A 144,179-nucleotide genomic window follows, 5' to 3' on the forward strand; every position below is an offset into this window, starting at 1 on the left:
ATTGTACAAATTGCAAATTGTAAACATGCTATAAATTAAGCAACTTGCAAATTAAATTCTATTTCATTTCATACTCGGCATATGGGCCACCGACTGTTGCTGCTGCTGCTGCTAGCCATTTCAACAATTTTCTGGCCTGCCAGCTGTGCTAATGAAATTTTCGTAAATAATTGCTCTGACTATATAGGCCGCCTAAAAAGGGGGCGTGCCATGGCTTGGCATGTCATTTTGGTGGTGTTGCAACTTGGCAGCGGTTTGTTGCCCTCCATTGGGCGACGCATTAAAACTAATGCTGATGCGGCGTTGGAACAGCGACTGGAAGAGAGAGAGAGAGAGAGAAAGCAGCAGCCAGACAGTCTTAGACACGAGCTTATGGACAAGTCCATAAGGCCGACCGTTAACACCTTGTAGCAGCAGCCACGTCCAAGTTGCCTAATGCCAAAGCTCAGAGCCATTGCCACAAACTGTGTCAGCAAAGCAATTTTTAATACCCTAGAAATTGCTTAGGAGATTGGGGGATATTTGTTGTAAAAAGAATAAGAAATTATATATCTGAGAATATGTATATTTTATAGATATAAAATAGAAATTTAAAACGAAAGTTTTTGAGAAACATGAAAGTATAAAAATGAGAATCTAAAAATTTTAAATTTTTCGAGTAAAAGAACTTAGTAAAATGTTTTTAATTAATGGGTATTTCAAAGTTCTTCCTTTTCTTTAATATCACTTATTTCTGGTGTGTGAGTGTGACCCCGAGCAAGATGTTTCCACCTACCCCAAAACCCCAGGCACACGCACATGCACATATATTAGGGAGGGGAAGGCTAAGACATTTCGAGGGGGTGAACATCCCAAGGGGTAACAGTGGGTTAAGGGAGGAGCAAAACCTTCATATGACTGTGTGTGTGTGTGTGTGTACGAGTGTGGCTTTTGGTATATTTGTGCTATGTAAACGTGTTTTTTGACAGTAATAGTTTGTAATATAAATTCACACCAGCATGCCAACGCCAAAACGCACAAAAGGCAGCATCCTCTCTTCTCTGCAGACTTTTCTCCCAAGACCAAGATTTCCCTCCAATCCCTTGCCCCCTTTTGTTGCCAACGACAGACAACAAAGTATTTTGCTACGTGTAACAAAAAAGCCATTTAAGCATTTTGAGGTCGTGGGCGAATATGGAAGGAGCTCGGAGCGGGGTAACCTAACCATTTAATGGCTCCACACTCCAGGGGAGAGCTTCTCAGATATGGGTGTATGTGTGTGTGGGAGCTGATCCCTTTTTAATGCAGGTTACACACTGAAAATTCCACGGAAAAAAACGAAAACTTTCTCATTACTTCAAAACAATATTCCATAAAGCGCGAAGATAGCAGCGTTTCCTTTTCCAGATGTCTGGCCACTCGAGATTATCGGACTTTTGTGCACAAATCTGGAGAATGGAGAATGGAAAACTCGGAAAACTGTGAAAAGTCTGTCTGAAAACTGTCACATGACCAGCGTCCAATGGCCATTGGCCATGTCCTTGTGCATCCTCCGCTCCCATTCAGTCAGTCAACCATTCGCATTGTTGATGATGCACATTTCATGTTAATGCAATTAAGTTTTAATTGTTGAATTGTTGATCTTAACGCATGATTTCATATTTATGCGCATTAATGTGAATCGGTTTGGTTTTCCCAGCTCCATTCGCCTCATCCTGTATTTTCTTTTTTTTTCGATTCACTTCCGTGTTGGTCGGCATCGTTGTCATTGTAATTGCGCGTCCGATAAGCAAGGCATTTAAATGTCGCATTTATTGTAATTACACAATCCTCCCCTTACCATTTTCTCTCTCTCCTGTCACTGGTTTAATTTTTTTTCAACGAAACCTTTTTGTAATCATTTTTGATATGCGTGAAAACTCATTTGACTTTGTATATGGATTTATTAATGCCCCGACAAATGGGAATGTTGATTCAAAAATATAAGCTACAGTTTTTTTCATCTCATAAATATATTTAAACTTATATTCCTAAGAACAATCTAAAGAATTAAGGTGTAAATATGAGGAAATATTTTATTAAGTTATTCTATTAAAATTTCAAAAGTAGAATTTCTAAATATATTCCTGAAGTCTGTGAAAAATATTTCAAAAATATTCCCTTAAATAAAAACAAATTGAATAACATTACTGGCCTGCCTTGACTTTTCATTAATTTGTTACTCTTAAATCTTTCGGACTAAAGTCGCTGACATGCATTGTGATCGGCTTTTGTTTATGTGTTTTATATTGTAATGAATTGATTCATCTTTTCCGAAGGCGGGATTTACGACCCAGTGACAACAAAATTCTGACAAATTGCGGGGCAAAAAAGCAGATTAAATACCAGATTGATCTAGGACAAATTGCTACGGAAGAATTTTATTAAAGAAAAAACAAAACTACAAAAAAGTAGCTTTGGGGAAATAATAAAAGATTTTCAGAGCGAACAAATAAAGTCAGTGGAAAACTTCACCGTTGCATCCACTAATTGCTTTAGTTTTTTATTGCACTTTTCTAACAGCAAGCCAAGAGAAAGGGAGAGAGGGTTGGAATATTTAAAAAATATTTCTCTTATTACACTTTGCAGCAGGTGGCACTAGTGCTCCTCATGTTGCCTCTCAATACTCGTAACTTTGAGCTTTGTGTGTGGCAGAAACTAACCTGGAATTTGTCATAAGACAAGGGAGCGTACGAGCGGGTTTTTATTAAAATCTTGCCAACTTGCTAACCTCTCAGCGTTTTTTTCCCCCTTTCTCACAGTTTTAAAACGCGGTAGTTTTATGGGTAGTAAAGAAGTATTGGTTTTAGGGAAACGAAATTTGTTGGTTTTTAATAAAATTGTTGAAATATTTTATGCAACTGAAGGTAAGTTTATAAAATTGTAAAATAAATATGTGTCTTAAGGAGAAAGTGAAAGTAAAAAATAAAATCTTCTTAAACAGATTTATCTATATTATAAAATCGAATATCTCTATTTTTTGTATATACCTTCCTTTTTATAAGTTACAGGTTATCAATTTCTTCGACCCTTAAAAACCGAAGTAGCAACTTGTTGTTTTTGGTGCTGCCTGTCACCAGGCATCCTCATATTATGTTTTACCTCCACCGCTCGCTTTACTTTTTGTGCTCCCGTCGCCTTTGTTCTGCTCAACCACATGCAACAAAGTCAAAGTTTTCAATCACATGTCAAACGCCGACTTGACTTGGGTGCTATATGGTATATATATATATATGGCTATATGGGTGATGTGTGATGTGATGTCGGGAGATGAGATGAGTTTGGGGCACGTCTTGTGAGCCTTGGCATTTTCAACAGTTGCCACATATTGCTCATAAATGTTGAATACTATGGGAGCAGCGTCCTTTTTTCCCACCGTTTCTCCTTCAAGATCCCTTCTCCCTTCTCCCTTTCACTTTTGGTTAACCGCAGCCGCATGCTGCAAAACTTTCTTCGCCTGTCACAATTTATGTGCCAGCCACATAAACCCGAAAGTCTTCGGCAAAGTGTCGCAATCAACTGGTTGAGGTATTTTTGAGGACCCAATATAATATACGATGCCATCGCTAAGAACTGATGCCAAAAGATTTGCTTAGCAAGTTATTAATTGCCTGGGTGGAAAACGAGGCAAGGACAAAACAGCTGCATAAATAATTAAAATTTTCCACTTAAAAATCACACAGAAAATCGGTTTGTTTTGTGCCCTTTTTCCACTCATTCTGGTTCGACGAGGATAATCAACACAACCCACCGCAAAAAGGGTTAAAGAGTTCTATTTTACAGTAAGTGTGTGCGGGTGTGTGTGTGTGTGTGTGGGTGGGGTAAATGGCTTTTCAGGCGTTGAGGGCGGCCAATCATCATTAAAATTTTGGCCCAAATTAGAGTTGAAATAAAACAATTTTTGGCCTATTTGCTTTTACGTCCTGTCGATATTTAGTTTTGGTTTTCATTTCTTTTCACTTTCCTAAAAATTTTTGTTATCCTGTTTTTGTTTTCATTTTGGCCGGGCTTTCTCTCTCTCTCTCTCTGTTTTGTTTTTGCCAAAGAGTTTTGTTTTGTTTTTTGGGTCATTTTACGGTTGAGCGCAATCAAAATAAATGTCGAGGGTTAAAAATGGGGGAGGTTTTTCTAATGTTCCTCCTGTTGTTGTTTTTGGTTGTTCCTGTTACTCATATTATTGAAATGAATGTTGGCTGTTATTGTTACCATTACCACTGTTTTCGTACTTTAATAAAATTACCTTTTCTCTATGCAGAAAAGGGGTGGCGCTTTGCGGGTCCTGAGTTGTCAAAATGTTCGACGTAACAAATTGCGTTGAAAACCGCAAATGCAAAATTTTGTTTACTTCCAGTTTGCACACACACACACACATATATACAATATATATACCGAGAAATATTTACGCACACCGACACAGGCAATTGATTAGCATATTCAATTTTAATTATTGTTAAAATCTATTTCAGCAGAGAATTCATTCCCCTGCTTGCATATCCTTTCCATGGGCGAGAAACCGTAAATAATGTTTACATTTTGATTGATCAATTTTATATTGTGGGCCCGAAAATTGTGTTTCCCTTTGGCTGTTGTTGTGCAGATTTGGTTATTGGCATTGTTAAGGTACAATTTTGGGGTTTTGCAAATGTTGTGATTGAATAAAGACCAAGAGCCATGCCTCTGATTAAATAACCAGATAACCAGAGTCGAAAATGTCCTTTAAATTGCATTATTTTTAAAATGCAAAACGATTTTCGATTTTAATAATGCATTAAAAATGTTGGAAATATATATAACCGTTTGAGAAGTACCTTTCAGATATATGCGGAGAACATTGAAAAGCACTTAAGGAGCGCTCGAAACCGTTAACGGTATATAGGCCACATAATTTTGGTTTTTATTTAGCCTTGTTCTTGAATACTTTTACTTCGCCTTCTTATGAATTTTATTACCTAGTATGGAGGGTAGTTTGGCACCTTTATTTGTAATTTAAAAGTTTACCTAAAGAATATTTTTACCTAATTTTTAAATTTTTCGATTTAAAATGTAAAATATATTAGTATTATATCGCAAGCATATATATTTTTTATTAAATATATATTAAATATTTTTTTGTAATATTATTTTTCACTATCAAGAATCTCTGATCTCCTTTACATAAGATTATATAATTTTTGACCATTTTCTCATTTTGCAATAAATAATACCCAAAACTCCTGTTAAAGGGTATTTAGCATTCGAAACTCCGAATTCTTCTCTTAAATCTGTGCATAAAATATTGCTACAAGTAATATTTCAACCATTTAGTGGCACAGGCAGAATTCCAATACCAAGAACAGGCATTTGCATACTTTGCCCGTCTCTTTCTTCTGCACCAACTCGCTCTCTTTTGCACACACACACACACACACACACATGGCCAAAGCCATAAATCTCAGTGACTGGCGGGCAACTGGAAACTCAAACAGCTTCACTTCTGCATTTGATTCATGAATAACTCCTCTAGTCCCTCCACACCCCTTCTAGTATTCTTTCACTATCCCATTTTGATAGATTTCCCTATATAGTATAGAATAGAGTGTTCATATTGAAATGGTGGTTGTTGTCTTTCGCTGGCAGCCTGCATTTGTCATGATCCTCATCATAACTACAAGACTCATTTCGTTTGGTTGAGCCAATGCAATTTAACAGGATCCTTCAGTGTCCTGCAGTTTAACGCATGTAATTTAAGGCAAATCAAATAGTAATCCAATGCAGATAGCCAACAGTTTGAGGTTGGGCAAACAATGTGCAGGCACATCAACATTGTTTCAAGCAGTTTGACAGTGCCCAGGAGCCACAGCCAGAGTAACAACAACAACAACAACAACAACAACAATAATTGCAATAACAATAATAATAGTAATAATAATAACTGGTCAAACACACTGAATAGAAGCAGCAGGATTCCTTCGCCTCGGTTCATGCTTGCCTAAGTAAGTTAATATGCCATTTGAATGTTGTGATTTTGAGCTGCCCCAGACAGACTGCAATGAATTTTAATTAATTAAAGATTGTTTGTGTACAACTCTCACGTAATGTGCATTAACCACAATGCTTGAGTATTTGCCCTCTTGCCCTCCTGCCCTTTCACCCATTCTCATTAGCCCCTGAGGTCTGCAGAGTAGTCAAGAAGCAGAAAACCCTGGACAGGACAAATGTTTGTCCAACAGCGGTGTGGCATATATTTTGATATTGCAACATTTTGGAATATTGGTTTCAGCAAAAGCACATGAAATATCCTTCAGTTTGTGGCCGAAAAGGCAGTTAATCAGTTTGTCTCTACTTCTCATGCTGGAAAATATGTCGGTTTAATATGCCTTTAGATATGCGAAGAATCCCGTTTTGTATAATGAAAATTGTGATTTTTGTTGTAATTAAGTTGAAAATTCATCACAGCTATATTTATATTTGGCAAAGATATATATTTACTAGAGTTTTGGCTAAGAATGTAGGGGAAAATGTGATTTTCCTTTAAGGTATGCGTCATTTTAGTTTACATATATAAAATCTGGTTCACCTATTTCATAAGTCCAAGGACTTAAACAATGAAGAAAAGTTTCCACCCAATCACCTTCTATCATTTTTCAAAAGGATTAACAAACTAAAGCAACTATAGAAAAGAATGACGAAGGTTAATAAAAGTCAGGATTGGACTAACATATGTTGCCTGAAAGGAAGTGGTTTAAAGTTTTGTGCTTGACAACAATGTTGTAGCCATAATCTAACATTTAGAGAGGTCGAAGAATGGTTCCTGCCCAGGGTATCATCATAAAGGTTTATTACGCCCATAAATAGGTGAGAAATTTCGCTGTTTGTTTCTGCAGCTTCCAGTCAAGGTAGAAACTTTTCTCTTTGAGCTGCTGCAATTTTGTTGCCTCATTCAATTTTCTTTAATATTTCTTGCTCCTTCTCTTTGAGATACTTAAAACTGGCCGCAAATGATTAAATAGTTTACCACGCTCTTACCTTTAAAATCCTGGTTCTACATTGTAGATTTTTCCCTTGTCTTTTTGGTGGTCAACAAAGTTTTTAAGACGAGAAAAAGTATTTGGAACTGAAAAGAAGAATGTTGAAGATACTTAAAGAAGGTTGATGAAGAATTTATATATTTCTTAAGTTAGAACTTATAATAAAGTTCATTTATAGTCTGTCAACAGATTTGGCTAAAATGATTCATAAAAATTTATCAGAATCTTAGCCTCGCTGTATAGCTTAGCAATAGGGCAACGTTTTTCTGGTCACATTATGCGGAACATTTGCTGGCAAACATAGATTTTTCTTTCAGAAGTATAGAACCTTAAAGAAAAGCCAGTTTCCGGGGCAGGAGACGACGACGTGGTAAGTTGACAAATGAGCGGTAATTTGTTGCGACGTAAATTTGAATGGAAGTGCCTTGATTGCCACTTGAGACATTTGTGTGGCAACATCTGCCAGCGAAAGGGATTCCTCTCGTTCTCAGCCTCAGACCCATTCCCATTCCTACACACCCAGTTCCACTTTCTTTCCGAATTTGGTTCCAGTCTGCTCTCATCCTACTTCGCCAGGATACTCAATTTTCCAACAGCGCCGGATATGCAAATTATAATGATATATTGGCTGTGAAAAATTTGCGCGACAGCAGCTACCCGCCCAAGGAAAGAAAAGAATGAGAATGGTTTTCGTGGAAACTTTTCAGCCAGAACTTACCGCTTAGCTTTGGGGGACACAAAAGATGGATATCTCAGGCATATTGGTTCGAGCTGCTGGGGGCCAGTTTCACAGATTGTTGGTTCTTAATGATAAATGTGATTCATTTCGAATGCGTACTCTGTACTTTGTGATTTAGCTGGCTAATAATTTGGTATGAAATCTAGGGTAAAATCTAAGAAAAAGCAATATCAATTTGAAACTTAAAAAATAAATTAAGTAATATAGCTGTTATTTAAAAATATTTTCTATTTTATACACAAAATCTTAAACCTAACTATATTTCTAACAATTTAAAAGGGTATCACAGGGACCTTCTTAATTTTTCCCTTTAGAACCTTTCGTTGCTTCATGCCTTTTGTCTTTTGATGCCGCCGACGTGGCTTAGGATTACCGCTAACGGTAATAAATAGACCTGCCACGCGTGTGTAATTTAGACGGGCAAAGAGACACAGAACGAAGCCAAAGCCGGAGGAGCGGCCAAAAAGGAGTGGAACGCGGCTACAGCAGCCATGCGGCGGTCGTTGACAGTAATGAAATTATGACATTGCTAATAACAGAGCCTCCCGACGTGGCCAAGTATTACTCACTTTTGTTGTTGCTTTTGCTGTTGCTTCTGTGTCTTGGCCAAAAGCCTTGAAATATGATTAGCCGCCATTCGCCACCTGCCATGGCAGAAACCCTTTTTCTGGGGCCTCCAAAAACATTTTTTTGCCTTCTACTCCGTCCGTCCGTCAGTTGATGTAATTTATATTAATTAAAATTTACGCTGATGAAATGCTGTTGATTAGACTTGAAAGAAACTTCCAGACAGATAAAAATGGAAGGCAAAAACAAATTGCGAGACGTTTTTCTTGGCAACACTATACATTTTTGTTTTAGTTAAGATTTCTCTATGTTTTGCTATGTTTTAAATTTGTTATATAATTAATATTAATATAACATATACCCTCTCTTATTTCTTTAAAACCATAACATGTTTTGGTATTTTCCTGAAAAGTTAACCAATTTGGGACTTAAAAGTATAACTGCGGCTTTGCATTAAAACTAAAAGAGAACTTTTATCCTTTCCCGAAAACCATAAAATACCATCTGAAATAGCCATAAAGTTTTAGTTTTCATGTTTTACTCTTATTACCCAAATCTGCTGACTGCGCAAATGGCGAAGGAAACTTTTCCATATGTCATACGCAAAGCAAGCGGAGTCTTAAAAAATGTCCCTCGGCTGCAAAATATGGTTGGATATGTGAATGTGCTTGAAAAAGAGGAAAATCTGAGAGTTTTGCATTGCAACTAAGCAAAAATCTCAAGGCGTGGGGGAGTTTCTTGGCTTGGACGTTTAAGAATTCTGGTAATTGTAGTTGAGATAGAATAGGTTTATAGTAAAAATATATTTGTATTATTTAATTTGAAATCAAAAAATAATAAAATGACTGAATAAATTTAATGCCTATTTAGCTTTCACTTTGAAAAAGCATTCCAACATATTTCTATAGAAGTTTGAATTTAGCCCCCTGAAGTATGCAATACTCTTTGAACTTTCTCCATAAGATCGCACATCCCAGGGAACGTGCGGGCTGACAATTACCTATGATGAGGTGGGCAGTTGCTGCATTCCAGCTGGTGATGATCGGGTTACAAGCTCGCGCATTTGTTCATGGTGTCAGATGCTCCCGATGCCTTCGCCAGCTGGCTGAGTGCTACAATAAATCACTGTGGGGCATTTCTTTAGCTTTAGAGCTGCTGCTCTGCCTCATGTCTTTGGCTATTATTTCGCTTGACATTGCGCTTGTCTTCCGTGTCCCAGTACCAGTTTTAGCCAGAGTCCCAGAGTTACAATCGCAGTCCCAGTGCATTTGTGTCAGCGAGCACATAAGGCAGCTGGCTGCTCGTGCTCGTGCTTTTGCTTTTGCTTTTGCTGTTACTGGTCCTAAACCGACATTGAGTTACATGCAACAAACGTATTTTGACAAGTGAACATGCACAGGGCCAAGAGACAGAGTTAGAGCCACATATCCAGAGCCAGCCATTCATGCAATATGCGGGCGGGCAAGCGAACGAGCGAGCTGTTTCCACCAACATGTCCGACATGACACACATGGAGCAGAAGACGAAAGTCGAAGAATCGGGAGAGTTATGGAGCCATTTGCTTGTCTGTGGGCTGGGATAACTTGAGACATTTGCTGCTGCTTAAATTACTCAAAATTTATGCATGTGCCCGCCCGAGACTCTAAATACGAACTTCTTCAACCCACTGGATATGAGCCCACTTCTGAAAGTCAATTTCATGTTATGCGGCCGGAAAGGGTAAGGCAGACTCATTTTCTTCCTGCTCACACAAATCAATATTGCTTTGCATAATCAAAAGCAACAGTTAACCGGAAATCCTATCAAAGGGATTCGGCTTGCTCGTCAGATCCATACGAAAAATATACGAAATTGAGTTCTGCTTCCCAGAAAGTTGTCTCATATTGATAAAGCTGGTGTGACAAGAAGGTTCTCTGAATGTTAGTTTTCCTGGAAACTAATGAATAGTTGTGCTAGCTTATACAGTGTTATCTAAAGAGAGTGGCTTAAATACGATTATTAAAGCTTCAGAAAAGGGTCAAAGAATTATAAATTAAGTAATGTTTAAATTCAAATCTGATTAAATCAGATCCCCTTTAGCATATATTTCAGCATTTCAGCACTGAATTTTTCTTACTTAACTTGATCATTAATAGACTTCAAATTGTTACACAAGACAAACTACAAATTGACCCTGGCATTCTCTTTGCATATTGTGTAAATATTAATGCTCTTAGCTACTGCCACAGTCATCGGGATCATTAATCTTTCTTAGCTGCAAATGGAGTTGGGGCTCTAAGAACGTGCCCGCTGTTGTGTTAGGCATGGCGCGACCTACCCAAAAAATTCCATTCGGCATTCCAGAGGAACTTCTTGTCACCTGAGAAAAAAAGGAAGATTGTGGATGGGAGATGATGGTTCATAAAAAACAAAGCGTTCTTGCCAGGTTGTTAGCCATGATTGGCGGGGCGGCTAAACTGGTGGCCAAAAGTGAGGCTTAGCTTTCAACGCCTCTTTGTCACACGGTCCATTTTGTTTGCCATTTGCGATGATAAATCGCCGTCGGCTGCTACTGCTGCTGCTGATGCTGCTTCAGGTCATAGGTCAGTTATTGGATATATTGCAAATATGCGCGCTGTTCACTTTGATTGATGGTCTATTGACTTTGGCGGAATTTGTTTGATTTGCAAACTCTACTATACTGTCTGTAAATTTAAAGCTAACTTATGTTCAAATAACCTGCCACCACACATGGCGATTCACGAGACAAACATACAGGTTTTTAGCCAACGGCAACCGTTCCTTTTGCTGCCAGTCCGTGCTTTTGGCCCTCTCCGTCTCAGCCGCATAGGCAAATATGAAAAGATCATAAATTTTCATTCAATTTAATGCCTCAGCAAACAATTTTTATAGTCGGGGTACAAACTGTCAGAGGACTTGGCTGCAGTCAGAGTTCTGAGCTGCTGGCAGCTGTTTTAACAGCTTGTTTTGTGGCCTCTTTCATAATACAAATACACTGGTTCATATATGAGGATGTATGTATATACATATAAAGATGTACCCTATATGTATGTTTGAAATACATTTTATGTGGGCGCCCATTTCATACATGATAGCATAAATGGCTCAATGCAAAGTTGTCTGCCAAAGGAGTCTAAACGGGGGAACCAGGCAGGCACAGGACCAAAACCAGAATCCGGACCCTTTCAAGCTGCCGCAATTCTCTCAGCTTGGTTATGCCATGAGTGCTGTGCTGCAAGTTATTGACTTCAAAATGGTTGGGGCAGAGAACAAAACATCACGATGTTCATGGCAAATAAATAGACAGAGGAGCGGTCTTCATAGTACGCAATTGAAAGGTTTAAGCATGCTGATATGTTGGTAATTTTTAGTATATTTAAAAGTAATCATCTCTTAATATTCCTTTTTATTATTAGGCTTATAAAACGGATAAACTAATAAGAATTTAAATATATATTTATTTATTATTTTTCTAGAATTTAAGAACATTTCCTCCTGCAATGGCAGATAATTAATTTATAAATGTCCGTTTAGCTAGAGACAGCTGAAAAGTATGCTAGGGATTCTATGCGAGACAGCTTCTAAGCTTTCTCTTGATCTGCTTTATTGTACAGTCTCCAAAGCATATCATAAATCACAAAATTAATCCTTCTTGAGTTTATTAGCGGACATTGACGTGGCTCGTTATCTGCTGTGTCCCAAAAACAAGGCAGGCGGACTCAGACACAATCGCAACCATAAATTATGCTCACATCGAGATTTTCTCCGCCGTCTCCTTGAAGTTGAGTTACTCCACTAAAGTTGGCAGTCAATTTATTAATGGCCAAGTACAGTATCACGTTTAGAACTTCATTTGCTTGGCCTAGCTTAGCGATTTGTTGAGGGTGCAATAGCCTTCCCCCTCGAAATGATAAACGATTTGTCTTTCGTTTTGCCAACCTCAAAGATCCTTAGTTCAATGCTCAGACCTGACTTTCAAAATGCAAATAGCTTGGCTTAATAAATATACACCAAAAAATAAAAACATCCAGCCCAAGGCCAATAAGTCTAAGGCCCGTCTAGACACAGCCAATGCCGTTCTCGATGATGAAGTTGAAAATGGTACTGATGAAGCTGGAGCGTGTATTTCATCGCCTTCAAAGGGCAAATCGCAGCAGGTGGCGATAATGAAAAATTGCATATAAATACATGAGTTCAAGGTATCGATACGACCTCTAGAGGAGTTTAATATATGCACACAAACAAATAATAAAGAAAATTCTTAGAAATTTATGATTTTAATATATTTCACATTTATCTCTTTTAATTTTTAATAATAAAATGCTGGCGTTGAAGTGCAAAATGATATTGATAAAATGTTTAAGCTAAGGAAAGGAGAAGGGTAGATTTTCGAACACAGTATCAGTAAATGCCTGTCATTATTTCCACACTTTAAGTCCTTTGACTGCCTCTGAAGAAAAAAGTTAATCCAACGGAAGGAGCAAATTGGTGACATCGGACACTCGACAGTTTTCTGCCGAAGCATCCTTGAGCAAAGTTTAAAATCCTTTCATCTCATTGCTGAATGGCTCAACTGGCTCACTTTTCTTTCTCTTTGGCCCACTTCACTCTTAGTTGCTACTATTTCCCCGAGTGGCCACTCAAGACAATTGCGTATTCGACATGTGTGCCAAGACACTCGAATTCGAAATCTTAGCAATGGCAAATGTTCTCTTCTACTGGGCTTGCATTAATGGACAAATTGAGCCCTAATGACATAATTTCCTTCTTTTTTTCTTGTTGCAGCCAAATGAAAATGTTGTTGCCAATAAAGCCATCGAAGCATTAATGCGACATCGAAAAAGGAGGAGTAAATCGGGGAAGAGATTGGCAAGTGGAAATAACAAATTGAATTTCAACAGCAAATTATTTTGAAACTGATTTCGATTCGATCGGTGGGGTGGGTCAAGAGCGTGCGACAACCAGTTTAAAGTATCTCCTGCACAGGAGCAAACATTCTTTCGCATTCCCCGAGGAACTTTTCCCTGGGCTTTCCTTCCCTTTGCTTTTTCTCGCTTGGCTTGCAAGTCACGTGTTGCCACAACAACCGCCAAAATTGTCAACAGCGAAAAATTGTGCGGGCGTGAGTTCGTTGGTGGAGTTGGAGGTGGTGGCTCAGAAATTGGGCGGCAGCATGTCCTGTTCAAAGAGGGCGTGGTTGCCTGCAAATGAGCGCCAACAGCACAAAGGAATTTCCGGTAGTTAAAGTCCTGCCAACGATTTCTCAGCTTTCTCAGCATATTTTCTTCAACATTTTTTTCCTTCCTTTCTTATTTTTTTCTTCTTATTTTGCTTTGAAAAATATATATTGTATATTTCGCTTTCTTATTCAAAAGAATTGCTAATGAAATAAGCAGTACAATGTCAATTGGACCGCGAGCCAAAATACAGACACCCACTGGATGGAAATATATATATATACATATATTTTGAGTGCTGGGAAGTCATAAAAGAACTTATGTATGTGTGTCTCTGTGTATAAATAATAAATAATATGCAAATGTAATAAACAAAGAGATGATGATGAAGAGCCAACGAGCGAACCAAACGAGCCAAACTGTTGAATGAATTCTTAAGCACACTTGACCACATTAAGATGGTCTGGTGCAGAGTGCTCGGATATGGCTTGGGTTTCGGTTTGGTATTTCCTTTAAAAAAAAAAAAAAACTCGCAAAAATAAATAAGAGGAAAAATATTGAAAAGTTGACATGTGGCATAGGCATAGGCTTTCTATTTATTTTCCTCTTACCTACCTATTAAAATGTATGCATATTTTTACGGTGAAGACTCGCTTTTCGTTTCGTTTCGTTAGGCCGGCTGTCAAAATCACGGAAATCCAACGAACCAAAAAGTTGATATATATTCGCCAGCATATATTCTTTATGTATATATATGACCATTCGAAATTCTTCAAATGCGGATCAGTATGTGTCTGTGTGAGTGTGTTTTTGGGCCAAGTTATGCAAAATGGCACCCAAAAAACTATGGCGGAGGGGCAACCGAAACGGCAACGCATTCCATGCAAATGTTGGCAAAACAGATTTTTAACCACCTATTTTTCTTTTTTTTCGTGTTGAACGGACCGCTCTTCCCGGAAGGATTTCTTGGCCAGCTGGCTAGCTGACAGAGTGACTCCCTGGCTCCGGATAGTTAGTCCCTTACCAAATTGGCTGCCAGCCAGCTTATGTAGATTTCAGCAAGCCAAACACGTGCCCGCATCCAACTTGAGTTTCGTTTTCAGTTTTCGGTTTCTATTTTCGTCTGAGCAAGTTGATGATGGCTTAGTTTGCATTGGACTGGGGGGGAAATCGTCTTTTTTCCCTCTCGTTTTTTGGTTGGGTTGGAGCCTACAACTTGGTCTGGCCATATTTTTGTAATTTGCATAATTATATGTGTGATTTATGGATTTAAAACTGTATACTTAATATTCCTCCGTCCCCGTAGTGGCCATGTTCATCTCTATCTCCTTGTTTGATTTGTTAGTTTTCTTTTTTTTTGGCTACTGTAAGTTCGGTTAGCTGGCTTAATTGGATGGATTTGGGTTATTTATGTTTTTGTTCTGAAATTAGATTTTAGGGAAGAAATGGGTTTTGCTCATTTTGGAGGATTTTTCATTTTAAATGAAGTAGTTTTTCGGTAGGTAACAGAGATTATGGCTATTAAAGGCTAAAAATATACCCCTCATATTTCCTTTATTTCTCTATTTTAAGAGCATTCAGAAATCAGTCAGCGAAGAAGAGCAAATTAAATGTGTATAAAAAGAAATATTAATCACAATGTTTCGGAGGATGCGGCTGCTGCTGCTGCTGCTGCTGTGGCAATAATTTCAATTTTCGCTGCAATGTGACAGGCGGCAACAACAGGGCAAACAAATAGCGCGGCAGATGAAAGGCAAAAGCAGAGAAACATACACAGAGACAACCATGTCCCTGAAAACACATACACACACGCACATACACACAGTGACCCACAGTTATTCGATACCCACCAACACATACACATACAGAGACAGAAATCAAGAGAGAGGGCGAAAGTAGCGTCCGCATTGCATATGCAACATGTTCGAATTCCTTGCAACGGACACGCCTTCGAGGCATTCGAGGCTCCACTGTACAACAGTACCCTCCAGCTCCTTGCCACTTGTCGCTGCTATTGAGATAAGAAAATTTATTGGCTGCGCATGTTCTTTGTGACAGATTTCGATTTATGTGCCTTTATGTGCAACGATTTTTTTTTTTCACTCTGGCTTTATTTAAATTTCTCTGCCTGTTCTGTGACCGCAGGCATTCCACAACCGTATACCCACCCACTGGCTTAACATTAAATGCTTGCTTACCTTAAAGATATCGGGTAGGAGTTCGAGTGGAGACGACAACTGTCGGCAGACATGGCAATAAGCAATGAGCTGCAATTGAAAACTGGCAAATTAAAACGCGTTGGCAAAAGAATTCCCATCATAACGACTTAGAAATACCCTTGAAAATAGGGAAATATTATTAAAAATATAAAAACATGAAAAGTATGAAATATTTATTCAGATTTTAAATTTTAAAGTTGTTTCGTTTGGTAGGGTATCCCCTGAAATCACTATAGGAAAACCTCTAATATGGGAATATAGGAAAGAAGTTGAACAAGCAAGATGGTGGAAAAGAACCAGATAGCTAGCTGTGTGGGGAATAAGAAAAAGAGCAGAAAAAACCGTCAAGACGATAAGGACACCGCCCGTACAGAGGAGAAATTCAATGAATTGTGCATGTGGTTAATGTCCATTTGGCAGCCTTTTGCCAGCCCGGCCATCTGCACTTCGATTTGCACTTCTTTTACCATCGAAGTCTGCCCGTTAGCCGGGAAATCTGGCCTTCTGCTGGCCTACGGCTTGCTACATACTCGTATATATAGTAAGAACCATAATATGTATATAGGGATGTCCGGGCTATACTGTTGCGCCTGCTGCCTCAATCCCATTTAATGCTGCAATCAGCTTTGCCTTTTGAGCCTGCTGCTGCTTTACCCTGTCTGTTCTTGGCTTTATGTTAATCATACGCCCTGTGGCAACAGCCACTGCAGGCCATTGCGCAGTTTCATGCTTCTGCTCGCTTTCGAGCCCTTCTTCTGGGTGGTTCGACATTTTTATGACCACATCAAAGGCTTGGACGTCATAAAAATAACTTTTTACTCTATCGAACGCGCGGGGCTCAATCTATAACGTATATCATGTTGATGGGGGGTTGTTCTCATGTGCCAGACTTTAGCAATTAACGCTCTTTTTGTTGCAATAATGCGAAATTGCCCGAAAGTTTTTGGGGGGGCAATTAAAATACAGAAAACGAAAGAAAGAAAGAATAAGCAAGTGGAAAGAAAGAGAGAGAACGTACAGAATTGCCTCAATTAAATTGAAAGCTTTTTAATCGTTTTACTTTTACTTTCCCTTCAAGAGGTGAGCGGTTTTCCGTCTTTGAGTCCCCTATTCCCTATCAAAATTTCCATCTCAAAACTTTTCCCAGCCATCATATTTATGCTCTGTTTAATTGCTGTGAAAAAATATTTTAATTATATGCACAAGGGCTAAGAAAAAAAAAAAATGGAAATATTTTTCTCCAAAAAATAGCTAAACGAAATGAAAATTTATGCAAATGACTGCTGGCTGTCGCTTTTCATTTTAGGTGACTTGCACACGATTGCAGGTTATTAATTAGCATTGCAAGTTTAATTGGCTCCGGCCAAGCGACACTTTCCATTTGAGAAAATCCCTCCTCCTATTGCCTTTGCTTTTTGCCACTCGGCCACTGTTTACTTATGCCGTTTGACTTTCCCTTTTTCCGGGGGCAGGAGAAATTTTCACTTCGTCTTGGCACTTTTCTTGAAGGCTGCACACGTCAGGCTCGGCTGGCAAAAGTTTTGTTTGTCATAAACGAAAGCAACGTTGGCCAAAGTTAAAACAGGAGAAAAAAAAGGATGCCAGCAAGAAAAACAAGACCAAGAGAAGCAGCGACAACCAACTGACGAACGCAAAAGTAATGAAAAGCCAGCCAAAGTAAACGAAAGCCAAAAACAAAACAAAATTTAAACCAAAAAAGGTTGCAACATCAAAGTTTTAAATACCCTAGAAAAGTTTGATTTTGCCAGAAATTATTTGGTACAAAAATAGGAAAAGATTTTATATAATAAAATAAATATTAAATTTATTCTTTTTAATGATTTTTACCTTTAATATGCCAAAATTATATAAAATTCTCTCTAACGATCAAAGTCGTAATACTTTCCAATTTAGGGTGTTGAAAAAAGGTCAAAACTGGAAAATCAGCTTGGCTTGGCAACTGAAAAGAAACGCAATTACAAACACAAGTCAAGTTTTTCACTGGACCGAGAGAGAGAGAGAGAGAACCGGAAGGCGTACTGACAGATAGACTGAGCCAAGGAAGCTGCAATAGAGAGCAATGTAAAAAGGGATCAAAGTTGCTTTTGACTGCTCGTAATTTAATTAAAGACCATTCCCTTTGTCATGCCCTTGCCTTGCGTTGCCTTTCCACGTCCTAAGTTCTGAGACCCAGCTCCTTGCCACCGCCGGACTACTGACCGAGTGACTAAGCTGGCCATTTGCCTGATTCCTTCCACTTGTCTCATCAGACTCGTCTTACGGTTTCAATTTCAATTTTCAGTCATCAAGAGTGGACTGTTTACGAATGTCGCTTGTCCAGCAGTAAGACCCTGTCGACTGGTTTTGTGATATTATCCAATTGGCTATAAGTGCCTGGACTTGATGTGATGGTTTCGTTGACATTTTAATTTACATTGCATTAGGCTAAGAATAGGGAAGAAGATGTTTCACTTGGGTATTTTTTATCAAATTTGTGGTTAAGAAGTTTTCTAATATATAGTAATGATTAAAATACTACGTATTTGGCCAAAATATATGTTAAGTTACTACACTTATTATCCCTACCAAACCCAAACGTTTTCATTTATTATCTTATATCTAAAAATATCTCTACAGATTTTATTGCTTTTCTCTCCAAATGCCATATTGTTTCGCCTTTTCTTTGCCAACTTATTTCAATCAGGGCTTAGCATTTTGACCTTTGACATAGCCAATTGTCTCTTGGGCAGGCCAAAGTTCGACTCTATTCTTAGAGAGAAAGATCAGTCCCAACCAATTGACCTTGGCCAGCTGATGACGAAAGCGTTTTGTAATTAGCCAAATGGCCATTTATTGTTACAGCTGCTGTTTGGAACGAGCTTCAGTGACAGCTTTTGGCTTTGGACAGCATTTGTGTTACGTTTTATTCGTAACAATTCCACCCACTCGGATGGAAGTCCGCCCACTTCGTAAGCCAAGTGCATTTTTGTTTATTTGTTAGACTAAGCTGCTGTCACATCTTAACTCAAACCCTCAAAGCCACCCATTTCCCTTCAGCTTTTGGCCAACAGCAGTTTGTCTTTACTTTTCTCGCATTTTTCGTTTTTCATTTTGCCAACGTCTTTCTTTCGCTTTGTTTCGCTTTTAGGATGGTTCATTCCGTTTTTGCTTGCCGCCCTCGCTTTTGGCCCTGCATTCGTTTCAATTAAACAAATCCCCTTAAGTGCCAACGAGTGTACGTGCATTGGGCGGGGAAGGTTGGCTTTGGGGGCGTGGCCTTTTTTTGGGGAAGGGAATGGGAAGCTGTGTGCAGCATTGGGGGCCACTTTGTCAACATAGACTGAAGTCTGGGATCTTTGCGTTAAACAATTAAAGGAATGCACTTGAAAAAAGGCCATTACGTATACGTCGCGTAAACAAAGCACTCCAATCGGTGGGAAGAGCACTGAAAGAGAGATTAAGTCTCTTAAATCAGAAATGTTAAGAAAAAGTAATTCAAATTGGATAAAGTAGAAACCAATTAAGAAGAATCATTAAAAGAATATCTTTAATTAAAAATAATTTTTATTTATTTTATTATTTCCCATCAGAAGGAAGATCTTTTTCCCAGTGCATTTAAATCAAAGGTGCATACGTAGCAGTAGCAGCGGACAGCCAATGCGAATGCATTGTCTGATGATAAGTGTTTGATGTGTCGTGCTTCCAGTTCGCAATGCCTCTGGCCCGCATATATTTGCATACATGGCGGTGGAAATTCGCAGGTGGGTGCTAAGGATCCAGAGTTGCGACAGGATATGTTGGGAATCCACAGGATTCAGTATTCTGGATTTCAGGATGCAGAAGTGCAGTCGCCGCTGCCAACGCCAACGCCACCGTTCACAAAGTATAACTAAGCGCTGCGGATTTGATGATGTGACGTTGAGTAAAGATGATGGATTCATCAGCGTATGCAAAATGCTGTGACACGCTTTGTCGTCCGTTCCTTCGCATCATCATCCAACCAATCCCGCTCCTGCTCTTCCTTACTGCTCCCTGTAGCCTTCTCTGTGCTCCCCGCTACCATTCCCGTTCTTTATCATGTCCTTGGCTGTCTGTGCGCTCATCAACATCAGCATCAACATCATAGTCGGGACGATGTCGCCGGCGATGATAAACGAACGTGATTTTGTTGCTGGCTTTCTGTCTTTCCGTCACACCATCCCGTCCCGCCATCTATTTCGCCCTATTCCCCGCCAGCTTTCTGGCCAAATCCGTCTGCTGGTTGGCATTGCATAAGTTTCACCATTTCCAGCGTGCGGCGCATAATGAAAATTTCATGTAAATGAGCATGAAATATCTTTTCCATTTCAGTCCATGCCAGTCAGTCAGGCAGTCAACGTTGGCCAGCGAGACAAATGTCAGCTTATGAATTAAAATGCCTTATGATGCTGATTTTATTTCTCAGTCTTCCCCTCGCTAACTTCCTCTCTTTTTGTTTTTGTCTGCCAAATCTTTTCTATTTGTCTGCTGATATATATATCATTATATATATAATCTAACAAGGGATAATTTGTATGGCCGATCTTATTGGCAAACGTTCGACTAATGATCAGAATTTGCCTACTAATTAGCGCAATGGTGGCGTTGGTGATGGAGGTTTGGCTTTGAAATTAATCCACTAAAGAAGGCTGTCCTCGTGTGTCGAAGCACTTTGAGTTTTCCTTTCCCTTACCCCTAACCTCCCCTTAGCAAATGTAAACCACTTGATAATGAGCATGACACCTTGACGCCAAGGGCTGCATTACCCAACCGCCGTCTTGGCTTCGCTGACCTCTGGGCGGCAATTTAACCACTAATTACATGCAGTGTCAGGCGGGACAGGCCAACTCGCCTGGGGTCATAATTAGTGTAAGCAAATGTAGAAAAGAAATCTTAGCCGAGGCCGAGAAAGAAATGGAAATCTACGGCAACTAGGCAAAGGAACAAGAAAACCGCGAAGAAGAAAATACTTCTAACAACCGAGAACCAAGGAGAGTGGCATAAAGTGGAAAAGCTTGAAGAATTTTATTGAGAATCTATGATACCTAAGGCTAGAAATTTGCATAACTCGAAGAGTGAAAAAATAAACACAAAGAATGTGCTAATGTATCATCTATAAATTTTTAAAATATTTTTATTAATAATTCCAAACGGAATACCAAATAATCCAGCATACCCCTTCATCTACCCTGTATTAAAAGTATAAGAAAAATTGAAGAAGAACTCAAACTGTGCACAAAGTTGCGGCCAGGTCAGGTTGATGTCTCTCTCTCGGCTCCGCTGCTTCACAGCGCATTTGCTGGCCAAAAGGTGTGAAAACACAAACAGTTTGTTGCTGTTTTCTGCATCTTTGCCGCTTATCCCCCCGAGTTTTCTATCACTTTTCCTCTGTTCAGCTGCTGCCCTGCTGCCAAACTGTAATTAAAATTAATTGGAGGCTTTGGCTGTGGTCAGGCTGAACCCAGCACCTTAATTAACACGCCTTTTTGCCGGAAATTCGCTAATGAATTTTCACGCTTTAAAATTTTCAGTGTTAAAGAAAATTGCCGCTGCCATTCTCGGCCTTTTCTTTTTTATTTATTTTTTTTTTCGTTTACTTTCTGTTTACTTAGCCAGTAAGCTTGGCGCAGCAGAAGCAAAACTTGAGCGAAAGTATCCCAAAAGCGCACTAAACAAAACAGTCAATAAATTGTTTACATGGCAAATTGATCCCCAGCGTGCATTAGATGAGAAAAAATGAGTTGACTTTGAGTGAGAACAACGGGGATGAAAACGAAGGAGGAAGGAGATGGAGTGTAGTCACAAGGATTCGAGCTGGGAACTCAGCCCTGGACATTTGGGCCATTCATAAATATTAGGATCTAGGAAATGGGGTAAGGGCATCGACTGGGCCAAGATAGTTAACCAGCCGGGTTGTGTCGAAAGTGTTTTATGTTGGGATAGGTCGCCGAATGCCTAAGAGGCGTATACGTATTTTGTGACTTACAAAGCATGTTTAAGTGTTGTTGCTTTGCCCAACTACTTTACTATGTGTTACGCTAAAAATAGTACTGAAATGTTATAAATAGAGACATCGACCTTTGGAAAATTACAATCTCAAATGCTGTTACTTCTAAAGAGAACAATAGGAATGCCTAATTTCATTATGGGCTGCTAATATAATGTGTACATTTACCTTTAGCTTAGCCAAAACATAAGCTTCTGACCAGATAGCCGTGGAATTAACCCCATTGTTTGCCTCGATAATGTGCCTTCGATGGCCGGTCGTGTTTGCTTTTGGCTCGACGTGGCTATTGCTTGACCCAAATATTTATGTGCTAGCCCACCAATTTGCCTATTTGCTGATGGCCTAAGTGCAGTCCGTTCACTCACACTCACATACACAGACATACGCACTAATAATATGTGTATATGTATGGGCTGACCAACTGGAACTGGCTCACTCACACATATACATATAAAGCAGCCAACGTTAAGCTTAATAAGAAATCGATAATAATCAAAGCTATGACAGCTTTACACTGGCGGTGTGTGCATGATAATGATGATGATGCTGATGCTGATGCTGATGCTGATGCTACACAAGCCCAGTCCAAACCAATGGAATCCAATCCAATCGAATCCAAACCAATCCAATCCAATCGTCTGACTGCGTTATTGCGGATGTGCAACGCGGCGTATGAAATTAATGCTGTTGCGGTTTGTAACACATTAATTGATAATTAATTAAACATTGCGCAAAGCGGCGGGTTCTGCGGCTAAAAGTGCATTTTATGCCCAATCCCCAATCTCCGATTCCCATGCCAAACAATGTCACGCATACGCACTGTGGCCATCTCATTTACCCATCACATCTTCATGTGTGCGTGTGTGGGTGTGTTCAATGGAGAGCGGGCTAATGAGTCACATGATAAATAGAAGCTCTTTGCAAAAGGAGGCGTGACAGCTCATAAATGTTAAACATGAATTTCAAGCAAGATATTCAAAGTGCGGGTAATAATCCACTGATTGGTCAACGAGGACATCGTGTCTGAGTTGAACACAAAATAATTTTCCGGCCAAAGTGCAGAATTGTGTTATCGATTTACTGTCTGAATTACAAGGATTTTTGCAATGTTCTTTCTGAATAAATAAGTATATAAATTTGATATAAATAACATAAACTTCTTTATAAAAACACATACAAATTAGTAATATTTTCTAATATTTTTTAGATCAGGTTTAATTTATAGTTCAGCAAATTAGGAAAATGTTCAATAATTTATGAAAATTTAAGAAAACTATGTCTACCCTTAATATTTAATACTTTCTGCCATTCCTATATTTTATCAAGTCAAAAATTTATATTTGCAACGAAACGGCAAGGTAGGCAGAAATCGAATTAACTTACTATTTGTTCACCTTGCCTGCCAAAGAAATAACATTTAAATTACATATCTTAAAAGATTCAACTAATCTGGCAAATCCTCGGACTTTAGAGAGTGGAAATGTACAAAATAAAATACAGAAAGTGTGTGTGCTGAGTTAAGTAAATAAATAAATAATAGCAATCCGTTGGACCTTGGAACAGGTTTTCTGACATCGGCACGGAATGCACTCAGACTAAGCCAAAGCTGAGCTGAGGGAAAATAATGACAGGGAGCAAATAATTTTCCATTTGGCCGGAATGGCCTTGAAATGCAATCGCCGTCATCGCACCCCATCCCATCTTGCCCCCACCAAGTCGCACATAGTTTTTCACCTGAGCTCGGACTTGGATTTTGGATTCCATTCCTGCCCCGTTTGCCTGCCAAGGCAAACTTTTCCACCTCGTTGGGTCATGCAGCGCGTATTTGTGTCATGGCATATTTTCCCTAACAGCAAGGTTGAGTTTTCCCCAATTTTTTTTATTTTTTTATTTTATTTTGCCTTTGCTCGGCATTCTTTTCTCTCGTTTGTAGCGTGCCCCAGATGCTTAAGGCTTGTTCCAGGCAGCGACTTGGCCGCATATTTGCAGCTACACCACCATCTACCATCTACCATAATGCCGCACATATTTCGGTGTGTGCAAAAGTTGAAATATATTTCATATTTTACTTGGGCTCGGGGAGTTACGCTTCGTCCTCTTAGCCGTACTGCATGGCGTATACGTAATGTGTGCGTGTGTAGTGCAGCTTCTTAAGAGTGCAATAAAATGTTTTGTGCTTGCAAAACTTTTGTTTCAGCAGCGTTCGACTGCCAGGCTAAAAACTTTTTTTTTTTGGGCGGGAGGAGAGGAAATACTTTTGCCTTGCCGCTGAGTTTTTAGTTGGATTTGCAGTTTTGTATGACCCTGCTTAGCCCTTCTCCTGCTCTCTCCCTCTCTCTCTCTCTCTCTCTTAACCGACTTACTATTGTCCGTCTGTCCATATGAAAAGTGTCGCCAAAACGCGCATTAGACACTTTTCCACCAGGCATTGCCAATGCTACGGCGATAAATGGCATCCAGATGGCAGATGTTAAAGTTTTCGGTTTTCTCGAAGTTTGACTGAGGTGGCAAAACTCTTTCTGCAGGCAAAGCAATTGCTGTTTGAAAGATTTTCATGATGAGAGAAACACAATTGATTCACTTGAAAGTTGGTAGCACCGCAGTCCATAAAGATTTTCGCCGGATTCAAACTGCAAATTGGGTCATAAGCAATGAAAAGTGGAAGTTTCTAAATGTTAAATTTTGAAAGGAGCACTTAAGAGTTTTTTAGAAGGAAATTTTAAAATTTTAGTTCCTTTAAGTTTGATTTTATAGCTTTGTTTTTATGGGTATTAATAATACTTTAAGTATATCGCGTATTAAAGATATTATATACTTTTCTATATCATGTAATTCATCTCTGAATAAGATTTGGAAACCCTCTTTAAGGCATAAATAGCTAAGCTCTTGCTGAACCCTAAACCACCCTCCAAAAATTGGTTGCCATCCGCTCGGATGAGATTCTTTTCCCATTTTTGGGGCAAACAAATGGGTTCAATCATATTTGCATCAGTTTAGACAAATTGAATACCCAGCTCATTTGTAAGTTAGCCAAGAACATCCGGGGGAATGGAAAACCCGAAAACCGGGCAAAGCAAGATAAATGTTTTTGTGTCAGAGAACTACTTTTGCAGCGAAACTGGCACACAGAGTGTAATAAAAGTCAAACGTGGTCGCTTTTGTGAACTAATAAGACGACCACCGGATATGAGAAACTCAGATACAGATATACTAACAGATACAGATACATTTTCACACACACACACACGACCAGCAGGAAGGTCCTTGGCTAATAGATCATTAGTTAGCAGTTGTGTTGCTGTGACCATTTTTGGAATTGTCTGGCATTCCTTTTTAGCTTTTGCCCAAGCTATTTGAATATTTATTGCAGGCGTAACAGTAATTTATTGGCCAACATTTGTCATGCGAGTTGCAAGATTTTCAGTACTGTACTTTGGATTTTGTTCAGCTGCATGTGAAGCATTTGTTAATTATGCAATATAGCAACAACATCAACAACAACAACAACAAAAAATAAAGGGCACAACTCACTGAGCTTCAAAGACATTTTAATATCGATGGGGGTGGATGCCGAAAACTTTACCGCTGATGATTATGTTGATGACAACGTCGACGACGGCAACAAAAACATAACACTCCACTCGCGATAAGGCAGTCTACGAGTATCGAACGAGCAAACAAAGCCCCGCCAAGTCAAAGTGCAATGCAGCATAAAAAATGCAGAGAAAAGAACGGCATGGATGGGAGGCAATGGTAGGTCCCCGGAATTATGGGGAGCAGAGAGCAGAGACGCGTCGTCGAGTGCATTGACAGCTGACAGCAAAGAGGCTGTGCAGGCCCCCAAGTTATGCATACGAGGAGTACGTCGTCGTCTGGGGTGGCCAGGCAAGGGTGCTCCTTTGCTTTCTTTTGCGAAATTGCTTGTTTACTTCAAAGCAAGCAATTCCTGGAGCATCAGCTGCGTCATGGCACAAAACAATGCTGTCAACTTGGGCATCGCAGCCATCGCACAGCGCCATCAGGGAGCATGGAAAGTGGCATAACTTTGGGTATGATATCACCGCAAAACTACCCATGGAAATAGTGGAAAATATTCATGAATTTATTTATTATTCAGTTTTCTAATTAATGTCTGTCATGATGTGTAACTACCATAGCAGTTTAATCGATTGTAAAATCAGAAATGAAAGGAAAATGGTAATAAATTTCGTTAGCCACATGGAAAATCACAGTATTTAACTTAACCATAAATATTTATCATGTTATAGTAAAAATTCTTTACAATTACAATCTCATTCTATTTAATCAATTTAATTGTGATTTTAATGCCAGAATTAAGAATTAATATTCGAATTTGTTAACCTGCCAAATGAGCAACCCCTTCCCAAACCTGGCAATAGGTATTAAAGAGGCAGCAACAATGGCCAAGAAGCGAGTGCTTGAGACTTCCTCGAGGTCCCCGAGCATTGCCGAGTGCCCCGGCGGATATTGCTAGGGAAATTGATTGAAAGTTTGAGCATCTTAAAAGTAATGGTAATGAGATTGTTTTGCTTGCACTCGCATTCAGCCCGGGATGTGGCTCACATGTGCAAGGAGATCTCCATAATCCCCGAGTGCAATAATTATAAATAGTGCTCGAGAGTGCGGGCGGGGCCGGGGCTGTTGTTGTGAGTACGATTAAGCATTGCCTCGATGCATTTTCGTTTCATTTTGCTTTGTGGATGCTCTGTCAAATGTTATAAATACGCCTGCATTATGCGCCACCTCCCCCCAGATTCTGATGAATGGCTGTCCAACAAATCTCCTTTGCTCCACTCCACGGCAAGCTCCACTTTTGGCCAGGATAAACTGACCTGGTTGCCATCGAACGGAACGGTGTTTGGTGCTTGGTCTGCGCATAACAAATGGCCAGCAGATAACAATGGATGATGGGTACAAAAGCGAAGAGGAACAAACCGAGCTGAAGGGTTTGTTCAAGTGCCAGCCAGCCAGCCAGCCAGCCAGCCCATCGAGGGAGTCCTGATTGAGGTTCCTCGCATATCCCGTTGAGAATGGATCGATGGCGCTTATAAATATGCATGGGCATGTGGCAGAAAATAAATGCGCATTCTCAATTAAAGTATTTTCTTACTCGAATAAGTTTTTCTTAAAGCTCTGCTTTGGCTTTGCCAACAATCAGAGGTCGAAAAAATGTTTAATTGAGCGTAGATTTTGCAGTTTTTAATTTTGGCAAATCTGTCATCAAAGCCAAAAAGCCAATGACATTTTCTGCCCGATAAAAGGCGGCAAATAAATTACTCCGGAAGGAGTCTCCCAGGGCTGTCGGACTACAAAGTGACATATGAGGCAGTCCGGGACCTGAACTTTGTCTCATGGTTACACTTTACAAATATGAAGTTGACTAATGAAAAAAGTTTGAATATAATCGGAAATTTATTACAAAAAAGCTTGTTAATATTAAAAAGAATGTTAAAATTAATTTGGCCCTTTAAAATTAGGTAAAAAGAGTGCTCATTTTTATATTTCTGTTTAGGAAAATTATAATTACTTTAGTTAGTCAAATACCTAACTATTTTTTAAATATGTTTACCTTTTAAAAATTCCAAAAATATATAAAAATGTAAGTGTACCTCCGCCGAAAGTCGTTATTTTTTGACTGCACCTTCATTTTCTCTCCGTATACCAATCTCAATTTCAGTCTCCTGTCCTGTCCATTGTGTGCGAGTGTGTGTGTGCTTTTTAATTTTGGACCAAGCGAAACAAAGTAACGCAAATACTTTGAAGGACCCCTGAAAATGGCCAGAGAGCAGAGAGTCATGAGCAGCCCGGTTGGCTTGTCAAACATGACCATTGCCATTGCCAGGCCACAAATCCATGTGATGTCTCCTGCTGTCGTCTTATTTCTCTTAGATCTACGCTTCGCTGCACATGCAAACGTTTGCCAAAAAAAAAAAAAAGAAAAAGAAAGAAAGAAAAACAAACCTACGATGAGGGAAAATGAGGAAAGCCAAATGGAAGAGATGCTTGTGAGAGGGACTCACATACACATGCCGAAATAACTCATACGCCACGTTGTCGCTTGTCCTCGCCTGTGTCCATTTGAGTGCACAATTTGAAAAGGCTACTTGGCTCGTTTTTGGCCTTGGGGCCTTTGCTGCAAGAAGACGCCAACAACGTTGCATTGTCAATTTATGTCCGCTATGGTATGTTTGTGTGTGTGTTCTGCTCTTACAGAGAGAGAAATAGGGAGAGCTAAGTTTTAATGTCAATGTGAAATCTCCTTTCCAATCATAAACAATGCCCTTTTTTCTCTCACTGCATTTTTGTGTGCATTAAAATGGTTGCAACATTGCAGCAGTGAAAGCCTTGTCGCTAATGGGCCGAGACTTCTTTTGAGCTCTCATCGCTGACTGAGACGGGATAATGCCACCAAGGCAGACATCTGAAATCTGAAATCTGTAAGAAAAAAAAAACCCGTTCGCTCTCGCAAAGAAAGAAAATACTGTACGCCTTTCATTGAAATTTTGTATGGATTTATTTGGTTGAGTTCATTCAGTTTGTTTGCTGTTCAGTTTGTTTCTTGTGTCTCAAGTTATTATTGTATTCCTTGTATTCATTTGGGATAAGGGAGGGGTATTTTCCATATCGTTTCGAGTGCTTAATCATAACATACATTCATAATTCATTTTGTATAGAGTATATGTTGCTGCCTTGCTGTCTTTTAAACTAAATCATTAATATATTTTACAATTATTTTTTATGGCTTCGTTTAGATGTTAAATTAGCTACACTTAGTTTTAGATTCATATTTGGTTGGAACACTTACATGCAGAAATATACGCATAGATGATGACCGACCTATATATGTACTTGTTGTTTTTCCTTTTGTATTTCATTCTAATTGATGTAAGAGAAATCACTTCTTTTCTTTTCTTTCTTTTTTTTAGGTTTTTTTTAGTTGATTTTTTAAGAGTTTTTGTCTTTTTGTCTTAACTAGCTTGAAATGGAAATTGCATTCGCCATGCTGGGCCATTATTCTGTCTATTACAATTACAGCTCAACATTTTTGTTTTCACTTTACATACTTTAAAGGAGTATAGCATTTCGTTTTGGTTTGTTTTCTGAGTGTGTGTGTGTGTGTGTTTGTTTTCTATTCTCCCATTCATTAAACACAAATATTAAAATGTAACAATAATTTACAAGGTGCATTTATTTTGTTAGTTTTATACCTTTTCACAGTTCAAACATTGATTTATACATTGAAGAGAAAAAAATACAATTTGATATATAAATGCAATTTACAAACAACAATTTCCCCCTTTGTTTTTCTTTCTATTTTCGTTTTCAAAGTTTACATACCAACGATAGGTCCTGGTTGTGTTTTCTTTTTGTTATTTATAGTCTTTTCAAGTATTTTCTCTTTCTGTGTTTTGCTTTTTCTTTTTTTTTGCATGGAAAGTGCAACTAATTACCATTCATTAGGTTGCTGATTTTCTGTTTGATTTGCTTTTTGGGTTTTGTAAAATAAATTTGATTTACGATTTTGCTATTTACACATTAATACTTAGTATTCATTTATGCTAAGCTAATTGCAGCTAATTTGCTTGTGTGTGTTTGTTTATTTATATTGTTTTACCATAGATTCGAATAATGTAATTTATTTTCAATATAATTGCCAAGAAGTTGCGCCTTCGCATTGCTCGCCTATCTTTGGTTGAGTGAGTGTGAGCTTTAAGTCTATTATATCAAGGATATACTTACTAAATATATATACTAAATTTATGCATTCTTTGAGCCTAATTGCTAGAAATTGCCGCGCTTCACTAGCCAGCTGACATTTACAAACATTTACAAAGTCTCCTTGGAAAATTAATGCAAATTTAACTATATTAATTCTCGTTTGTGTGAAGTAATCTGTTGACAAAAATATTCCATAGACTGTCTGTGTGTGTCCATCTGAGTACTTACTGTAAGGAAGGAACATTCTTCATCTGCTGCATCGTTATCTTTTGGTTATTTTTTTAAAGTGATCATAAAAAATGAATGAATTTCTGCGGGATTTACTAAATACTTGAGGAGGGTTATAAATTATGATTTCGGCATCTTTTCTGCTTATATTTTTTTGATCAATTTTGGTTTATTAATGGTTGAATCATGACTTAAATGTGTAACTGATGTGTTTATCCATGCAAATTAAAATATTATTTAATGAATAAACAACATATTTTAAATATTTTGTGAGTTTAATTATTAAATTGAGTCCTGAATTGGTTTTAATATTTTCTATAAAGTATTGAAAAAACTATTTTTAAGGTAGAAATAGGTAAATATTTTTCTAAACAATTTGCTTTACTTAGTAATAAACTTAACTAGCTTTCTGAAAAATAAAATTAACCTAAAATAGATTCGTATAATTGGCAGTAAATGCTTTTAAAGATATTAGAAGTAGAAAATTGAATATTTACAGTGATAAATGATAAAAATAAATACATTTTTAGATCAAAGGGGTTTAGGGGACATTGTGGCCGCTTATTCCAAGATTGGTATTTAAAAATATTCAGTTCCTCGACGAGCACACAAACGATTTCCTTCAATTCTCATGAATGCTGTAATTTTTTTAATTCAATTCGTTTTGGCAACACTTAGCCTAGACACCAACCACGAAGAGCTCAAGACTTACATGACTATTTTCTATTCCATTTTATTTTGTTGGATTTTTGGGAGTGCAAGGATTTGGGATAAATCCACCTTAGACACAGCTCTCCTGCTGCGAATACATGAGCGGTGTGCGAACGGTTACAATTTCGCGTGAATAGGACTTGCCTACACCTGAAAGTCCCGATAATGAACTACTGGGACTGGCCACGGCCGCCGTGGTGGAGGCCAATCCGCTGCTGTTGCTCGAAACCAGCATTTGGCCATGGGCCATTTGCTGTTGCTGTTGCTGGTGTTGCTGGTAGGATGGCGGCATATTGGACGCAGGATGGTGGTGCAACTGCTGCTGCTGCTGCTGCTGCATCATTTGCATCATCGAAGCGGAGTTTTGTGGACCGCCCGCCAGCTGCTGCTGTGCGTGATGATTGTGCGGCAGAGTGTGATAGCCACCGGGATGCTGGGGCAGGGTATACATCTGCACGGTACCAGGCGAAACGGTGGATGGTGTGCCATGCGATCCCGGCGAGGAGACGCATTGCCCGGCACCCGGAACAATGCCACCCTGCTGCACACCTGCCCCAGTCGTGTCCACCTGCATCGTCTTGTACGCATCGATTTGCGCATATATCGTCGGCTCCTCAAAGTAATCGTAGTCGTACGTGGGCGGCGGAGCGTGCTGGTGCGGATGCTGCAGTCCGCCCGCATTTGGCTTGTGACGCTGCAGCGTCGCCGTCGCCGGAATGGTGGGGAGCAGCTTTCGCATGCTAGACCCGTGCGGCAAGGTGCCACCCATCATGGGATGAGGATGCTGTCCCTGTCCCTGCTGCTGCTGTTGCTGCTGCTGCACCTGCTGTACTACACCAACTCCACCAACCGGCTGACCCTTCTTGGAGGCTACACTGCTGCCGGATGGCATATTGGTCAGCGACAGCTCCGCGTAGTGCAGCTCATCGTCCTGCGGGAGAGAAAATTGGCCAGGCATTTAATAAACTGTCATCTGAGAGTTTCCGGGGAAAAGCGCAAAATGGACTACAGTCGAAACTCTCAAGGGAAAACTGTTATCTAGATATCGTATTTTTTCCAAGATTTTCCTTGTGTTAGTTGAGGGAAAGAAAAATCTGTATTAACTTCTCAGAAGCAGTCTATTTGATCAAATTAAGATTACAAAATCTGTCTCATTTTCAAATTTACTTTAAAATATCTTTCAATTAAATAGTTAAAAATGTTCGCTTCTGTTTTTATTGATCTAATCGAATTAGTTTTAAAAGGCATTAAGGTTTTCCAGGAAATAAGTTACACAAAATCAAGGCATTTGACGGGATAATTACAAGCAACACAAAATTTCAATTACATTTAAAAAAATAAGCAATTTGGTCTTCCAGGAATACAAGACGGCTAACTCCTTAAGGGAACAGCCTTGCCCAAAAAAGGTGAAGCCAAAAAAGATTCTTTGCTAACTGTTTTCTCCTGGACAGGGCTATAATCACGGATTTATTTTCTAATCTGGCACCAAATTGTTTTCAAGAGCATTAGGATTTTCGCAAGAAATTTGCGACATCAAATCAAAGCATTTGTCATGGCAATGTTGGGCCGTGGTGCTGCCACTTAATGGAGTTCGTCATAGAGTAGTTTCGACTGTAATTAAAACTTTTCGGTGGCCAAAAAACTTTTTGGCCAAATGCCGAATGGCGGCGGCGTCTCGTCGACTCACCTTGCTGCTCTGATAGGTGCCACTGTCCGCCGAGTTGGCCTGGACGATTCCGGTGCCGGATGTTGAGCCCGGCTTGCAGCTGATTTCCACCTCGCTGGTCGTCGAAAGATGTCCCGATGGCGTTTGTGTTGCTGATTTTTGTTTATATTCGCCATCAACTGGATGGAAATTTTCGTATGATGGCGAGAGAGAGAGGAGAACATGGGGAAGAGATGGGAATGGAGAACGCTTAGTTAGTTCGAAAAGTTTGAGATGGCCGCCGAAGAAGACGACGTCGTTTCTGTTTTGTTGTTAAGTAGCAAGAGCAAGGCAAAAGTTTCTGGCCCGGCCGACGCCCTCAAATCTTTTGGTGATTTTCGGCAGCAAGTTTTCTTCCTGCTCAATTTTCCCACCGCTTTCCAGCTTCCTTGGCTTGGCTTTTCCCTTGCTTTACTTTATTTTTCGATTTTGTGTTTTTTTTTGGCCATGAAATTGCTTTACGTTTGGAAAATTGATTAAATTGTTGTGCTATGCTGCTCCTTCTGCTTTTGGCTGCCGCTTGATTTCTTGATTGCCATTAATCAAGCGAGCACGTGCAGTGAGTGAAATTGCTGCCACTGCTACTACCAGAGGTGCTGCTTTGGCAAAACTCTACCCCCGTTTTGGCGTTTAAAATGGGTCTTTAAGGCCCTCGACAGCAGACACAGGAGCAAACAAGCTAACCGGCGAGGACCTGACAGCAATTAGCTGTCATTTAAATATTTCAGCACTGGCACAAAAATGCAGCCAGCTCTTGAGGACTTTAGGACCTGTTTGTTTTGCCTGCATGAGCCGGACGGCCTGTCAAATGCATTTGCATAAAGGGAAGCCTCAAGCCAGCTTCCATAAATTGTGAACAGAACAGAACAGGCTGGGTAGAAGCCATTTATCTTAAGGGTACACCCCCAGCAGAAGAAGACGGTGAAGTAGCAGGATGGTAAGGTAAAGGGTACGGGAATCCCGGGAACACTTACCCTCATTGTAGGGCACAACATCGGGATTCTTCTCGTCGTACATCTCCTCGGAGTGACTCAATGGCAATGAGATTTTGTCCTTAATTTGCAAATTGCCCGGACGTGAGAATTTCGCATTTGGATGTACGAATTTCTGTTGCTGTTGATGTTTGTGGGAGCGCAGCTTCAGTGCGGCAATGGTGCCAATCCCAATGCAAACGATGGCCACAAGGATGCCCACGAATATGCCAATCGACAGGATCGGTGTCAGCTCAAAGTTGTCCGGACTCTGGGCGCTGCCCTTGTACGAGGTCAAGGCGACTGTAGAGATACATTTTACAGAAATTATTAGTAAAAGTCAAAATGCTTCTTGAGATTTTGTATACTAATTATCTTTATATATCAAAGGGTTATTGACAAAAACTTCTTTCCTTCGTAACTTTTTTCCTTTCCTCTAAATCTCCTAATCTATTCTGATCACCTTTCTGTGCCTCAGTCAATATTCCCTTTTGAGTGAATGAATCCCCTATAAATGCTGATCATAATCAAGCTTAACCTTTCCTCAGAGCATCCACTCTTTGACCTAGCCAAGACAATTTTCTTTTCTGATTTCCATCTCTGGCTGGCTTTTCCTTCTGCCGTTTGCTGTGTTTGCTTTGCACTTTTCCCCGTTTGCCATTGCCATCCGACTGACTTTATGAAAAATTGAAATGTCGGCTCAAGTTGTTTACACAAAATGTGACTGTCCCTTGTAGATAGATCCCCCCCCAGCCAGCTTTTCGACTTCCTTTCCTTTCCTTCCTCTTAAAACAAAAAATAAAGGGAAATGTACAAAAATGAAAATAAAATTCTTGTCAGCTCTTCCTTTGGCTAATTAGCATTACAATTTCCTTTTTCGTTTAGACCCCTTACCCTCAATAATAAAAAAACTCTCTTTCCGCATTCATTCCACCAACCCCAATTCATTAATGCTAATCATTTCAGATTTTTTACGCTACTTTGCGGAGGAAGAAGGCTGTATAAAATTTTTCGCTTACTGTCCCAAAAACTGCAGGCGAAAGTTTTGTGTCGCTGAATTTACAATTCATTGAGCAGTTTAGCGTAATTAAATTGTGAGGTGGCATAATAATCATAAAAGCCCAGAACAATCTTTTTCGCGTAACTGATATACAGGCTAGCGAGGGCTCTGAACGTAAAGTTTTCCTTTTTTAAGTCTTAAAAATTAGCATAAAAAATTCATAAAAAATAAAATTCACTGTAAGAAAATGAGGTTTACGTCTGGCTAGTTTATTTAACAAATGTTAAACTAAAACTAAAGATTTCATAACTAATTTATCACTTACCAGTCTGTTTCTCGGCCGCCTTTAAAGTGTATCCATCGAGGGCAATGGCATCACTGCGTCCTCTACCATTGACGGCATACACATAGATCCGAAACAGGCGGCCAGCATCCAAGCCCGTAACGCTCAGGGCCGCAAACTTGGCACTGATGTTGGCCTGAAGCTGACCGCTGTGCTGGTCGAAGATTTCCATGAGGAACCATTGCCGCATCCCGCCATCGAATCCTGCGGAAATGGAGGGAGAAACACAGATTGCATAACTTGTCACGAACTGGGGCTTACTTAGCATATTGGCAGGGATTGGTATTGGTATTGGAATCGGCCAAGAGGGCGAATCTTTGGGCTTATTAATATTAAGTAGTTGACAATCGATGGTAGAACTTATTTATACTTTGCTTAGGGATTTTGCCAGGGATTTATTTATGACTGCAAATGCTTAGCCGGGATTTTGTTGATGGCAGGTACAATTGATAAACAGAATAATCGTTAGGAATGTTTTGCCAAGTTTTAAGCTTTAATATTCAAACAAAATAAGTTTACTGATAATACCGGAAATAAAGCAATGCCACGAGTACGGCTTAATAAATACTTTTGTTTTGAGAAAAATCTAGAAAGAAAACTTTTAGAGCTTCTCAAAAAATGCTGTTAGGCTTAAAACTTATTTTTAGAAAATAGATAAAAGCACTGTCCCTCAGATGTCTATTTCTGTTCACAACAACCATCCACTTAATACCCCCGAATATATACAGCATTTTCCACAACCCCCTAAATAAAGGTCACCCATTTGAGTGGAGCTCACTTGTAATTGAAGGGCCCTTCAACTCTTTGCCAACTGCCGCCGAAATATGTATTTAGAGTAATCTAAAGTTACATTTTAAATGCCATTTAATCACACCACAAAAGAACTGGCCAAAAAACCCACTTGAGTTCGCCCCTTTTGAGTGGCGAAGCGGTTTTTGGCCAAAAAGTAAGAGGCTAATGTTTTGGTGGGGGTGGGGGAGGGAAGGGCCACTTCTTCAGCGGCTGCTTTTGCTTAGCTTTGCCAGTCAGCTCAAATGGCACTTCATTGTAGACACAAAAGCCGACTTAAAACACTTGCGAAAAATGTTAAAATATTTTGTAATAAAGGCACCAACGGCCAGTGAAAAGGTTTAGGGCCGGGTTTTTCCACCAACTACTACTCCTTCCTTCAGTACAGGCACACGCCCTCGGGTCTCAACGAGAGAAATTGTTGTGGAAAATGTTTTATATGTTGCTATGAATTTTCCTTGTTGTTGGCCGCTTTTCCAGCCACCCGAATTCTCCGGGCACAAAGAAAAAGGCCACGGAAATAGAGTAAAGAGAATGTGCTTGGCCTTTGCCTCAAAGCGTCATTGTTTGGTGGGTGGTTTAGTGGACGGCTCAGTGGGTTTATTCCATTCTTATTTTCTTCTCCCTTTCAAGGGATCTCTCCTCTCCCCTCACTCATCGTTGGCGGCCATTTTGTGCGCACTTTAAAACGTTTAGCTAATGAAATTTGCCGCAGCTTCGTTGTCAGAGCAAAAAAAAAACGGAACGAAACTTCATTGTAATGGGTTAATTTTATTTACTTGGCTACAGCAACAATGGGAGCTGCGCAAGTGGAGTAAAAATAATAAAACAAGAGCAGCCAGCAGCAGAAATAGGTGTACACTTCAAGAAATGGGTGTTAAAAGATAGTTTATTTATCTTATTAAGTATTAAATTATACTATAAAGGTTTCACTAAAGTTTATCAACCAGCCAGTTAAGCTTAAAAAACGGAATAGTTCTTCTTTAACTTTAACTTTTTGTTCTTAATTTCTACCTTTTGACTATATTTCTTACATTTACTTGAATAAAAATGTCCCCTCAAATACGATATCTCTCTTCAAATACCATTTCTACTTCCATTTGTTCTTCCCGATAAAAAATAAACGAAATTGTTGCCCAGTGCAATAGCATCGTCAGCAGCGAAGCAAAATGTTATAAACTGAAATTTTATTATATTAAACCGACGCTTGATGAGTTTGGTTAGTTGCCGGTCCCGTTGCCCTGCCAGTTTGTTATATTTTTGTTTTCCAAGCAAGGGAGGAGAAAAAAAATGGGAAACAGCAGTAGCCGCCAACCGAACTTGGCCCCCAAAGATGTGGAGTTGTCTTCAACAGAAGCATGAGCAGTGGCAGCATCAGGGCACATTGGATTCAATTCGAGTCGGGCTGAGTTGGTTTAAGTTCGGTTCGGTTCAGTTTGAGCCAAGTTGAGCTGCGGCGACGGCCACGTCGAGTTGAGTTGGCCAAGTTGCGTGCTGGCTTATTAAAGTCGACCGCAGCTAAAGTTGAGTTATTATAAAAAACAAACGACCAAGGGCTCCTGGCGGTGGGCGGTTTGGACAGTGGATTGAGTTGCGCCCAGTAAGGGGCGTGGCAGTTTCAGCAGTCGTTCGCCTTAATGTAGAGAGTGCAATATAAAAAGTATCGCATTGTGTGAGCGAGGAGCTGCCCTGATCCTGATGCTGCTACTGGTGCTCTCGTGTTGTGCTTAAACAACTTGCGTTAAAGTTTTAATGATGCTGATGACTATGATAATAATGTGCAGCCACTAAATTAGCAGCCCGAGGGGCGGATGGTGGGGGCGGAAGTGGGTGTGGCTGAGGGGAGTGATGCGGTAATAGGGACGAACAATGGCTTAACGAGGAAGGGAGATGTAGTAGCAGCTTAAAGCCATCGCTGCAGTGCATAGGTAATGATATCCAAAGTTTGGTTATCAAGTATACGCAGTGTGGCCGCTTACCAAGGGATAGATAAGTAGATAGTTTGGTTGTAAATTGGGAAAGGGTTTTACCTTTAAATATTTTCGATATTTCTTATTAGAAAATGATTTTAAATTGTATTTCTTTTTCATAACATAACCATAAAGAGAATAATAATAATAAATTAAGGGCTGTAGTTTTTAATTGACAAACTTAAACCCACGAATTCTTAAATCATATTCATTTAAAATATTAAATTCATAAAGTAAATTGCTGCCACAGCCACATGTGTTAACCCAGGCAGAATTTCAAAAAGAAAAGCTCAAGCATTTCCGAGAAGTCTCGTAGATCGCACAATGCAGGCATTGCCAAGGAATTTCCCCAACATTTTCCCAGTTACCCATTCTGCAGCGTGTGTGTTGTAATGCAATTACACATTACGCATACGCAGAGTGGGCAAACACTTGAGACAACATTAAGTAAGCACAACAATTGCAATTGCCAGCAATTGGTGGAAAACATTGAGGGCTTTAAGCAGGGGGTCTTTCCCCCATCCAAATACCAAAAAAAAAACTGAGAAAGAAAAGTGGAAAAGCGCCACGCGGGGGCGTAACAAACAGTAAAGGGAAAGAGCGCCATTAAGTATGCAGTTATTATGCGCTTTTTGTTGCACATCTTGCAGCAGCCGCCTCGTTATGCAACGCTTTGATTTGCGTTGCCTTTTTCGCAGGATCCGCTTGCCTTTCCCTCCGGTTTTCCTCACTGCCTGCTTTTGCCATCTCTTTCGCCAGTTCGGCGGCACTCAAGGACTGCATAAATGCATCATAAGCTCAGAGCTGCTGCAATTTGCGAGGACATTTCTCTGTCTGCGCTAATGTGCAACTCTATCGCCTGTGAACTTTGAACTCGGGGACTGCAATTTGTGCTGCTTATTTTGCGCTTTGCTGGCATTTTTCTGTCTTTGCGTTTCCCCAACTCTTGCGCTGCGCATAAAATATGCGAATTGAATTTGTATTTAAAGTTTCCGCTCTCGAATCTACTTCTACTTGCACTTCTTCACCAACTGGCAAGAGGCAGCAAGACTTGCCTAACAAGCCAAAACATTTTGTATGTACAAATTTGCGCTTAACTTTCGGCCGTTCGCGCTCCTTTAGCTCACTGTTCATCATGGCCGACCGTCGTTGCTTCTATTTTATTTATTACTGAAACTGAAAATTTTAAACTGGAATTGAAATTTTAGCAACATTATTTTGCCCATTCCTTAGTTCGTTCCTCGAAGCGTTTCCTTTTCTAGTTTTATGCTTTCATTGCGTTTTTATTATTTGTGTCTGCATCACGAAAGGAAGTTGGCTCTGCTTTACGAGTATTCGTGTGTGTGAAAATATACGAATCGGTATCTGTATGAGTGGATAGACATACTCGTAGATGGCTGCCAAAGTGCACTTAAGTTGCTCATGTATTTTAAATGAGTCTGAAAAGCGTTGCAGGAAACTCAACATATACATGTTGTTACAGCACTGGCACTGGCACTGGCACACTCGTGCCCATGCTGCAAAAGGAAGTCTCAGGACATGACCACTCCCCCCCCCATTCATCCTTTTTTGGCCATTTTGGCCCTTTGCAAGTTTCCAGTTGCTGCCACCTCGCTCCCAATCCCATTGACCAATGCCTTTTTCGGCCATTGATTGGCTCATCAGCAATTATAGAAACAAAAAAAGAATAAGGAAAAAAAAGAGACCGAACCGAATGAAAAAGGCCAACAAATTGGCTGGCAATTTGACGTATATGTATAACTGTATGTATGAGGAGTGTGTATATGTGTGTGTGTATGTGTGTGTGGCCAATATAACTCACCTTCAATGCAATAAACCTCCAGCGAGTCGGACGTTTGATTGACCACCGTACAATTGGTGGGCGCTTCCGGTTTGCCAGCGGCTATCAAATGGAACACACAGGGCTCCTTCTGCTGACCCACATTGTTGTCGGCCCAGCACATGATGGTGCCAAAGTCCATTTCCTGCAAAAAGCAAAAGGAGACAGCGTTTCGTCAATACTCAATGGGTGATAGGTTACATGGGTTAAAAATAGATGGAAGGAAAGTGTTGTAGTTTCCACAATATTCCAATATAAACTGAAATAATATATTTTAAGTATATATACCCTTAAAATTTATTACTTATATTTAAAAATTTTTCAAAAATCACATTTATAGGAGAAAAGAAATATATTATTTTCGATTTCCTCGCATCCACATGATTTCATCTCCTGGACACACATTTAAATGGAATTCAAGCAGCCGCGCTCAACATCAATACGAACTTAATTCATTAAATCAATATGGATACGGCCCAGTATGTTGTCAGAGTTGCCCCTGATTGATTGCAGCTGTCAATAAGTTTTTCATTAATATAATTTCATGTCATGTCAATGCAGAAAGGCCAAGGAGAACGAGCCAGAAGGAAAAATGCCTGGCAGTAAAAACAAATGAAGCATTTTGTGGTTCTCCCCCATGGCCATTACATATACCCATAGATATCTATAGATATATATATATATCCGTGCGAATTGTGGGCGAGGAAGGAAGTCATGTTAACATGGCCCTAATGCCTGTCTATCCCATTGTAGCCCATTGCTAAGTGGCCGCCTGCGGTCTTGGCCATTGTTTGTCTCACTTGTTTATTTGTTTGCATTTTGTCAAATGTTGTGCTAATGAAATCCTTCGTCTCCGGTCAAGTGCACACACCCAACGAACTAGTGGACCATTCACACACGTTACCCCCCATTCCGCCCCACTCTCCTCAAAACAACAATCGATTCGCCAGAATTTCGTGGCCAGTATCTATCTGCGTATCATTTTCTGTCTTTGTTTTGTTTTTGGGGGCGTGTTTACCTTTGTCCTTTCCCCCAATTCACTGGGAATCACCAGAATCAACTCAACGCACTTAATCAACTTCAGGCGGTCCCGGACTCATTAAAAATTGAAATCACTTTCGGGTGCACGGCGAAATGTCAACTCAAATTGCAGCCTATTTATCAGTCCGCACGCGTTTCAACCTCCACTTTTTTCTTCTTTTTTTTTCAGCTTTTGCTATCTTTTCGACTCGCAAGCTGGGCGTGGCTGTCATTTTAATTAGGGCAAGAAAAGAGAAACAGGAGCAGCAAAATAAAAAGCGAACTCACACACACCGAAAGGAAAGTTTACCAACTGCCTAAGGGAAAGTCGAGATTTATGGAAATCGGGGAATGGGTAAGGTTTTCCTTTCCAACATTGATGGAAACTCCAATCATCTAGAAAAAAGAGTTCGGGAGTTTGGCGGCACTGATTGATTATTTGGCCTATTCTATCCCTTCTAATAAAAATCGATTGGGTGGCTTTTAGGTTCTCTTGAGTTCATAAACCACAAATTTCCAATTAAGTTTTATTGATGTTGCTTGGGTAAGTTGAGGGGAATACCTAATTTTCGGTTATAACTTAAGATTCAAATTAAATTTAAACTACTTTCCTATTAAAAAAGAATTTAAATCTTTAACTTAATAATAAACTAGGCTATAAATATTATTATAACAAGCTTTTCATAAGCACTCTTCCACTAAACTCCTTAAAAGATTTCCTAAACTGCAAATAAATCAAAATGAATAATAACCATTGAATTAAATAAATACTAATTTACCTAAAACATTCTAGCTTTAAGCCAAATTAAAAGCAAAATTCATGAGCAGAAAATGTTCTTTGTGAGTAATCTGTGTAGTTTTGCCTTGAGAGGCCATGAAGACGAAAATAAATTGCAAATATTCTGTTGCTTTGACTTTCATAATTTAAGCAACACACAGTGCTTATGCAAATTTATGACAAATTTATGAAAATTAAAATACGTTTGCCTAGTGTGTAAAGAGCGTTGGCACTTTTTGTTGCTATGTTTGTGTGTGTGTGTGTGTGTGTGGATTTGTGGCAAAAGTGTTGGCACAAAGGCGCCAAGTTGGCAGCTGCCAACACTGTGCATCAACACCACCAACGGGGCCAAAAGGGAAAGTGTCTGAGAGAGAAAGACAGCAGAAGCTACTTCGCAGGAGTACTACTACTACTATGGCAATATAATAATGGAGCTGCCAGGAGCAAAAGCATAAAACCAGAAGCCAGAAACACACCAACAATTGCCTGGCATTTTAAGTAATAATCAATGTGGGAGATGCACAGCACGCTCTGCTTTTTCTATTTGCAACTGTCATCGCCCCGGCCGACAATCCTTGATAATTTTGCAGTCCCTGGAGGCCCCTGAATTTATGCCCCTTCTATTTATTATGATTATTTCATTTTGTTTATATTGTTCTAATGTTGCGCTAGCAAAAGTGTAAATATTGCTGCAGCAGCAGCAGTTGCAGCAGTGGCACTTGCAGTTCCACTACCAGTAGCCGTAGCCGTAGAAATGAAAACAAAATCCATAAAATATATATATATGTATAGTATACGCCACCGTATACTTGATATTTGCCTGTGTATGTGTATCTGGGTGTGTTTAAGGGCTCTAAAGAGGACAAAATGCCACTTCTAGGCATTCTGCATTCTGTGCATTTCGTTTCAAGTCAAGTCTGCTGTTATTATTTATGCATTTTAATTAAAAATTTAAACATTTAAGTGACATTTTAATGAGTTTCTTGCACTGGGGTTCACACACACACACATAGAGACCGGCGTCAAGCTGCAGAGCTTCAAAAAAGCCAAGAGAGAGAGGGAGAGCGAGAGACCGAAATTTATTTTTGTGAAATATTTGAGAAATTTATATGTCAGCAGCGGAAATTGCTTGACATGAAAGCCTGGCAAAAATTGCTCAGCTCACACATAGAAAATAGCAATGGAATTGAGGAAAAAATGTTGGCAAATGTTGGGAAAGAGAAATGCCCAGGCACAAAACAAAATTAATGAGCTGTTGGCTGCCTTTGGGCAAATCGCACAGGCAGGACCAAAAATAGAAGGAAGAAAAAAATAAAAGAAAATTGGAGGGAACAGCAAAAAAAAAAGAAGAAAAATCCCAACCAAAATGTGACGACGACAGCGCCAACGACGACAACGTCGACGACGTTTGAGCTGCGGTTGGCGGAAACCGGAAACAGCATATATGACAACAGAACGGAAGGGATTTTTCATATTCAATTGAGCTAAATGATTTATGTCTGTATGTGTATTTGAGTGTGTGTGTGTGTGTGTGTGATTGTGCTTATGTGTGTGTATTTGTGTCCAATCAGTGCAATGGACGAGTGTTTGTGAGCGGAACTCATTTGAATGCCTTTTGACTGCCTCGCAAATTCGTTCGTTTGATCGCTGAAATGTAAGACGAGGCTGTCGCCGCCAGTTTGATTAGTTCAATGCCCAAAAATGAAAAGAGATGCGAACCAAATATAAAGTAAAATACGTAAAAGAGACGGTCGAAAAGCATGGAAAAGCCCGGAAAACTGCAGAAGGAGCCGCAACATTTTAAACTGGGTCAGCTAGAAAAACCAGACGGAGCGAAGGACCCGAAACCCTAAACCAAACCGAAACCAACTGGGTGCCATGCAACTTGAACAACTGTGTTGAGTGCCTCTTCTCAGCACACCAACATCCCAACCCATCCGCCTAAGGGGAACCCCCCTCGTTTTCCCTGGCCAATGCCATTTACAGCATCCAGTTGCAGAAGCTCCTCCACTGTCATCGCATAATGGCAGCCATGTTGGCTTACAAGCGACCACAAGCCCAGTCCGAAAAACTTAACACGTTTGTGGTCAGACAGCCAAGCGGAAATGTAGGTGGCGATGACTGGCTGATGGGCAAAATCTAGCCATGAAAAATCTCTGGCAGAATGTTGGTTTGGTCTTCAGGATCTAAGAGAAAAAGTGTTTCAAAGTTGCAGGGATTTTTTTATGAAAACACTATAAGAATTTAAGGCAGCTTTAACTTGTATTTTATCTCAGGAAGTTCTAAAGAACTCTAAAAATATCTCCTTTTTCTCTTATTTTATTGCCTCTCCAATCAGACCATTTGATTCTAAGCTTTATCAACTGGCAGTGACAACTAGTGGCAACTTTTGAGCTTCCCAATTCCTACAACGACAGCTTTCACATGCAACTATGTTTTGGCTGACCGTAAAAATTTACACATCACCCATGGATAGCACCAACTGCTGTCCAGAGAGGCTGACATCATGGGGAAATATCAAATGCAAAAACCGAAATTCCAACGATTTGGACATTGATGGGAGTGCAGCTCATTGATGGCCAATTTGCTTGGCCAATTGCTGGGGAGGAGCTACGTAAAACTGCAATCGCAATTGCTGTTGGCCATTTGGGCCATTAATGCGGAAATGTTGCCAAAAAGAGGGAGACATTAGATGGTCCGACACACACAGAGAGAAAGACAGAGAGAGGTGGAAGGTACTTAGCTTTATCCTCTTCATTTTGGCCAATGATGATAACTATTAAAGACAATGGCATTTACTTGCAATAATTTTTCGGACTCTTTTGTTCTAGCTTTTTTGTTTTTATTCCTCAATAACCTTTGACATTCAATGGTGATGATGATCATGATGATGATGATGTTGATGGAGGTGGCGGCGTTGCTGCTATTGGATTTTTAATTAGAAAGCAGTGCTAATAGAATTTTTAATTAAAATCGCTCGACTGCCCCGAATGGCTGCCTGGCTGACTGTTGTCTCTATCAGGAAGGACTTTGCTCCACTTTACTTTCCCTGTTGCTGGCTGACAACATGACACGCACACAGGCCAAAATAAATGGCAACAACCATGTGACCCGCCTATTAATTAAAATTTTTGCTATTCAATAACAGACAACCCCCCGTGGAGTTCAATGGTAACTACCAATGCACTGATAAAAAATATTCGGAATATGAAACAATCTTTATTTAATGTTAACTTTTAAGTTTCTAAAAAGTTAAACAAATTTTAAATAAAAGAAATTTCAGCTACATGCATTTTATTTTACCTTACATTACTTTCATTTTTCCTTTTTGCAAAATCTATTTAATTTCTTTGTAAATTTTTGATTATATTTTTTCCTCAGTATGGCCACCAACCAAAATGTCAAATGTGTCAATAACAATTTCACATTAAAGACGAGCTCAGCGAAATATGAAATGAAAAATTTATCAGCGAGCCGCATGCTTCCATCAGAATTGAATCGAATGTCTGACGTGTTTAGCATTTAACGTGACGAATAGGTCACGCATTCCAAGGACCACTCGATTCCGACGACGACATTTGTCGTTGTTCCCAGGGCAAAGACTTTTTCGTTTTTCCGGACTTTTTTTTTTCGTTACTTACCTTGACGGGCGTATAGGTGAGAGTGGAACCCTGAGCGGAATGTGGCCGGAAGCCGCTCTGCGGCATGTCGAAAGTCTCCGCCGTGTTGTTAAAGGACCACTTGAAGTTTTCCGGCGGCGGAAAGGCATCAACTTCGCACACTATTTCGGCCGCTTCGTTTCGCGCCACTCCATAGATTTTCTTTTGATCGGGCCGGCAAATTGGCTTATCTGTAGGGCATAAAGAGAGCAAAGGAAAATGGTATTGTGAGTACGGAGATCGAAACGAAGTTTGGTTGTAGTGCATTCTGTTGTTTGCATCTGCAGTTGGAATCAATAATCGCATCAAACTCTGGCCGATGAATTCTTTGTTTTTGGTCTGCCTCTTCAAAGGCTCAGGGAATAGCAAGTAGTAAAGTTTATCCTTCTGTGTGCATCTGCCCCAGCTCCATTGTTTGCCCATTCAAGCAGCTGAAAAGGCCCAACAAAGTGGGCTTAACAGAAAACAGATGAGGGAAAACAAACGAATTGGCGGATTTTCAAGAGCGCAAGCGAAGGGTTCATTTTGAAGGTCTTAAATACCTTTTGTGGGTTTTCTAGAAAATTCTAATTAAATTTCAGGCCTCTAAATGGTATTGATGTATCTGTTATGATAAAATAGTATAAGGTTCCTAACATCTATTCATCCTCTTATTTTTAGGTTAAAAACTTAAGTACGATAAAACCTTTTTGCAATACCTAAGACCCTCTTGAATTCCGCCATTCAAAATTCATACAATTTTATAAAACTACGAAGAGAAGACTTGAATGAAAGAAAAACTTTGAGCAGCGAAAACTTTTAGCAACAGCAAACGGGAAATGCAAGGAAAAGCTGAGTTGAGCAGGCCAGGGAATATTCAATTTTCTAATCCTTGGCCAGCGAAAATCTTTCAACTGTCTCTTGCCACAGCCACGAAAGTTGCAAAACTTTCAAGTTGCAAGTGGCGAATTTATTGTGCCATTTGACAACTGTCGATATTGCATGCCAAGCTGGGCAAGCCGTAAACAAATTTTTAGCCCCAGCTCGGCCGATGAGGGGAATACACTGTCAGAAACAGGGGGGAGAAGTTCTGCGAGTTGGACATTGAGTTTTTGTGGCCAGCGGAAGCTTAAAACAAAAGTCCGCCAGGCTCAGAAAAAAAAGAAGAAAAAAAATATATATATAGAGAGAGAAGTGGAAGTGATAAAAGGGAAATGGCACCGGAAAAAACCAAAAGCATAAGGCCACAACAACAGAAGGACGAATGGTTCCTGCCGGCGAAAATGAATAGAAGCATCTTTGGCCTGCTAAATTGCTCGAAAAAGGCAAACTAATTAACCAAAGTTTGACTCGAGACGAGGCCAAGTTAAGGAATCCTGCACAAATTGAGCAGAAGATTTGCGGTCTTGTCCTTTCAGCAGGAAAGCAGCCCCACAACAAACTTAAGCCGAAGACCCAAACAGTTTAAAGAATATACTTAGGCAAATGTTTTCGTATACCCCTTAGCAGAGTTATCTTGGTAGTTTGCGACTATAATTTTGACTTTCATTGATCAATATTGAAAACTATATATAGAAAATATTAAGTATTTGGATAAAGAACGTTAGGATAAGAAATAAATCATCTCTAATATTATAAATATCTAAATTTTTTTGGATATTTCCAAGTAAGTTTTTAAAATGGCAAACCATCCATTATGTCCTTCATCCCGTATGGTGCCATCAAACTGCGAAGCAAGAGATTGGTGCTATACACTTTTCCTGGAACCACTTTTTCGCCCCTTTCAACAGCTTGGCGGCACACAAAGGAGCATTCAAGCAGCGCACAATAATGGGGCGTATACGCAATAAAACTGCAAGAGGCCCGCACGAGCGCACAATGCCGGGAGAGTTCAGTTTCCCCTTATATCGGGCTACCCCGCTGTTTGCCATCCATCCTCTCATCTCTGGCCATACTCGAACACTCAATAATGCTCGTTTTTGTGTGTCAAAGGTCCACTCGAGAAACCAAACAGAGGCAGGAGTAGAAGAAGCGGCAGCAGCATAGCCGAAGAAGGATTTAAGTGGGTGGTTTTTGGGGTACAATTCGATTTTCTATTTATGCCACCATCCAACCCCTCATCCCCCCATCAAACTGAAGCATTCGTTAATGGCCCGAACAGCAGCAGTTGGAGAGCGTTTTTATGGGTCAGCCAACACAATGCGCGGCGCACACAATGGCATGTGTGCTAAGGTGCCACAAATCAACATATTCCGCAAATATCCTTGCCCACTCAACGCGATACTCACACATCACTTTCAGCTCGACCACATTGGAATCTCCATCGCCCTCCACATTTGAGGCGGTGCAGGTATAGTTCCCCGCCTGGTGACGAGTGACACCCTGGAGCGCCAGATCTCCGCTGCTGACAATCACGCCCGCTCGCTGGTTGTGCTGGATGATTTGATGCTGCAATTGGCAGGATTAAGTCATAATTAGTATAAAATGTACGTCAATTACAGATAAAATGCTTACAAAAAAGGCGAAAGAGTGGTAGAGAAAGGAAGAGCTCTGTTGGACAACGCTAATTAGATTTTAGTCTCTTTCTTAACCTGCTGATACCATACCAGAGCTACCTGAGTAAGAGCTTTTCATGGCAATTATATTTACAGGGATTTGAGTACTGAAAGGTTAAGGTTGAAGTTTATTTTATACATGCTCTCTCCGCGTTTTAAACTTTTAATTAGGTATTTAATTACTGATTAGAGTACAGGCAGACCAAAGATCAATTCATCTTAAGAATGCCTAAAGTTGGTCTTTAACATTCTGTTTGCTTGGCCAACTTTTATTCACTTATATCCCTTCGTTACAAGGTCACCTATCTGAGCAGTTTTTGGCCTCCGGAAAAGCACTCATAAATGCGCGCATCAGTGAGCTCACACAGCTTCATTAAGAAGCTGTGCCTTGGCTGACTACGTGCCTGGCATCGATATACTGAAAAATCAGCCCATATTTACTTTAAGTTTTCCCTTAAACACACCAACGCCCACCCTCCCATCAGCTTATATACAGAACCTTCACACCAAAATGCTTACAGAGGCTTGACCTTCTGGCCGCCTTCTACCGCACTTTCGCTCTCATTTTTGAAATAATGCTCGAAGCTCGATGTTCGCCTTTTGGTTTTGTAGCCATTTTCCCCAACAGGCCCGGCGCACTCGACAACATTTTGACGCATTTCCCCAGAGCCTTGTGCCATTTAGCAGCAAAACAAATTCGCACTTTGCCCGCCGTCGAGCTCAGCAAACAAACAAGCGGCATGCGGCGGGATATGGGGCAGCAACAATGAAAGCATTCAAATAAATAGAAATAGAAATAAAAATGTGTAGAAATTTAATATATATATATATATATATGGTCGACAAAAGTCAAAAAGCCAGCAGAACAATGCCTTAGCGACCTTAGCACACATCCATACCGAGATGCCTATATCTGGATGTGTGAGCAAATAAATAGAAACAATGCAGCCAGGCAACCCAACACTTAAATAATAGTGTTGTCAAATACACTTGAAAAAATAATGTATGTATTTAATTTAGAAGAATATTTTCATAAATATTGAAAATTAAACAAAACTTTCATACTCGTATCACTCTTTCCCTCTCCAATAGTAAGGAACATGCCTTGAGAAGAGTAATTATTACTTCCTAAAAATAGTTCGTAATAATTTAAAGTATATTTATATTAGGTCAGAGGAGAACCATGGCGGGTTGATCAGAAAGAAGAGCCACAGTTCATATTCGAATGCATTGGAGAGAGAGAAGGGGTCCTGGGACAATCCTGGGAATACCATTCCGCGTCTTTTGTTAGGTTGGCCTCTGCTGTTTGCCCTCTCCATTGTGCAGATGTAAACAATTATTTAGATGGTTAGACATACGGTGAATGGGCCGGGTCATGACAATATTTGCCCACTATTCACATTTTGGCTATTGAATTCCATTTGCTTTGTGTCGGAATGATTGATACTATTGGCCAAGTGTCAGTGTTATCCGAAACCGAGAGAGATTGCAGATATACAGATGTATCCATTACATATGCAATGCTCTACTCTATCTCTTTCTCTATGTTTCTCTGGCTATTAGCATTTCCATTGACTTGTTTAAAGATCCTTAAAGTGCTGAAGTTCCCCCAAAGGCATATTTTGCCCCAGAACAGCAGAATGGACCCTTCTCGTTTTCCGCACAGCCTCAATTCCCGTAGGGTCTACTTAAATAGCCCAAATGGGAGTGGGAACGAACTGTGGCTTGGCTCAGCGACCTTGTTGTCATAAAACAAATAAAAATGTCGCCATGCATATACGAAAATTAAATAAAGTTCAAGGTTGTCGCAGCCTAACAAAAAAACCAAAAAATAAGAGACGAAAAAGTGTAAACAAAGGCAAATAGAAGGCTAAAAAGAAAGAAGGTAGGCCTGCAGACCCGTTACGCCCGAGTGGGCGTTGAGGATTATTTCAAATAGTTCGAGGCACATCCGCTGCAGAATTTCCGCCCGCAAACCATCACCAACCGTTCGAGGTCACCACCCACCCAACCACTTCCCCTCCTCTCTGACTTGATGATGTCTGCACAACCCTTTAGTGCCCCTCAATGCTAATGGCGCATTTTATGCGTTGCCATTTCTGTTTGTCTGTCTCTCGGCCGTGTTTTCGACTTGTTTGCCTGCCACTCCTCAAGCGCCAAGAGCCATGAGCCATCACCCATCAGGCCGTGAGCCATGAGCCACAATCCACAATCCCAACCAGGCCGCCCTCTTGTGTTCGTCTGTCATTGATGTTTGTTCCGACTATAAATACCCAATTAGTGTCCGTAATTTATCTGATGGCTCGGTCTGATTGAGTTGATTTGGTTTAGTCTTTCTTTGGGATTATTTTACACTGCTGCTCTTCTTTAAAGGATTTTGAAAGTATCAATAATATTTTTTTAACTTTTTTACACCTAATTATTTAGCAAGAAGTGCCAAAGAAAGTCTCTTGATGTGGCGGAATGTGTTTCTCTTTGGGAAATAAGAAATTCTATATCTCAGTTAACCATAAACTTGCAGTTCAGAGTTGAAAAAAAAATAATAAAAACATTTATTTAAATCAATGCAAAATTTTCAACTTCCTCGTATACAGCAAACCTACCACTGCCATTTGCCTTGTAAAACTATGTAAATATTTATGCTCAAGTTGCTGCAAAACTCTAAAGTCGTTTCCACTGACTTTGTTCTCTAATCAAATTTTCCGGCTATGTTTGCTATTTCTGCGGTTCCTGACGCAACACAGATAAATGTTATAGTGTGTGTGTGTGAGTGTGTATATATATGTGTGTGTGGGCTAAATAAGTTTTGCCGCCAACAGGACTTGGGATTCAGATTCGGATTCATTCGAAGCCAAGTGGTTGCTCTGGCAACGATTCCATCAAAGTTCTGCTCCTTCTTTAGCTTTTTGTTGTTAATGAACATGTGAAAACTTTTACTCGCACGCACATTCAAGAACTTTCGCCCTATGAGAGTGCATGTGTGTGTAAGTTTAATAAAACTAATTGTTAATTTAATTTGCCAGCTCGTCGTTAATTGTCAGCTTGTCTAATTGAATAATAACAGACGAAGACAAGTTGCCAGCCCGAGTTCCACTTTCGCCCTGCAGCGGTTACTCAACGAGGCAGAATAAGAATAGATCGGAGGTTGGTTCCAAACCGAATCGATGTGGTGGCAAAACAAAAATTAATTTACTTGTTAACTGAGTGCAACCGAGTTGATTTAACTTGATTTGACTTTTAATTGCATTTGCAGGTTGCACTGTCGCTCTGTCGTTCTGTCGCTTTGTATTGCTGTTGCCAATTAACAATTGACTTTTAATGAACGCCCGACTTGGCTTCTTCGCCTTCACTTTGGCCCAAGTCATTTGCAATTTTCCGCCTGGCCTTGAACTCATTACGCATACGCCATGTGCACAGCTCGACCAAGTGTGACTGTCTGTCTAACCTTCCCTGCCCTTCTTCCTTCCCCCATTTTTCATTCACTATTTTCCTTGTATATATATGTGTGTGTGTGTGTGTTTGGCTTAGTTTTGTATCCATTTCATTTCCATTTTTGTACTGCCGCAGTGAACTTTTATTGTTATGACACTCGGGCTAAAAGAAAAGCGAGAGGGGGAAGGGCAAGATGTGTAAGGGATTTCACGCTGAGCTGGCTAAATGTAAGTGACGATTGCCAACTAACTAACTAACTATCTGTGCTGCTGTCACTTTCTGGCTTGTTAGCCAGTCATACATATTCTGTGCCACGTAAAAAGGGTATTACGTAAAGGTTTTGACGTTGACTAAGGTTGGAACTCATTCTAGATAAATGATATGCTGGATTAAGAAGCAGTCTTTAAGGGATTTAGGATATATGATATAAAAAGAACTGAATCAAAATATTTTTAAAAATCTGTAAAATTATCAAAAAGACACTCAAGAAGGGTGTTGGATTACGATATTGTAGATTTCTTTTCTCACTTGATTTGCATTCAGCATTGACTTCTAAAGCCCATTGATTGTCCCTTTGCCTATCTTCCTGACTTTCACTTTCACTCTCTCTCTCAATCTCGTTTCTATACGCCTGTATAATTAGCATTTTGTTCGATGTAAGATAGAATGTAATGGAATCAGCACTCGAGAACCCAACCATTCCATTGTCTCTCGGGCAAATTATTATTTCATATAAAGTTTTTATCTACCTACCCTGTAGCCTAACCAAACGTCTTATGGAAGTTCTTTTGTACTAAATATCCCTCGTTTGCCCCGTGCCCTCATCCAGCCCCTGCCATCTACTGGCAGGAAAAACTTTTTGGTCGTCTTCGTTGAGTATTTGTATTTGCTTATTGTTGTTTTTCGGTAAAAGTTATGACTAAGTTGTTGGCTTTGCTGTTGCCGTTGTTGTTGTCGCTGTTGTTGTTGTTTAGCTTAGCTCTTTGTTTGGTCATGTACTTCATTGTGAATGAATTCAATTAGCATTCATATTATTCATACACTTGATTCGTTTCTTGTTCGGCATTGAATAACATTTATTTGGCAGGCATTGTCGTTGTTGCCGTGGTTCTTTGAGTCCTTTGTGCGGCCTACTAATAAACAAATGATTTGCCTTGTAAACTCCCAGAAATTTCTTACCCACTCTGTAGTCTTTCTTATGCCAGCCATCCAGCCAGCCACTTGACTCAATTGCCTTAAAATAATTGGCCAATAATTCAGTAAAAATGACCACTTAATTTCGGTTTCATAATAATTTACCCGGCCAGAGGCTCGTGTGTAAGAGAAGCACGCCAATGTCTTGGGAATTGCCGGAAGTTCGGCAGTTGTACGCTCAATTGCCTTGAGTGCAACATTTGAAGTATGTTTGAAGGTCACTTAGGACAGGGGAAAATGTTTATCAAAATGGTAAATAATCTGGATATGTTATGCAAAAGTTGAAGGCTATAAATGGAGATTTAAATAAGCATTTTTGATTGATTTGCTGATTTAAATCTATAACAGATTTTGTTTCTTTTTGTATATATAGATAAATTTTTATCTTAACTAAATTTTTTCCTGTGCATCTCTAAACGTCAGTCTGTCAAAGTTTGGCCGCTTCAGGGCCAAAAATAATATATTTTATATGCCACTAAAAGGTATTTTTTGTTAAAAGTTTACTTTACACTCTAGACCATACTGAGCTCTTTCTCTCTTGCCCTTTTTGTCTCAGTACAGATAGCACTTCTAGTCCGAAGAGCCCTTCATAAATATTGCAAGTCAAGGAAAGGAAAGTAAAGTTTTTTGTTTGCTCACTTACATTATGCTTCCATACAACTTTATAAGCAGCCGGATTTGCATGCACTTTACACTCGAAGTAGACATCATCGCCCTCCTCGATATCCTCCGGATTTAGATTGGAGCCCAGGTCCAGTTGCAAGGTAGGAATGACTGCAAAGAAAATAATGGAAAACACGAGATGAGTATATTGTATTCATTTGACTAAGGCAGAGACTTAGGCATTTTGGATTGTGATTCACTCGGAGAGTCGAGCAAGTCCATCAAATGTAATTTGCTGTTCTTCTTTTTTGGACAATCCTTCAACTTGAGACCAAGAAAAGGCATGAAATGGGTGGTAGGGTGAAAAAGGGGGTTAATCTAGTCTTATCCGTGATTAGTGTCGCTTCGCCTTCGCCTTCTATCTAGAATGTATCTCAACTGCCCCTCGTCTCTATGCCACCTACCACCACCTACCACCCACCTACCACCTACCTACCACTTGTTTATTATTATTTTGCACATTGTTTTTGGCAACTTTTCCTACTCTCGTAGTTTTGGTCTTGGGTCCTCTATCTGCTTAGTGTTTCCTCCTTTTCTACTTTCTGAGGTGGCACGTTCTATAAGCAAGTTTCTTTAAGCCGATTTCGTCTTTTGCAAAGACTTGTTAATGAAAATGAAAAGTGCTTTAACACACACACACACACACACACACATAGACTCACCATCTCACAGAAACGGAAACAGAATGAACGTAAACCGAATGAAAATGGGATGGGGGGAGGTGGAGTTGAAGGGGTGGCAAGGACAATGGGGACGAGTCAAAGCAGTTTGCATAATTTAAAGACTTTTCCCACTGTAACAGCATCATTGCTCCCTGTCCCACTCATTGTGTCTATCTTTTTCCCGCTCAACAAGTTCATTAGCGATGACTTTAAGCCGGCACAGAAAACTAAACAGAAACGAAGGGACAAGGAATATAAAGGATGTGCACTTAGCAAAAATAAGTACTTGTTGGCCAAAAGACATTTTTAGTTAAACAAAAGTCAAAGGGAATTATTTCCCTTCTATTAACTTAAAGTCTGTAATAGAAGATGTCCATAAAATAAAATAAAAATCTTTAAAACCATTAAATTAAACTCCTTAAATCTTGATAATTACAATCTTAGCTATAAGCCAATACTATTTTTCTATCTGCAAAATGACAGTGAGATATTCTCTGAAGGAAGTTCCAAGTGGCTGGCAGGCCACACTGTTGCGGTTAGGATGGGCTTAAGTGGTAATAACTGTCACTGGCCAAGCTGGCCAACTACGTCTGGCTAATGCATTTTATGGTCCTCCATCTCGGTGGGGTCAACCGTTCCCCTGGATTCCCCCTTTTGGTCCGATCATTCGTGGAGAGTGGCGAGTGTCCCGAAAACGAGAGGAAAAACCAAAGCAAGCCCATTCCAGTCGTAACTGCAGCTTAACGTAACGACTTTTGAGTGCCAGTGCCACATTATGTTGCAGCTGCAGTTGCAATTGGAGGGACCTTTGCACATCTGTGTGGGTGTGTTTGCACATGAGTCTGTGTGTGTGTGTGTGTGTGTGTGGAGGCCTGTCATTGTCTATTGCACAAACTAGAACCAGTTCTTGTTAGCAGTCCTTAAATTGATTCCACTAGCCTTCCTAGCTTTATAAATTGCATTTGCCAAAAAGATTATTTTCCTTTCTCCATTTTAAAGTTTTGTAATAGGTAATGTGGTTATATAGAAAAGATTGCCAGATATTTGCTATCCAAGAAGTTGTTAATATATTAGATTAGGTCTGTTTATTATTTCAGAGAGAGAGAGACTTAAAAGTTTCTTTACCTTCCTTTTAGTCATATTATTTTATTATTTATTACATTTTTTAATAAACATAAACCCCGTTTTCTATTTCTAGAAAGCCCTCCCCAACCATTATCATGATTATTATGATACGAAAATCTGCCCCGTCATTAAGTTTATTGCGGATATGACTTTAATTTTTTTGTAGGCCTGTCTTTTCCCGTTGATTTAATTTCGGTGGCCTAACCTGAGTTGATTGTGTGGAAAATAAGAGGTCGCTTGCCTGCGTGTGGCGTGAGGCTCTCTGATTAAGATATTAGAGATAACTTTTTTATGGCCCCGGCTAAATGTGATGTAATATAATGGGAAAATTATTGGCAGCGTCAACTTCAACCTGGCCCATCTCATCGCGCTGCCAGCAGCATTGCCGACATTGCATCAACTTTTCAATTTACCCCCGTCGCAGGAGGCAAACAAAGAAAGCGCTTAAAAAAGACACAAAATCTTCTCGTGGCAACGAGATGGGTGTGGGGAAAGGCGGGAAATATGAAATCTCAGGAAGTGCCAGGAGCAGGAGAAGGAAAAGGAAAAACGGAGGGGGACCAAAATATTTTAAGCACGCTATAAACATGTAAATGAGCATGGAAATTGAAATTGTTATCTAATTTTTTATATCAGCGCTCGCGCAGAAGCTGCGCACGACTCTTTCGCACAAGACATAACCACACTGAGAGAAAAATAAGTTTAAAATATATTAAAAATAGCTTATATTCATGTCAAAAGTACAAGTTTCATTTTTCATTTAACCTTAAAAAGTTTGGTATGGAAAATACTATCAAGTTTTGTATAGAAAATCTAGACATTTCTCTCAGTGCATCATCTGCAGCAAACTGGGGAAGCAGCCCCATCATCTCGGCAGCCACCGAAAGGAGTAAAAGTTTCAATGACATTGGGGAACAACGAGGCGGCAAGCTTTTTAGATAATAGACGTGGCAACTGTTTGCCGAAGACGCTGTCGTCACAGCCCAGAAGATGAGGACATGAGACCCCAGGACTATTGAAACATTAAGGGTTATCCCCGCATATGTGTGTGTGGGTGTGTAAGTGTTTGTGCCTTAAAGTGAGCTCTTCCGCCTTTTCGTATAGTGTGTGTGTGTCTGTGTGTGTATGCACAACTTCCTTGGCCGCGCGCGCGATTTTAATATTTTGCCATAGAAATTTTATTAACAAACTTTACCCCCAGCACATTGTTGATGCGGCCCATAAAACAAACGTTTGACATACGAGCCAACCAAACGCAAAAAAAATTGACAAAAAAAAAAACCGAAAAAAATTGAATGTATTATGTAAAGCCCGGCAATATTTGGAACAGAGTTCCGAAATCCCCGGCGCCTCCTGCCTGTTATGTCACTATGGCATTGGTATGCAAAACAGTATTGATTCCCCAAAGGACATGGGCGATAAGCGGTTGACATAGTTTATGGGATCGCACAAGAACCAAAACGAGGGCCCATCGATGGTTTATGGGGCACTCATAAACCAGCGGCATATGTCAAATCCGAGGGGTGTTATTAAAGCGGAATGGGCCGGCTCTTCCTGGTACCCGGAATATTCCGGGGGAGCAGAACCGTTGACAACAGTTTTGATTGATTTTAAGACCAAAAAAGGGGAATTATAAAGGTTAAGCTATTTTGAAAGTCAGTCAAAGGCAAACAAATCGAAAATATTTATTGAGCTTAAAAGTAGACTACATTTTTTAGTCCTATTCAAGGCTAAAATATTCACTGATTCGGAAATTAATATTAATATTTAATATATATTTAACACAATAACTTTCAGATTAATAAAATACAATTTTATCCATTTTAAACGTAATCAAGTTGCAACCATAATGTTTAATTTGTTTAATGGCCATCTTAATAAACGTAATTAAAACATTTCGGTATCGATTGATTATTTAATAAAAAAAAGCATTTGTCTTTTGGTTTTTTTATTGTACTTACAGAAAACATTCAGTTTCATGGCCGTTTCTCGAATGCCATTTCGAACGAGTTCATTGGTGGCTCGACAGGACAAGGCCTTGCCATGATCTTCTCGAGTGGGTGTGATCGATAGCACCGAAGTGCTGACATTGCCATCCTCAGAGACCTTAAGTATGATTTTAGATATAAATTAAGGATAATATTAAAAAATATAAATTTATTTACCTTCTGACTGTGACCATGGAGCTCGAGATTGCCCATCCACCAGGTAATTTTGGCCGGTGGTCTCGATCCAATCGCCTGGCATTCGATCTCGTACTTCCGATCTGCTGACATTGGCTGATTGTTGAAGCTGATTTCCACCAGAAGAGGCCGCACTGCAATGCAAACAGTTTGTTTATGAACGCGCATTAATTTCCATCGTTAATTTATTTGCTTAAATGACATTTAAGGTTGGTTTTTAAACTCTCTCTCTTTCTCTCTTTCTCTCTGTCTTTTCTGGTTTTTGTTTTTCGCTTTCTGTATAGTTTGTTTGGTGTGCGACAGCAGCTTTTTGTTGATTTATTCAAATTGTGTGTGAAAAATCGAAATCGAAATGGAAATGACAGGCAATGCAATTAAAATTAATTGCAACAAATTACGATTGCCACCAGCGAACAGGAATTGCAGCAAGAACAACTAAGGGAACTGCAACAATATCGAGCATAGGGCAGCAAATATTGCTGTTTTCCATAAAGGCACACCATAATACGGAATGATAAATGTCAGTTGGAAAATGGCAAAGGAACCAAAATGAATTCAGTCAAAGCATCAGCAATATTCGTTTATATTTTCAATATAATTAAATATTTATTTTGCGAAAGGGAAAACAACGAGAAGTTTGTTCAGGGAAATTCGCTCTAAGTTCTTTAAAAACTTTAAAAATCATAACAGGAACACCATAATTTCCCGATTTCTGGCTGTTTAATAAATAATTGGCATAGACCATTGTCAGATTGCTGGATCACAAACAATGCATTAAATTTCAGCCAATAAATATTCATGCAATTACATTTATGTAATTTGAATATTTGTTAATATTCATGCTGACAGCAATTTGTTTACCCACTAAATTGAAAATTGCCCAAACAAATAAACAATAACAAACATATTTTTTTGCCGCCACCTCGAAAAATATGGTCACGTAAAGCATTTGGAGTCCAGGTTCATTATCAGCATTACACAATTTCCCATCGTTAACGCGGGCATTGCAAATGTATTTTTGTGTGTCTTTCTCCCCTTTTCTGCATTCATTCCAGGATAATATAAATTACGCTTTTTGATTTTGAATTGGAAAATGTTAACAAATTATCGAATTATTCTATTGGAATAATATTTGAAAGGCTCTAGACTGTTTGAATAGATTTAAGCTGAAGAATTAGATACTTATTGTCCTTCTGCAGACTAATTATTAATTATTAAATTTAAATTGAAATATTTAACGTATAAACCGATTAGAGGGAATCGTTTTAAATATCCCTTTAAGAATTCATTGAAATATTTCTTGCAATTTAACGAGTTAAGCCAACTGTTGTTTTATTTTTTCATTTGTTTTTACATTTGCTGCGGTTGGCCGCGCATTTTATGCGTTAATTTAAAGGCGTGACATTTCAGTTAAGCCCAAATGCGATAATAAAAAAAAAAAGGGAAAAACCAAAAAGGAGAGCCAGATGCATGGCAACTATCTACAATTTTATTTATTTCAATGCCGTTTTTAAACCTTTCTGTTTCTTTCTACCTTTCTGCATACATTACAATATTATTTCACTTTTTGTATTGTTTTTATAGGCAGCGAACAGGTTTGAATGCGGTTGTTGTTGCTGCTGGTGCTGCAGCGCTTTATTGTAATTAAATTAATTATGCACATTTGCATTGGAAAATCATTTAAATGTTTAATTAAACGCACTACACCAGCGAGCATAGAGGTCCTGGCCCCAAGGACTCAAATTGCAACCAAATTATGCAAACAGATCCATTAAATTGTTAAAGGCTTCAAGAGTCGAAATCTCCAGAGGTCGTTTATTAAAACAAAGGAAAGAAATGGAATTTGAGTTTCTCATTTTTACAATTTTACAGTATTGGTTTCTTAACTTTTTTTTTTTAAGAGATTTTAATCAGGCGAGAAAGATGAAATCTGATTCCGAATTGCAACCGAAATGAGGCCTGCAGAAGGGAACATTTTAATTCAATTAATTATTGCATCGACCAGCCCTTTTGGGGCCTTAAATTGTGTGCTAATGAGGAACTCTCATAATTGTTTTGTGTGAGGGACCGAGCGAGTGTCGTGACGGGCGTAATCTAATTGTTAGTGGCCATAAAATTAACTAATTAAGGTCGTACTTATTATTCAACTGCCCTGTGTTTCCCATGCTTCTATTCTGTCATTACACGCAAAGCATTGTGAGAAAAAAAAACGAGAAAAATAACAACAGAATTTCTGTAAAAGAAAAGTGAAAAAACCTGGTTAGGACTAACACACTTTCCCGCCTCGTTTCAAGGTCGTAGTGCGCGCGAAAACTGTGGCCAACATTAATTGACCAAGTTAGCAACATTCCATCGCCTCATCTTGGCTTTCTTTTCTTATTGGCGTGTTAACTTTTATGTCCTAGCAAGTGCGACATATTCTTATGCTTTTCCTTCCAACTCAGAGCAATAATATCAAATATGCGCATCACCAGCTGCTGTCCCAGGAACCTTTCGAGACATTATTTTTCGGGTACTTTGTACTGCGGAGCCTAAGTAGGAATTGACGTCCAATTGCTTTGGCGTTTTGAGAGCCATGACAGACGCGCCAAAGTGCCATAAAATTCTATGGCCAATCTTTGGCTGTTAGCGCAATGCCATGGGCCTAATAACCAAGCATCCAACAAAATATTATTTGGCGATATAGAAGAAGAACAAGGAGAGGTATCACGACCTTAAAGATAATGCATAATGAGGTTCTCTGGGAAAAGTAGTACATTAAAATCTTTAAAGGATATCATAATAAAATTAAATTAAATTAATGGGAAATGTAAAAGTACATTTTCAAAAAGTTCTTCATTGTATCTCCTCACTAATAAAGCTGACAGAATTTGCAAATACATTTTTGTCACAACGAATAAATTCTTTTTGCAAACAGCTTTTTTCCATACACAAATCTCTTAACCACTCACACTCCCAGTCGGGCAGCACTCGAAATTGGCAACAATTTAATTCAATTTAACAATTTGCACTGCCCCGGCTCGTGGCGAGTGTAGAAAAAGGGCATTTAAAAAATTGTCACAAAATAATAAATCCATTCGGGTCATGCACAGTCCACTAACCTGAACGCAACTTCTATATTTGAACGAAAAAAAAAAAGAAACATAGAGTTCGATACGATGTTGGTTGTACAATATGTGCCAGGTCAGAGGCCATGTTATATATAGAATATATATATATATATCTATCTATAGGTAGGATAAGTTACGCACAGGAATTTTGTGTTTTCCCCATTCGCTGTATACTTTTTGGGGAAACGTGGATATCGCATGCAATGTTGCCGCTGTTGCCGTTTGCATTTTGTTATATTTGCATAAGCCATTTTATTATCTATTTTTTCCCTGCTCAGCCTCTCTCTGGGTTTTTCCTTACTCAGTTTACCTCCCACATCTGTTTTTTTTTTTTTTGTGTTTTTTTGAGTGGGTTGGCCTTGGTCGTTTTTATCTGCGCAGCTATTTGTTAAAACTTTTATCGCAATGCTTAAAACCGAACAACAAAAGCAAGAAGAGCCGAGCCGCACACAATCAGGATCAGAAAAGAGTGAAATAAATACAATAAATAAATAAATTGTTTGGCAAAACTCTTTTAGCACCATATTTGGGTCGTTTTAAATCGTTTCAATGCCGGAACTCTTTTCAGTTTATTATAAATTGAGAAGTCAGAAGGCCTAAATTGAGAATGAACGTTATAGTTTTGCCTTTGAAGGCTCTTTAGATTTAAATTCGAAAATCCAAGAGGAAAAAGTATTTTCCTTAAAAAAAAAGAATGCTGAATATTTTTTGTATATTATTTTTCTTAATAAATATCAGTTTTTATACTCACGGTAGAGCTCAATGGTTATGTTGGTGGCCACATATTTCTTGTGGAAATTGCTGGCCTGGCAGGTGTAGACCGCATGCTGGTGGATTCTTGACAGGTTGCGAACCACCAGTTTGCTGTTGATGGCGCCATCGTATGTGTAATCGACGACGCTGTTCTGCAGCTGGCCATTCATCAGCCAGATGACAGTCGGCGGTGGAGAACCTGTAAATATAAGTAATACATATAGGTTAAATTATGATTAAAGATGCTTTAAATTAGGTGTATAAATAGTCTTCAAAGATTAGCCCCCCTAAAAGAATTCTCTTCAATATCGATAAGATTGATTAGGACCTCGTTATGGCCGAAATTATCCATCACCTGGATTAAAGTGCCCATTATAATCTATGCTTAGAACCTCTAATTTAGTTAGCTGGTGGTATTGGTGGCTGACTAGCCACCGCAGTTGTGCAATTGCTAAGGAAGGGGGCCACTTAAACCAACACACTGAGGCACAACCACATTACTCATACGCAGCGTGCGGCACTTGGCCGCTTTTAACGACTTCAACTTAATCAAGCGCTGAAATTAGCTTTTGTGTGCGTATATGAGCGCACATTAATTTAATAGCAACGGGTGGTCGGTCACTCACTCAAAGGCGGGCAAATAATACACTAAGAAAAATAGTCATAAATCAAAAGTGCAATTTAAAAGATTAACAAGGATTAGCACGCTCATCTTGTTTGCGTATGAAAAGCAAAGACATTTAATTAAATTTTATTTAATCGCAAGAGCTTTTCTCATCATTTCTGTCAGTGCCTTGGCGTTGACACAAATAAATTCTCTGACATGTTTCCTTGCATATATATTTTTCTATTATTACTTAGTTATTACGCAAAATGCTTGATGAGTAGCCATAAAAAGCAATGCGACTGAACAAGTGCCATTAAATCCACCTGGAAATTCACTAAAACTAAGCCACGGATGGGCCGAAAACTGCACTTGATATGTTTGAAAAATGTGTCGCACAACCATATATATATATATAGAGGTTTTCATACATATACTCGTATATATGCTGATATACATAGAGGTAAACGCACATTACTTTGATTAATAACTGCCATTTGGTAGAGTTTTATGTTGTTTATGAAAATATTTCACAGAAGGCTCTCCACATGTGTGTGTGTGTGTGCGATTGTGCTGGAGTAGATTAGCGCATGTGTAGCAAGGCGGCTTAATGGTTGCCAGTGATTTATTGGCCTGTTCTCTAGCAGAAATACAACAGGAAAAATATCACTAAAAAAAGCATTGCAGAGTCAGAGAAATGCTAGTAAAAAGTGTGATTTCCTATTGCAATTGTTGCTCTATTTTAAGAATTCAACTTTTTCGAAAACTGACTCAACGGACTCTTGCTTTCACTTTAAAGCCAAGACCAAGTTTGCTTTCAAGGATCGGGTGATGTCTGCTGTTTTTTAATGTCAACATAAGGTGCCACAGTCCATACAAACACACACACACAGCAGCAGCAGCAGCAGCAGCAGCAGCTGACTTGCATTTACTCTCCATACAAACACACTCAAAGTTTGCACTAGTTTTTTTTACTCTTTCTCTGTGCTTTGCTTTCTTTTAACTTGCATTTTCATACTCTTTCTGATGGCATCTCAGAAACACCGAAAAGTAGGCAAGGATTTTTGTAACATATCCATACTGCTTATAAGAAAACTAAAAAAATTAAATAAATCATCTTAAAAATCATTAACTTAGTTTAATATAAGAATGCTGAACAGAATTATTTTTAGAAAAAAATCTGTAAATTTTAAAATATTTTGTGGCAAAATATCTTTTTAACGGTATTCCTAAAATTAAGGACAGGTTTTTAAACATGTTGTCGTAAATTTGAACATTACTCACTCCTTAATCTATCCCTTTTAAAGAGTATACCTTCCATGATTCCTCAAAAAAAAGTCAGGCTCCTTCTCTCTCTTATTTCCTTTTGCTTTTTAGCCAAGTGCTTTGCCATTTTTAGAGCAGGCATCAAAAAACGGGTTTTTGTGCCAGGCAGCAGAATAGCAGTGGCAGCGGCAAGAGCGACATTAGCATTTCTTTGGCATGTCCACCTACCATGCACCTGTCCACCTGCCCAACACCCAACACCCACCACCCATCCGACCACACCCACTTCCTAATGAGCAGCAGCATTCAAATGCGTGCTAGTTTTTAGCGTTTCCTTTTTGGCGGAGACTTAAAGCCGCTGCCGCCAGCCAAGTCCAACTCACTTATGCACTTTTGCACACACGTTACCAAGACTCAAAGAGGCCTTCTTTCTTGCCCCATACGAGCATTGTTCTGTTTACCCACATTCTACCAAAAAAAAAAAGTTAAAAAGAGAGAAAGTTCTAACTTTAAAGATTTAGTTTTTTAAATATTTTTGATATATGATAGTTATTCCAAATATTATAACAAATATTAAGATTTAATAGCGGAAAAGTCTGAATTATAAGTCTGTTTGTTATTTTATGCCCAATTTGATTTATGCTTATGACTATTTAGATTTTTTATTAAATTTAATCATAGTGACCAATTTTGATAGCACATAAATGAAACTAAAAACTGATGATTTTGTAGTAGCACTTCTGATACGGTTGTTAGTTTTCTTCGCCGTGTAAAGAAAACAAAAGAGAACGAGGGGCCCATCCTCGCATATGCACATGAAAACTTAGACTATTCTCTTTAGTTATGCAATGCTGAAATATTTGCTTGTTTAGTTTTGCATATCTTTGCATCTCTTGCATGTGTTTTGGCTTTGGATTTGTCTCGCTTGAAATAGATACACTGCTGCCAAAACCAAAAAAAAACACAAGAGCGGGGGAGGGATTACCCAAAACCAAGCTCTTAAGGAATAGAAGCAGAAAAAAAAGCTACAAAAATTTAGAACTTGTGATAGTAACAAACAAAACAAACACAAAAAAAAAAAAAAATGAACAGTGAGAGAAAGAAACTCTGCCATGGCACATAAATATTTTTTATGTTGTTGGCTTTGGAACACTTTCTGTTTATTCAGTTCGCATTTTCCTTGCCCCTCAACTCCCTTTAACCTCACTCCTTTGTGTGTGTGCTCTTTGGCGTTTGACCTTTTGTCCAGTGAGGAAGCTGTAAAATAAATTTAAGGCTTGCCGGCTTCGAGGGTCCGACATGGCCACTCTCAATTGTCATTCCTACTTTGTTTATGAAGTAAGCAAGCCGCTGAATGCTTTCACACTTCAAATTAAAGATATTTTTTTTAAGAATTCCTTCAAAGAGAAACAAATAATAATTCCATAAACTTTCAAGGTTCTTTTTTCATACCTATTATGGCGCCTTTTCAGAATCGCCATAAATGAAAAATAAATGAAGTTGAAATTATGCAAACTTTTGTGGCAGACAATCTACTATTTTCTTCCTCGCCCTTCGTCTTCTTAAGTATTTCCCCCATTTTGTTGCTCCTATTTTCGCTTTAGTAAATAACTTGTGTTGTTGCATGGCCCCGTATTGTTGCACTTCCGTGCTCAAAAATGTGCCACAACAACAGTGCTAGTAGTCGTAATAATAATAATAACAACACGAGAAAAGTGAAGAGAGCATTTTTTTTTTTTTATAAAAATGCACACAATTTTGTACTCGGCAACCTGCCTAGAACAACAACAGCAAACACAATAACAATATGGCCAACGCTCACTTTGGCCAAAACGGAAAACGCCTGCACTTCCGTTTGACACACAGAGCAAAAAAAAAGAAGAGAAGAAAAAGAAGGGTAAAAGCCATTTTTAGCACACTTTTCCTAAGCTGCGAATATTAAAGGGGTATATGGGAACTTAGAGTAAAGTTGGTGTAGTTTAGGATTAGAAAGCTTACAAAAATAACACAGAATTTAAGATTTAAACCAAGCGATAAGCATAAGTTAACACCTTTTTTTGATTTTATTTTTGTACTATTTTAAAAACTTTTTTCATATTCCAAAAAAAACGTCCAAAGGTTAGTAGTAAAGTAAAATTTAATCTTTTAAAAATTAAAGGGTATCCTAAGTTCTAAACTCATATGTCACCCTTCTGTTTAGTTGATGTTTTCTCCTGCGAGTTGGCTCTTGCAATATACTATATACTCCGGCGAGTTCCGTGATAAGAGCTGAGGCGGGGAATTGGAGTCAGAGGAGCAGAAACCACCGTGTGTAAAATTCATGACGTGCAAAAGAAGGCAACGCTGAATATTATGCATTAGTGGCCACATAAAGCCATGGCATTCGCCCATTTTTTTCGCCCCCTTCTAGCCTTCCAATGCCAGCGCACAATGGCTGTACTCTACTCCTCCGCTGAGTTCCAATGTATATATTCTTTATGATTTGGAATGGAGAGCTGGTGGTGGGGAAGATTGGTAATTTTTACTACCCACACAGACTGTGCTGGTTTATAACTTCATTTGGGTCCCCGGTTTTTGTGCCCGAACGCTTTTTCGGGGCTGGCGTGTCGCGCTCATTTGCAATTGTGGCCCTCCTCCTAGGCTGCAATAAAATTTACTGCTCCTTTGTCGATTTCGCACACTCTTAAGCCCAAACTGGCTGGCTTTTCCTCATTTTTCCCCCAGCCCCCAGCCATCCAAAACAACAACCAACCATTGCCATCCCGAGCCGCTCCTTCCTCATCGCCTGCCGCTTTTGACTTACTTCTGCTGATTGCACTTGTTTAAGTGGCAACTTTTTCAGCACTTTATGCTTCTCCTGCTACTACTTCTGCCTGCTACTACTCCTCCCTGCTGGCTTTTTGTTTTGGCCACAGAATTGCAATTTCTGTAATGGACATCGCATGTTGAATGCCAAAGACCTGACCACACCAGATCCAGAACCCCCAAAAAAAAAGAAACATCTAAGAATGGAAATGGAGATGGTGGCCGGACTGTGAGCATAATGTCAGCTGTTTAAGATTTCAGTAGTAGGAGGGCATGCATTTTCAATTTCACACCATTACCACCAAGTGGTTGCAACATAATTGGGATGTTCAGCGGTTAAGGGAAGGTCCTGTCCTGTTAAAGGATAATAGGTCTTAAGTGCACCATGAGAAAAATTCAGGTTTCATACATGAAAGTCATGAAAGAAAACAAATGTAGTTTTCCACTAATAGATGAACTTTGATAGTCCAAAAATAGAAAGGCTTAATTTGGTTTAAAAATACAATAAACTCATTTACTATTTTGGGAATTCAATTTTATTTAAGTGCAGACATTTTCCTTACAACTCGGATCAATTTGTTCGTTCCAACTGTCAACGAGCCTGACCACACATACTCACTCTCACCCACTCGTTTTGTACAAGTTTCAAGTACTCCAATTGCTTTACTCCACCCCCTCCTCGCTCATTTGCCAACATCAACTGACTTCCTTTTTGCTTGTCAACAACTTGGTTGTCCACTCACCCCCTTTTAACATACCAATCTCCATCCACACCCCCGCCAACTTTCCATCACCCGGCTCCAGCTCGTATGTATTCACATTTGTACATTGGCAACATTTTCCTTGCCCCCATTTAATTGGCACATACAACATTTTGAGTGCCCAATTTTCCTGGTTTCTTTTTTTTTTTTTTGTTCGCTTGTTGTTGTACGGCCAACCCCCTGCGGATTCACCCCTTTCGCGGCCAAAGAGCCCCTCCATACAGTCCCGCCCAGAAAACTACTGACCAGTTAACAGTTGCCGGGCAGTTTCAAGTGCAGTTTGCTTGTGCTTGGTGATTTATTTTATGTCAACGTTGACATGTCAAACCATTCAAAGTGGTTTCGCTTCCGCCCAGACCCAGAAAACAAAAGGGGGAGAAATCGCAGCGCCGATAAAGCACGCGATTCTCTCTGCCTGGTGACATACTTATGTCGGGCACTGTGAAGGCTCTTTGGATGGAAAAACCCAGCTCTGGATTCTTGAATTCCGTAGCTCGGATTGCCAAGAGTCCGTTTCCAGAATCGTATATCTCGGGAAATTCATTCGCTCGACCAATCTTTATTTTGGTTCTCATTAACAACAATTGACTTAAGGGTTTTGTGATCCTTTTTTCTGATGCTACACAAGGAGAAAATGTTAAGGATAATCTTGATATCCTTGTAGGATTTAAAAAAAACAATATCTTTATAAGCTTATACATGGTTAAGTTAAGCCAAATCTCTGTAGATTGAAGAGCTAGTAACCTAACATTGATATTATTACTTTAGAAGATTGTTTACTTTAAGTTCCCTGAAATTGTCTACATAACACCTGCATATACTATAAGCTTTCAATGTCATACCAAGTCTTTTTCTCCCTGTAAAGCCATTGTCAACATATCAACCTGGGAATCATCGATAACAAAGCCTGTTGACTTCTGTGGGCCTTCTACAATTTTCAAGGTTTTTTGCCATCTTATTTTCCCTGCTGACTGTTTCTTACTCTTTGGCATTTTTAATCCTTTTGTTAAGGCGACACATTTGCGAAATTAACTTGGCTCCCTGGACTCCTCATTGCCTGTGCCTCCCTTTTTGGCCCTTTTCAATTGGCCTGTGTTTGGGCCTGGCCTTCTTTACAATTTAACTTTACATTACTTGGCCGTCTTATTTATTGTTTGTTCTTTATGCTCGTGCCTTTGTTTGCATGCCAACAAAGCTTAGTTACTCTCACCCCGCCCTAGTAACTGGCGCGATTTTAATTTTTGATTGTCTTCGTGTGCCGGCTACTTTTATGTTTTTACAGGCACTTGTAAAGTTTAATTATTGATTGATATAAAGCCAGCAATTAATATTTCATTTTTTTCCGAACTTCTTTCAGTTTTTGTTGAGTATTTCTATGACTTACCTCCATAGACAACGCAGGTGACTTCCAGGCTGCCTCCTTCTTCATAAGGACCTGCCCTCGAATCGATACGCAGGCGACGTTCATTAAAGATAATCGGCTGCGTGGGAGGCACTGAAAAAATTGAAATATTTAATAAATCTTCAGCTTGCTCAGAAATGATTTTAAACAGCCGCAAATCAGAAACAATTTGGCATTGTCAAAAGCAATGCAAAAGGCAGATTTATACAATGATTTTACTCATATATATGAATACGTTATATACCTCGAATAATAAATTGTAAGTTTTGTGGCTAACCGAAAAATCATTTCAGCTAATTTATGTGCAACTCGTTTCGTTTTTCTACAAATGTGTGTCTGTGTTTGTGTGAACGAAACAAATATTAATTGCTTTTATAATCGTTTCTGGCTGGCCATATTTATTTATTTATGTGAATGTTGATTTTATATGCACGAATGTATATATATATATATATATATAGAAATATTTATTAATGGTTCTTTTTATTTAAACGGGATGGAGTGGAAATATTTTTAATTGAGATTTGAGTTGGACAAACAGAGAAAGCGATCTGATTTTGTATTCGTTTGTCTAGGCTTTGGGCTACAAAGTTTAGGCATCTTTGTTTATCAATTAAATAAATGTTTCCTATCGAAATATCAGAACTTTAATAGTTTCGTCGTTTTGTTAGCTTTGAGAAGTGTTTTTAAACTATTTTACTTATTTGAGTTAGATAGTACTTGTAGTTGGTATTGAAAATAAAATTGGCTGTTTATTACATTAAAATGTGCGTAGATCATAGATTGTTGTACTCAATATTTGATTTCTAAAGGCATTTGGAATACAAGTAGGTAAGCCTTAAGCAAGTTTTACTAACAAAAGAGTAAAATCCCCTTTTATCTTCGTTTAAACTAAGTTTCATGCTAATTAAAAAGTAGTTTGTAGATACTCAAATGTAAGATAATAGATTGGATGTGAAATAGATTGGATTTGTGACATATTTCGGTTTTGGGTATACGCACCGACAACCTCCAAATTGACATTGCTGTTGCGGGTCTGCGAAAGCTTGAAGTCCACGCGACAGCGAAAGTTGCCCGCATCCTTTTCCTGAAATGAAATTCCAATTATAGAGCGCTGCGCTGTTGACACTGGCACTCGCGTTTGGGGTGCCAAAAGTGGTATAAAAGAGGAAGGGGAAGAAAAGATGGGTTACCTTAACCGGATTTATAATCAATTCCGCAGGCTCCTTGTGCGTGCGAAAGACGGCCCGATCCTCGAGAACCTCCTCGTCCCGCCAATGTGATGGGGTGCCAGCGTGGGCGCCACGTGTGTCGTAGCTGTCAAAGAGATTGAGATACAGGATACAGAATACCATATACACACGCTTATAGTGCCCCCAGATTGACCTACCTGTAAATGGGTAAATTATTCTTGTACCAAACGACCAGCAGTACTTTGTCATCGGCCTGGCTGGAGCCCACATCACATTTAATTTGGGCCGAGCTGTTCACCAGAACGCGCAGGATTTCGCCATCTGAAAGGAAGGATATTGAAGAAGAAGAATAAGGAGAAATGCTATGAGTAAGGAGTCGTTGCAAGTTGGCAAGTTTTATTCCTAAGTTCTATGCTCTTGGCGGAGAATGGAAGTCAATTTAGCTGGCAAATTGATTTTCATGTGGCTGCCGCAACAATTTGTCAAAAAGTGTTCAACAATTGCATTACATCATACATACACACACACACACGAACTCACACGCAGAAGGAGTAGAGTAGCATTATGAAGTTCTTAAAATTTTGATAAAGTTGTTTGTGCCAGGAAAATCTAGGAAAATATTTCATATTTTCTGGCAGCCATTCAACGAAACTCTTTCTCTCCTTTTTGATAAATGTGGCTAGTTTTTGGCTAACAAATAGGGTTTTCCTTTACTTTGCTCACGTTCTAATTAGCCAAAAGCTGACCAGTGTAGCCTGCATTCACACCATTTGGCTAAGCTTTAAAATATCGATCGATCTGCGGCTGTTTTTGAGGCCTCCGAAAAATGAAAACCAAAAATAGCTAAAAATCGCCAAACGAAATCACAGCATTCCTAGTGATAGAGAGAGATGGAGTTTTGTGCGATGGAAAACCAGATATAGAGGGGAAAATGCAGCGACAAGCGACCACATAATGCTGCAAAACAAAACAGGGAAAATCAAAAAAAAAAAAAAAGGCCTTTCAGCAAAGCCCGGCAAAAGCCGTCGCACGTGTGAGGAGAGAGGCTGAAGGGCCAAGGGCCATGGTGGCCAGAGGGGCTCGAAGGGATGATGGCGAGGATGATGGCCGGGGGATAGTGGCAAAGCGGAGCTTAGGGGTGATTACCCAGCCACATGCGGATTACAAAATGGCCGCCATTTTCGTGTTGTGCTGCCCAGTGGTTCCCCGCCTCGTGTAACAGTGTGTTTGCGTGTGTCTGTGTTTATGCGGTAAAAATGCATTGGCAAATGCGTCTGGCTTGTAAAAAGAGCCTGGGGAAAAAAACTAATACAAAGGGAGAATAAAAAAATCAAATCCAGCTGATCGAAGATTCAATTACCCTGGTTGGTTCTGGCTTAAAGCCTGTTTAAAAATATTAATGAAATGATTTAGTAAGTTTGGTTGCATAAACCATAATTGGAATGCATTAAAGAAGTCTAAAGGTATATCTATATGAGGTACAAAATATATATTTATAAGAACAAATAGTATTTATTTACTTCGATTTTTTAGATCACAAATTCCGGAAAGCCAAGCTAAGCTAAATTTTCTTAAGCTACAGTCATCAATCAAAGTAGAAGCTATGCTAACGGATTCAGTGACCCATTTTCCGGCATATATTTGAGATATGTGACAGGCCGGATCCTCTGACTTCTGTTGCCAGTATACCCATGGATAGCCGAAGGATATTCTCGGACGGGATTGGAGCGACAAGTGCCTTGGATGGCAAACGACATCGAACTTCACTTGCTGCGACAGAGGGTAAACGGTAAACGCCTTTGGCAGAGCTTTTGTTTCTAATTTTGCACTTGTGTGCGCAATGTGGCCGCAAAAGGCCTACGCAATGGGGGAATATCACCCACTATCCCTTCAATTTTCCCCGCCTTTTCGCTCTAGAACCAACCACAAACGTAGAGAGCCAGCAATGTCGGTGGCCTGGGGCCTCTGGCTTCACTTCACTTTGTCCACACAGAGCACACACCCGTAGCGGACCACATGATAAATAATCGATAAATTATGTGGACACATGTTTAATCTAGCATGAAATGGAATCATTTCCCTTCAATTTGTTGTTAGCCAGCCAGGCCAGCAAAACAACAAAACAAACGAGGCGATACGACAGCAAAAACAACAGAAAAATCCAAACAAAAAAAAAATAAATAAATAAAAACAGCGAACAGATGTGTTTCGGGGTGCGTAAGGGGGAAGGACCTATTTAAATATAAATAATGATCAAATTATAAACGCCGGCGAGTGTCCGCTGTCTGCTGACTAAACACGTCGTTGCTACGAGAGGGAATTTGTTGTTTGCTCTACACTAAATTATTGCGTATACGCCATGTTAACGCACTTGGCCAACTTGGCCGAGTGTCAACTTGTCTGGACTCCAGACAACACAACAACATAGCATAGCATCTCTGCAACGGTGAATGATTCATTCATCATTTGCTTAATTGGATGCCAAACATTACAATTACCCAAACGACAGCCGAAAATGTCCACTGATGAAACGATGTCCTGGCCATGCCCACTATCTGTATACATCACCATATCTATATCTATTTCTATCTCCATCACTCTGTCGGCCGTCTGCAGTTTCTTAATTAATATTTTATTTCATTAGCAGATTGGTCATGAAATGACATGCGTCGTCACAGAAAGCTGACAGAGTTTAAACCACATTTGATAAGGTTTTCAAGGGGGCTCAGATGTAGACAATTAGCCGTGCGCTGCTAAGGATTTAGAAATAGATACGAAAAGGCCAAGTTAATTGGCCTTGTCAATTGCTGTTGTGAGTGTAATTTAAAATTTCCAAGGTCCAAAGTGCTGGTGAAAGGACTAAGAATAGCCATTAAGCTTATTAGATGACGTTTTACGGATTTGTTTGAGGAGATATCTTAACGACTGTTCTTTCTTTTTAACATTTTAGTATATGTTACTTTTTGTTAACAACAAAAACACAAACCATAGAGGACTTATTGTGGAGTTTACTGTTTAATTATCTTACAGATGCTAACATATCCATGGATAATTAAGCACAGCCATGTAGCCTTCTCCTTCATGTACTCAAAACTACGACCAAGCTGTCCTAATTTCATTCGCATAGTCGTACATCTGTGCTATGTTGCTTTGTCCCCGGCACAAAGGCACAAACAACGACACTGACAATGACTCTCTGGTTATCCTTCATGGCGATGCCTATAACAATGCCAGGGCCTGTTGTTTCCTCCCGCCTCGGCTTAATGTAATTGAACTTTTTTTTTTCTAATTGACACTTGTCACTGGCAAAGACATTTAAAAAGCAACAGCGAAAAAGAAATAAACTTAATTTTGACGCATTTACACATACATTTATTTCAATTTCCCTGCACAACAATGGAAACGAAGTAGTCGCAGTGGCAAACAACAAAACAATGCCAGCACAACTACGACACTGGCATCAGGATAACTACACCCACTACATCCTTTGCACCCGCTACACCCACTACATCCTTTGCACCCGCTACACCCACTACACCCACACAAACAAAAACAAAGTTGTATCTGTGTGTGTTTTTGTGGCACAATGAAAAGCTCCTCGACAATGGCACACACAAAACGTAACTCGGGCTGGCGAATTTATTGCACTGGTGTGAGTTTGAATGTGAATGGGAAGTCATAGGAGTGGTTGCAGTAACCGCAAAGAAAAAGCTGCAGGAGCTGCGGCGGCGACAGGTTGAGAGCATCAGCAGAAGCAGCAGCAGCAGCAGCATCAGGCTTCCCATTCTGGAGAACACAACTAAATACAAAAACCACGTGACAATGTTTCCTCAACCCTATTCCCCTCTCTGATGACGAGCGGTGGCTGAAGAGCAGACATTCCAGTGGTGCGGCACAGTTGGATGTACGTATCCGTATAGCCAACAGCCAACAGCCACCATCAACCAGTCAGCAGGTAACAGCAACTTTGTGTCGCATTCGCAGAAAGAAAACCGCACGGGAATGCATCAAGCTGTGAGGAGCAGATGGAGAACGCCGCAAAACTGGATAACTGGGCGTATGCGTGATGTGTGGTTTTTGAGAGAAAACTACAGATATAAAGAGGTGAAAATTCCCGGTTATAGGTTATCTTGAAAGCATTATTGAAGATGTTTATATACAAGAAAAGTGTAGTTTATCGGCCTTGTTAAATTTTCAGATAAGCTGCCTTCTTTCCCCTCATCATATTCCATTTTTTCTAGCCTTAGGTCGCAACAGCGAAATGACAGCACATTAAAGTAACATCGGGCACACCCTTTTTAAAGATGAATTGCATGACTTTACGAAAACATGGCCTGAGAATGGGCGCACATGTCGTATGCGCGTTATGCAGTGCACTTCGTTAAATCCAATAACAAGACAGACAGCGCCCGCAACAACAACAGCAAAAACAACACGAGGAGCAGCTAAAATAACATACAATCAACAGAGACAGTTAGACAGGCAACCCTCAAAAAAAAAAAGAGTGCTTGATGTTTTTCCAGTGCAGGGGGAATACAGGAGAAAAAAACAAGGAATCGAAATGGGAGGACGAGGAACTCCTCGAGAAGGAGACAGCTGCCATCCAATGGTAATTGACAGAAGTCGCTCAGAGGAAAGTAGTCGTAGAACTTCGGCCTGCAATTGCAATGATAATGTCAAACCGATTTTACTACAACTCCAAACCCCGACAACTTTCCTGCGGTTACACGTTTTAATACAGAAACCCAAAAAGGATTGCCTGAAAAACAAGGAAAACCAATGGAGAAAATTCAACATAAATGTATAAATCATCCAGAGAAATATGGGAATCAAGAATGCAAAGCCTGCAGCGACATATGAGTGAAATATAAACCCAAAACCGAAACACAAATACAAACCAACATCATGGTACGCTGCAGACACGTGCTGGCTGCTGGTGTACGTATGTGCCTGGGAAATATTTTTCTTTCATTGCTCACGGACATCGTTAGCCCAAATTGTTGTGGCACGGCGGAAACAGACGGAGGTAGCAAAATGGTGAGCTCCTAATGCTGGCAACTCAAATCAAAGGCGGCCACGAAATCAAGTTGAAGTTCAAAAGCATTCGTTAACGTGTTAGCACAATGAATTGTGACTCGAAAAAGAAAATGTAAGGAATTTTAGTGGAAAAATTCGATGAATTTGTGGTATATGACAAAAAATGTACAACATTGGTTGATGTTTATAAGAATTCTTTGATAAGTAAGAAAATTATTCAATCGCATTCTCCTTCTCATGAAAACTTCTCATTCCAAAATCCAATAATTCGGCATCTTAAGTCCATAAGTCAAGATAATTAAATTTTTGTCAGTTTTGGCTACGTGCAACGGCTATAAAAACCCCAACCTTTAACTCCTTCTGCCAACCTCTTACGCTTTCTTAGAAATCCACTCCAAACTCCTGAACACATCTCGACTTCGATAAATCACAATCGGTCTCTTTTGGCCAACGATCGCGACACGTTCTTGCACTGCCACAAAGTTTATTAAACGTTTCGCGACTTTGGCAATAACTTCGATTTCGATGGTCGGGCTTGGGATTGCAATAAATTTGCTTTAATGTGCAATTTATGGGACACCATTTAATTAGTTTCAGTTGTTCGGCGGGGCAAATTGATGTTGACAGAGATTATTGGTCCGGGCACGTAATGCAGCTAAAGCCCCCCGGCATTTCGATCCGTTTGCCGTTTGCTAATGGGCCAAAGTTCACTGGTGGCCCGGAGGAGGCATCTTGTCGAGGGACTGCCTCCAGTCTATTTGTACGTGTCGCCGAACGACTTGTACTCCGAGACTATAAGACTATAACTTCCGCTTGGCGCCCATTGACCTCGTCAACATTTATCTAACGGTTAAATGCCAGACACACCAATCACCCACACACACATACACATCGTATCTGTGGGCATTTGAAGCTTTTGTCTAAAAGTTTTTCCCTGCCAATTTATTTCTGTTTTGTAGTTGGCAGCATAGAGCGACAGACCGAGAGAGAGAGATGGGAGAGATCCTTGTGTTAGTTATGATTATGGCCGTGTTTATGGCACTGGTTGAAAAGCCTTTATCAAGATTAATTGCTGGAAAATTGTTATGCCCCAACGACACTTTTAGCCTAATGTCTTTTCTTCTTTCGGGCCGATGTTGTTGTGCTAGTTAAATATTTACCAGCATGTTGAATACTTGAATGGCTAAATAGTTTGGTCGAATCGATCGATATACTCACACGCTCCCTACGTTACATTATTCTAATGAAAAATTGTGTTGGGTTTTCAAAGCTGTCTCCAGAGGGCTGGTACTGGAGTTCTCCCCAAAGCCCTAGCTTTTCCTTTGAAATCGTTTTCCGTTTTCTTTGACAGAAACTCTTTGAACCAACCCCGGGCGGCAAAGTGGGTATGTAAAAAACCTATTACAACATGCAAATAATAATTGCGCCATTAAAAGTTGCATATTAAATGCGACACGACTACAACAACAGCCTGCAACCTGCAACGTGCAACGTGCAACTAACTTGGGCCCCAAACAAGTGGCGGGAATGTGTAACGCCGACGCCCAACAACATTTTAAGCCCCTGGCATGAAACGGCACTCTAAGTGGTTTACCGGATATATGGAAGTCGAAAGTAGGAATCCCCTATCCGATTAAGAAAACTTCCGAAACTTCTGCAAAACCGACGGAAATTTTCCATATTTTTTTGAAAAAGTGAATTAATTTACGTTTTTTGTCTTATAGTTTTGAATAAATACCCCATCTACCTGCTCTTATAATCAAAGTTTCTTTACAAAATTCCAAGTCTAAGCACCCTTTTGAAGGGCATTAACATATATTTATGTCACACATACACTTACGCGATAGTGAACCACTTAAGAGTGTTTGGTGGTGTGCGTTGGCCAGTGGCAAAACCTTGGCACATAAATTATTCATTGATTAGCAACAAATGCCATTAAACATGCACCCAAAGTGCTAGCCCCTTCAACCCTTTCTGGATCGTGTTTGCCTTGGTAATAGTTTGTTCCTAATATGTGTGTGTATGTGCGTGTGTATGTTTGGAGACACTTTAAACTGTCATTTGTTTGCCGTTTGTGTTTGCTTTGCGTTTTTGGCCTGGACGCTTGCATTTCTGGTTATTGCCCAATTGTCTGGCTCCGATTCCGATGCGGTTCGCTGATGGTTCGCCTAAAAGCAGGCTATAAATTTTTTGCTGCTACCATCAAAGAGCACTAAACGGCTTACATGGCCACGCCTACGCTCAGCTAGCACGCCCACCGCCCAGTCCCATAACAGTTAATGCCTACAGAGGCCATGAAATTTCTGTTCTTTTTTTCCCATACACTCACGTAGGCGATTCCAACACTCCCAAATATATATAAACCGATGTATATATATAGAGAAATTTTAATTTAAATGTTTTTGGCAGCCTTTTGGCCGCTCACCGCTCCCCGCACACATATACGCGGCTTTCATGCGCTGATTTTGTGGGTTAAGGGGAGGCTGGGGAAAATGGGCGAGAGTTGAGCTTGATGAAAATCTGAAAATGCCCGGCAAAGCGAACATTTTTCAATGGGATTTTCCGTTTCTTTTTTTTTTTTTGTTTTTGTTTTTTTTTGTATTTTCACCAACGAACCAAACCAAGCCAGTACATTTTTTTCCCGCTTCATTTTTGTTTGCCCGAGTAAAAATTTTTCTGTAGGTGACCCTGAACTGGGCGGTGGGTTGTGGCTGCGGTTTTTGCTTTTTTCTCAGTGTTTTTCTTGCACGTTTTCCGGGGGCATAGAAAAAGGCTTTCCCACACATACACATACGAGTTATGCAGCTGCTCTCCGTGCGGCTTTTAATTTGCTTAATTTTGCGCTTAGCCACAGCAGCTGGCAGAGGCTACTTTGAAAGCGAAAGGATATAGCCGAGTGACAGGCGGCGTGGCCTTCGGAGATGGGGGCTGAAAATCCACAATGAGCCATTCTCAGCCTGCGGCTCATGTGGCAACAGATGTTTGGGAATTCCACTTTTTTTTCATTCATTTTTATCTTGCGTTAAATGAAAGGCGAGATGTGGGCTTTCGGGTTTTTGATTAATTACTGTCGGAGGTGTTGGAAAATGGCAAATATAAAATGGGAAAGCGTTTAACATATTAGGGCAGAGAGGGATATACAGAATATGTTAAAATAAGCCAAGGAATACCTAAAGCGACGTACTTTTAACTTGTTCCCAGTTGTAATAATTTTGCAGTATTAAGACGTGAATAAACTGTAAGATCAAATATCTTAATTCAGGCACCAAAGTTAAATAGCCTGTATATCAAAGGATCTAATACATATACTCCCCTTTCTGGCCCAGCTGGCTTCATTTTCCCATTAGAGCTTAGGCAAAGTGCAGGAAAAGTTGCCCTTCTGCAGAAAAAGCCATAACCATAGCCATATTTTGATATAATCGCCAACACACACTCTCGCACGCATATCCATATATATATAAACCCGATCCTGGCGAGATTAGTGAGCTGCCGGGGCACGCCTCGAAATTGATTTCATGAATATTTCAAAAGGTTTCACGCACATGCCAGGCAAAGGGCAGGAGGAAAGTGCTGATGGGAATGCTCGGAGTTGGGGCTGATGTGGAATCTGCGGTGTCTGTGTATCAATTAAGCTGCCTCCCCCTAACACTTTGTTGTGGTTGCCTTAGGAAAAATTGAAAAAACAAAACAAAACCTTTAAGCATATTACTCATACGCCCAGTTTCAATCAGGCCGCCATTTTAATTGACCACCAATTCCGACAGTAACCGAAAGTTTTTACTACAACAATATACATTTTGATTGAAATTTATATAAAAATTGGTTTAGTTATTGACTTTATCACGTTTTGTGGTTGGCCAGAAATTGGCATTTTAGACAAGGACTTTCGAAAAGAAAGGAAGTGAAGGTGTCGGGCGGGCCAAACAAAATCTAGCTGACCTTGCAAAGCCTCTTCAGACAGCCACAGCCATTCGCATGTTGAAAGTTGCCGGCGCAGCAAAGTCAAGTCAAGAATTCAGGACTCTATGCAAAAAAGCAGGAGTTTGAGGTAAGAAAAAAAGGACAAGTTCATCGCACCGAAAGGACAAGTCCAGACAGAACTCCAAGGCATATTCGTTGCCATGTGTGCGTTTTTTGGGTCTCTCTGTGTGTGTGTGTTTGACTTTGGGCTTGCAGCCAAAACTGTTATCAGCCATTTTAATAATGGCCAGCTTAAAGTGTAGGACAAGAAAAATGTTTGCCAACAAAGGAAAATGGCAAAGGCAAGGAAGCGAATGAAAAGAAAGAAAGGCCCTCAAGAAATTGTGAGAAAATCATTAAAAATTCCCAAGGCAGAGACATTGAGTTGGGCCACAGGCCAATATACCTGGCCCTAGACACTCATCGCATGCTGAGTATTTAGCCGAGGTCAAATTGATATGTCTGCCAGGACAAAAGGACAGACAGGACTGAGAATGAGATAGAGATGTACGCTGGCTGGCAATTTTCAGTATATGGGATATAGACATGGATGGCATTTGTACGAGGTGTGTTCAAAAAGTAAGGTGACTCTTCAAATTTCGCGAATTTCAAATTTTTCGATTATCGATTTTTTTGTTTTGTTATATTGGTACACTCTTCCCTAACATCTGTACCAAGTTTCAATGGAACATCCTCTTTTGTTTGGTTGTGAGAGGCGTAAAGTTACAAGTTGTTTTGCGAGCTCGGCGATTTTTTGCTATCGAAAAATATGGATCAAAGGATTTGGATTTTTTGGCCAAAAACAACACCACAATAATGCCTCAGCCACCATATTCACCGGATTTGGCCCCATGTGACTTTTTCTTGTTCCCAAAACTGAAGATAATCGAAAAATTTGAAAAATTTGAAATTTGAAAAGTCACCTTACTTTTTGAACACACCTCGTATAACTTCTAAAAGGTTTCGATAATCGAAAAATTTGAAATTCGCGAAATTTGAAGAGTCACCTTACTTTTTGAACACACCTCGTACATAAGAAATAGTACACCAGGAAAAATGTAAAAAAATAAAAAATAAATGAAAATTAAAATTATTTTTGAAATCTATGAATACTCATGATTTTTATTTTTAAATATATTTCTTATTACTTATTTTTTACTACTTTTTTTTGTTAATAAATCATTTATTTCTCCCTCTGCATAAATTACAACTAAGATGAGTGTTAGAGGAGGGGAAATGACAGATATTCTGGTCCTGGCTTGCACTCTGCTTTCTCCGTTGCTGATGACGACTAAATGTCACTCAAGTGTAATTTACAAGCACTAGAAAAAGTGCCACCCAGACAGGAGAGGATTGTCTGTGTGTGTGTGAGCTTGATATGGGATAAAATCCTGGTAATCGTAATAAAGTGTGGAAAAGGTTTCAGACCCTCTAGTTTTACTGCATGCATTTTTTTGTGGAGGGCCACAAGTGGCTTTTATTGTGCGGCAAAAGAAAATTAATTTCGGTAGAGAAATTAGATTGCCGAAAGGTCCATAGTTGATAGGAGGGATAATAAGCTTAGAAATTATAATAAGTTCCAAAAGGGATTACTTACAAAGACATTTTAAGTTTCATCAAGGAGAGCTTAAAATAAAACTCGAACTTAAATCCGATTGCCTTGGCAAATTTCGTCAACAAAAACCACCAAAACAAACAATTCCCGGAAAAAATAGAACAATAAACTCGTCTTGGGTAAGACGAGGAAATAAGCACACACGAAACTCGTAATACACCAAAACAAGTGTGTTGGAAAATTTATTTCATCAATTTAGGAGTAAATTTAGAGAATACTTTTTTCGAGAGCCATAAACAGCTTAACCCACACACACACACACACACACACACACACACGCACAATCACAAAAGCAAAATAAATCAATAAATCTTAAAAATCTTTTTGTTTGGGCCAGGTCGAAGCCAGGCGAAAGTAAACACAACAGGCGCTCAGCAAAAGGACTTTAAAGCATCAAATATTACGCATACGCAGTGTGTACGATGGTCAGAACAAAAAGTGTGTATGAGTAAGGACTAGTGAAGAAGAGAGATCGAGGGGAATACAGAAAGAGATAGAGCCAGTTGAGGCCAGCTTACCCGCAGAGCTTTTCCCAGATAAACGGACCATGGACTACTACAGCAACAGCAACAGCAACAGCAACAGCAACGGCAGCCACAAGAGTTGTACAAGTCCCGCCGACTACATGTGTAAATTACGACAGAGTAAGGACGAACAGAGGGGGGGGCTTAGAAAGAGAGAGATAGTGCCGTAGAGAGTGAGACAGCAAGTGGCTAAAAGTGTACGTAAAAATGCATGATATATGGTAAATGTTTTGTGGCATTTTTGGCTTAGTTCTGCAGCGGCAAGCGGCAAGCTCCAAGCGCCATGAAGCCTTGGCTATATCTCCGGCAGTATCTGTTACTCGTAGCAAGCATAATGCATACAAATTGTGGCATTTTCTGTGCCAGCTCCAGCTCAACTGCTGCTCCCTGGTAAAGTCCATGCTGTGCCATGGTATTTTCCCTGGCATTTTCCGAGGGCATTGAACATGACATTTAACGATTGCCCATTGATAAGGGCGTGGCGTTGCCCTGAAACAAAGTGCACTCCAGCATTCGACGATGCGAAGGTGAAACTTACTTTGAATTTCAAGGATTCGGTTTGGCAGAAATCATTTCAAGGAGATTCACTTCCTCTCACTTAATGCAAGACAGCCAAATAGGGAATATAAATAAATATAGTTTTTAATGTTAAAGTTTTGAATATTTTCTTCAAATAATTTTGGATTTAGTTCTTTAAAAAGCTTCTATTAAGAAGACCTTGATGGAACATTTTCTCTAAGACAGCCAAATATTTATAGTATTTGAAAATATATTGCTGCTTAGTTTCTTAGCCATAAATTCCGGAAAACCATTTCCCTGATACATAATAAAGTTGAATGTAAATAAAGGCAGTCCAAAGGAAACCACAAGCTCAAACTTTTTCGTGGGCGACGAGTTTAGTAATAGAAACCTAAACACTAAAATTGAATTATCCGCCTTGACCAGAGCACAATTTAAAAATTACTCGCTCGGAAAATTCAATCAGCCAGCGAACTAAGGAGGAAGGACACCTTTCCTGTGCCCCTGCTTCCCATTTATTTTTTTGGGGGAAAGTAAATAAATAAAATAAAAACCCGAAAACAATTTGAGAAGGTAGCCAAAGGAGAGGGAGTAAGAGAAGGCCTAAACATCTTTAAAAGGCCAGCAGGAGAATGCCTAAGATGCTTAGTATTTTTGGTTCTTCTTTGAATTTTTTTTTTCCTGTTTTTTTTTTTGCCGCTCAGGCATGGAAAAAATTTACACAATTTAATGTGTTTTTTTTGTCGGTTGCTTACAAAGGCTTCAAGGAATTCCGGGGCTTACTCGCTGTGTGTGTGTGTGTTGACTCTGGCTTTAAGCTGCTCAACTGAAGCGCGAAACGACAATTTGCGCTGGTTGTTTGTTCCTCTCCCAAGCCCTTGAGTTTTCTTGGGGTTTTTCTTGCTGCGCATTAGCAGCGGTAAGCAGGACGAGGAAAATCACTTGGCCGCCTAACTAAATAAACGGCTTTCCTTCGCTCGCCAAACGATTTTCGTTTGTGGGTGTTGATTTTCCCTTAAAGCATAGACACAAGCGCACCTGGGTAAAAAGGCTCGCATGTTTAACGTTTGTTAGTTTATTTGGCACTTACTTACTGTACCACGCCCCCCCACCCACAAATGAACGCGCACCTCAAGTGCCGCCCATTCAAATCGTGAACCTTTAATGATGACCCAGCCAAAACGCGAATCAAGGTTAAAAGGCACTTCGCAGAAATCTGGCAACTGGAGAAATCGTTTAGGCTCGTTTAATTTTGTGTAATCATATACACGAGTCCTTGACAAGGACACCTAGCAGTCCTTGAGGAGTGACTTAAATAACATTTGGATATTTCACTGCAATTTTTTTAAAGGTTTTCCAATTTTAGATATTAAATTATATTTTTTATAGATGTGCAGCAAATTGCTGGTTAGGCAAAACCTTTTAAGATTAAATATAATCCTTTTGAGTAAAATCTCTTAGTTAGGAACCAAAGGCTTGTAAGGTAGGAAATTCCTAACATTCTTTAATTTTGTTTGAAAATTTATCTGAACAGATTTTTCTGGAATTTTTTTCTGAGTGACCTTTTTCTTGGGAGTCAACATTCCTCGTATGAGCTTCACATAGAGTTCCTTTTAAGCATCCTTAATCCTGCTTATTTTTACCGCAGCTAGGGGTGAAAGCGGCTTGAAAACCAAGGGTTCAGTTCTCTCATTACTTATACCTTGACATAGGATCTCAATAAGAAAACATTTCCGGTTTTCCTTGCTTTCAGTCTAAATTTCAATTGGATTATTTATGGCAACAAGAGCAATTTTCGTGGCACAGCATAAGGTGGGTAGCTGGGGGGGGCTGTGGTGGAAAGTGTGTTACACATTTTCACGTGTGCGCGACACGAAGAGAGTCTGGGAAACGAACACAAATTCATTACAGCAGCAACATCGAATAATGGCTTTGTCTGTAAAGTAGCTTGTGATTGAATTGAGCCAGCAGTCGTTGGCCCAAAAAACCGAAGTCTTTTACCTTTTGCTCACCTGGCAATTGTTGTCTTTGACTGTGTGTGTGTGTGTGTGTACATCCAGGTAGCTGATTGTATGTGTCTGACAAGCCGAATGAAAAATGAAATCAAAGCATTTAAAGCGCGACATGCGCTGACAATGTAAACGACACCAACGCTGCGGCTCTGCCTCTGACAGCATTCCACTCGCAATCGCACCCTTCCACTCTCCCTGTTTTCCCCTTTGGATTAGCACTCGAGATCCTTTGGTTATTTATGTGTGTGTGTGCCCCATAAAAAACGAGCTAGATCCCCTCTACATACTCAGACACATACACCCACGTCGGAAAACTCTGTAATGTCCACACACACACTCTCTGTAAAACCTTTTCAATTATTTCCCACTGCAGTTGGTTTTAGGTTTTGGTTTGAGTTTGGTTCTCCGTAAATTTAGCTGTGTTTGCTTGGCTCTAGCTAAGTCGACATTTTAAGATTCCCATAATTGTTAAATCCTTTAAAATGATAGATTTTTATTCAGATTTATGTAGGAAGAATGAAAAACCTTTCATGTCCTGGATTTTTCCTGCCCAATTGTTAATGTTTATATGGCAGAACCCACACATAAACAGATTGATTTGCCATTAGCGAAGGCAATTCATCATTGGCTGGAGTCAACTTTCCCTTGGCAATTATCCCACATTTTGTGCAATTATCATTGTTGACATTAACGTTTGGGTATACCCGTCAATCCCGTTCCGCTCATTACACGGCAAGTGTGCGTGGCCTGTTAGCGCCTAAAAGCAATTCGTTGTAACTATTTTCTATGGAACCCGGGCCATTAATGTCTCTTTGCGTAAACAATTTTAATTTCCCAACGACTGCTGGCAGCCAAGTTTTGCATTCGCATTTGCTTTTTGCATTCGATAAGAGGCGACAAGCCCAAGTCCCCCATCCGCCATCATATGCCGACTGTGGCACCAACCTGGGGCTAACAAACTGGTGGCAAATTATGGTAAAACATACAGAGGGGCGTGACACGGGTAGGCGGTGGCATATGAAACGAGGACTTGGCATGCAAGTCAAGTCATGGAAAGTGGAAAATGGAAAATGGTAAAGGGAACGATGGCAGACAGCCGAGCCTTGCATGCCGTTTGTCTATCTACACACACTCTGAGATAAAATCGAGAACTCTCAGCCACAATTATCTGATTCCATATCGCATCTATGTTGACAATACAAATTTGGGAATTGAAGAGAAAGGTTTAGAAGTTGTTGGTAAACATTTAAAACATTATTAAACTAGCTTATGATCATTGTATTCGTGTTTTTAAATAAGTTTTATTAACAAGTTTACAGATTAAGAAGGTAGATCTAAAGTAAAAACAGGCATTTTTAAGATTTAAACAAACTCAAAAGTTTTTAAGGATACATTCATTATTAATAAACTACTTCTATCTATTATTTCAACCTAAAAACATCTTACCCCTATTTTCTTTTCAGTGTTCTGTCTGACTTTGTCCGTGTGCCCTGTCTGCGTGAGTGTCTTTGGCACAATGCAAGTGACAGTTTATGGCATGCAGGTATGGCATGCATTTTATTTGCTTTCGATTAGACCCAGCTAACTGTCTCTCGTCTGCAGCAGTTTGTTTGCCATTTGTTTGTGGCGACTAATTTCGTGTTAAGAAATTTGCAAACAACAACCCGTTCCGAAGCCTGGCATTCGCCAGCCAAGCTAACGGGGCCCATTTGTCATGCCTGAATGGGCGTTTTTCCGAAAAGGAGTCTAGACAAGGGTCCGTACACCCAAACCATTCGCATACCGCCTGTCACTGCCAGCTGTTCGTCCGTATGTCTGGTCTGTCTATCAAAAGGCAGGCCACATGCCCTGAACTTGAATTTTAAACGCCGAACCGCAAATAACATGTGTCTGTGTGTGGTGTGTTGTCTGTGGTCATTAAATGTCAGTTGCAGACAGGAAAAAATCAAATGCTCAACAGACCCTCCGAGCACCGCATATTACGCATTAATAAGCCGGCAACGCTTTTCGACTAAATGATGCCAATAACTGTCATACTTAACATTACCAATGCAAGTGCTCAGCCGACAGGTTCATTAATTTTAGCTTTAGGGAATAGTAAAAAAGAGAAAGAGTTGTAAAACTATGGCTGAGTAAGAAAATGTCTGAGGTTTTCATATTTATGATTGTATAAGTCCTCTCTTTAACCATCTTAATTTTCTATAATTCTTAAAATTGCTTTAGTTTTCATTTAAAAATCCCATTTTTTCACCCAATATTTTGGATAAATTTCAACCTCTTTCAGCCAAGTTGTTAATTAGTTTTACCCATGTGGCGTAAATCATTTTATGAAAGCAGAGAGTTGAAAAACGCTAAATCAACAGATTCCCGGGAACCCCACTTGATGATATTGTCACGTACGGCGTCATACGCTGCGTATGCGCAACAAATCGGGGCCAAAGCCAAATAAACATAATTTTCTCCTTTTTTTGGCGCTACGGCCACTGTTGCTTTTGCTGTGGCCCATCAACAATCAAGCTAAAAGCCACGTTCAGGTGGAGTTTTCAGTTTTATTTTATTTAATTTTTTTTCCTCCCCATATTTTTTGGCTTTTTTGGCAGGAAGACTGAATGGTAGAGTGTGTGTGTCGCATATGTAACAATGTTTGCTCGGCCAGATTAAAAATTATGCTTTGTTTGCCCAACTGTCAGCAGAAAAAGCACGAGCAACAACAACAACATTGGCGACATGGAAAAACCTTCCAAAAAAGAAAAACACAAAAAACAAGAAAAAAAAAGACAAGCAAAATAAAAAACTGGTGTAAAAAAGTTTTCTGGCCTACACACAGTGACAGTGACAACAAACCAAACAAAAGTTGGCAAAGCCTGGTCTCTCTCTCTCGTTGTTCTTACCTTGCCCCGAAAATGTGTGTCAGCTGATACATAAGAGCTACTATACTATATACCCAACCCACCGCCCACCCAACCACCCACGCATCATAATAATAATTTTTTTTTTTTTTTTTCGGCCACACTGTGTTGTTGGTAGCAATCAGCATTTTTCTTTATTTCTGGCCGTTTTGCAAGCTGAAGTTTATTTTGTAAACATGCCACTAAAAGTTTTCCACTTTGCTCTAAAATACTCAAACCGAATGCCAGCACCAGCGACAACGTGTCCCACTCATCCACCTACTACCTCCCTCACCCAACCCTCTTTGTGTTTGCTGTTTTTTAGTTAATTTAAAAAGTTTTTTTTTGGTTTTTTTTTTCTTGCAGCTCCTGGCTTGGCGAGAAATTTTCTGTCGTTTTCTCGTTTTTGATTTGCAGCAGTCAGAAAAATTGGTAAACGATTCGACGAAATGTTGTTTAGGGCACCACTACAAACAAACACAGAGGGATATTTTCGTAGTGGCAGCTGTAGTTGTGGTGCGGCTAGTCGAGTCCTGGGAAAACTGACATTTGTGCGCCCTTTCCTTCTGTATTTTTCTTTACATTTTCCTCGTTTTTTCTCGTTTTTCCTTCTTTTTTTTTTGCCAAGGAATTGCTTTTACAGTTTTTTCGTCGAGGTTTGCTTTGCTTTTGACTGCTGCTGCTCAAAATGTTTCTTTTATTGGTGTCCTGTCACCGAAATTGTATTAGAAAACGATTGTGTTGCCAGCTAGAAATGGATCTTAACTCTGGAAAATAGGCGATGAAAGGGTAGGCTGTTCTGGTTATATATCAACACAAGTTCTAAAAATAGTATGAAATGTAAGAAGGTTTTAGTTCATTTTATAGCAGAAACTGTAATATATTCATTAAGAATCAATCATCATCTCTTCAAAATAAACCCAACTAACCCAAACTTAACCAAATCCTAAAAGCAATTTCCTTGAAAATCTCTTTCTAGCACTTTTAAGCCGCCCTTAAAAACCTCCAACTTGATTTTCGGAATCCTAACTATCATTTGTAACCACAGCAGACCCTATAATGGCCCTTTTAACCTCCGCACTGAATTTCAATGGCCACGTTATCTGGCCAAGATGGACCGCTTTGCTTACCAAAACATTTGCCATTGTGTCTGGCCATCGTCTGTTTTTCCGCGAAAGCATTCAGCTAAAGCTGTTAACTGCAGTCCGGAAACTGCACGTTCGGCGGCCTTTAATTAGATTTTCATTCCAGCAAGGACATCGACTGCTGTCCTTGCTCGTATTATTCTTCCCGGACATCGACGCTTGCTGACAACCGGCTGCTGCTGCTGCTGTCCTGCACTGCGCCACTTTGCATGTATCTTCATCTTGCTAAAAATTTGTGCGCTTTTTGTGTGAAAAATGATGGGAAATAATTTGCCAACGTTGATGGTGTCCTTCGCCGAACGAAAAGGACCCAGAGTAAGTGGGTCGTGAACGTGTGCGTTTGACGTGGCCATTTTGAAAGCACCTTCCACAAAATGGTGAAAGTATAGAAAGAACGAAAAGTGAGAGAGAGAGAGAGAGGGGATTGTTTGTCTTCTCAGAAATGCTGCCCTTTTTCGCGCTCTGTGTGTTTAGGTGAAATTTATTTTACTAATTATTATGTAAGCGCATCGCCGTCCAACAGCATCAAGTGTTGGTTAATGAAATTAAAGCGTCTCTAAAGTGGGCCACGCCCATGCCTCTACCTTTACCTCCTCTACCTCTAATTTTGCTTTACGTAATTTATGTGCCAGGTGTGTCTAACACGTTTTTGAAAATCGTAGCATAAGGCAGCAAATGATCGATAATTTATAACCATAAAATAAAGTTAACCTTGCTAGTGAAATTCCTCACCGCTGTGCCATATGATAATGTTCAGGTTTTAACTTAATTTCGCATACCACAGCGCCTGGCGAAATTCCCCTGGCCAAAAGTGGACAGCGAAATATATTTTTACACACATATCCAGTGAAATAACAACACACATACATGCTACATATATATATATATTTACTTTACTATATATAGTTGTGCCATGTTATGTATTTTTTATAGCTCTCGGGGGATAATCAGCGGGCAAGAGCAGCATCGGTGGCAAAGCTAATGTAAAGTCCAACGCAGACACATAAAAATGAGAATTTATGCATTTCTTTTTTTTTGTTGTTTTTGGTGCGAGGCTGAGACCGGTGAGGCAGAAGAGTGGGCCAAAAATGAGGCACCGCAGGGAGTGGCAGCAACGCAGCAACAGCAGCATCCTGCCAGGTGGAAGGACGAGAATGATGATGGGCTGCTCCTGGCATCCTGGAGCAGCAGAGGTGACACAGGTGACGCTTTTGTGGATTTGTGGCCAACATTGGCGTTTATTACTGGCTGGCAATAGCGATGGCAATGGCGTTGGCCATGGTAAGGAAGGAAGTGCGCACATGTCGCCCAGGAAAAAACAGCCACGGCAATCCATAATGAAGTTGTAAAAATTGCACAAATTTTACATTTCTTTCTTTTCCATATTAATTTAAACATTTCTACCGTTGGTTGGGAGAAACTTTTTTTCGCTTATGCAAACGAAAATATACAAAAAAAAACAAACCGTTGACCACATTTTTAAATGTTTGGTTGGAAAAAATATGTACTGAACTTCAAACAATGGATTTAAATGTTCAATTAAGGGCAACGCGTCAGGGGAAATGAATAAATTGCTAAGGGAAAAACTCGCACACTTTCGATATAACACATGTATACATCAGGATATGCCATATTTGCATTTAAATTTCATTTACACAAAAAAACGAAAACGAAAGACAAAACAGTCTTCTGCCTAATTAGCCAAATAAACCTTATCTCTTGACAGACTTTTCCCTGACTTGGCTGCTTCCGAGGAAGAAGAAAAGTCACAAACGACTAATTAAAAGTATATAACTTTTGCTGCATAATTAAATTTTATTTGTACTTTGCGTCAGACAAAAGTTTCAAAAACAAAACCATAAAAAAAAACAACTCTCGCGTTTTTAAAGCCCAAACTCTGAAGGTTGGAAAAAAATTGGTTGTAAACAAAGGGGATATGGAAAAATTGCCATTATAAATGAAACGGACCCAGAGCAAATACGCCAAATGGCAGGGCAAATACATATAATAGTCAGGAGAAAATAAAAATAAAAAACAGATACATTGGCTTAAATTAATAATTTTTAATTATCCAGCGATTGATAGGGAAAAAAATTGTATATTACTCACCTGGCTTGAAGCCATCGGCATGTTCGTGCGAATTGGCAAAGGTAATAATGTTGGCTACCAGAATCAGGCAGATGAGGAATGAGACGGTGATGGTCATGGTTTTAGCTGGGCTTCCAATCCGATTGCTGATTACGGTTTAGTTAGTATTCTGCTCGATTTCAGGGCTCACTGAACGGCCATTAAGTATGCAAATAAATTGGGCTCGGCCTGCTCGAACATCGCTTCAAATATTTAAGCTCGTTGCTCTAATTCACTCGCTCTCTCTCGATGATTTTTATTTCCCTTTTTTTGGTTGCGCGTTTTTATCGTTTGCACACTCGTGTTTTCGCTTTTCACTTAATTAAAAACTTTTGCGCTGCACATAAATTCATTTTAATATTTACAAACATTTTTTTCGCCTTGGCTCCTTAACTGCTGCTGCTGTTTGTACGAAAAACGTATAACCGTTAAGATGAATTTTTAATAGAATTTGACGAGGCTTAACTTTGGTCACCTAAATGCGCGCAAGAGTGTGCGAGTGTGTGTGTGTGTTTGTAGGAGTGAGTGTGTGTTCTGTGTTTGTTTATAAATATTTAAAATAAAGCGCGCACGTGTTGCTCATTTCGCGATCTCTCTTCCTTTTTTTCTCTGTCTCTTGCCCGCTCTGCATTAAAAATGTAATTTCAAATCCTTTTGCCTGCCATCCTGACGCTTAGCCATATCCTTTCTCGTCCTCCGAGTGATAACTGCAATTAAACCGAAAGAAAAAGAGATAGACAGAGAGTTAGAGAGTGAGTCGGCAATAGAGGTCGTTTCATGTGGTTAGTTGGGTTTTAATTAAAATGCTCGCATATTTGCCCACTAAGCCAGTTCGTTTTGGGGGATTTGGAGTCGCTGCTCAGCCATAAATAAATGCTCATTAATTCGAAGGCCATTACATAATGCCATGACAGACACACACACACACACACTGACAACAACTTAATGCCAATCAATAATGATGGATTAGCTGGGGAGAGACACACACAAGCAGGAGAACTTCCATTTATCTGCTTGGGTTACGCAAACGAATAGCCCAAGTTTTGCTAAGATGGGAATTAATTGGGAAAGCGGAAAGCAAATTACACAGAGAAAAATAATATCTACTTAAGTTTGTGTTCTGAATTATAGTAATTAAGGTTTTTAAGGCATTTTTATACATATTTCTGTTAGTGTTGGGATTCCCTTTTCTTTTTGATTTATTCTTAAAACTATTTCCCCAGTGCACCTGGGCAAGTAGATTCAATTCAAATGCAAAGACACAAAGAAAGATCTCTGCCACATGACATTCCCAATCGCCTTGTCAATGGCCTAATGTGTGGCCGCATAGTCTTAAGCAGTGCAAACTCTGGAACTACCCTTGCCACCTTACAAACCGCCCACTTGCTAACTAACGGTAATTGACAAAAGAGTCATGAAAACTTTGACTCGAAAGTTGTTGCCACGTTTTTGTTTAACACGCAGCCAAACAAGCTGACAAACTTGTATGACAGCCAGTCAAGCGAAGTTCTCCACCAGAGAGCCTGGGAAAAAAGACTAGCCTTGAAGTGGGGGAGACGCGCCAGGAAGTGGGTGCAGGTGCAGGTGTAGTTGCTGGGTGTAGAGATGGGTCAAAGAAGCAGAATCACCTGCTGAAGAAGAGCAAGTAAGAGAAATTCCAACACACACACACGCACACACACCTCAGGGACAAGTTGTGTTACTTGAGCAAGTTTGCATTGGGTAATTAAGAGCTGTGCAAGTGTTTATTGAGAGATTGTCGGCGGCGGAGAGTGTCTCTACTTATGTATGTGAGTGGGGTCTCCTTTTGTATGGGGGGATGAGGAGGAAAAGTTTAGTTTTTCCCAAGCTGAACAGACCACAAAAGGGAAATAGGGAAAAGAAAAGAACTTGGAAAGCTAAGAACGATTAAGGAGGGTAAAGATACCATCTTCGTTAATATTCTTAAGACATAATTGTGCGGGATATTATTATGACTACAAACACCCCGTTGTACATAGTCCAAGGAGTTATCTCGTAACTTTTCCTATTAACTTTTATCGTACATTAAAGTCAGCTACCTATATATATTTTATTTTTCATTATTTCCTACTTAAGAGCATGAATTTATCCCAATCTCAAATATAAGACCCTGTGATATGGATCTGGCTAAGTCATAATTCCTGACTGCTTTTTCCTTAGAATGTCTCGACAAATTCCAAGTCACTTGGCTAGTCAGTGAACCCATTTGCCTATGCCTATAGAAACAGTCAACAAATGGCATATTAGGACCTACAACCTAAACCAGCGACTGAGAAGAAGAGGAAAAAAATAAAGCCGGGGAGCAAACAAAAAACCATTGACAAAAACCCAGTCAATTATGCCAACAATATGCACACATTTCAAAAACGATGCCAGTCCAGGGGAGCCAATAGAAATAGCAGCAACAACAACAACATCAGCAAGGACAACACGGATATTCCATAAAACTATGGCAATGTTAAGCAATAACAAAAAACAAGGTGGTCGAGCTGTAGGGAAATTGCTAAGAGAACAAAACCTAACCAAACCGAACGAAATGAAATGAAATGAATAAGCGATGGCAGTGGCAGTGGTAGTTGGTAGTTGGAACCGGAGCTGGAGTCCTGGGAAATGGAGTGGAGTCGGTGTGAAGTTGGTTGAATGTTTTTTTGCCCTGCGGCGATAGTTTTTATATTTTTCCCACTTTTTCTACGCTTTTAAAAAGTGCTTTGGCTTGCAAAAGCAGTTTAAAGTTTGAAAATTGTGAAACATTTCAGGCTTAAATTGATTTAATAAATTATAATTAATATATTTAACTGTTTATTTGTTAATAATTTAATAATAAAATTGGATAAGTTGTATGAAAATAAGAACGTTTCTTAATGATAAATTTTATTAAATTTATTTGTTAAATATTTCATCCGAATTTGTGTCAGAGACTTGCACTTTTATATTGATTTTTTAATTAAGTTTTCCTTTCTCTAAACTAAAGTGTATGTCTAAATTCGACCATGAAAAATCAACATTTTCATTCGCCTTTTTTTGTTTTGTATTCACTTTTTCATTGCAAGTTACCTGGCAATGCCTTTGGGCGCTTAGCGTATAAATTGAGCGCAGCAATTTCATTTAAATGTGCACAATAAACTTAGTTCATGACCCTCGAGCATTTTGGTTGGCCTCCTCCTTGTCCTTTTTGCCCTCCTGTGACCCGTCTCACTTGGTGTTGTGTGTCGTTTATGTCTGCACATCGTCTAAATTGTAAATCACATTAAATTTGCCAGGAACATGCATAATGCAGGCCGGGCCAGGGTAAATCGGTGGTAAAAGCGAGGCAAAAAGACGCAGCCAGGACGAATGACAGTGGCACAGCAGGAACCGGAAGTGCAGCACACACACACACACACATACAGATATATAAGTGAATATTTTTTTTATGGGGCAATTGAAATGAAATGAATTGCGGTTGAGGAGTCGGCAAACAAAGCAAAGTCAGCAACATGAAACAACAGAAGAAATGGTGTATAGAACCCAAAACCTACACCCTCATGCCACCGCGAAAATTGCTGGGGAAAAACTGTCGCCTGGCTAAATCGATAAACATGTGGAGGAGGAAAAGCGGAAAACCAAAGAAGAAAACTTAAGTGATCGGGTTGAGTGAGTGGCACCCAGCATAAAGGTAATTTAGTCGCTTGACATGCTTTTCCAACTGCCAAACGTTTTTCATTTCGCTTCACTCCGCTTTCCCATCGAGATTTCCTGCACTTGTTTTTACAGCATTGAATTTGATTTGCATTTCCTGCGATAGATAGCTAGATTGATAGATAGTGTGTGTGTGTGTGTGTGTGTGTGTCCATCTATATAGATATATAAGCATCTGCCTTTGTCAGGAGATTTGCAGCTATTTGACAGCAGGGAGAATGCAAATTGATTGGCTAAATGAAAATTAATTTAAAGCAGCCGACAGCCGGCAACCAGCAGACAGGCGAATGCAAACGCCGCTACCGGGGCACTCCAATTAAATCCTGCCTTTAGCTGGAATATCCTGCCTCCTGCCTCTCCTCTCTCCTCGTACCATAAAAATTTAAGCAATATTTTAAAAGCCTGTCTCACGTCTGCTGCATATTTTATGCTTGATATTTACAGCGTACGAAAATTTTCGGGATGAGCGGGGAGGTTGAGTGGTCGAGCTCCACTTTTGCACCTGCAACTGCAACAATTTCTTTTGGTCCTCGTTTTATATTTTTTTCCTGCCTCAATTTCCGGCAAACTGCCGACACGGCTTATCCATCCTACCTCGCGCTATACTCTTACCTTGCCCTCCGGCGCCTGGACCATGCCCACTTTCATTTCAACTACACGCTCAAGTGAACTTCGCTAAATAATACAACAAATTGTGCAGTGGGGCCCACTCCAAGCACCCTTGACGCAATATAAAAAAAAAAGCAAATTTAAAACATTTTCGAGAATATATTTTTTGCAACTTGAATTGCATTTTTAAAATCGAGCAAAATGCGCTGGTGGCGACCTAAATATTTGCCATGTTGTTAAATTAAAAAAAAAAGAAATAATAAAGAGAAGGAATAAAACCAGAGTCAGCTGGTTGCTGGTGCGAGAAATAAAAGGCGAAACTAAATCAACAAACGCCTACGGGCCAAAGGCAGACATTATGAAAATGGCGACAAACGACCGGAAGTGGCCACCAGCACACGCACACAAAAGGCACAAACACACACACACATATATATACATAGGAATACGTATAGAGGAGCACATGGGATAGTATTGCCCGTAGCTAACCTGGCGCTGACTTCCTGCGATTTAAATATGGCCAAGCCGCAGCGCCAAAGCCAAAAGCCAAACAGACGACAACGCATGCAAACAGAAGGGCGAGTGGGTGGGCGCCCTAGCCCTAGCAAGGAAGTGGGACAACGGAGGAAGCAGCCAGCTATATAATGAGGCTGAAACCAAGCTCGCATTTGCCTCGCTGCTCATTTCCAGGTCGACATAATTTGTCCATAATTTGTCTGCGTCTTGCGCAGCGAGGTCGCCGGAATGGGGCTAAGAGAGGGAGGCTCTGTGTGTGGAACTCTGTCTGAGGGTTTATCTATGCCCCACTGGGAAGCTATTTATGTCCTCTTTTCGGGGCTCCATTCACCCCAAACAAAAATTTTGGTTATGTCTGTGTGGGGGAAATGTAAATTATGAAACTGAGTCAATTTTTAATAGAGAAATTTTAGGCGGAGTACAGAATTTTAGATACACTGTGGAAAGAATCAGGATGGAAGTTTGATATTTAAGATATTGGAAAATCAAAAGTTCATGTGTTTTGGTTAATATTCTTAAGAGTAACTTTAAAGTTTCTCCGATTTATTCTATACTTTTTGATTTATTTTCCAGTGTAGTTATAGTTCTAAAGGCAGAGCCACCACTAAAAGTCTGATAAGCGACATGCACACGTGAAAATGACCTACTTAACCACCTCTCTTCGTTATAAGCCAAAGCTAACCATTAATCTAAACCACTTTGGACACGGCACAAACAATTGCCGTGTTGGCCCCGGTGTTAACAACTTTTTCACGGCTCTCACTGACCACGGACTAATTAAACGGGACGGAGTCTAATCATGTTGAATGTGTGACCACTGATTGATTGATTGATTGATTGATTGCATGCCTAGTCCAGTGAAATGCGAAACTCTGTGAATGAAGAGGCATTAGAATGGCCTTTTGCTTAGCTAGAAATGTTTCGAAATCAATACACAGTTTGACCTTATTAAGATTGGTTTCTAATAATATGGAAATTACACATTTCTTAAAATATTTCTGTTCATTAATAACATTCTCATTAAGACTGGAATTGGTATCAAATTCTTTTTAGATAATTGTAGTTAAAAAAAATTGATCTTTTTGAATAGCAAATGAAGTATTATTTTCCAATACAAAGTTCTTAGCAGGAAAAGTTAGCCCTAACAGAGTGAAATATGATATTTTCTTTAAATTTAATGCCACTTAAATATTTTTTTTTATAAGTTCACGCCCATCAAGGTGCTCTCATAAATGATAACAGCCAACCAAACGTTCACACTGAGAACAATATTTTTATTTTTAATATATTCATGATGCCTCGCTGCCTGTTGACAAGAAGAAGAACAACAGTGGCAGCGGCCAAAAACAACAATAATAATAAAATGCAGCAGTAAGAGCAACAGCTGCAATGACAATAACTCCTGGCGTTGCACATGCACACACGCACACACACACACATACACCCGCAAAACGCACACCTATGCAAACAGCCACGGATGTTGCCCACATAAGTATGCTGCACTTTTTGCAGCTGCCTTGTAACAAAGTGTAGGGGAAAGGTGTATATGTGTGCGTGTATATTGTGTATACTTGTATGTATCTATGCAACAGCAGCAGCTGCAGTTGCCGCCAGCCATTACAGCAACCACCCCACCCCTCGATGTTTGTAATTGAAAATGTTTTGTTTTAATTAACTGAAGCGAATTTTTACAGCTGACATGTGTGTGTGTGTGTGTGTGTCTTTCTGTAGAAAGTAAGGGAAGAGAATGTGCTTATGTATTGGGGTGACTTCTAGGCCTTCGGCGAAAAGGATCCTTAAAGCAGAACCTTCACTTATTGTTATTATGATGCGCTTTATTGTCACGCGAAGCGAAGCGAAATACTTTTGATATTTCTTTACGGCGTGAAATTTATGTTTACAGCACAAGTGGGATGTGCAATGAAAAGCTCGCCAAAAACAATGCCAAACGGAAACGAAAGATGCGTATGAGTATGTGTCTCTGTGTGGCACTCAAAATGTTTTGGGTTATATGAAGACATAAAAGTGTTTTATAATAAACCAAAGCGTGAAATAATTCACCAAGCTATGTGGTCCTTGGCAAAGTGAAAGACTGAAGCGCAGCAGCCGCAGAAGCTGACAATTTTTATAGTCCCTACAGCACACAGAGATATATAAAGAACACCCCCACACACACAGACAAACACGCCAGTAATGATGTTAAATAAAATATTGTTTATGTGGCAACATAATAAATGGCCAACTGCCGCCAACCGAGTCGTAAAGCACACACCTAGACACTCCCATTCGCATTCACATCGACATTATTATGACCGAGAGCAACTCATAATGGTTTATATATATCTCAGCGTCAATAGGAGCCCTCTACGGCTGCACACTTGACAATTACAATAATGACAGATGTGGCCGACGTGCTGGGGCAAAACTTTGGGCCACTTCAAGTGTAAATAAATGTTTAGACGAATGTTGTTTGTGTTGGGCAAAGAGTGACAAAGAGGTTATGGCGGGTGCTAAAGTTCTCAGGTGTCTGAATCGAAATTATAAAAGCTGTTTCAAGAGATTGAGCTGTTGGTTTAGTTTTATCTTTCTTATGGTTAGGATATCTCAACTTTAAATTATGTATTTCTTTTTTAAGGTTTATCGATCAAAAAGGACTTTGAATGGGATCTGAAGTTCAGAATTGATCTGCTGAGGTTAATATCCTATTTTAGTTTAATAATTTGAGTCTTAACCTTAACCCCTTCCAACGAAATAGAAAGTTTCATTCAAAGCCAATTCTCTCTTAATCTACTCTGTTAAAAAGCATAACTTTTTAATCAGAGTTCAGAAATTCAGTAAAAATTCTAAAATAGCCCACGAAATTCCCTTGCATTTCTGCTTATGATTATTTTCATTACATAGCGTATTCATGTGCTGTATTATTTAGCTACTTTTGCCTTCGCTTAGCCCAGTTCTTTTTCCCGCTCTGCAGCACCAAGTGACCCAGTTGAGCCCTGGTGGAACCCACCTCGACCACCTCGCCCGCCGCTGTCATGTTAAGTGTCAGACCCTGGACACGGACACGAGCAAGGTCTTGGGCCAAATCTCTCAGCGACCCAGCCTCTCTGCCCCTATATAAACCCCCCTTCAGAAAAAAAGGGTGTAAATGTACCGGCATATTGTGTCCTGTCCGCTTGCTGCCGTTGCGGGGGAAAATGTTTTCGGGGGCCACAAAAATTTTCTAATTTATTATTTTGCGCATTTAAATATTTTAAGTGTCCCGCAGGACTTGAACTCGCTTTTTCTGTTCTGTTCCGCCCGCTTTTACGCCCCGCCCCCGCTCTTGATAAACTTGCAAGGACACTAAAAATTAGTCGCCTGGTCGCACTCGCCCATGTGTATGTGTATCATTCTCTCTCTCTCTTTTTATGCGGCTATCTCTTTCACTTTTTTGCTCTGCAGTGGCAGCAGCAGCAGCCACACGTTACAAGTTAATATAATTTTAATGAAAATTAACATGAAGCCTGGCACTTTTTGCCACGCTTTAATTTCCCCAAAGACGAGCCCCCCGTCGAACCACACACACACACAGGCGCCACTCTTTCTGTCCCTCTTCCCATATCTAGCTATCTTACTCACTCTGAGTTGGTTTATTGCACACACACACACACACACACCGCTTCACTATTAAGCGCATAGTTTACCAGCTGCCTTCATTTTTATTCCCCTCTTACATAAGCTTTTTGCCTAATTTGTTGCTGTCGAGTGCGTTCTCGTGTTGGGATTTACGCAACTAATTTCACGTAGGCTAAATGAAAAGGATGCTGCCGCCTACGGCGCCGTTGGCAATGGGCGTGGCTGCCACCTGGCTTTGATTTATAATACCCGCCGAGTTCAGCTCAGTTCAGTTCAGTTTGGTAGAAGGCTCCGGCTCTGGCACTGGCTCTGGCTCACACGACCACACATACACACACACACACATATCTAGACATCCTTTGTAACATGGTCCTGTTGCAATGGATCAAATTTTACTTGCCACATACACAGACATACGCACATACATACACTCACACACTCTCAACCATCACGACTTTGATAAAATTAATGCCGCCAGGGACATTTGCAAGCGGTGCACTACCGCCATCAAATTTCAATATGCCGTTGCACTCTGATGGTTGTCCTCGGGGGACTGCAGTTCACAGGACTCTGTAGAATAACGGGGATCTAACTGGCTTTTAACAGGAGCGGAAACAAAGGCTCATGTGTAAAAAATTCAAACGTTTTTTATTGATATTCATAGAGGAGAGCTTATGTTTTCCCAACTCTTTTGTTTCGGAAAAAAGTTGTTAATCCCAACGATTTTGATAGTCATATTTGCAAGTTTATAAGGATCGTTATATATAACTCAGAGTTAGCTTTAACAAACTGAAAACTAATCCTAAGACTAATGTTAAGCCTCCCTAAAGAATCTCAAAAACAAATCAGAATATATTAAAACATAATCACTAACCACAAATTAACCATTTCAGACGGCTGCATAAACAATACTAATATTTGTGTCCGTCACTCAGAACCTCACACCCGACTTGGTCATTAGTCCTGTCCAACCAAAGAGATAATCAGCCACGGACAAAAAAAAAAATACCCCAAAATCATTTTGGTTTACGGCCAAGTTTGTTGTTGTGTTTTTTTCACGACTGAAAGCGAAATATGCTCATTTATCAGAAACGAAGACAGAGCCAGCCAAATGCCAGGCGATGCCCTCGAGAATCTGATTGTTGGGTCTCTGCAGGATGTTGGAATGGTGGGCGGTAATCGTATTGGGGGTGACACGACGCGACCTTGACGGGAAGCAATTAGTTAATACATTTTGTAAGTAGCCTTGGCACGCTTATCTGCAATCGGTAATACTCGTAAATAAATTACATGACTTTTGGATTTTCTTTCTCTGTGACGTAGCAAGAGGGCAACAACAAAAAAAAAGGAAGGAAACAGGATGGTGTGAAAGTAAGGTGTCGTCTTAGCACAACATCTAATAGTGACTTTGACTCTTTCGCCTGTCTTGGCCAGACTATCCTGCAACTTAACGTGTCCTTGCTCGGGTGTCTTCTTATGTGTTTTTTGTTTGCTTTTTTTTTTCTTCATTTTTTTTTTATTGGCCTCGTCTGTCTCAGCCCCGTCTGTCTATCTATTTGTGTCTGTTTGTTTCCCAGCTGGCATTTCGCATTTCGCAGTTTCCGTTTGCCTTGCCATGTGTCGTTTATTTTATTTGTTGCCAGCATTTCAGCTGCCGGCGAAATCGATTTTTATTTTGCACTCGTGTTTGTGTTTGGCTTTTGTTTTGCTCTCCTGTTTGTTTGCCGAAAGGATATCGGTTTGATTTGACTGAAATACGAACGGGGAGTCCCCAGGATTGAGACCCCAAAAGTCTGAGACACTCACACTCTCTCTCTCCCTCTCTGTGGGCTTGATTGAAAAGCTCTTGGAAAGAAGCTGAGAATTTGCACAGCTAATGTTTGGGGGGCATAGCCTTGTTGTTGATGGTTTTCTGGTTGATTTTTAAAACTTGAGCTTGGCTAACAAGCCTCCATTCTTCGTATCGATTGCCTTTGTCCTCTAATTAACGAAGCTGGCAACTTTTGTAATTAGTGCATTGTGTTTGAATTTTGGTTTCATTGATTTAACAATTAGGTGAAAGTTTCGCGTGGCGATTAAATTGAAATTATTCGCCAGCGCCCCCTTAAATTCCAAATAGGCACAGGAAAGTGGTCACCGCCAGCTGTCCTGGCAACATCTTAAATTGAAGGTTATCCACCAGTAGCTGTAATTAAGCTGACTTTGGGCTCCTAATGAGCTAGGGGAGTGGGAGTTTTCTTACTTTCACTTTCCCATTCTTGAGCTCCAGATTCCTCTTGTCATATGTCAGAGTTGAGATGCCGTCGCCTGTGGCTAAAAAAAGAGGAGATAAAGCTAGCGAAAGGCGACAAGCAAATAAAAATAGAAAGGAGTCTATGCACTGGAAAGAATATTTAATATCTTTTACTCATTTTACAAGAAAAATGTTATCCTTAAAATGATAAAAATAATAAACAAATTTCACAAGTTTTAAGGGAAACTCAAATGTAAATTTGATTTTTGCTTTAATAAAGTTCTTCTGTTACCAAAATGTTTCCCATTTTTGGCCAGTGTAGCCAAGCCCCAAAGACTTGTCTTTCCCTTCCGCCCTTTTGTGCTGTGATTGGGCCCAAAAACACATGGATAGACAAAAGGTGCCGCCGTCAAAGCGGCAGCTATCACATAAGTGCCCCCATCCAATCCGCATCCTCCGATCCTATCCAGCCGCCTCCACTTTTCCCTTTTCGGCTGACAGGCTTTACAGTGGGCTGTTTTCTCTGTTTTTTCACCTTGTTTTCTGTCGTTTTTTTCGTTTTTTTTTTTCGGTAGCTTTGCACTCAGAGTTAGCCCACTTTTGGGCTTTTTGTATTGTTTGGTTCTCGCCTTTTGCAATTGAATGTGTGTGTATGAGAATGTGTGTGTGTGTGTGTATTTGTGGGCCAAAAATGGAGCGACTGGCAGATTTAGACGCTGATATGTTTGAGAGAGAGGTGTGTTTGCAAAGTGCCTGCCGCCTTACCAATTTCAACGCCATACAAACTAATGCGCTTTGATGCCAACTGACAAACCCATCAGCCAGTTGGCTCTAGACTTTCTCTCATTTTTCGATTTTTCCATTTACCTTTGATGGAAACCCCTTTTTTGGTGGATAGAGCGGGGAAACCTCGGCGAGTGGTCACATTAATCACATTAATCAAATCAAATTAGACGTCCGAAATTGATGCAAATTAACAGGGCAGCCAAACATCGTCATTCGATATGTGAGAGCGAATCAATCAAAATCAATCGCCGAGTATTCCCCGAAATTGAATAATCGATTCCCCCCAGCCAGCCAAGGCAAACAAACTAAGTAGAAAGTTGGGTGAGATGGTATTTTGGTAAATTGTGTAAGCTTGCCATTTAAATGTGTGTATGCCGAGGCTATCGAATTACCAAATGTGTCGCATAAAACACAAAGGACCCACTTTGAAGGGCTAAAGAGGGAGGAGGAGGAGGAGGAGGAATCACTGTACAGGACAGGACACGTGTGTCTCTCTTACACCGGTCGCTTATGTCAGGCCACGGGGCGCATTAAAGGCTACAAATCGTTTTAAGCTCTTCACGTATGCAAACACAAACACAAACTGAGTTACACACAAAAAATATACGCTCGAATTTCTTTTGGCCCGCAAAACATTCAGGCATTGATTGCACTCACTTATTCATGATTTTTCCTTCTTATTTCTGCGGCATTTTCCTTCCTCTTTTTTGTTTTTTTTTTGTTTTGTTTATATCCCCTCTAAGGGGAACAATAATGTAGCTCTGTTCTGCAGAGAGCTGCTCTCAAATACTTACACGCTTTCGAAGGAACAGCGATTAAGTTCCTTGGCTGGCAGAAGGCATGAGTAATATAGCAACTGCTTGAATCAGTTTGGAAAATGTTGTGTAAATACGGGAAAAAGTTAGCAACATTTCGGTAAAGATTTGTCAGATAAATATCAAATTATGGTAGGTAAATATATAAGCAAGGCCAGCCAGGCGTATGCGTAATTTTTCTCTCTCAAGAAATAACCTTGATTTGGTTTGATTTTTTAATATTTTGTTCAATGGAATATTTTAGTCACTCAATATTCAGTGAAATATATACTTATATCAGAATGTAAAAATAGAAAAAACCTTGAACTTTGCTGCTTCATTGATCTCTTTCAATATTCAATGGATTAGATGACAATCTTTTATATATCTTCGACAGCATAATGATTGCCGTAAATCGTGACCCTATGCGGACTGCATTATCTGTCGCATCTTCTTTTAGATAAATATTATGCAAAGCACTTAAATGAATGCACAAGCACATAGAGAAACCGGCAACTTACACACACACATGGATGCAAAGTGCTCTTAGCCGGATTCTCCACTCCGGCTTTTCCTCTCCGGTTGTGTTTCTAGTCAGAGGGCCATAAAATGCTCGACAGCCAGAGCGCGAAACAAATTGCATTAGGGTCCTGAACCCTTGCACCTGTGCATGTATAGAGCTTGTGTGTGCGGCCAAGGTAAATATGATAAATCACCATTGCTCTGGTGTTTCTCCTTGCCATGACAAATGACGCGGTAGAAGAGAGAGAGCGTGAGAGAGAGATGTTTTGGGGAAAGAAGGAAAACTCTGATGCCAATGCTGATGCTGTTCCATATATGGATATATATGGGATATAGCATATACAATAATCGATGCGATTTGATGAATGCCAACTGTTCGTGTGTAAGGGCAGGCCAAAGCCATAGTCATAGCCATATATCGCCCGTATTATGTGTACGAATATCAACATATTTATGTCTGTATGGTAACTGGGCATAAATATTCATTTTTATGGCCAGAGACGAGGGCAAGGACGTAAAGGAGGAAAATGTCACAGGAAACGGAAATGGGAGCAGAAGCAGTTAAAGTAAGCAGAAATCATAAACGAAAATCACGTAATGCGTGCGATCCACTCGAGGCGTCAGGTGTTGCTGCAATGATTTTCAATTTTACGCCTGAAAGTCATGCGCTAATTTTCTCGTCCTTGCTTCTTAGTCCTGGTTTCTCTTTTTTGTGCCCCACCATTTTGTCTATTCATTGTCATTTGCCACACTTGCCACACCGCGTTCTCTCAATTGACATTAATGACTTGAACAAATTGTCCTAATTGAGACAGAAGGTGTTTGCTGCCGTACAGCTGAGTTTTATAATTAGCCCAAGTCATTTACATTGATTTCGTTGCGGATTTATAGTAATGCTGCACTGAGCACACTACTACTTAATCCTCTCATCCCGGTCACGTCCTTCCACAACGAAGAAGAGGGCATGTCAACGCATAACCAAGCAAAGCACTCAACCGACAGACTTGACCTTTGCCTTTGACAGTGCGGCGCCCCTTTCGAAAAATGGCTTATATAAAGTTGGTCAGGGCACAGCATATCAGGATAAAACACTCTATTCCCCAATCCTTTTTCCTAGTTCTAAGTGTGTGTTAGTGTGTGTGTGTGCGTTTGGGCAAAAATGCGTTGAGAATATAAAAGTCACGTAACTGGTTGTCGTTTCCTTTAGCGCCGCACACGCGCTTCACCCACACCAACAGAGACTTACACACACACACACATATACTTATACATCTACATCATTACCCGAAAACTAAGTCCTGGCATTAGCATTTGTTTGTGTTCGGCTGCTTTGATTACGCTTCGATTCGAAAGCTAGGTAAAAAACTTTACCAAAACTTTTCTCTTCACTTTTTTTTTCGATTTTTTCTATATTTTTTTTTTTTTTTGCCAACTTTTTGGCTTGGTGTGCGTGTGCTCGACAGAGATGGAGAGGGTATTAGTGGGCCAAAATGACTTTATTTATGTGTATTATGGAAATATGAAGTGAAAGCCAAAAAAGGGGGAAATGTATATGGCTTCATCGACATTGGAGCTTAGTTAGTGGCTCAAACTTCTGGGCCAACACAAATTTCACTTGGCCTGGGATTAATTTAAATGCAAAACTCTTCCGCTTCTCAGGATGCTTTTCAAATGCGAAAAGTTTAAAGTTTATCAGACAGTCAAATGGCAAGGCAAATACTGCTGGCAGACATAAAAAGAAACAAAACAGGATGGCTGGATGGAGCCTCATTGGGACCTTCTCATTTTCGCCATCGGCAAAAACAGGCAACAGTCAACTTCAACTTTATTTTGATGGCGCGGTAAATTGCGGAAAAATATGTATATGAAAGAAGGAAAGGCGGTCCAAATAGCTTGGAAATACTCTCACAATTTGGGTTTATTATTTTGGTTTTTGTTTTCTATTAAAGGGAAATGTTTGAAAAATATTTGAAATAAGTTTTTAGAGTTATTTCTTACAAATTGATTTTAAAGAAATTATAAAATTATACAACAATTTTTTAAAAATCTTCTGTTGTTCTTCCAATACAGCAGGACTTTCTTTAAGGGTATGCAAAAAAAAAAAGGAAAAAAATAATATCAAAAGACAGCCAGCAAAGGCAAAAATGATGTGCTTGCCAACACACATTCATGCGTGTGCTGGCATCATTTTCATATGCGTCGCAAAAGTTTTTGCAAGCTAAGTGAAGGCCTAAGCAGACGGATGTGGGCGTGGTTCAGCGGGTGGAAAAATGGGGCGTGGCTGGTGGAGAGGGTCGCTGACATGCAACGCGCTTTCAATTTCAGAGCTTCAGGCTAGATGGTTTTGTGTGCGTGTGCCAGTGTGTGTGTGTGTGTGTGTGTGTCTGGGAAATCTTTAAGCGCAGACAGGAAATATTTTGTTGCTTCTTTTTTTCCTTCTTAGCCATCAGCATCAGCATCATCATCATCATCATCAACAGCAACAACATTGTGGCCTCTGCTGCTGCTTATTGCGAAAAAAAAATCCTTTCGCAGTGTCCTTGCTTTTTGCACACTTTTTAGGCCCCGCTCATATTTTAGTTTGCTACGTGTGTGCGGGACCAAGTTTGCTTTTAATAGTCCGCTCGTCCTGTGTGTTTGCTATTTGCTGTTTGCTGTTTACTGTTTGCTTTGCTGTCAGCGCTTCATGCGTGACAAACACACAGAGACACTCGAGACGCAAAACTTTGCGTGACTCGCGCATAGAAATTATGGCAGCGAAAAAAGAACAAGAAAAACCAAAGGGAAGCAGCCCAAAAACGGCAAGAAAATCCATAGAGTAGCAAAGAGCGGGGAAAATTCTTACATTCGCCCGGAAAATTAGCTGAGCTGGGGGTCAAAAAGAATCCCTGATTAAAGAGTTAAGCGTTTGTCACGCCATTTCCCTCTCTCTCCTCCTACTTTCAGTTTGTCCTTTTATCTGGGTTAATCAAATGTTTTTCTGGCATTTTCTGTCACTCTCAGTCGACCACGCCCCCACACAGCCCCCCTTTTTTGATGTTCATGCTTGTGTTTGCCCAAAATGTCAAACATGTCAAATTAATTTTCATATTTGTTTTGCTTTTTAGATAATTGAATGTCTCTTTTATTTGCTCATTTCATATGCCAGAAGTCCGCTTCCTTCCCATTCTGCTCGGCCTGTTTGCCTTTCTGTGGTTTATCCTCGTACATTTTTGGCTAAGTAAATGTTATTTTAAATACCACTTGCAAAATTTTTACGCTTTTCTAGCTTTCGAATCGATTTATTTAAGAAACTTAAAAGTATACAAAAAAAAAGGGTAAATATTATTTTTATTCAGAAAAAGGAATGTTGCTGTTGTTCAAAGAAAAAGAAAGAGAAAATCAAATACTTAAACCTATTGAGGAAGTTTCGGATCAGGTTTAGTTTAACTTCCTTAGAAATCTAGTAGAACTCCTAAACAATCAGAGGCTTAAAAAGAAAACAACCAACTGCTAGAAAGGCAATCTTCTTGTCTTCTCTAAATAGCAATGAATAATTAAATTAAAATTATAATGAAATATGTGGAAAGTGTGTGTCAATTATGTGTATACATGTATGTGCTATCTAAGTGGGTATCAGGAATACAAATACATACAGAAAGGTCCCTATACCTCGGTGCAGGAAGGCTAATCAAGTGACTACCCCTAAGTTCCCATTTTCCAAGACCCTTGTCATATACATAAACAATTATACTAAGTGCCGCAATTTACCAAGGGTCATAAATCAATAGGACCAAGCAGTCGTAGTCTCGGTTTCGTTTTATTAATTATTATTATTGAAATATATCTGCCACAGTGGCAGTGCCACACTAGCACCTCGGCCAGAGTTGAGCAAATAGAGAATTACGGGCATTAGACAGTGTCAATAGAGTTGGAGAAACGGACACTGCCTTAAATTATAGTGTACTTTTACTATTTCTCTTTGTTTGTTCTTAGCCCAGTGATAATCTCAGCGAAACTGCGGCTAAAAATTAAGTAAAGCTCTTAAGCGGCTCCCCTTGAAGTATGCAATGGAAATGTGGTAATAAAACGAAATGCGATGAAGAAAAAGCTGGACGGGTCTGTAGTGGACTAAATAATGTGCCAGAACGGTGAACTGATGCTAATAAAAAATGCATCAGCCAGTCAGGCAGGCCAAGCGGAAACGGAAATAAGCAAGCAGCCTGAAATCAAAAAACAGCACACAAAAAAACAAAAAGAAAACTGTATTCAGCAGCTGCAGGAGAAGCAGCTCCATCCTGGTCACTTATTTCGTACACAAAGTACATATTTTACTTAAACATAAGCAATGGCTATTATTTTAAGTTACCCACGCGCTCGCTGATTTAATTTCAGACTATTATGCGCACACAATGCCAGCGGTAAACGCAGAAGGAAAACTAGAGGAAAAGTAAAAGCCCCAAGGAGCAAAAAGGGAAAATGGGATGGAGTGAAAAGTTTCCCACCAAGACGATGCTTTTAATACACTTTGCATAACTAACTGTTAGGGCTTTTATAGTTTTACGATATGATGGAATTACCTTTTGATGGAAACGGCAATATAAAAAGCAAAAAGGTTATAGAAAATGGTTTTTAGAGTATTTTGTAAAGATTTTAAATATTTCTGAAAGTCTTACAAAGTCTACGTTAACTTCTGTACCACTCGCTAAGTTTTTGCTATAATCCTTATACTCTTAGCTTGTAACTAGTAAAGAGTCTACTATATTCCCAGCTTGAGCAATATTCCACGTTTTTGAGCTCATATTGCTCTTTCACTTTTTATGCTGTTGCATTTCTTCATTTTCTTGCCCCTGCAGATTTGGGTCGACCATTTCAATGGGTTCATATTCTTCTGCCTGCCCCACCTAAAACTTTCCTCCTCCGTTGAGCTTTTCTTTTTTTTTTTTTTTAATTTTAGTATGGACCATTTTTCCGGCCCCGACGGGCTTCCATTATTTTTGTGTACTGGTCAACATTGAAAGTACATTAGCCTTTTTTAGTTATTTTCTGTTAAAACGTTAGGCAGTCTTCGGCTGCTTATTGGGATGAGAACGGCATGGAAGGCTCAGATTCCGGATAACCATTGGCCAATTTGAACGCATGGCTTCACATTTCAAAACAATTTGTACTTCTTTCCATTAGTGGTGACTGTGAAATCAAAGAAGCGCCGAAAGACAACATAGAGAAGGAGAGGGAAAATACTGCACTTGGGATTTTATTAAAGGTGATGGAAGGGAAAATCAAATATCCACTAAAAACCTATATAATTATAAAGCCAACATGAAACCATATAATTCCATTTCTCTGACCGATCAATTACTTAAATCCTAAGCAATTGCTGTCCTCCTAAAACTTTTGATGAATTTTTCGAGCCTCGAAACTCAAGCGGCCCACACATAAAACCCAGCCACTTTCGTCTAGACTGAAACCAAATGCATTAAAGGAAAAAATAAAAATCCACAATACCGATGCTTGGTTTTCCATAAAGAACAATAAATGCGCAGTTCGTAAGCAGCTTTGATTACCGACACTCACAACGGATTTATTTACCCTTGCCTTTTGGTTTTCTGTTACCTCTTTTTCGCTCAGTGTTCCAGAGTGTGTGTGTGTGCTTAGGCATTTGAAACCTGATTAGTTGTCAAGCACTTCAAGTGCCCGAGCTCGAAACAGCAAAAGGCCGGGGCTTACATCTGCAGCTGTGTGTGAAATTTATTGTTTCAAGTTAATGCCACTTGATGGATTATTTGGCTTTACACAGCCAAAGCTTTGATTTCTGTTCTTCTCTGCTTTGAAATGTGATATTTCAACGGTTGGTTTTCTTTTTTTTTCATGGCATTAAACATTCTTCAATTATCTTTTCTTCCCTTAAACGAATAAATGGTATTTGATATGTTGATTTGAAAGAAGACCCTCAACTAATAGATTGGCGGTTCTGTATTTTTCAATAAGAATATCGGATGTCTCCTCACTTTTCATTAAGAATGCAAGTTTCATATATCTTTCAGGGATTCTGTTCGGATTGTTCCCAGCAAACTACTCTTGAGATTTGATGTGTGCCAAAAGTCATCTTGGCGAGTTCTGCCATTAACTATTAAAATTAATTGTGAAACTTTTCACTCGGCATTTGATGCGAGTCACACGCTTCGTCTTCCATTTGGGCTCATAAATCTCGGCTGTCTACACACACACATATAAACACACTCGTATCCTTTCAGCCGTTGTCCTCGAGAGCCTGTCAACAAAGGGCCAGTGAAAGTTTTCGTGTGTCATGACAATATTTACATGCTGCATTAAACTTGCTCCCCCTTGACAGGCGAAACTTTCGCAGCTGCTGCTCATGTTATTAAAGTTGCGCATACGCCAGGTTTGCCGCTTGTCTGTTGTCCCCTGGCCAGCTTGATTTATGCGAGACGCCTTAAGTTTTCTTTTTTGGACCAGGCATTTAATAATTTAAGCTGTGCAGAAAATCAGAGACGAGATGATAGCACCCCTTCACCCTATGGCCCGTTGCCAAGCCACGTTGCGCTGACTGAGCCGAAAAATGCAAAAATTTCCTGCTGCTCCCTACCACTGCTCCTCTTCCTTTCCTGGCCATGTTGACAATGGCGGCAACAAAGCGCATTTGGCAAGCGCCTGCAGCCTTGCCAGGGACCCATACCCACATCCTTACCCACATCAACATGCGAAGACGTGCTCAGCAAAAGTGAAATGGCAACAATATATATATATGTGTATGTGCGAATGCGAATGGGAATGTTACCAGCCCATCCAATCCACAATGCAACCGGGTGCGAGACTCACCAACTTGTATGCTACTCTGCATGCTACAAGGGATATATATCTATATATATATATATGTATATAAAAATAAAAAGTAGGTTATGCACAGACAGCATTTTAATATGATTTCCATGGCTTACGTCTCCTCGGGAGATAGACTAACGCACTTCGTAGACTGACTAACTGACACCCCGGCATCAACAAAATGATCAAAGGCAATGGAAAATATTATCCCTGACACAGTCGCCGACAAAATTGTAAGTTTCGTTCTCGTTTCGTTTGTGTGACCCACTTTGGTATTGTGGCTTCAAAAATATAAGCTGGGAATTTTTAGTTAACTTGAGAACTTTACTCAGTTACTTAGTTTTATACTGAAAAAGCACTGACAAATGTATGCGAGTTTAGGCATAAATTTAGAAATATTTTTAGTTGAGAGTATTTGGGAAACATATTTTCTTCTTTTATCTAAAACAAAGTTAAGCAGATTCCTTGCTCTTAGAGACCTTTTTATCCACCTTCTTTCAGTTTTTCATTTTCAGTAGACTTGGAGAAAATGAAATATTTATTTATGGTTTGAAGTAGAATAAGAAATCCAGTTAAAATTGTTTACATTACATACAATTTTCTCTTAAAACAATTTTATATTTAGTATTGTCTATCATTCCATACCACCCACAGACAGAAACAAGAAACCTGCCTCAATTTATTTCAAATATTCCGACCTTTTGTTATTCATTGATTTGTTTACGTTTTATTAGCATTACATTTCTGAATTCCAACAAGCTGAATAGAATAATTGCTTCTATTTTTAATGCCTTCAACTTCGAAGTACAATGCCCGGCATTATTATTCCTAGCATACTTTTGAGCGTTTACTTTTGACTCAAGATTAGGTGGGTATAAAAGTATATATGTTTAGATGTTTATTTTCGGTAGATATTTTACTCCCCACATGCACTTACCCCTGTTATTTTGGCCGTATTGTATCCCTTTGCTGTGGCGTTTACTCCGCTTTTTTCTCGGCGTTTTTTACGGTCTTTGTAATAAAATCAGCCCGCAGGGGTATAGGCCAATGTTGTTGCCACCGATGAAGTTGTTGCCGCTGTGCTTATTGCTTATTGCTGCTGCTGTTGTTTAGGGCGTGTTGGCATTGAACGAGTTTTATGCAGCCAGCAGCGAGACGAGCACACACATCATACCACCAATGAGCTAAAGGAGCTGAACTGAAGGGCCAGAAGGATCTGGAGAAGCGGCAGGCAATTGAGCAAAAAATATGGCAAAGTATTTGGCGGGTGCGAGGCAAAAATTTCGATTTCGGCTGCCTTGCTTTTCGCTTTGGGTTTTTGCTTTTCGTTTGTGCTTTTGCTTTTGCTTTTATCGTCTTCCCAAAAAATCGCCGAGAGCCGAGAGGCCAATATTTAAAGTAGCAGCCGATGCGAACTTTATTTATGACTCAATAATGTGTATTTTGATTTATGCATTGTGGGCGCGTACACCAGCGTATATATATATATAAACTGTAACTCGCACACTCTCAACCGCACTCACTTACACACACACACACACACACGCATACATAACACACGTTCACTGTATTGTTGCCTCAAGCCCAAAAAGGACGCGATTTGCATAACAACACATTCAGAAACTTAACGCAGGCGTTTGAGATGTTTCTACTTGTACTTTGTCGTAGCAGCACGTGCACTGTCGTCTCACTTGACTTTTTAGCATTCAACAATTGCGATAACCGCCGATTGAGATATACTCTTCAAAATATATCTTAACTGGCACTTGTTTCTTGAATTTTAGCTAACTTGCTTCGTTTGCCAGTTTTGCGGATGCGGACGGTCAACACTGCGGCTACGCGATGTTAGGCGATGCGATGCGATGCGATGCTAGGCGATTCGATGCCACATACGAACGCGACAACGACAACGACAACACGACAACTCGACAAAACGGCGACAACGGAGCACGACAACTACACAAATCCACGACCTTTTCAGTACTAAAGCGCCTGGCCATTCATTCGTGGCTTTGGCCACTTTTGCCATCGCCATCGCCCTCTACGATTCTTCGGATCCTTCGGGTTTTTCGTTCGGGTCGCGCATTTTCGAATTTCCCGAGCAGTTGAATCCTTTTAGTTAACCGTCTGTGTGTAAGCCCTGTAAGTGGGCCAACGCTGGTCGCCGGTTCGAAATCGAAAAGCGAAAAGCGAACAACAGCCAAGTGTCAGATTATAAGAGTTTCTGGGTGGAAAATCGAAAAGCCGTTTAAGTTGTGGTTCTGTGGATGGCATGTGGTTGGTAAGCTTTTCTCAAAAGCCACATGAACTTGAATTGTCAAGATTGTCAGCGAAATTTAAACTATCAATGGGGAATAAGATCAAAAGGTAGGTTGTAATAAGTACAAGAAAATGTATCATAAATTTTAAATATTTATTTTTATTATATTTAATATTTAAAATCAATATAACTTTAAGAGACTAGCTAACGAAGGATAGTTGTCTGATTTAGATTAAAGTAAAAATCGAGAACGTATAGAAAGTAAGATACCATAATAGAAAGAATAAGTTTAAGAGTTTCCTCGGACTAGGTTGTACATAAAAACGAAATGGAAAATAAGATCAGGATTTCAATGTAGTAGTCGACCTTTTCGAGTTAGCAGTCCTACCTCAACACCCTTTTGCCCTTCTGAACCTTTCTCAAAACACATTCCACCACGCATTTCTGTGGAACCTTTTGCTCGCTCTCCCCAACTCTGTCAAACTCTCCTGCCGTCTCTCTTTAAGGCCGCCTCTCCCTAGATGAATGAGAGCTCCAAAAAGCGGTTACCAAGAGCATCTCGCAGTTACTGCAGCCTCGCTGGTCAAGGCAGCCGCCAGTCAAGGATCACAGATTACAATGAATGTTGCATCAATATATATAGCTAAAATAGTTGCAGCAAAATATTCGTTAGATGTAACCAAAATAATATATGTACAAAAACTCTCTGCAGAGTTTGTAGTTTAAAATAAAAGACTAACAGAAGCTATTCTTGCTTTAATGTTAAATGTTTTAAAAAACGTAGCTTTTCGATTATTTCAAATTAACTCTGATTAAGTTTTCCCCCCAAGCCAGAACTCATTCATTAATTAGAATTTCTTGATTGGTTTCGCCAAGTTGCAGGCTAAAAAATGGCACCGCTACAACTTAACCTACACCACCATCAAAATCACGCACTACACCGCTTACAAAAAACTCTACTACAATGGGGTGTAAGCGTGTAAGTTGACATGGGACCACGAGACCCGAGGCTCGAATCTCTCTGCCGACTTTCTCCGATGCTCTCTCCCACTCTCTCTCTCTCTCTCTCTCTCTCTCATTCTCTATTTCGATTTCGACAGACATGCGCCCCAAACCAACAACCAAAACCGAATGATTTGTAGAACTTAAAAGCTTTCGTGTTTCGTGCATGAATGGGAATTTTTTCAAAATTTCCAACGGTTTCACTCTTATACCACTCAAAGGAATCGCTAGAAACAACACTCAGAAGTACGAAGAAAGGGACCCTAAAAGTGCTCCACTGCAACAATTGCACAGCCTAATCTTATCAAATTTCATTTACACGCTTGGCCAGACTGTAATGGCAAATCCAATGCCGAAATGAAAATAGCACTAAACCACTTTCGTCAGCACACTCACACTCACTCAAGTTCTTTCCCTATTTTCCACACATGTACTCTCTATATATATATAGAAAATGTAACTAGTGATGTTGTCAAAGTATTTGGCTCCTCAGCACGGCGTTCTTTGGGCCAAAATTGCGCTGGCTAAACATTAACTAAAACTGCAAAATTCCATCTCACACAGACACGCTGGCACACACAATCAAACACCCAGGATGACACTCACACACTTGCAGCTTCGTGTGTGGTGAGGATTGTCGGTCTTCTGTTCCAGCAAAATCTCAGCGCTCAACCGCCAAGCATGGCATTTCATCAGGCGGCAGCAACGAGAGCAGCATCACCAGAATCAGCCAAAAACTAAACAGTTCAGCTTCAAATGATACCCATTAAGTTCGTAAGAATGAGTTTGCGTTTTCGTATAAAAAATCTTTTATTCATCGAAGATCTTATTATAATTCCTTTCCTTATAAAAATAACATTTACTTTCAGTAGCTCGAAATTGTATGTTACATTTGATTTAACTTTTATAAAATAGTTGCAAAGTTGGATTAAGTTAACTTTCTACTATTTTATATTATTGTAAATAAACTCTAACAATCCTTATCTAAGTTAAACCTATCATACCGCTTATTCCCAACTACCTTTATCAGTAATGAGTAGAAGGTTTAAAAAACCCTTAACCCCTTTTCCCTGGCTGGCGAAAAACCCCAGCAATGCGAGTAAAGGAAGTGCACTAAGTGCAGTGACCAAATAGCTGGCAAAGAGTCCCGAACCGGCAGCTGATCCTGCTTCTGCTCTCCAGCTCCTGCTCCTGAATTTTGCTCTGGTCCTGCTTTAGCTGCTGCTGCTGCCACCGCCAGGAAGTGGCAATGGTGTTGCACATGACTTTATAGCTTTTACATTAATGTCTGTGTGTGTGAGTGTGTGTGTGTGTGACAGTTTGGCTATAAAGCAAAAGTTGCATTAAATTTAAATCATGAGACGGCGGTTTCTGTGGCCACCACTCTCTGATGAGCTCACACTGTCGAAAAATAGCTGCTTTTACCTAATTAAATGTGTTTCAATTAGCGGAAAGTAAACCTATTGGTATAAGAGGTATAAATTTTAGTGTTCTAGGTCGAAATGCCAATCGATTGGGAGATAAATTAGTAGCTCAAAGAGGTATAATTTCCATATTGCATTCGAAAGATCGGAATAACGATTTTTGATATCCTATAAATTGGCCAAATCAAGACGCACCGCTAAAAGAATCACATTTTTGGACAGCTAGGAACCCCAACATACGTACTCTATAACTTTCCGGCTGAATTGGTAAAGTTTATTTTTGAACAATTTTTGCATTTTTTATAAAGGGTACCATCGTCTTTTTTTGGAAAAATGGCCAAAAATCAAATTTTTCATTTTTTGATGCACATTGATTAAAAGTTTAAATAGATAAAATTTTGAGATCAGAAAGCTATAACATTCCATATTTGCACCAGTTCTAAGCTTACTAGGAGGAAAATTCAAATTTTTTAAACTAAAAAAATTAAAAAAAAATTTTTTTACAATTTTAGATACATTTTTTTAGGTTTTTGGTCTATAAATTAGTCAAAAGAAGACATACAGCTAAAAGGAATACAGTTTCGTGCAGCTAACGAACCCAACTAACGACCTATTTGACTGTCTGCCCGAAATTGGAAAAACAATTTTTGAGCAATTTTTGCATTTTTTATAAGGGGTACCATCGTCTTTTTTTGCAAAAATGGCCAAAAATTAAATTTTCCAATTTTGTGTGCACATCGATTAAAAGTTAAAATAGATTAAATTTCAAGCTCAACGAGGTATAACATTCCATATTTGAACCTTTTTTAGGCCTACTATGAGGAATTTACTAATTATACTAAACCAGAAAAATCAGAAAAAAAAGTTTTTTTACGATATAAGCTCTATTTTTGTATAAAAGGCAAAAAATTAAATTTTTTACATTGTATTCTTATTATTATATTTTGTACATTGACTAAAAGTTAATATAGATTAAATTTCGAGCTCTTGGAAGTATAACATTCCACATATGGACCATTTTCAAGCATTCTAGGAGGAAAATACAAATTTTTTAGGTTTTACAGCCATAAAATAGTCAAAACAAGGCTGACAGCGAAAAGAAACACATTTTTGTGCAGCTAACAAGCCCAACTAACGACCTATTTGACTGTCCGCCCGAAATTGGAAAAACAATTTTTGACCATTTTTTGCATTTGATATAAGGGGTACCATCGTCTTTTTTTGCAAAAATGGCGAAAAATTAAATTTTCCAATTTTAGATGCGCATTAATTAAAAGTTAAAATAGATTAAATTTCGAGATCAGAAAGGTATAACATTCCATATTTGGACCATTTTTAGGCCTACTATGAGAAATTTACTGATTATTTATAATCAGGAAAAAGTTTTTTTTTCGGTTTTTAGCACATAAAAAATCAAAACAAGGCGGGCAGCTAAAAGAAAGACACTTTTGTGGAAAAAATCTATATTTTCAAGTGCGATTGCCGATCGTCTAGAAATTTAATTGTAAGCTCAAAGTGGTATGCCATTCTTTGCTAGAATCATTGTTGTTCTTACTCTTACCATAAATAAAATATTGTTTATATTCTTGAACATATTTTTATAACTTTTTACCTTCTCTCCAAAATACTGCACACAACTTTTATCCCAAATATTGCATTATTATGTAAAGTTATTTTTTGAAGTGCTTTGGCTAAGTGAGCTGATCTGAAATGAGCTGGGTAAAAGTTAGGGACAAACGCTGCGTTTTGTCATTAAAAGTTGAGCTGGTGGCTCGGAAAGCTTTTTCTGGTGGTGACCCGAAACCTGGCATCGTACAAAGCTGGGAACCGCCTCCGAAAAATCCAGAGCCCTGCAATCACAATTAGCCCGACAACATACGCAATTTGCACGCGAACACGATGCGCTGTGAGCAACAATTACATAATTATAACGCACTTTTGATGCATTGTCATAAATAGGTGAGTTGTTGTGTGAGTGTGTGTGTTTGTGTGTAGGTAAAGCAGGGAAACTAATTAATCAGCTTTCGTAATCAATGCTTAATGATGCAGCATGAAACAGCGGCAGCACAACGGCATTTAAATGGTCTATAATTAAATCAAACACTCAATTAAACCGAGGACGAATCGAATCGAATCGAAATTGGGACCGTCAGGCTCAAATTGGATAAGGTTACTGATGGCCTGCTAATGAATAACAAGCTAAAACGAAATTACAGCCTGCCAGAGTCAAGTCATTGAGACCTTTTTCAACCTCGGCCATCATACCTGGCCGAACCTCAGATGGGTTTCACTCATTAATTAATCAAAACTTCAAATAGTAACCACAGAAACCGAACGGGCTGAGCCTGTGAGCTCTCTAAACGTGGCGCACATCAAACTGACCAAAAGGGTACTCAAAGGATTGCTTTGTCCTTTGCCAAGCTAAAAAGTTATCAGTTAATTATTCATCAGTTAAGATATTCAAACCTATATGAGTGCAGTGTTTTTGAAGAGTTATAAGAATGCTGATTAATATACAGTTGGCATTATGGTAATTGGTTTTGTTTATTGAATTGAATTTTTTGCTTCTTCTGATAAGCCATTTTAAGTATAGAAACATTCATAAGCTACTTAAATATATTAATGCGAAAAGTTATTAGTTTGTTGGTAAATTTAGTAAACCTGATAGAGAGAAGAAGATTAATTTTAAACAGTATATATTTTTAATCCCATCTTTAGTCGACAAAAATTCTTTAATTTATAGGCCCAAAAAATATTAGGAAATTTACCACAATTTATTTAATTAATTTAACTGGTATAAAACAGTGATATATTTGCAAATCCATAAAATAAACCATAATTACCAAAGACCTCCTAATAAAGAGTATTTCCCCATCGTTATGTTTCTACCAACTTTTTTCTCTTCCTTGGTCTGCCCTTGTATCTTACTTCCTTTTGGTCAAGCTGTAAATTTATTTTACCACACATTGAGATACATTCCATTGGGAGCATGGCGGGGACAAGTCTTCTGCTTTTTGGCCAAGTGGCAAGTTTACCGAAACTTGCAAAAAAGCTGCTGGAAACTGAACTAAAAGGAAACAGCAGCAGCGGCGCCGGCAACTCCTTGTTGCTGCAATCCAGATTCACAGCCAGCCGCAGAGGTGTAACCAAGTCCTTGCAACAAAAACTTTCTACACATGTTCCTGTATGTGTGTGTGTGTGTGTGAGTTGATGTTGCTGTTGCTGTTACTGTTAGCAGCCAGTGAGGCGAGCAAAAGCAGAAGCGGTAGACGAACGAAGCGGACGATGGACCATGGACGCCTCCTGGCCAGGACCAGGCTTCCTTAAATATTAAAAGTCCAAGCAGGAGAAGGACGAACATAGTTGCAAGCAGCAAACGGTTGCTGCAGCAGAATAGTGCACTGAGAGAAATGCATAAAAAGAAATCAGTTTAAACTTAAATGTTAAGGTTTATAGTGAAGTAGTAGGCCCTTCCTCTTTCTCAAGTTCAATTTTTTCCCGTGTTGGCCAGTTCTTTTTTGGCCAACTGCCGCCGCTTGTCGCACGTCGTCACTTAGGCAAAACGCAAAGTTTTCTCTTCGCAGTATGCTGTCAGTCACAGGGCCGTCTCCGCCACACTTCCCTTCCTCACCTCTTTCCAAGCAGTTTTCACCCTCCGGTTTTTTTTCGCAGATCCCTCCCAATTTTCCACCCCTTTCATTTCTCTTGCCTGCGGTCTTTGTTTAAAGTAACAACAACAACTACACCACTGCACAACTGTGACGAGCGCACAAGGACACGCGTTAAGCTAAGCTAAAGTTTTGGCACACCCACACTACTGCACACACTGTTACCACTTCTCCCTATATACACACACACAAACACACACATGAATGCCGCGCATTTAACATAAACAAACTACACTAGTTACAACAAATTTTTCCTCTTGCTAGCCACGACTTTCTATTTGTTTTCTCGGTTTCTTGTTTTATTTTTTAAAGAATTTTTCCACCAAGAAAACGTGTTTGGAAAATTAAAAATAGTTAGACAGCGGCAGCAAATTGTTGTTGTTTTTGTTTTTCTTTCTTAAGAATACTTTTCCTGTGAAATATATTTTTTCGGTTAAGTTTTTATCGGCAGCTTGGAATTTATTTTAAAAATATTCTGTTACCAACAAAGAAATCCCAACCAGAAAATAATTACAAAATTAAATATTTTGTTTGTTAAAAATCCTATTAATTAGTGTAAAAAACCTCTGGAAAGTAAATATTTAAATATTTAATCTTAAATTTCCTTTAAAGTTCTCACAAATCTTAAAAATTCCACTAAGTTACCTTATTAACCTTATAAACCTGAAAAGCCCTTAAAAATATCTTGCAAAACTTTACTTTTTAACTTTAAAATGCACATATGGAAAAACTGTTAAGTAGGAAAAACAATTCACCAGGATACGCGAATATTTTTCAGCAATTTGTGCATGGAGCAGACATCATCGGGCATTGTTGGGCTACGTGAAATGTTTCCTGGAACTACTGCCCGTTAGGCATTCCCTCTACATCACATCAACATTTTACAGTATGCCTTGCAGGCAGTGTATTAACCAAAGAACCCACCCACCCATTCGACCCAACCAAATGTACCGCTATATGCAAAACGCTCGGTTTTGGGACAGGAGCATAAAGTATAGAGACGACGCCTACGGTTCCGGATATATATGGTTGTATATAGATACATATATCTAACAATGGGATGCCTTGCCACAGTGTGTATTCATTAAATTTGTATAAACAAATACAGTGGGCATAAATTTCGTGGATCCAGTATACAGTTTTTCGAGAATCTTCGTATCCTGCTGGAGTTCAAGTTAAAGTTGGAACTTAGAACGTCTTGGTTGTAGGAGGAGGAGGAGCTGCTATTCTACGCTACATTATTCTTTTCCTACCTGCCACACTACAAATGTATCTCTGTGTGTTTGTGTTTGTTTTCATGTGTGCTTTTGAGTCTGTGTGTGTGTGTGTGTGCGGTCTAAAATAAGCAAAAATGGCAGCCTGAAAAAACAAGTAACAGTTTTACTCGACAAACAATGAAAACAACGAGCAGTGAAGAAAAGCGAAAGATAGAAAGGGAGAAAGAGAGAGCGAATATATAAAACAACAGCAACAAATCAGCACTTTACCTTATGTTTGTTGATTTTGTTCGTTATTTTATTTCGCATCAGTCTCCCTTCTCCCAACAGAAAAAAAAAACCCTACCCCCTCTATTTTACCCAGTTTTTCCCAACCTCACCCCCTAACTAACAAGACACAAAATTTACAATTTCAAATTGTGAGCATGTGAATTACGGATGCATAGATACACATGCATCTCTGTACAGCGGAGCAAGCTGCTCACCTGGTTCAGCTGGCTGAGCTGGCAGAGCTTGCTGGCTCACCTGGCCAACGGACACGCCGTGGCGCACATGGTACAGATGTTTTAGCACCGCCAGCACTTGGCCAAAAAACTTGCCCAAGCGAATGGCTGAGTTTAATGGACACATCCGCCCATCGGACCCTTACCGCGGTGACAGGATATCCAGGAGAGAACGGCAGTGTGGCAAGACCAGCGAACTACAACGAAAACTTATCGATGTTGCACTTGCAAGGGTGCAAGCTTAGAAGACGACGCGCGCCCCGAAAAGTTTGCAACTTGCTAAGATTATAAAAATGGCGTTAAAAGCTGAAAGCCAAGATCTGGGAAATGCAAGCACTGTGGAAAAAAGGGGTAGCTTTATTCCTAGGGGAGAAGATTTTAAAGCTTTTTACTTCCCTCTGATGTACAGATGATGTATTAAAACTTTCATAGGACATCATTTTATACCCTTTCAATCGCAATTGGAACCCTTGTATAATAAATAAGTTCTCATTTCTCAAGTTCCTCTCTTCCAGCAGCCCCATTACCATTCTAATTGAGTCCTTCCCACCTAATTTTACCAACAGCTTATCCACATCCGCCCATTTCAATGGCCTCTGGCCGAGTAATCGATAACATCTACAATCCCTTATCTTATCTCCTTCGGGCTGTCCACACCCACGGCTGTCATCTACCATTAAATTGTCCAATTGTCGCCCAGTTAGGCGGCTCCGACGACCTGCCTGTTTATTCATTACATTAAATCACCGGACCAACAAACTCCTCCCACTACATTTTAGGGCTACGACTGTGCAAGGGCAATTAAATGTAATTAAACGTAAGATTAACTCTAATTATAATAAATTAAATGCGACGTCGTTTTGGGACGGAAGAGCCTACTCAAATGGGCCAAGGCAAATATCAAAAATGCAATTAAACATTAACAATTTGTTTCGCTGAGAGGAGAGATCATGAATTAAACAAAGCGACGTAGATAAAATGCAATCGATGCGGATAAAAAAAGAACAGGTGAAATCCGTGCTGATTAAGGTCCTGGTTAAAGCCAGGCCATTCCCATGGCCAGAATCGGAATCCGATTCAGACTGAGAATTCGAATCCGTATCCGAATCAGAGCCTGGAAACAGAGCCGCCAGAGCCAGAGCCAGAGCCAGAGCCAGAGCCAGACCAATTCCATTTGCATAATCAATGCATATTTGGATGCGGCCATAAATTAACAAATAGAATTTAATTGCATACTTTTGGGGGCGACGGCGACGCGTACACAAATTAATAATTCATTAATGCGCATTAATTGTTACGCTGCAGCAGGAACTCTGAAAGCCGAATCGGTCGCGGGAAATTGAAAATTGAAAATAAATGCATATGCTCTCACCCATTGGAATTTCGTTCTCGATCCACATGGACACGGACAGTCTCTATAATCGCCTCAATGGCTGGCAAATTAATTGCGGCCTTTGTTTAATCAGACTAAAATAGCGCATTTATGCCAGCTTCGTTTATATTTATTGCGATTTTATTACCAAGTGCATCAGTAGTCGCCCATTCATCCTTCTTTTTGGCCTTTTAAATTGCTACCTTTGTTGAGTGCTGCGGTCAACGGGCTATTTTTGTTGCCATTTTGTGTTGCCCATCGTCGTGCACATGACATGCATTTATTAAAAAAGCCGCACACACACACACACACACACACAAAAAGAAGTCCACCGCTGAGGCATCAGCATCAAGAGGGCAAATGTGATGAGGAGTGAGTGTGAAATAATCGTGGGAAAATAAATATTGTATAGAGTACGCTTTTGTTCGAGTCCCGGGAGCCTTCTTCGTGTCGGCCAGATTGCTATAATTGTGTAATTGTGACACACACGCAAATTATGGCCGTTCACTTTAACCAGCCGCTAATGGAATTGTGATGGACAAGTGCCGGCCAACACAATGGCATTTTGCCACAGCGAGAAACCAGCATGCAATAATGGATATGCATTCTTTTCTAATGGGCTCATCACATCGCAACACCATTTTGTATTATAAAAGAAAGGAAGAAAAGGTATGTAAATATGAAGAAATGGTTGATATTACTAGCTTACTTCAACAATTTAAAATGTAGTTTTAAGCTGTGTTTAATTATAACTTATTTTCTCTTTTTATTCTTTTAATTTTAGCCCATTTCTGTAGGTTAAGTGAAAAGCTGAGACGTCTGCGTATAAACAACTTTTAAAGCAGGCTGCCCACTTAACGGCGAACAAAACAAACACTCACCCATTTGAAGGAGCAAGGAGCAAGCAGCTCAAAGGGGGATATCCGCAGGGGTAAAGGGGAATCCTGAGATCCATTGACAGGATGCCCGGCCTGCTGGCATGCAGTCAGCGGCCGGGAGAAGCGGCCCAGGCTACTGCGTTCCATGAATTCAATCAATTTTAATGCAATTTAAATTGCATTCTCCTGTGAAAACACACAATGCACCGCCGTCTACACACACGCACATGTGTGCGAGACAACCACAATGCACCCACGCAGACGAAAAGAGAGGGGTATAGTGCGTCCAAAAGAGACGGGGACAGAGGCAGACGTGTGCGCGCACATTATGCTGCCAGCGGAAAGGAGGCATCGCCTTGCGTTAATTGGTGGTCATGCTTCTGGCCGTGCAAAGGATACGGATAGCCAGGATAGCCAGTATAACCCTGGACCTATACCCATGCAATCCTGGCATCCAAGTGCCTGCCCACAACTGCCTGTGTCTTCGTGCGCAGCCGACGTTTATATTGTTTTAAATGCCACGCATTCATCGTTTGCCCCTTGTCGCTTCAACTGGACAGAATACGGAAGTACTATAAAAACGCCGTCTAGGTCCTTAAGACTGAAACGAAAAATACTCTTTCTCAAGACTTTTAAGGTAAAGAATAAAAAACTAAAACGTATTGGCAAATACTGATTTTTTTAATAACGAAAAAGGTTTTTCTTTTAATGTAAATCTCCATTTGTTGGGTGTTGTAACCAAAACAGCAATGGCCAACCTTTGTAAAAGGGTATGAATCGGGGCTAGGGCAAGATAACTGTTGCATATCCAGAGGCGTCGGAAACCGACATGCAATTATACGAAGCCACGGACATTGTCAGCGCCCATCCACTACTCGAACACTCGAATCGCATTGCATCGAGTCCGCATATCGGGCTACAATCATTCAATTTTCAACTGGCACTTAATCAAATACTTGGCCCGGCTAACCAACGTCGATTGTTTGCATTGGCGCGGCCAGCGTGTTCGAATCGGCATCGAATCTGAGCCCGAATCTGTATCTGAATGGGCAGGGCAATCAAACCTGAAATCAGAGTCCTATACTGGCTTGTGAAATGGTTACAATGGGTTTGGTAATGATGTTGATGGAATTTGCTCAAAAAAGGTTTATTTTGTTGGATTTTTAGGGGAATCCAGTAGTAAGAAATATAATTTATACATATTTCTTCTTCAGCAGGCTAAGATATAGTTTAAAAAAGTTGTAAGTAAATTTGAATTTTATATAAAGTCATTTAATTTTCTGCAAACCCTTTAGCCCGTAATTCAAAGAGGCTTACTGCCTTGTCTAAAATAATAAATGGAAATTAAATATTTAAGCCATAGAGGCCACAAAACGTTAAACCATTGCAAATAAGCGTGCAAGTGAAAGATAATCAATAACACTTCCCTTCAATTGATTTAGATATTTATGCGGATATATAGGAGATATATATATATATATATATAGTAATGCTGTGCGCATTCTAGCCACATTGTTGTGTTGAATTTTTTATGAGGTAAGTGAAAACCGCGAACGGGCATTATGCAAGTGAATTGCTCATTATCGCATTTGGTTTGGTTTGTCTCTCTGGCATTTGAATGCTTTTTCCGAAAATCCCTTTTTAATGTTGGCGCAATCCCTTTTAATTCGCACAATTAATTCCGTTATGCTTTGTCGCCTTTGACATGCCGCCGCTGCCGCTGCTGCTGCTGCTATTCGATGTAACAATTTGCTAAAATGTCGGGGCTTAGAGCATTATACGCAATGGTTTAGTCTAACGCCGCTTTAAAATCCTCGCATTGCATAATTATGACCAACTCACCAGCGACAGCCTGGCAGCTAGCGAATTGCGGCAAATTTTCCCAATTTTCCCTCATACAACGCAAACGTAATTAAAATTATTTTATTTTCAAATAACAACAAACACCCATACACACACACACACACACATGACCGGAGATAGGAGAAATGCAGGAAAACATTGAAAATTAATTTTCATCTAAGCTCGAAACGCCGCTCGGCATCGAAAAACCATCAACAAATTGTCAGGCTTTTCATTTATTTGCTGATTTTATTTGCTATTTTAGCCATCGCATCGTAGCCTGACAAAATGTTCGTGGCCATGTTTACACCGAAAACGTGTTTGAAAATTTTGTAAATTTTATTCAGCCATTATTGGCTTGCCTTGCGGTTGCGTTGGTTTCGATCTGGCCGAAGATTAATCAAATAGACTTTGATTGGGGTTGATGAAATGTATATCTGACCATTGAATAATGTTAATATTACTTAACCTTTTATCATATTACACCTGTAAGGCCATAATAAACATAATATTGTGTCTGTTCTTGGGCCATCATTTATTTATTATTCTATCTCCTTTTATTCGTCGTACTTTATTTAAATATGTGCATAACTTCAGGACAGATGCACCCCAAGCACCTGCAGCATCCTTGAAAACGAAAATAAAAACAAAAAAAAGGCATAAACAAAAATAAAGAAAACCCAAAAAATATATATGTAAAAAAAAATAAAATGCCAACGTACAAAAGCATTTTTTCCGAGCCGTGCTCTCCGCTACTGACTGCATATTTCATAGCAAAACAAGAAGAAGAAGGCAAACTGCTAGGAAAATACAAAATAAAAAAATGATGAGAAGAAAAAAAAAACGAACAAAAACAAAAACAAAAATGAAAATGCTAAACAAAGAAAATAAAAGCAAGCGGCAAGCTATACAAAAAATGGGCGCAAGGCAAAACTAAAAGTTAAAAGAAAAATGCCGCGCTTTTGCCAAGAGTAGTGCTTTGGTCAGGGTTCAGGGGTCACAGAGGGGTTCAGTTCGCATTATTTTGTATTACAGCGTCCCCATGTACCATTCAGCACTACCCTAGTTCGTACTATCCAACCCCCACACTTCCCTCAGCTCAGCTTGTATTGCAATTTTTCAATTTCAAAAACAATTTTGCTCTGCCAACATACGTGTGGTCAAAGATAAGCTCTGTAAATATATATATATATATATGTATGTATATATGAATACGGCCAAAACGAGGAGGAGGGCTGTAAAAAAAAAAAGAAATCTGAACCCGCCATAAAAACCAAAAAAGCGGCAGCCAAACCAAAGCTAACCGCAGCTCAAGCAGCTATTGCAGCAGCTCAAAACTGGCCAAAGCCAAAGCCAGAGAGGCAGAAAGAGGAATATCACGAGTCGAAATACCAAAAATAAAAAATGCTATATGGGTGCCTCTATATATATATATATGTGTGGGTGAGTGTCAGCTTGGAACACAGCGGGAAATTGCACAAAAATGAATTGTGTTGTGGAGCATTTAGTGCTGAAATATATAAGTGACCTGCTGGGCGGGACAGCTGCAGAAAAAAACAAAAGGGGACTCAGCGATTTCAAAAGGGGGTACGTCGCAAAAAGAGGCTTCTGGTCTAGGGCCAGGCTTCCTCAGCTTTGTTGCCGGATTGATTGAATTTTCCTTGCCACTGCCACAGCTTAAACCTGCAAAAGTTACATGGAAAGCGGAATTTCATTTTTGCCTGTAATAGCTCTTATGAGAGGTCATATTTAAATAGGATTTTAACTTCAAAAAAGCAGGAAGTGTACGTCAAAATATGTTTTTTCTTCTTAATATTTAGTAAAAAATTTTCATTGATTTATAATTCCTAATTTAAGTAACCTTTAATTTGTTATTATATGTATTCTTTTACCCTTTGCTTTCTTTAATATATTATTATCATTTTGCTGTTGTTGCTGATAATTTTGCTGGCGTTTGTGATGATGCGGCTCCTGCTGGTATTGCCATGGCTGCTGATTTCTCTGACCACATCTTGTTCTGTGTGAACAGCTTGGCAAGTTCTCAAGTGCATTAATGTTGTGTTTTGCGGTTAGCGCAATGCGTCGGAGTTATTAGGGCTGTGCTGATGACAAATGCAGCAGGAAAAGAGGAAACCGTATCTCCGCAATGAAAACATTCATAAATACTATGAATTGCGTGTTGGCTTTGACAGTTGCTAAAAGCCATGCAACTTCTTCATTGCTTTTGAAGGGAATAGTAGTTGTCATGACAATAGAGCTATGTATTTTCTTTTTTCTTTATTTGGATTATCTGTTAAAGGAATAACACAAACTTCTTTTTCAGATTTAATTATAAAAATAACTTATCTCCTTTCCTTTGAATAATTAAAAAACATTTTCTTTCAAGAACTTTAAACCTTATTTCCTAATTAAATAAACTTTCTTTTAAGGCTGAAAACAGAACTTTCCAGCGAAATCCAAAATGCATAAAAATCTCTTCTACCCTCAATTTAAAAAATAAAACCAGACTTGATTAATTTGAAACTGCCATTCGAATGAATCCCCTGCTCTCTTTCTCCGTGAACGAAGCAAATGTTCTGATCCGTTGGTGAGTAAGTGCATCAGCCATTGGCGGAAATCGAATTCATTTGGGGCTTTCGCCGTCCTGCGGCAAACAGTGCGTATGTGCGATGTGGCTTTTTCCAATGCCAAATCGCAACGAAAGCGCCAAGCAAATTGACAAAAGCAGGGCGGCGGCGGCGGCGGCTGCAGTCGTCGCCCAAAGGCACTCAGCGGTTCTGGCAGTAGCAATAACACAAAACCGCAAATCCCTAAGCCGCTATAACATTTCTCAAACGCTGCCAAAAGAGGGGGTTAGGGCGGAGAAGGTATGGGTTAAAAGTGTAGCCAATCGGGGCATTGAAACCAGCGTAAGCCGCTAACAGAAGCAGCTGCAGATGTAGTTGCAACTGCAACTGCATCCACAAGCTAAGAGAGAACCGAGAGAATCAAGCCAAGCGGAGCATGGCGAAGGCAAACAAAAGCTTAGCGGGCATAAAAACAAAATGCCAAATGCGAAATGCGCTCCAACAAACAATCAGACCCCCATCTTAAACCCAATTCCAATCCAGCAAGCCAACAACCAATCCCAAACCCACATCCAATCCCAAACCCAAGTCCAATCCAAGCCAGAAGCAAATCAAAGCAAATGCAACACTCAATTGCCATTATCGACGACGCCAAGCCAGTTTTCTTCTAAGGGCTGCCTCTGCCTTTTGAAAACAGAAATGAAAATACCTCGAATGAAAATGTAACTGCTTTCAGCCCAAAGATCTCCGACGATTGCCGGCTTTCCCTGCCAGGATTTTTATATTAAAAACCGCTTAATGGAGTGCAACTTATTGCATGTGCACTAGAAAGAGACAGCAGACTGAAAGGAGCTCTGCTCAAGAATTGCAATAAAAATTAAATGAAAATGGCAATGAAATTTCCTTTCCTGCCCAATTCGACAATAAAAATTCAATGACCACGTATATTTGACCTAAAAAAGGAATTTTATTAGTGTCCTTGAAAGAGCTTAGTACAGCTATTAAAATTGATGATTGCCAATTGATTTTAATTCGTTTTATTTTAAATACTTTTTAACTTGATTTTGGCTTAAGTTGTCATAGTAAATAATCCATAGTCTGGCCATCACACTTTCTCACAGGCTACCATTTCGTATGCAGAACTCTTTGCCTTGCATGACGGGGCAAGTAGAGCAGTGGCACCTTAAGTAACATAGGCAGAAAGCAACCCAACCACCTGTCCGCCAAGAAGCTGCCCTGCCCTTGCCAAGTGAGTTAAGAAGCCCAGGCAAGAAGGTGCTCTTTTTGCTGTTCTTTAATTTGAAAAAATTGTCAAGCATCAAAATACTTTTAGAGCTTTTCCTCAGCCCGAAGGCAGTGGGGAAAATATGGTAGAATGGAGAGCCCAAGTTACTTGGCCAAGTTACTTGTCAGCAGCCGCGTGCGGTGCGTGCAAATAAATCAAATAAATTATGGAAAAACCAAAAGTAAAGTGTGAGAAATGGTAACGCTTTCCCCTGCTGCTCAAAATCCTATGGCCTATTCATATGCTTATGTTGTAACCCAAAAAAAAAAAAAAAGGAGGAAAAATCAGACTAAAAGAGTGAAAATTTCTGTTGGCTGCGTTGCAGCAGGAGCAGTGGCAGCAACAGCAGCATCTGCTGGAAAAAAAAAAAAGGAGTAACACCGACCATAAAAAGTAGCACCAACATCATAATCAACAGCAAAAAAATATTAATGGAGTTTTCATGTTTATAATGTCATTAGCTCACAAATGCTGCGGATGCTGTGGAAGCTTATGCTGCTCCTGTTACTGTTACTTCTGCTACTGTTGCTGTGTTGCACATGTGCCGTGATTCTCTGCCACATATTTTCTGTGATTTTTTCACTCCTGCCACCTCCTTGGGCCGCACATCCTTTACGCGCGCACACAGAGACAGCCGTAAACATGCAGCATACACACACACAGACACATCTATAAATGTGCGAACACTAATGTGCACATTATGTTGGGGCCATTATGCCGGGTTCTACGGCTGCTCCTCTACATCCGCCTGCTCTTCATCCTACTCCCCTTTTAGTAAAGCCAAAGGGGCCAGGAGCTGCCGCTGCCCACCAGACCATGCACAATGAGTTGGTTTGGTGGTTTGGCTCATGCTTGGCGACGGGTTGGCGCTACCAGTTAGCAAGTAAAAACCCTTTAACTCATTTGTTTTGCTTAGCACAGCAACAACAACAACAGCTATTGCTGGGGGAGCTTGTGAATGGTAAAGTGGGCGGGCGGCTTCCTGTGTAAAACAGGAGGCGTGTGAAATAACGTTTAGCTTGACGTTATGGGCCAAGATGTACACACAAACCCACACACATGGATAGACTTTCTATTACTTGGATTAAAGTCAAACACATTTTTAAACCCATTTCATAATAAAAACTTTTTTATAGCTGAATTTCTAGATATTACATCATTCTATAAGCTTACTATACTACACTTGCCGTCAACTTTATTCAAATATTACCACTATTGCTCAAGATCCGTCATAGATGGCCGACTAACTGGCAAATCCAATCGGTCACGCTGCAGACCATCACAAAATCTAAGGCCAGCAAAGTGTTCAATGTCCCGGATATCAGCTAAAAACGATAACAGATCCATTTCCTTGTCGACATAAGCATTGGGCACAACATATCCTTCCATGAATGGCAACTCATTGTCCAGAGTAGTATCCCTGATAATGATTTTAAAGAAATGAGTTGGTACAGCCACTGTGTTCATGCCGATCACATGATAACGTGTCGACCAGTTTCTGAAGGTAATCCTTTGTGGCATAAATATGGGACCGGTATAAACATAGATTGAACCCCATTCCAGGGACATGTCCCTTACATAGTTCTCCAAACGTTGCCAAACATGGTTCTTAAGTTTCCTATTGATGGGTACAATGTTGGGAAATTTATAAGTTTCCAAAAATTTCACAACATCACATCCGTAGTTGTGCGGCGAAGCCAAATGGCCTCCAACAAATTGAGTGTTCTTAAAATCTCGCATATCTGCACTAAACATTTGCGGTATCGTAACATCCGAAATGTATGCTTTTGGTTTCTCAAGTTTCTGTGTGTCTTTCATAGTTAAACAGTCTCCTGTAAGGTGCTCACATACCCAGTGGGCAATACGATTGCGACGGTCATAGGAAAGTACGAAATTCTTATAGACATGGATCTCATCCAATCCCGGAAAGCCGTACTTCATTATATCAGCTATATGATTGTATTTCGTATCTGTATAACTTCCTCGACCAATCTAAAACGTCATGAACATAAACTTCTATAATCTTCAGTTATGATTTATTCTTTATCTTTTAAGTTTAAACTCACTCACTGCTCTATAGGCCTTTATCCTACTCCACAAGGCAAATTGCTCGATTAGGGAGTATGATTTTCTGACACTGTCACTCTCAGTGTTTCTCGGAGTTGCATTACTTAACCGGGTAATATTATCTTTAACTCCCAAGAATGATAACTAAAATGCAAATTGGTTAAAATTAAATTTAAATCTAAAAAAGTAACCACTTACTGACTCGAAGATGTTTTGCCTGCAATGATAAACATAAGAATCTGTGACCATGACAGACTTTATTTTCTTATATGACAAATGTTGTTGGACAAGAGCACCGATAAGAAAACAGGAGACTCCCGCTAAAGCACACAATGACACAACTAAATAAGTTGTGAACATTTTTATGATTCCTAGACTTAGGCCTAGGTGTGCAAAATTGGACTTTTGATGCTAAAATTTCAGTATTACCCTGCAGATTGGCTGGCGAAATGGTGTTTTATCAAACATTTTAAGGCAAAATTTTGAATTTTTCTAGTCTAGTCTGTGTATGAAAGTAAACCCTTGACAATTTAAGCAAATGTTTTCCAATTTCCTTGTTGATTTAACTTTTCCTTTGCCAAGGTAACTAAATTTACAATTTTCAAGTCAGAAACTCATATATTCCACACTATTGCTTAACAAACATTTATTTTACAACGAATTTAAGCCCTGATGACATTCTATCTGGCCGTCATATGGGCTCAGCATATTTGCACTTTAACACCTATATGCTCGTAAATATTATGAGTGATGTCAACTTAATGACTTGACACATATATTTGTGAGGAGGTTGAAGGCGTTTTAAAGTTACTTGCCACGCATATTGAAGACATCTTCATTGAGCAGCTCAAGAAAGTTGTCTGCTTAAGGTTAAATAGAAAGGAATTTTGTGCTAATTCATGACAGAATGTACAACCCTCTCCCGTTGCCACCCCTTAACACCCACAAGAAAAGCTAAAATTTTCTGCTCCCTTTCGCGACGTTTTTCTACTTTATAATGATAACATTTTCATGTTTTACAATGTTGTAATGCCATGGATATGAGTCTCAAAAGCGGCATCATGCCCTAGACGATGTTTTTATGACGTCATTTAGGGGTTAATGTATGAACGAGTGTGTGTGTGTGGGTGTGTGTCATCGTTGATTCATTAATTTTGAAAAGTTTTCCAAAACTATTAACAGCAACAATCTTTCCACCGAGACATTAAGATTTGCCTGCTATGAGCTGTAAGAAATTTTCGTTGTCAATTAACATTTTGCCGGGGAGTGAATGCATTATTAAAGGGCTCAATCAGCCTTGGCCGGAAACGGAAGTGAATTTCAAGTTTTTATTCCCACACTTTCCATTGGGGGTTGGTTAACTTTTTTTCGGGGAGGCGGTGTAAAGGGGGAAAGTGCACGTTTACATCCGCATTTAGTTCGCCTTTGTTTGAGGCCAGCAAAGTTAGCGCATTTCATTTATTCATGCCTCCTTGACCAGGCCTCTCTCTCTACTGTCCTCCTCCGCCAGTATTTCCCCATTTGTTGCGCTTTCCCGTATTTTCTTCTTCTATATTTATTTTTTTTTCTTGAAGGAAACAGGAAGAGGCAGCATGTCGCGTCCTGTGCTAAATGTAATTTTCCGTTGTTAAATCCTGTTTTTCAAAACTTCTTTCCAAAGTGCAAAGGAAGTCAACTCGAGCAGACAACAAGCAAAACGTAACAAGAAAAAGTAGAAGCGTAGGGTTGGGAAAAACAAAAGGAAAACCTGCAGTGCCACCAAGAAATATCAGACAGTTGGCGAGAGAAATAAATTACTAAGCACTCATCATCTCTTCAGCTGCAATGTGGACAGAGGTAATTTTTTCAAATGGTAAAATCAAGTCTTTGGACAAGAATTAAATAATCACTGTGATTAATGAAGTTAAAGGAAAGAATAAGAGATTTAAGAATAAACTTATTACCTTTATAACCTTTTCTTTCTTAATATTAAACTTAATTTGAAATATTATCTGCATAATATATTTCCTCTCCCGAAAAATCCTCCTCCTTCTCAGAGAGTTATCGCCCAAGTTGATGGTAAATATTGTTCCAAGCCACGCCCAACTAATTACAACTTCTTATGTCCCGCAACACATTTACTTTAATTAAGTTATTTGCCCCGCCCATTGAGGGTACATTTTGGCTGGCCAAAATGACAAATGCTCCAAGAAGAACGCCTACCGAAAAAGAAAAAAAACTTTACAGCAGCGCGGAAGCAGGTCATAGTTTTTATATGTGAGAGTACATCTACTGACTGACAGCCCCATCTTCCTACTCTGCTACCCCTGCTACTTGTTTTTATTCCTTTGGCCAGAACTCACGACTCACTCTGTCCCCGAGGTCTTTGTCCACTTGCCAGGAAAACAAATTTACGGCATTGCTTTTAGTTGTTCCTCGTTATTGTTGTTGCACATTTGAAATGTACATAATAATTCACACTCTCTGGGAAAAAGGGGGGTGGTGGTGGGAGGGGTTCCACGCACAAATCTACGCCAAAAGTAAAGTCATAAGAAAATGCATAAAACATGCCCAACATTCGCCGTCAACGTCGCCAACACTTCAGCTGCCTGCCTGCCTGACTGCCTGCCAGGCAAAAACTTTTCTCATCATCAACCACAAACAAAGGCCAAAACAATGGCAGAGCAAGCGAGATAGCAACACAGGCCAGAATGAGAGGGGAACGGGGGTAGAAAGGGGGCCCAAAAAAAGCTGAAACCCAAATCGGTGGACCAGGCCCAAAACATAAATTGCTGCAGGACAGAAAATAGTCAACACTGGGGAAAATTTTCTTTGGAATTTAAGAAATCTCAAAAATAAGAAATTAAAAAACTGACCTAAAAATAATTTTAAAAAATTATTCTTTAAAAATTTCATTTTTATGTGTGAGAAACCTTCTTCTAGAAACCTTCTTTGATTTTAAAAATAATATTTTATATTATGATGAGAGTTAAATATTTTAAATAGCTTGGAAATAGCTTAGACTTGACCAAATTCCAAAAACAAATCATTAAAGGTTATTATTTATTTTTAAAGATTTTTAAAAATTTACAAAAATTGCTGAAATCTCAAAGTGCGCCTCTTAGACCTACAATTAAGTTAAAAGTTCTGCCACCCCAGATTTTATTCGAATTAAATAATTTTCGATTCATCTAATTAAATATTTAAAAAAAAAATCATTTAAAATTATTAATATATATTACTGTGTAGACAATGGCATTGCCAGCTACACCGAAAGACGCTAGCCCACTGCCACGCCCAACCGGCTAAGCCACAACAACTTTGCAGCAATTAAGCTTCAGGCCAGTTCTGACATTGGGCCCAAAACAGCAAAAGCTAAGGCAAGAGCGGGGGCCGAGAGCAAATAATTTTTAATTGTACTGCACAATGCTGTAAAATTAATTCATCTTTTTCACACTCAAATAAATTGCTGTTGACGCGACAACAACAGTTGGGTGGCATTTTCCGCAGGAGGATGGAAATGTTAACAGGGGAATGGGAAAGGGAAGTTGTTGTCGCCGTCGTCTGCTCAAGAGCGTAAATAATTACATTTTCTTTGTGCTGTTGCCAAAACGTTGCAATTCCTGAATTTCTGCTGCTGCTGCTGCTGCTACTTCTGTTGCTGCCCCTTAAACTCGAATCCGCAGCCACCTACCCACTACTTGTCCCTCATTCGCGCTGCCTTTAACTGCAACCTGTCACTTGCCGGTGGCAAAGAAAGAACAAAAAAAAAAAAAAAACATACATACATGGCGGATACGTAACGTGCTGTAAGAACAGCAATTTCTTTAATATATTTACGCCCAATGCTTGTAGCAAAACAAACAATGACGCATACAATTTATATTTAATTATGCGCAAATTAGTCTGCTCTACCCTCTTGCCCTCTCACAAAAACTAACAACAAAAAACCCAAAAGCAGTTGGTGGTGTTGGCACATGACAAACACTCGCAACTTTTTGCCCCCTATTCCTATATATATATATATATATATACTATATAGCATAGATGCGGGTTCCTGGGAACTCAGCGAGTTTTTGTTTACGGTTGAGTTTCGTTCGGGATTTTACGCTAATTTCCCTCACTAGTTCACTGCGGCCATGTTGCACTTTTTTCATATTTTTCTTGTATTGCATGCTTGCAAGTAATTTGCCGAAAACCTTATGAATATTCAACAGCCGGGGGCAGGCAATAGCTTACAGTTATGACCTGAAGTTACGAAGGCATCTCATTGCCTTCACTAAATGCCGGCCGTAATCTATCCGTTTAAATTATTCAATTCCTATGCCCCGGCTGCTGTCCGGATTTGGACACCTCACAAGTTGGACGACTCAGTCCGAAGGCTGCCACGTGGCAGGATTAAAAGCTCTCCGGACGATGGGCCAACTGTGCGTATAAGCAATTAATAGAAGAATAAGTATCGGTGGGGGAAATGGAGAAAAAATGCAACTTAAAATGATTCAAGCTAATTATCATTATAATTTGTTTTTACCCTTAATTTCCATTTCTTCTCTTTCTTTCTTCTTTCTTCTTCTTTCCAGATCGATGCTGCAAAAAAAAAACCTATGAATATTTTTCCTGTACGCAAATTCTTTCGACAAGAATCTCGATCGCTGGTGCTTCAAAACTTCAACGAAAAGTACTTCAGTCGAGAAGAGTTCTTGCCGTGAAGAGTTTAACAATTTAAGTTGAGCAAAGAATCTGCACAACTTTGTCAATCGAATAGTTTTGCCAGCGTGAAACTTTAAAGACACACCTCTCTGAGGCGGCTGACACGCCCCCTACTACCCCTCACCCCCTTTAATTTATCCCGCTTTCCCTGGCCAACATTTGCACACTCATTAAACGGTGCACATCAAGTTGGTCCCCGAAGCCCGCACAATTTATGGCGGCAACTGCACGAGTTGCATGCCTCCGTAATTAACTTGTTGTACCCGCCTCGTTCGCATGCAGCACAGTGGGGCGCATATAGGGGCTGGCGACGGTACAGGTGGCACTGCGGTGTGGGTGACTATTATTAGGAGCCCCGAAGCGATGGCAAGAACACTGAATTTATGAATGGCACACAGTTTTCGAGAGGGGAGTATCGAGGGGAGGAGGGTGCGAGAAACGATGCGGCTTTACAGTGAGATTAAACTAGTGAGATGAATGTATAAATGGGGGTAAAATTATATTTAAAAAGTTATTTAATAATAAAACAAAATATGAAAATACATAAGAAAAGAAAAGAAGGATTTAACATTTTTAGCTACTTTTTATGTTAAGAAGTTTGTACTTTCAGTACTCATTATCTAAACTTCTATTTATTCCTTAGATTTTTCCATTATATTTCCTCTCTAAGTTCCTTATTTTTACCCACAGTTCTAGCTCCTGTAGTTCCCAACTTTTTTTTTACAATTTAAACCTCTAAGGAATAACTCTCCATATGCCAATGTGAGTGAAATTCGCCAACTGTCGTTGACAAGCAAAGGAAATAATACATCGCTGGAAAACCACGTCAAACAACGGCGTCTGAAGAGAGAGGTTAACTGTAAAAAGGGAAATGGGTTGTAGACACGGTCTTTCCGCCGCCAGGGGTCGCTGCATGCATGTGAATTGCTGAATTGGGTGCGCCGTCTCTGAGAAACAACAATGCCAAAAACCAACAACAACAACAACAAGCTGAGCAACTGCAAAATTGTCGCGACAACAAAACGCTTGAAATGTCTGTGACCTTTGAGAGGGGGGAGGGGGGGGAGTGCTTGGGGTCACCCTACAAGGGGGAGCATCAAAGGCGCAACACCTTTGCAGACGAGTCCTTTGGGTATTTTGGTCGCAAATTGTTTGACTCGGCAGACGCATTATACAAATGAGAAAATGAATTAAATAAATTCGCATTGTTTATACTTATGCGTGCCTGAGGTCGTCAACATATGTGGAAATTGAAAAGGTTTCAGTTGGTTTTAAGAACTTAATATAAAATTTTCATTTGACTATAGTTACTTTTTACCAAAAAATCTAAAAAAAAACACACAAAGGAAGACCGCTTGACCTGCAACTAATTCATGTACATAAACCAATCGCCAAAGGCCTGCCACATAATATTTTTTTACCTCTACCCAAACCCCAAATCACAATGAAATATTAAATATTTTCACACACACACACTCTACCATTTAGAGACACTCACACAAAGGCATACACTAAGCCTCGTATAGCGACAAACTGAAGTTCAACTAATACTGATTTATTTATATATTTATGTAATGGCATAAATGTTATCGCTGGCAAACAATACAAAAGCCTGACAAGGACGAGGGGCAGCCAAAGGGGGCGGAAAAGGTTGGCGCGAGATTGTGAGGGCTTCAACGGGAATAAAAATGGGAACTAGCCAAAGGGACCCTCGCAAATGGTCATTTATAACGATTGAAAAAGGTTATGGTGTGGGCGGAAAGGGGGGAATAAGGCATTACATAATAATAAAATAAACAGACCCTCGCTGGGATTGCACTTCAAGAAAAACATGATTTGGTTACAAAATTAGAAAAATATGAACTTATCTTACATAAGTTATAAATCAATCAGGCCAATCTATAGTTTTTTTTAAAGTAGATACTCGTAAAGTATACACATTTATTTCTTCAAGTGTCCTTATTTCATTATGCCCCCCCTGTTAGCCCTTCGCGAAAATCCCCTTTCACTTTCCATGTTGCATCATTTAATATGCGGCGCATTTGAACGCTTTATCTCAAGCGGACCACTGCGATCCAGTTCCTTCCGTCCGCCGACTCGAGTATTTATCATCAATCAACGCACGGCCTGCTGCACACCAACACACACATGCACACTCTCTCATACACACCACTAGTGGCACTCACACATATGTCCGCTTATGACTTTTGGCCAAGACAAAAAAAAGGAAAAAAGAGAGACAGAGAGACCGAGAGGAAAACTGCGCATCTTCAACTGGACTATGGATGGGGCTGATTGATGAATCGCACATGTAAATTAATTTTCTGATGTTTTCTTCATTCTCATTTCAGTCTTGTCAGAGTTGTTTGCACCAACTGTCTGTGCCATCCATGTGTGTGGGTGTATCATCCTGTAGATATATCTGTGTATGCTTGGGTCCTTCGAATATTCAGATACTCACACTCGGTTACATTCTGCAATGGCTGGCATTTGTAAGCCGCTTAATTGCTTTATTTCGCCGTCTTTGACTGGCTCTTCTTCACTGCCCTTGCTTTCCATTTTTCCACTTCTTTTCCCTTACCACTTACGAAAATATAACCCCCTCTCCTGACAATTTTCCCAATTGGCTTTTTCCATGAATTTCCCAGCTAGCTAGTATTTTGCCAACAGATTCTTTGTAATTTTAGGGGGAGCCTGCTAGCTGGGGTAGGGTTTTTGGTTACTTTAATAAATGCATTAAGAGGGTATGTCTAAATTTGAGTTTGATATGAAGTGAAAAGATTGTTTAACTTTGAAAATATAAATATTAAAGTAGATATTTATCCTGTTGTAGGAAAGTTACCAATTTTACATTCAGTTTCCTCATTAAAAAATCCAACCAGCCTGTTAAAATTCTAAAACTCTTATAATTTAATATATTTTTTATCTTTATATTTCCCTATCCTTTCCCATAACTTCCCTTAGACAAAGAGCATTCTCTAGGCGACTCCTTCATTAGCCATTTCACCATAGCTTGTTATTTATATGCCCGTTCCCTTTGATATATTGAAAAGCATTTTCCGCTACACAGTACAATTGCAAAGGAATGTGGCAAGCTTATAAGCTCCCCGTGTGTGTGTGGCCCGAAGGATAAGAATCCTGGGCCCACGCACTCTACCCTGCCATATTCGAGGCAAACCAACCCAATCCACATGGGCTTGGGCTCGTTGGTTTGTTTTATGGTACATTTAAGTTAATATGATTTACATTCGCCTGCGGATGTCAAAGCTAACTGGGGAGGGGTACGGCTGCAAAGGGAGCTGCCATTAAAGATCAATCAAAAACGTTTATCCTTGATTATTTGTCATTATCCTTTTTGCGGCAACAAAGCAAAACCGAAGCGAACAAAGCCAACAACATTGACGGCTTAAACTGTATCGGAATGCGGTGTGTGTGTAGGCTTGTGATTCTGCGAGGAGAGTCCCTTATTTATTTTGTACATTTCAAATGCCTGCTAATGCTAATGCTAACCATAGCCCTATATCCACCCACACCACAAAACACCCTAACTCTGCAAGGCAGGCGCGTGATAAATGACATTAATCCGCCATGTTCAGCGTTTCAAGTGGCAAAGCCGCAGAAAAAAAAAAACCATGAAAATTTCCCGCAAGCCGACAAATGCCACTGGTCCTCTCATGCAGAAACTATATTTGTTTTGTTAATAGTCTCACTCAACTCATAGGAACTCGAAGTCGTGGTAGATGATAAGACAAGTGGCTTTGAAGGTTGATATATAGACACAGGTGCGATTGGCCAGCAGTGGGCATTCATTCAGTCAGTAGTCAGTCAGGCGACGATTAATATTCATTAAGTTAAGGGTCCAAGAAATGCTCATGCAAGCCATGAAGGTATTAAAAGAACTTTCAGATAAGAAAGAAGAAATAAATATAAAAATAAAAATAAGTTTAAAATTAAAAGTTCTATTAGTTCTTTTATTCATTACAAAGAAAACTTTATAAATTAACCAAACATTTTCTCCTATTTTTCAACATTCAAAAAACCTTTTTGTTAAAAGTCCCCCTCCACTCTTCTTGAACCCACTCAGACTTCCGCATCATACATCAACGTTATTAAAAGAGAAATTCCGAACAACTTATGCATACATTTAGATTGATTTCCCATAAAACCCAACCATTCTCCGACTCACCTTTTTTCAACCCCATCGACTGCACCTCAGTCGGTTTATATATATATCTTTCCATCGCCTTGAACGTCTTTGCCAGGCTCGCTGGCAATCATTAATTTATCAATGTGCCAGCGCCTTGGGAGAGCATGAAAATTTTTGAGATGGCTGCATGGCTCACGGCTTCTTTTATGGGCTTTTTTATTATGATTATTTCTTTCTTTTCGCCGAGACGACAACAAAAGGGGGAATCACATACGGTCGCGGCTATAATGTGCGTCAGTAGAGGGGTTGTTTCTGGGTTTGGGGTTGGATTGGGACTGGGACCATGGAATTGGGCTGGGCTTTGGCCTCGGGTCCTGGGGACTCTCCGATCCCAGCTTGTTGCTTTTGGGCTGCCAAAATAAAGTCAAAAATCAAATGTTTTTGATATCGACTTTGACAGCTTCATGACAGCGCTCAATAAATTTTGATAACGTTTTTTTTCTTCGTTCTTTTTGAAATTGAAAAGCCTGCGTTGAAGTCATGAAATCTCAGTCAACTGACACCGACATACGCACTCTGTCGACAGAAGGCATAAAAAAGCAAACAAACTTAACGCCCCAAACTTGCTGACAGGTGTATAGTCTGGCTGTCTTGAGAGTTCTATGTTTGATTGGTTGGTAGAAATGTGGGCTTTGGCTTGTCTAAGCCTTTTGGTGTTTATGGGAGGCCAAAGAACGCGTAATTGCTTGGTGGCAAATGACATTGAATAATAAACAACTTCGGTCTGCGTAGGAGTTGGTTCTTGCCCAGGAGGCGATTGTGGAGCTGTTTATGAGCAATTAATATGCTTGCTCTTGAGACTCCAAGTTGGCTAATCAAGGACAATATATGAACTTCTCTGCTAGGTCAAAGAACTTCTGAAGCTAAAAGGCGGTGATTTATGGTTTAGTTAGAGTAATTCTTATTAAAGCAAATTGTAGGAGATTAAAGACAATTATTGAAATAATAGTTTTCTAGAAATTATATATATTTAAGCCAAATTATAAGCCTTCTTAGCCAGTTACTCACAATATATGACCTTTATAGCCATATCAGAAGGTATAAGCTAGATAAACTGCTTTAACTTTACAGAAACCTTTAAGAAACTTTAAGCAAAATTTCTAAATAAAATAAGAACCTAATAAAGAGTAAAATCATTCTTAAAACCTCTTAAAACCACACAGTTCTTATTGATTTTGAGGCCTTCAGAAAAGACGTAATTTTCCGCTTGAATTACAGCCTCCCTATCCGTGATAATTACCCAATTACATTTCAATCGAAATCCAAAAATCAGGCATCAAATAGGATGCCAAATCCTCAAACCTCCCCCAATGAACACTTATCATCTTGTGTTCATCATCGCATTGAATGTCATAAAAAGGAGGCTGCGGCGCTGAAAGCAGAAAGCAAAACCAATCAAATACCAGACATCAACTTCAAATCCAAACATTAAGCCAAAGCGTGCGTAATTTTATTTATTTATTGATAATTTGCACCGCCCGTCACACACACATCGAAATATAAAAGAAATCACAAATGGGGGATTCACCAAACCATTTTTTACGCACATTTACGCGATATTTTTCGGAAGCTTATTTATTTATCTGCCGAAGTTTTATATTTCCCATTCTGTTTTTTTTTCTTTCCTTTTTGGCAATGACAGAAATCATAAACAGTGAGATTTAACTTTGATTGATGACAAATGCTTTGGATTCAGACTTTGATCGGTCTGTTAATGCATCCCCTAAAACCAGCTGTGCAAAGAATCTTGTTTTGCTGCACTTAGAGCTTTTTCTCAGCCATTGGGGCGTATACGTAATGTGTGAAAATTTAATTTAACGGCTGTATAATATATTTATGCAAAAATAGCTGCACGTAGCGAGGAGGGGAATGCCAATTTGTTTCATAAGTGCACGTCAAATTTGATCGCTTACAAATGCAGGAAGCGGAGCTCGTACTCCATATCCTTCTCATTTCCTTCAGCCATCTAGCGACTGTCTGTAATATGCGTACTATTTATGAATAATGTGCATGTGCCGTTTGTGTGTGTGTGTGTTCTTAAGTGTATTTGTATTTGTATAGGTGTGTTTTTTATTTTTATTTTTATTTTAGTTAAAAATGACAGCACGTCGTGGGAGTATTATTCACTTTGGGCGCAGCTTTTAGCGTGCTAAAGCGATGTCCTACGGTAGGGGATCGTGTTGGGTATTTTGATTGGTTTGAATTGGGGAGTAAAAGTTATTTATTACAACTTTAAATTATATAATTTTGGATTTTCTGTTAGTTTCTGAATATGGAAGTAGGCTATATTCGTTCTTATCTTGATTTATTACTCAAAAATCCTTACCTCCGCTTAGGTTTAGTGGTCATATTATGGAATTAATCTCATTATTTCTTTTTAAAAACTTAATATTTTCTTATCAGTCTTCCTTTTTCCTATTAACTTTCCAATTAATTCCTCTGTTGCCTTTATATTTACTCCAGAAACCGCATAGAAATTTCAACCTAACCGATCTGCAACCTTTGGCCGCATACATTTTTCACACCTCTCATCGTGCACTTTTCACCAACAAACATCAGTCCACACAGGCGATGGAAAAAACAAAACACGGAAGCAAAAAGAAATTGAAAGGAAAGCGGGAGCTCATACAGCATATATTACGCAAAGGAAATTATTTTTTTTTTTTTTGCTATCGCATGTTCCAGGCAGTTCGCCAGGCAGTTCTCAAGCTGAAAATGTAATACACGTTGAAAGAGTTGACAACTCGAATGGTTTTGGGAGCTCTCACCTGGGAGCTGCCACCTTCACCTTGCCACCCTGAATGCCTTACTGGCTTTCTCAGTGGCTCCGCTTTCCCGTTTTCCGGTTCCGGCCAAGTCATTTATATGCAAGTCAAGCGTTTGGCAAACTTTATGTGAAAAATTGACGTTGGGTGCGCAAAACACAAAGGTGCGAGAGAGGGCGAAAATGAACGACGAAACTGGGTGCCGAAGTACCGACAACATGCACGTGCATGCATTTAAAAATGTGCCGTGTGCGTTTTAATTTTCCCCCAAATAGCAAAGCATAATTTATAATACACTGAGTGGTATAAGAAACGGTAGGGGTTAAAGGATACCAGTTGAGTGCCAAAGAAGATATCGTATACATAAGAAAAATTGTACGGCAATTACACGTGCTGGATAAACGGATGCCCCATTAAAGTTGCCAAAACATTTATGACCCCCAAAGAAACACGTTGACAGGGGCCCAAGTGTCATTGATGATGAGGAGATGGGTTAGAGGGTGTGGTGGCAAAGGGACCAGGTGACAGGTACAAGAGTCAAATCCAGAGGCACTCGACAGCGTGTGCCGGCTATTAATCCCGCACACACTTAACCCCACAGTGCCAGTCTGCTCTGCTCTCTCTCTCTCTTTCTCTCTCTTGGGTAGCCTCGAAATTCTGGCCCAGATAAAATCCCACCCAAAAAACACCAAGCACCACCCACCTGCTCATCAGGCAGCTTTTAGCAGGTCCGGCATACGGTAAATTGTGCACATTTTGACACATCATTTGACACCGGGTGTCAAACTGTGCGCCCGAGACAAAAATGAAAAGTTGTTCCTCACCCCAAAAGCTCCAACTAAGAGAGATGAAGAGAGATAAAATAAAAGGGAGAGATCGAGAGAGAAGTGAAGGTAAGACACACTGAAAGAAAAGTTCCTATATGAACTTCCCTAAAGCTTGAGAGATAACTCCTTCCACTTCTTTACTTATTTCTAGAAAATGTTTAGCCCTTTCTCCCAGTGCACTTCTGAAAAGCTAGCCAAGGTGCAAAAGGCCAACTTATAATAAACACGACGGCATACAAACCCTCCAACGGCTTCCAAGCCAGCTCCTGCTGGCCAGTGTTTTTTGGGTCAGAAATGGATGGAAAGTTTTCAGCGTCGCCGTCAAAATTACATTCTGAAAATAGGTATAGTTTCTGCCCGGACTCTTCACTTCCACTTTATTTTTTTTTTTGGGCAGAATTTTACAAGCTTCGACTCCGGCCGAGTTGCCTCTAAATTTCTGATGAGCAGCGAACGAACACTTAATGAATATTTTCACCCGGCCTTGCATAATTTCACCGTGAATTTTCTGAAAATAATTAAACGAATACTTCGGTCCCTTTAAACGAGCTGGGTCTGAGTAAATTAGCTGTCACCAGATTTTTCGTTTCCCCTTTTGTGGCTTAGGCTAAGGGCTGAGCACTGGATTGGATTTGGAAATTAATTAAAATATTTGTGTTAATTGACGACGAAGGATTGACAGGAATTGGAATGGATATTGACTGAGCATTGAGAGGGAATCTTAAGGATTGGCATTATTAATTTTAGAGAATGAATAGCAGTCTACTTAGGTGCAAGGCATTCAAGGTAAACTGTGAAGAATATTCCTTTAAATATGAAAATATTAACAAGCCTTGGAATGCTTTTTAACTTTAAGTAAACTGGTTATTTCCTTTTACTTTTACACAAAGATCTGAAACTCTTTCCTTGACCTGATTCTATTGCTATCCATCTCTCACCTAGCCTCATCCGTAGAGTAAGTCCTCACCCAGTCGCCCAGTCATATATTATTCGAAGTCAATAGCTCCTTGTGCCACCAATGGAAACTGGCCATCAACTGTTGCATACTTTACAGCGCGGTCATACCCTGGCCAGGGCATACCCCAGTAGGTTGCTCATATATCAAAACGTACACACACGCGCCTCATAAAAAAAAAGTTATTCGAAAAAGTGGAAGTCGCCAGCGTTGATTTATTTAAAGTAAGCCAAAGTTATGCCAAAAAAAAGGCGCCATAAGAATGGTAAATAATGTATGTGGCATGGGGCACGAAGTAAAGCTGGCGAAATCGCTGGGGAAATAAGCAAACTTTATGCCACAGCCGTACAGCAGAGAGTTGAAAGAATTGATTAATGCACCTGGCAGATCATTTAATTAAGCCCCACACAGTTGACCACTCAGCGGCACCACTTCATCATTAATGCACTGAACTCTGCCACCCACCGCCCATTCGGTGACCCACTTAGCTTTGCCTCAAGGCATGCAACCGGCATGCACTGCAAGAAAACCGTTTTTTATGCCAAGAAGATGATTTAAAAGCTGATCAATTGAGGTACTTTCACAGCTATTAGTAAGCAATTTACCTTTTTTGAAAAAAATATCAACTTATTTTCCAATACAAATCTTTTGAAAGATTCATCTTTCAGTGAAGAGCCGCAAACACATCGCGGTGCATTGTTATTAGCGCTAAGTTGCCATCAATTTAAGTAAACTAATCTGCTCGGGCTTGGTGCTGGAAACTGGTCTCTGGACACTGAGCACCGCACACTGGACATCTGGACATTGTGGACATCAGGCTGTGAGGATGCCCTGATGTGCCAGGCATAACATAAACAGGTATTTGCCGAGCTGGCCGAAAGGCCACGCCCAACACAACATGACAACATCAATGTCAACAGGACAGCACCAGGACCGCCCTAGCATCCCCTAGCCCAAAAATTCATGGCACAACGTTGCCGGCAACATAACATGACACACATCGTTTGCGTTTTCGGAGGGGGGTGGTGGAAGTTCGTCGAGTCATGTGAATAACTGCAGAGAGAAAAATGATTTTAAATTAAATATTTTTCTTCTTTAAGGCATTACAAGAAGTCAATCTAAAAGTCAAGTCAATCTTTGAAAGAAATCTAAAATCTTAAAAGCTACGATTAAAAAGCAAAAAAAGTATCACAAAACCTATCTGAAGGTTTTAAATTTTGGGTTCTGTGTATTAGGGTGTTACGCGATGCCAAAATTAACCCGCCAGGACCGACAGGCTGCAGGCTCCATGGCTCGATGAAAGGACTAGCCGGACTAGCAGCGCATTTAAGTTGATCCAATGACATCAAATTGACATTTTATGCGCCAATTTTAAAATGTCGCCATGGCGCCTGACACGCGGCCTCTGTCCGAAACTCCGTAATTATGCGGCCAGCGAAGGGCAAACAATTTAGCCGGGCCAACAGGACATACAGGAAACACTGGGCAAAAGGTTGAAGGACTAGGGACACTAGCCACTGCACCATTTGTAACTGCACTCTGGTTTTTGGCCAGCTCACTTTTTTCATTGCAGTTGGTTTTAATTATGGCCAGGCAAATGCTCTCGCCGCCACAGTTGTCCACTGCGGCCAGCCAATGATGTTAATTGGATATGATGTTGCCAGCAGCAGCAGCAGCAGTCTGGCCAAAATAAAAAAAGAGGGTAGTATTCCCAAAGAAATTACTGCGGGGGAGACATTTGCAGGGGTAATCAGGTAAATAAAAATAGTGGATAATTGTATACAGCAGCGACAGGGCCGCTATGGTTTCATATTTATCTAAAAGTTTATGATTAAAATATACTTTTTTTCACTAGTAATTTGAGATTTGAAAGTTTCAAGTTATCATGAAATAATAATTTAAAAATTTATGCATTTAAATGCGATTTAAAGTCCTCTTTTCGCTGTGCAAAACTGTACAAACTTCCTGAATTAAAAACAAGCCAATTCAATCAATTTTAAATACTCTTATATTGACTTTCTAACCCAGCAGTTTTTTTCCTTTTCGCTTTCCCTCTCGTTTATCCATCTCCCCCATTCAATAAAACTGTTAGCTGATTTAATTGCAAGGGAATCGAAACTTTCTTTTTACGCCCTGACCTCGATTCCCTCTGATCGCTGACCGTCCATCATCGACCATTCCGCCCCCATGGGTCCGGTCAAAGGGCAACCCACGCATAATTAGCAGCTGGCATTGGGGCCACAGTTGGCCAGTTCGGCGAGTTGGCCAGTTCGCCCTGTTCGTTCAGTTCGGCATCATTAGCAGCCACAAAACGGTGCCCTAGCTATTATTATGGCATCAATTTGTGGGCCAACAAACGGCAGAGAGAAAAGCAGCAGAAGAAAAATTAAATGCAACTTTCCCCAGCGACTTGCCGGCAACAATCTAATAACAACATTTTGGCACATGTGGGCCATCGTCGCTCCGTCCATCGTAATTACACGACACTTGACGCCAAGCAATTTGTTAGCGAAAAACTGTCGCAACAATAAAAACTACCAGGAGCCAGCGAGTCAACAAGGACTCGGAATTAAATAAAACTTAATGACAGAGCCAGCGAGCAAAAGAAAAGACAATGGCCCAGGCGAAGGAATCGTGGTCCCAAACTAAGACAGCAACTCCCCAAGAGCTGGCAGCTCAACTCTTAGGCTCTGGGGGGCAGCCAATGGAGGCCATAACCGAGGGGGCAAGTCTCTCCTCTACTTGCTCAGCTCTCTAACCCCAACAGAAGTCAAATAAGTTGACAACCCAGCCGAGACCACGAGACCCGACTGTCAACAGACAGACCCCTAGTCGCGTCAAAGGCAAGCCCACAGGCGAGACCTGGCCAAAAGCGAGAGGCGGGAACGGGAGTCACTATCAGCGCGGTGGGAGCTTTGATTACATGATTAATTTCATTTACTAAGGACAACTCCGGCGGGCATTGGATACATTTAACTCTTGCTTGCTGGGTTGTTAATGTAGCTGGAATGGTTTCGAATATGTATAGTAGATTT

At 39.7% G+C, this 144,179-nt stretch overlaps 2 protein-coding genes across 2 annotated transcripts; both read right to left on the bottom strand.

Moving 5' to 3' along the window:
• Positions 1-28,263: 28,263 nt before the first annotated feature.
• LOC108116344 (hemicentin-1) lies at positions 28,264-109,723 on the bottom strand. Its single transcript, XM_017228158.2, has 17 exons — positions 108,554-109,723; positions 88,003-88,727; positions 68,391-68,514; positions 68,194-68,317; positions 68,003-68,087; positions 66,983-67,093; positions 60,161-60,361; positions 56,282-56,433; positions 56,078-56,222; positions 52,310-52,440; positions 46,774-46,933; positions 44,489-44,697; positions 39,032-39,194; positions 34,433-34,654; positions 33,111-33,410; positions 32,119-32,276; positions 28,264-31,362 (listed from the first exon to the last, which is right to left on the bottom strand). Exons 2-17 carry the CDS (start codon positions 88,097-88,099, stop codon positions 30,502-30,504), a joined length of 3,243 nt encoding a protein of 1,080 aa, XP_017083647.1. The 5' UTR covers positions 88,100-88,727; positions 108,554-109,723; the 3' UTR covers positions 28,264-30,501.
• Positions 109,724-126,745: 17,022 nt separating this feature from the next.
• Positions 126,746-128,698, bottom strand: LOC108116280 (endonuclease G, mitochondrial). The gene is made up of 3 exons (XM_017228067.2): positions 127,900-128,698; positions 127,705-127,845; positions 126,746-127,626 (listed from the first exon to the last, which is right to left on the bottom strand). Exons 1-3 carry the CDS (start codon positions 128,059-128,061, stop codon positions 126,847-126,849), a joined length of 1,083 nt encoding a protein of 360 aa, XP_017083556.1. The 5' UTR covers positions 128,062-128,698; the 3' UTR covers positions 126,746-126,846.
• Positions 128,699-144,179: the final 15,481 nt, after the last annotated feature.

Source organism: Drosophila eugracilis, unplaced genomic scaffold, assembly GCF_018153835.1.
Source record: "Drosophila eugracilis isolate 14026-0451.02 unplaced genomic scaffold, ASM1815383v1 contig_367, whole genome shotgun sequence".
In the NCBI taxonomy this organism is placed as follows: domain Eukaryota; kingdom Metazoa; phylum Arthropoda; class Insecta; order Diptera; family Drosophilidae; genus Drosophila; species Drosophila eugracilis.

What these genes read in the sequence shown, in the direction of transcription:
- LOC108116280 (XM_017228067.2), bottom strand. Translation starts at nt 128,061, where the DNA reads ATGTTCACAACTTATTTAGTTGTGTCATTGTGTGCTTTAGCGGGAGTC. An exon ending in GGCAAAACATCTTCGAGTCA is followed by an intron (nt 127,846 to 127,899) that starts GTAAGTGGTTAC and finishes TTTGCATTTTAG; the next exon opens with TTATCATTCTTGGGAGTTAA. An exon ending in GGATAAAGGCCTATAGAGCA is followed by an intron (nt 127,627 to 127,704) that starts GTGAGTGAGTTT and finishes ATGACGTTTTAG; the next exon opens with ATTGGTCGAGGAAGTTATAC.
- LOC108116344 (XM_017228158.2), bottom strand. Translation starts at nt 88,099, where the DNA reads ATGACCATCACCGTCTCATTCCTCATCTGCCTGATTCTGGTAGCCAAC. An exon ending in TGCCGATGGCTTCAAGCCAG is followed by an intron (nt 68,515 to 88,002) that starts GTGAGTAATATA and finishes CCTTCCTTTCAG; the next exon opens with ATGGCGAAATCCTGCGCGTT. An exon ending in TGTCAATTTGGAGGTTGTCG is followed by an intron (nt 67,094 to 68,002) that starts GTGCGTATACCC and finishes CAATTTTTTCAG; the next exon opens with TGCCTCCCACGCAGCCGATT.